This window comes from Anabrus simplex, chromosome 3 (genome assembly GCF_040414725.1).
Source record: "Anabrus simplex isolate iqAnaSimp1 chromosome 3, ASM4041472v1, whole genome shotgun sequence".
Lineage (NCBI taxonomy): Eukaryota > Metazoa > Arthropoda > Insecta > Orthoptera > Tettigoniidae > Anabrus > Anabrus simplex.
Window position 1 is genome coordinate 135244189 of NC_090267.1, and position 144179 is coordinate 135388367.

General features: G+C 40.4%; 1 protein-coding gene across 1 annotated transcript; it reads right to left on the minus strand.

The window, feature by feature from the left end:
• Positions 1–233: 233 nt before the first annotated feature.
• On the minus strand, positions 234–108474 carry LOC136866074 (uncharacterized protein PF3D7_1120600). Its single transcript, XM_068226598.1, has 8 exons — positions 108398–108474; positions 61533–61720; positions 50482–50603; positions 43207–43377; positions 42649–42859; positions 29752–29906; positions 18047–18437; positions 234–5241 (listed from the first exon to the last, which is right to left on the minus strand). Exons 2-8 carry the CDS (start codon positions 61709–61711, stop codon positions 795–797), a joined length of 5676 nt encoding a protein of 1891 aa, XP_068082699.1. The 5' UTR covers positions 61712–61720; positions 108398–108474; the 3' UTR covers positions 234–794.
• Positions 108475–144179: the final 35705 nt, after the last annotated feature.

A 144179-nucleotide genomic window follows, 5' to 3' on the forward strand; every position in this document is an offset into this window, starting at 1 on the left:
CACTGAAAAACCATCTTCAGGGCTGTCAACAGTGGGGTTCGAATCTACTATCTCCCAAATGCAAGCTCACAGCTAACGGCACGGCCAACTTGCTCTGTAATTTGAGAAATAAATGTTTATTTTACGTCTCTTTCTACTAATGCTGCGTGCACAAGTCCTTGGAGTATCTTGTCATAGGGTATCCACAGTAATGCAATACTTTTAAGGAGTTAAAATAAATAAAGTTCTCTATATTATTTTATTAAAAAATATATAATCTTTATTATATCTTTTATAAAATAAGATAACAGTACATAATATGTTTTATTTACTAATAAATTAAATATCATGAGTATATAACAAAATATATATCATCATCAGTCCAGCAGATATCTTCAAGTCCAAGATTTGGGCTGTGGTGCCATGGGTTTGTTTCTTGGTGTAAGAGTATTGTAGTTTTAAATGAGCAAGGTTGTAACCATACATTAATGACTGTACATTCATGTTATTATATCTGCTTAACAGTAGACACAAAAAATACCTATAACAAGTAGAAGGATAATATCTGTCTAATTAATTAATGGAAAATATTGATTTAGTGGAAATAGGAGCCTTTTTCCATGGAAGTGGATTCTAGTTTTACTTACAAAGTCTTTTCTGCATATAAACCATTACTTTTTAAATATTGGAGTGTATTTAACTTAAAGCAGTCAATTGCAGAGTTATGATTTCTACTAGAATGACGATGATGTAATTGTGTGAAATAAAGGGACGGAATTGGTAACTTCATCTTTCTTAGGTAACATTGTGAAATGTTAATTCCCACTGAAAGCAGAAGAGGCAAAAGATCTTATCACCCCTAATACTGACTTCAATTTACCAAGCACTGTTTGAAAAAATCCTCCATTTCCCTCTCTATTACTGTTCTTCTTATTAACAATTTGAATATGATCTGATGCTTTTTCATTTTTGTTTAACGTAATTTCAATTTTGTTTTCTAGATCACTTTTATCATTTAATAGTGTCTGATTATCTGATGTTCCTTTGCTCTCCATAATTCCTTCAGCTCTATCAGTTACAGCCACAGATTCATTACTTTCTATGTTGTGGTCAGATTGCACATAAGTTTCATTTTCTGTTGATTTAATTGTTTTTTGATTTTCAACATTAACAAAACCTTTTTTGTGAGTAATATGTTTTTGTTGCTCTATGCTATGAATTTCTCCATCGTTCTGGATACCTTGCTTTCTGTTGAAGGGAATTACGTTCTTCCTGTTGTAGAATTTGATGAGTCTTTCTTTCTCATGCCCTTCATCTGGTATAACATTTTCGTCTTCTGATATATTCTCATCACTGACTTCATCACTGCTTATTTGAATACTTGAATAATGATCACCTAATAAAATAGCAGACTGTGATAAATTTCCACCCTTTTGAGGCATTTTGACTTGCTTCTTCTTCTCCTGTGAAAGAGGAAAAAATTTATAGGCCAGCTCATTCAAAATATTTTTATCATTAAGCTGCCTGTAGTCAGAGAGGTTGCTTTTTGAATCTGTTTCTTCAGAATTAGCTTCTGTGTTTATTAATTCCACTGACCTCTTGGGTCTAAAACCTGTAGCATCATTTTTATTGTCTTCAATTTTCTCTGTAGTAACTTTTAAGTTATGATGGCTACTATTGGTGGAGGAAACTTGGTTATTATATTTATGTAGTTGGCTTTGTATACTATCATTAGTAATTGTATCTGTTTCCTCCTTAAAACTTGAGAGAGGATGATATTCATCATAGCCTCTATCCTGATATTCATGATTATTGTGATATTTCACAAGTTTTAAAATATTTTCAATTCCTTCTGAATCCTGTAAAGGCTTCTTTGAATTTTGAGGAATTATTTTCCTTAAAACATTATTTGGTACTTTTTTGAAGAGTATATTAATTTGAGCTGTCCTGTACTCATCCATTTCTGGAGCTTTCTCTCTTTCGATGCTTGATGTATCATGCTGAAACATCTGATCATAGACCTTAGAAGAGCTGGGATTTTCAGACCTCTGAAAAAGCTCTTTCAGTAATTTTAATTCACTAACATAGTCAGCCAAATAGGAGATATAGTCATCATCAACATTTCCATCCTCTTCAAGATGCTGTAATTCATGAAAGAGACTTTTAATTTGTGGACTATCATATTTATAAGTAGTAACTCCTAGTACAGAGCTTTCATTTTCACTGGGCTCACTCAGCACCTTGTGGTTATCTCCTTGGTAACCACTTTGCTTTTCCTTATATATAATATTGGGATATATAATATTGCTATCAGGTTCTGCTAACATTTCTCCAAGGTATGTTTTCACTGGAAGTATGTCAGACGAAGGCTCTGTTCTATATTTCAAAGTCAGTACTGAAGGGAGATATTCCTGTTTGGGAACTGATTCAACATGCTGGAAGTTATTTCCATTGCCTTGAGTAGGAAAACGGTCATCATCCACTAAGCGAACTTTCTCTAAGTTACTAGGCCATAGAAGACCTAAATAGTCATAAGCTGGGATATCTCTACCTTTAGTGATGTAATGGTTTCTGTTTCTGTTCAAATCTCTTTTACGTTTCCGTGAACGGAACAAACTTTTCAAACTCTCAAGTCGCTGCTCCCGTTTGCGTTGCAAGGCAAGTCTCCTGGCTGTCTTTTGATCTGGGACACGTGCCTCCTCTACTTCATCTAGGGCACATGTCGTGCTTTCTGGTTCGAGTTGTTCTTGTTTTGTTGAATTTTCTTCCTTGGGATCATCATTATCATCGTCAGCAGGAATATATTTAATGTCTTGCGTTTGATTTCCATTGTCAACAATCTTGAGATCACTTGCTTCACCTTTTTCCTCCATGATCTTGATCTGTTTCTTAATGTTTTGTGGAAGAAGGTCATTTAATGTTACTTTGTCTTTTACCAAGTCTTCCAGTAAATTGCTTGTTACTGTACGGCTCCCTTCCGCCAAGGCAGAAGTATTATCAGGTTCTTTGAGAGATTCTCTCTCCATGGTTGCCCTGGCAGTTCGCTCTGATTCCTGACTTGCACTGTCTGCCTCCATTTTGTGTAACTCTGGCTCCTCATTTCTTAAGCTAAACTGATTGTCAAGCCTAGAACTTTCTTGAAGATCAGTTCTTGTTTCGATTTCTGTTGTATTTAGCTGTGAATTGCTCACTCCCATATCAGACTGATGAGTATCATTATCTGAAGTATATTTTGCAGTCTCAATATCTCTGTTAATTTCTGTGTGATTTTCAGTAGAATTATGTGTATCGTTTAGCTGCTCTGTGAAATCTGTTGGTATTTCTCGGATAACACGTTTTGGACTGTGCAGAGTCAAGTATTCCTCGTTTCTCAAGGCTTCATAATGCTGAGCTGTTGGATTTTCCTGGTTCTTACCTGCCTGAGCATAGGTCAGATGAGTCATACTGTATAATGGAGAGGATTGCATATAAGTATTGTGCCATCTGTGTGGAACATTATTATTGTTATTATTATTATTATGGCTGGGTGGCTTCATTTGGATTCTGTCTTGACCTGGTCTTATTTCAAAACCATTAGCATTACCATGCAGTTGTGCATTATTGTTATTGATATTTCTAAAATACATCATTTTTTCGGAGCTCACATTACTCCTCATATCTTCTCCTTGTTTATATCTAAGCATATTCATACCTCCATTTAAGCGTGACCTACCTGAACCCCTGACCTTACTCTTAATTTCACTCTCACGGCCTCTTGTGTCTGATACAACCTGTTGATGTGTTTTTAATATACCTTGTGATAACATGTTCCTTGAAAGGTCTTCTTCTGATGGGAAAGTATGCATATGTATTGTCTTTCCACCATTTGAATTTCCATCAGAAGTATTAAAAGTTTCTTTTTGCATTTCACTTGGAAAAACATCAACTTCCCATAACTCTTCATCCCCATCAAACTGATTATCAACTACAGGAGGAGTGAAATCCATGTTTTCAAAGAATTCAGCATTAAAGAAGTGGGTGCCTTCAAGGTCAGCAAAATAACCAAATTCATCTTCATCTTCATTTAGATCATCATGGTCCATGAAGTCTTCTTCATCATCATCATCGATATAAACATACTCACTCGGGTGACTGTCTCCCCCACCTATCTCGCTCACATAGACATCTCCTTCGGGAAAGCTATCACTTTCATCTTCCTCACTGGCCTCATGGGATTTGGTTAGGGGTGGCCTACTTTTCTTGTTCCACCGTTGTCTCCATCGTCTCCATCCTGGATCTGCCATCACTGGAGTTTTGTTAGTAGTGAGTCTAAGAACTGACCTCTTACTGCGTTCAAGTGTTCTATCTGAAGGATGTTCAGTTACCTCTTCTGTACTGTTCACCCCATCATCTTCCATCAAGGATATGAACATGGATTGCAGATATTTTTCTGCCTTCTTCATATTTGGGATCAATATTTCATCTTTAACAAGAGGTTTTACTTGAAGTTTTAGGGAACTATTACTATTACTTTCAACATCAGTTAGTTTTCCAGCTTCAGATTTTTCTACACCCATGTCCTGTGGCTCTGAAGTTTCTTTTAAGTTTTGACCATACTCTCTCTTATTATTGTCTCTTGAAAACCATGCCTCACCACTTGAGTCTCTCATTCGATCTTCATAAAACTTGCTCCTGTCTGTCTTCAGGGCTGCTGAATGTTTTTCAACACCTCTTTGTAGAAGTCGAATAGCTTCTGCTATGTTTGCCTCTAAACTATCTTGTGAGTATTTAGCTGTTCTGTTATTTTCTTGATCATAGAATAAATTATCATACGATCCCAACTGTAATTTTAATAAATTTTCATTATTCATGTTCTGATTATTTTTTACCTTAATGTTATTTTCTTTGTTATTACCAAGATCTATCCCTACAAAGTTTTTCCTCTCTCTAATGCTATTCAGTTTTGCAAGTGGGCTTTTTCCTACATATTTTTCAATGCTCTGTGATGCATCTTTATCAAAGAATCCCATCTCATCGCTCTCTTCAGAGCTGTCTTCCTGTAAAGCATTGCTTTTTCTACCCTTTATCCTTAGCAGACTAGCAGACTGAGGCTGTGACTCCTCGCAGGCTCGCACTCGAGCTTCTGGTAGAACCCAGTAGACTATTGACTGAGGAGGCATGGATAAAGTTAGAGATCTTGGAACATGGCGTATTCTTGGAGTAAGCACTGGAAGTTCCTCCTCAGGACTTAATCCAAGCAAAGCTCCATTCAATAAGGTATGCCTGGAACAAAATTAAATACATTGACTATTAAAATATTGATTATAGCTGAATAGATAGCTACATTGTTTTTCTCACTGTGTGTGAATTAAAAGTTCTCATCATTAATTTTGGCTATGCATTGACTTAATCAATTAAAATGGTTATTATGGCTGAATAGATGGCTGTGGTCTCTTTCTACCTTTAGAATAGCTCCTCATGTAAATGAAGTACAATGAAGTACATATGAGGAGCGTCTGTTCAAAAGGTGTTATTTCCACTTCAAAATAAAAATTAGTATTTTGCAGTAGTTGAACTCTATCGAATGCCATGAGCAATCCAGACAAAAAAGAAAAAAAAAAAAAGAAAGGTAATTCCTTAAAATGTGTACCATACCCAATCATGGATACGTTCTATGTGCCTTTTAATATAAGTTTCTTGCATTTTTCTCACAACTTTCTTATGATGGAAATAGTGCCTTTTGAACAGACAGATGCAGTCCTCTGCCTGATTGGAGGAGTGGCAGCACTACTTCTTTAACCACATGGGACTGTGAACTGTCAAAGTTTGCTTTCGTTCTTGCTAACCTCTTTGTGCAGCTGACATAGTTTTAGAAATAGTCTACTATTTACTTTTTCCCAATTTTGTTTAACGTCATACTAATACACTGAAGGTTTTTGGCGACGGAAGGATGGTAATGGGCTAGGATTGGGAAGGTAGTGACCGTAGCCTTAATTAAGGTACAGCCCCAGCATTTGCCTGGTATGAAAATGGGAAACAATCTTCAGGGCTGCGACGGTGGGATTCGAACCCACTGTCTCCCGGCTCATAGCTGCGCGCCTCTAACTGCATGGCCAACTTACTCGGTAGTCTACTATTTAGATAAGAAATATGAGTAACACTATGAAAAGAAATGTTAATAACTTTCTCATTATTTGCTAAAGTTTTTTGGTTAAGTAAACTTTAAGACCTAGATGCAAAAACTTATTGTTTCCAGTTTTTTGGAAAGTGTCATTTTATGTCAACTGGATGGAAAAATAGCTGGCCCCATGGTGTAGGGGTAGTGTGCCTGCCTCTTACCTGGAGGTACCAGCTTCGATTTCCAGCCAGGCCAGGGATTTTTACCTGGATCTGAGGACTGGTTAGAGGTCCACTCAACCTACGAGATTACAATTGAGGAGCTATCTGATAGTGAGATGGTGACCCTGGTCTAGAAAGCTAGAAGCTAAGAATAATGGCCAAGAGGATTTGTTGTGCTGACCACACGATACCTCATAATCTCCAGGCCTTCGGGCTGAGCAGCGGTCACTTGGTATGCCATGGCCCTTTGGGGCTGTTGCACTATGGGGTTTGGTTTTAGTTTGGATAGAAAAATATATGCTGCACACTTGGTGAAAGAATCAGACATGTCCAACTTTAAATAACCTCTGGACCATTGAGAAGGACTTGACTGAATCTTTAAGTTGCATAAAGAAACAGACAAGTCTGGACTCGACTGAATCTCGCTCCAGAAACCTCCCACTAGATGGCGGTGATATAGGACAGTACAAGTACGACTCCTTGTGTGTATAGCACATTATAGGTGTTAGTGTTTGTATTAACGTTTCAACTGAAAATCGTGAGCAGTGAAACTGTTGAGTTATTTTTTGAGACAAGAAGTGAATATCATCCTGGTACATGTTCTGATGAAAGTAGTAAGGGTTCCAACACTGCAAGGGCTGGTGATAAAACAAGCAGAAGTGATTTAACCAACAGTCGGTGGATGCAGAGTTGGTCTCGGCCCACAAGTGGCCATGGCCAGCCAAGCAGAGGAAGGGTGGCCACGACTCTACCATGGCTCTACGCCTCTGCATTCGGGAGGCGGGAAAGGGCTGGACCTCACGGCTGGCCCCAACCTTTGGCTGTCCTGAGAATGGTTTTCCGTGGTTTCCCATTCTCCTGCACTAAGGCAAATGCCAGGACAGTTCCTAGTATAGGCCACGGCCGCCAACCCCTTCACCTTCTCCAAGCATCTCCTTCACCGAAACAAATTTCCCGGCCTGAGAGATGGCGTCACTGTCTAAGAGGCCTTGGGGGAGGAATGAAAACATTTTAGCAGTAGTAGTTAACCAGCAGTATGTCTAAATCTGCAAAGGGCAGAAAGCAACTGAGAAGTTAGAAAATATGAAAAAAGAATGTTCTGAAATCTAAGAGAGTGGAGAAAAGCATGTGAAGTGGGTTGATAAAAATGTTGCAAGGAAAACTGTTGGTCCAGAATGCAAGTGTCAAAGAAAATACTGTACTCTTCAAAAATAACTGATGTACACAAGAACGTCCGACTCGTTGGCTGAATGGTCAGCGTACTAGCCTTCAGTTCAGAGGGTCCCGCGTTCGATTCCCGGCCGGGTCGGGGATTTTAACCTTAATTGGTTAATTCCAATGGCCCGGGGGCTGGGTACTTGTGCTGTCCCCAACATCCCTGCAACTCACACACCACACATAACACTATCCTCCACCACAATAACACGCAGTTACCTACACATGGCAGATGCCGCCCACCCTCATCGGAGGGTCTGCCTTACAAGGGCTGTACTGGGCTAGAAATAGCCACACGAAATTATTATATTATTACACAAGAACAAAATCTTAAAGGAGTTCAGGGAAATTGGTGACAAAAATAAGCCAGATATTTATCTCAGTCGACTTATTAGCACTTCTGGAGCTCAGTGCAAAAAGACCAAGAGGCAGAGGGGGTCATACTAAAAAAAATGCTTTCCATTACAAGGTCAATAAATTATTAAACCTCATCACTTCGCTATTCTTCTCAAATCTTGACTTCCTAGCCAAACTGTATTACATTTACTTACTCTCACCACTCAAATATTCTCTGTAACCAAATACTTTGGCTCACTTCTCCTGAGTTGCAGATTCGTTTGGGAAAAGGTGAAACTATTGTTTGTAAAACAACCTCTTGCTCTTTGCAGCTATAACTAAACATAGTGTTTGAGAACTGGTGACCAACATAACACTTCCACCCAAGAAGCATGGAAAACATGCTAATAGGACAAATAGAATTCCAGAGAATAGTGTTATGCAAGTAGATGTACACATTAGAAGCATTCTGATAAAAAACAGCACATTATAGAAAAATCTTAAGACCTATTACTTGCCTGCATAACTAAATATATCTAAAAAAAGGATGTTCTGTATCTGCAATATCATTAGCCTGACCAATATCTACTGACAGGGGGAGAAAAGCTTTGTTTACCCTACATTCATTCATTTATTTATTTATTTATTTATTTATTTATTTATTTATTTATTGATTGATTGATTGATTTATTTATTTATTTATTGATTGATTGATTGATTGATTGATTGATTGATTGATTGATTGATTGATTGATTGATTTATTTATTGATTGATTGATTGATTGATTGATTGATTTATTTATTTATTTATTTATTTATTTATTTATTTATTTATTTATTTATTTATTTATTTATTTATTTATTTTGTGACCTACGTGCTGCTAGACAACCTATATATGCGGCATCAGCCATTCAGTGTATACTTGATTTACTTCCATGCACTCTTATATACATAGCATCAGATAACGAGCACACATCTTTGTTTACATCAGAACATATTCTAAAAGTGAAAACCGTGTACAGTCAGTCTTTCTCTCCTTCTCTCATTCATGTGTAAAGGAAATAAATGAGGAATGTCAAGAAGGAATGACAGTTCAAGGAAAGGTATTCAAAACCCTGAGATTTGCTGATTATAATGCTATTTTATCTGAATTTGCAGAAGATCTGGAGAAAGTCAAGGTTGTGTTTCACCCAAAGGAAAATATCCTCTCAGTTTTCATCACTGTGTTGATGGAGTCAGAGTACCCCATGGAGATCACTGTAAGTACCTAGGATTTATTTAAGGAAAGCTCTTCATTGGGGTAGTCACATAAATGGAATTGTAATTAAAGGTTACAAATCTCTTCATATGGTTTTGAGGGTATTTAGGGGTAAGACCTCAATTAGAATATGGTTCCAGTGTATGGGACCATCACCAGGATTACTTGACTTGAGGAATGGAAAAAATCCAAAGTAAAGCAGCACAATTTTTTCTGGGTGATTTCCAACAAAAGAGTAGTGTTACAAGAATGTTGTGAACTTTATGCCAGGAAGACTTGGGAGTAAGGAGACAAGCTCCTGGACTAAGCAGTACCATGTTCTGAGCTGTCAGTGGAAAGATGGCATGGAATGACATTAGTAGACTGAATAAGGTTAAGTGGTGTTTATAAAAGTAGGAAAGATCACAATATATATATAAAGTTGGAATTCAAGTGGACAAATATAGTCATTTATATGAAGAGAAGTTAGGGATTGAAATTATTGAGGGAGATATTTGAAAAATTCCCATCTTTGAAATTATGTAAGAAAAGACTAGGTAATCAATCGACAGGGTATCTGCCAGCTGGGCGATTGCCCCAAATGTAGACCCAGTGATGATTGAACAACCGATTGATTGTTTGATTGATTAATTGAATTGCTGAATGGTAATTCTTGGAGAAAAGTACAAGATCAAAGTGAATAAATACAAAACAAAAGTAATGGAATGTAGTAGCATAAAGTTCGGTGATGCAGGAAATGCTTAAAGCACATAAATGGATGTGATAGTTATGTAAGTCTAGCACAAGATAAGGTGGCATGGGGTGCTGCATCAAACCAGTCTATCGACTGATGACTCAAACATTGTTCATATGTGTTTAGGAGTTTCAGAGTTTTCTTGGTACTGATAAGATAGTATGTGTTCTGTATCATTTATTCCTTATTTTGTACATAAGGAGCTGTCTTTAGCTGAGTGGAGCTCATACAGTACCAAAGCCACACAAGTTGCCAGCTCTGTCGATAGAATAATTCACCTCACACTTTTACTGACACTGTTCTAATAAGTAATAGCATGTTCCCAAAACTGTATTTGAACTGTGATTTGCTGAAAAAAGTATGAGTCACAAGAAGAAAATTTTAGGAAAAACAAAAAATTGGTTTTATTCCACAAGTGGTTACTTGCAAATTATATTGTTTCAACATCCACTCATCCATAAAAGAAGTGATCATGAACCAAGACAGGAGGTGATGTTTTCCTGCAAAACTCGGCATGCAGTTACATCTCAAGCAGATAGTCACATGATTTGCATTGCGATGTGATCAGTTGAAAGGTCTTGCCACCAGAGGATGTGAATGTAGCATTATGACGTGATCAGTTGAACAGCCATGTCACCAGTGGGTGTGAATATGTAACCACCTGTGGCATATGTCAAGGCTTGTAGAGACTACTCATGTGTAGTAGAAGGCTGTTTCTTGCTGTGGAAAGCTCATTGACCACTCAAAATGCTTCCATGATGTGATTGAAGAGATTTTGCCCGGTTATCAGAGGCCACGTGCGAGGCAAAGTGGTCGTATCGACAAATCGCCCATCACCGAGGCTGTTCTGGGGTATGTTGGGACCAGTGAATGCATGAGAACAAGCATGTATGGCAACTGGGCTGACCACCAAGAGAGAGGATTGTCTTGTACCCCGACAAGCACAAGCAGATTCAACTGTTATGGTATCCGCTTACCTGGCACATTACAAACCATTCATTACAGGCCACTATGTAGCCCGCCTGGTGGCCATGATCGTTAAGGCGCTGAAGTCTAAAACGGTCTAACACCAAGGTTAGCCGGTTCGAGTCCCGTTGGTCGAAAAAATTTTCACCATCAGAATGTTGGCCGGCAGGGTAGGGGAGGTGGTGGTATACAATTTCTAATCACTAGATTGCGTGCCAAAAGCCTGGATTAAATTCCAAAACCTCTCCGCAGTGCTCATATGGAGTGAGGGCATATGACGCTGTTGATGGTGATTCGTCCGTCGGATGGGGACGTTAAGCCTTGAGCAGACCCCTTGGTGCTATTCGACAGGAGTAGGCTATGTGCCGGCACCGGGTTTCACCCTCTCCCTACTATCATATATCACGTCATTCATTTCATCTCTCATTAACTCCTCTGATGAGGTTGACGTCAGGAAGGGCATCCGGTCATAAAAAACCGCCACGACAAATTCATCTCACCTCATACCCGACCCCGTAGGGAAACGGGACAAGGGTTGGACAAACAACAACAGGCCACTATGTCTGCTTGAACCATTTTCCATTTTGTCTCACGGTGTCCATTATGTGTCTTGCCATTGATACATACCAATATTACCTCTGTTTGCAGTGTTGTTGTTAACAACAAACCTGGACTACTATGGGCTGGAACTGGGTTGTCTTTAGTGATGAATTCAGGTTCTTTTTACACACTGATGATGACTGTGTTCATGTCTGGAGATCTCATGGTGAGCACCTAAATCTTGCCTTTGCTGTGGCACAGTACACTGGCCTCACTGCTTGTGTGCTGGTGAGGAAACCTGTGATGTTCAGAACAATGCTTTAATAAATAAATAATCAAATATGACAGTGAGTCATTCCTACTAGTGATATGGCCAAATATGTTGCCCTTCAGGGCAGGGCTCCCAAGATGCACTTTCCAGCATGATAATGTTCAGTCATACGCTGCAAGGTTATCTTGGGAATGCCTTTGCAGCATTACCATATCTCCACAGTCTGCCCAATTGCCAGATTTATCATCCATGAAACATGTCTGGGATCACCTGGGACACCCACTACAGCCTAGGAGTTTCCACGATTTAGAGGACCAGCTGCAGCAAATACGGACAGATACGTTGCAGTATACCATATGAAATGAGCATGCCTCTATACCTGCTTGTATCACATCTTATATCCAAATTAGAGGCTGACTCACAAGGTACTAGAGTTTCCCTTCAAGTGATTTTTGAATTAAACTAACCTTTTGTTTGATATTGTAATCACTTACTTACATCAACGTTACAGTCACAGAGGTGCCAACTATTATGAATTGTCCGTAATTATTACGGATTTAACTTCACGATTACGGCATTATGGTCAAAGGTGAAATTACTACAGAAAAGTGACATCATAAAAATCTACGCAAAAAAGGAAAGAAGAAAAAAAATGTTCAATCCTTTCGAGTATTACTGCTCAACCCTCCTCATTTCACTGCTTGTGAGTTGGCAATAGTTACTGGATATTAGGCAGTTTTATTACAAGCATCATCATCAGACTTTTGCTAACCGTGAGCATTGTGAAATTCGTTGTTCTTCTCGACTGTAAAACATTACATAATATTTGTATTCCACAGGAAGTGGAAAATATCAGGCAATTCAGGGCTACATTAAGCACAGCTACATAGAAATTGCTTATGGTTCAGAAGACAAAAATGCCATCACAGGGGGGGAAGGATGTTTCAAGAAAACATATGCTGAAAAGTAGCTGATGGATGCAAAACAAGCTAGCCTATAAAGAATGTTTTATCACAGAACTGGTAATGTGCACATTTTATTGTGTAATATGATATACTTTAAATTAGATTAGATTGAGCTAAGGAAGGGCAAAGGAAATGTCACTATCAAGAAGGGAGAAGTATGCTTTGGATTTGACTCAAAAATTTTTGTAGGGGGGAAGGGGGCAAGAGAGAGATTACTGATAACCAACTTCAGAGGTTGGCACCTCTGCAGTCAACCATGGATTGTTTGTATGATTTTTTGATCACTGATCAAGAGAATGGTCTAATTTTTCTCAAAACATGTACGAACAATGTAGAAAAACTTTGTTTTTGGTTATGTAATAAATATTGGACAGGGCAGACTCACTAAGGGCCCACTGTGTTATTTAATGGTCAAAATCAATATGGACCAAATAGGACCAAAAATGGTCAAATTTGTTAATTCACAGTCAACCATATTGTCCCCACTATGGTAAACTAGAGAAAGAGACAAACTGGGAACCTGTAGTTCTTAAGTTTTAATCTAGATTTTATTATTTATATATTGTGTACCCTCTGACAAAGTCTCACATCTGCACCTCGTTCTGTATGGCTTACACATAAAACCAATCATTAAATATAAAAATTGATTTGACATGAGTAATCACTACTTCTTTCAGCTCTCCTAATTTTTTGACAGTTTGCACATTTGTTAGTTTGCCAGAGCAGGGATGATATCAATATTTATATAAATTCTGACAACTCCTCCTTGGTGTGTAATTTCTTTTGACAGTCTTCTTCTTCCTGTTCCTTTTACCAAATAACTTCATTTTATAATGAGTATGTTTATTCTATTGCATTAGTTGGATTGTATGGAAAGATAAAATGCATGATTTAATGCTATAATACCTTTCTAATGTGGTTTTAACACTTTCAACACTATACCCGTACGGGATACCGGTGCACTGCTTTCCTGGTTGTGGACGCATACAGGCGTGAGTTTTGCATGTGTTTAAGGGCAGCTGTACCCCATATGGTTCCCGTTCCTTGCTTGGAGGTAGTAGTTTATCTAGTGTCCACTAGAATGCAGCAGTTATTGGGAAGTTAGTCCGACTCGTTGGCTGAATGGTCAACGTACTGGGTTTCGGTTCAGAGGGTCCCGGGTTCGATTCCCGGCCGGGTCGGGGATTTTAACCTTCATTGGTTAATTTCAATGACTCAGGGGCTGGGTGTTTGTGCTGTCCCCAACATCCCTGCAACTCACACATCACACATAATACTATCCTCTACCACAATAAAACGCAGTTACCTACACATGGCAGATGCCGCCCACCCTCATCGGAGGGTCTGCCTTACAAGGGTTGCACCGGCTAGAAATAGCCACACGAAATTATTATTATTATTGGGAAGTTCAAACTGAAACGATAAAAAGGGTAGTTTCTCCTTGCCGTGACCTCTACCGAAGTACTCAATGTGCCGGGTGCTGAGTGCGACAGCGCTGTCATGTGTGTTGCTGTACAAGCATGTCCTCATGCCGGCTCAATCATAGTGATATCTTGGATATTTTATCGGGAGAAGCAGGTTCAGAAATAGATGACAGTGATGAAGACTCTGCTTACGAACTGGATAACATATCACGTGATAGTTCGGGCAAGACTTTTATTTCTTGCGCCACTTTCGATTGCATGTTTTTAGCTACATTATTTACTACGAATACAAATGATAGAAATACTTTGTAATGATTACTTTTTTAGTAATTTTTACTTTTAATCATTACTTTTCACAAAATATAATTTTTACTTGTAATTTTTTTCTGAAATAAAATTGTTATCTTTACATTTTAGTAATTGTTACATTCCCATAATCAATATACATCACATTGAAATCTTAGCAACTTTGGAGCCCCAGCACTTGCAAGACATCGTACCAGGAGTATAATTCCGGGATACGTCGCGCACTCGTTTATTTACTGACAGTTTGTCATGGTTACTGGTTGAGATTTAGATAATCTTGTACTGTGTGGTGGAGATGGTGGTGATTATTGTTCAAAGAGGACGTACAACTGGGCAAACATCCTCTACTAACACTAATCAGAAGGAAAATGGAGGAGATCCGGCACTTCAAAAAGTGAAAGTATCGACAGAAAAAAGGGAAGGGCCATGAAAGGCATTAAAATGAAAGGCTTCGTAGGCCTCGGAAACCTAATATCGTTGGGGTTGGGAAAAAATGATTGTTGACTGAGGACACCAACACAAGTAAGTGGTAGCAATGCCAGACTTACCTAGCGGAACCATATTCGCCAACCCATGCTCCCAAGTAGAGAGTCCTTGGTCTCCCTTTCAGTTGCCTCTAATGACAGGCAGGGCATACCATAGATGTTATTCTACCACCCCCACCCACAGATGTTACATGGTCGAGAATGGAGCCAGAATAAACATGTGACAGTGAAGGGGTTCGAATAAATATTTTGAATTAGTTATCCTGAAAATAATGCAAACACGAAGGTGAAATGCAAATTTTACTTGTGAGCAATAATTTTGAAAGTCTGAGTAGTCTTGCCTAGTGATGATAGCCACTTAAAGCCTCTATGCTAAATAACACAAAATGGAGTAATGTATTTTTCCTTGCAGACTTTGGTATCATTCCAACCCCATGTCAAAAAATGTCAGTGATTCCCTAAAGACTTGCATTCTGCAAAGTAATTTTAATTGTAATTTTACTGATGAAAAAGTAATTAGTCATTGCAATTGAGTACATTTTTTAAATTTGTACTTTTCCCATCACTGCTTACATTACTGATAACACTTTCTCATCTTCCTTTTTTTCCTGTTTTCTTCAGAATAAGGTTCTTTTTGTTGTGCAGTTCCCTCCACTCTTTGAAATATAAAGTCTCAGACATCTTTACTTTGTTGATCACAAACTTTTCTGGCTTACTTCCTGTGGCTGGGGGCAGTAGAATAAAACCATCAATTGCTTGTTGTAAAGGGTGACTAAAAGGGAAAACCCCAGGGGTTCTCACCATGGTAGTGTGGGTTAGTGATCAAGGGCCTCCTACCTGATTCTGGCATTGTTTCACATACTTGTGACAAGCTCCTCACTTTCAGCTTTTCAGTCTGACCTCCCTTGGTAAACCCTTGTTCTCTTCCAGCCCTGATGGTATTAGGTTTACGAGGCCTTGGATGTCTTTCATTTTGCCACCTTCCCTTTCCTTTCTCCAATACTTTCATTCTTCAAGGGTGTGTAGTTCCTTATTTCACCTCCACCACCTTACTTCCTGGCTTGCTTCTTTTTATAACATGTTCCATGACTTCTTCAATATTGAACAGAATGTCACTGAATGATGCTGTATTAAAACAGGCCCAATGTTCTCTTCCTTGTCACAGTCCTCTGAGTAAAGAAACTGAAGCCTTTTTAACACAAAATGATGGCCCTAATATCACACTTTTCACTCAGTTTTAAAATGAAATTTACATTCTCAATTTTGGTAGTTCTTTCTATTTACATGTTATATTTTACTATTGAAAATGAAAACCTACAACCTGTTTTCCAGTCAATGACTGGGTCAGAGATGGGATGAATGAAGCCCCCAACTTGCACCGAGGATAGGAATTGTGCTGGCTGCTGAGGCTTGTCGCACTCCTCTGGGGCAATGATTAATGACTGATAGATGAAATGAAATGATATTGGAGAGGGTTGCTGGAATAAGAGATGACAGGGAAAACTGGAGTACCCATAGAATAACCTGTCCCACCTCCGCTTTGTCCAGCATAAACCTCACATGGAGTGACCGGGATTTGAACCACGGTATCCGGTGGTGAGAGCCCGGCATGCTGCCACCTGTGACGTGGAGGCTCTTTATATTTTACTATTATATGCTTTATTTATATTTTATTTTAAAGTTACCCTAGAGAGTGTACATTCTTCCTGTTTATCCTGTGAGCTTGGATTTCCACTCATACAAAGTGGATGAACAGGTAAGGCATGATTCCTAACCAGAAAGGCTAAGGTCCAATCACATGCTCCCAAAACTCTCAAGAATGGATCTCCATAACTACCTTTATCTGATGCTCATTCCACCTGAGCTCTGCTAGTCGGTAAACCTAATGTTTATTTTCTTCACCACCACCTCCCATATTTCATTGCTGTCTGCAGAGCAATCAAGCTCAGTTTGGGACTTGAATGGAAGTTTGAGATTGAATGCCCTTCCTGCAGTAATAGTGAAAATCCTGCCTGAATTTGGCAGGATTCTAACTTCAGACATGGTTGAGAGCTTATTAGCTAGATTACTGTACTAGCACACCTCCCAAATATAATGTTTAAAAAATGGTTAACATCTCATTGACAAAATTGGTAAGGAAATATTTGGAATAAAAAATAACTACTGTGTTGATAGCTAACAGTTTACAAGAGTATAATTTAAGTAAATAGTTTGACCTTAAAATAAATATTCAGAGAAAGAATTCATGATGATCAATAAGCAGAAATGGAAACACCGTTACAAGGATGTCACAAATCTAGCACCTAGAATGTGGGTAACATAAGAATGGGATCTGGATGTGGAAATCAAAACCACAATCAGCATTGCAAGAAGTGTGTTTCTGAAATGATAACATCTTATGTGCAACTGTCACCTCTGATTCAAAATTGCTGCTGTACGATTTTGAAGGATGGACACTAAAGGCTTTGTCATGGATGGTTTGCATGCCTTTGGAATGTGGATGTATTGCAGAATGTTGAAGATCCCCTGAGTAGACCGTGTCACCAATGAGGAGGAGGTGCTCTGTTGTGCTGGGAAATTATGAAAAGTCTTAACCTTCATGAAATGCAGGAGAGCTGTCTATTTTGTTTGTATCTTCCAAAATGACAAATTCAGCCTGATACTTCTGATCATACTGTATATCAGTTGACTATATTAAATTTGTAAGTAGTACAGGAGATATTATAAGTAGAATTTTGTAAACAATATAAATTTATTAAGGATGAACTGTGTGTTTAATAGAATAAATTGTTAGCGTAAATTGTATAATATTGTATTACAGGAAAACTTTCTTCTCTTGTTAATTTAATATTTAGTGCTTGACAATAATGTATTTTGGTGTACCATTTGCCACTGAGGTAGACACCTCATTTGCAAATAAAGAGATTTTGATTTGATTTGATCATAGAAGGCAAGACAGAAAAGACATCTATGCAGAGAAGATTGACCAGGGCACAGAACCTCTGGCAGTGGTTCAAAGGAAGACTTATCGGTACTCCATGATGGCGGAGAAGAAGAAGAAGAAGAAGAAGAAGAAGAAGAAGAAGAAGAAGAAGAAATTACACTTTAGAATTATGAAATGTTTGTAAATATTTCCTAAAGTTGTTTCAAAGTACTTCATTCATGTTTCATGTTGAAATGTTGTGAGATAATAGAAAATCCTCTACAGAAGAAAATCACTTTTAAAATGTTATCAAAATAGATACAAACCCTTGATATTCAGTGAGTGTATATTGATCCATAGACATCATGTCACCCAGACCAAGAGTGGAGCCTTTCACAGCTATTCGGACTCTATGATGCAATATATTTGCACCAAATAATGTGATTGAACCTGGCTTGTCACGAGTACAGTGACAGAAGACACTTATATGTGTGCGGTTCCCAGTTACGAGACGGGAGTCGAACACTTCCCGTCCGACTAGTCGCTTGTGAAGCAGAGACACCCAATAATCTGGCGAAGGTTGCATTATTCCACGAACATCTGGCTGGCGAAACAACACCTGAATTCCAAGACGTGCTGCTACTCCCAGCCTTTGAGCCCACTGCAAGGCTCCAGCAAAGGTGTCCTGACCCCGGGCTGACTCGGTGTGAGACTCCGCTATAAAGAACAACATAATTTTAATAAAGGAGAGGAAAGCTTGAATTGGAATAAAATTTAAAAGAACAGATGAAGAGCAGCAATCTAAGTGGTAAAAATATGTGCATGTGTAATTTGTACATACAGGATGAGTCAGCTTAGAGGTTCACTCAAATAACTCATAAACCAAAGGATATTGAAAATATGTTTTAATTTTCAGTAATGTTACTAAGGTGCCCATGATCAAACTTGCAGTACTTTCCCAGAGTATCAATATCCACTGAGATAATGGTACTAACTTTATTTTTTAATGTGACGTGTTGCTCTTCAGCATGTATGGAAAGTTGGCGTTATGAAAATCAGCTTCTCTACGTAACTCAGTGCCTCAGCTAAATGTCACAACAATGAATTTAGTGCGATGATGCAACCTCTCTCTGAAGGGGCCTCGTGTTCTGGATGCTCGATTACTTACATGGTGTATGAAATTTAAAAATTACCAAATGCATTGAAAGATGATTTGTTCACGCTATATAATTAGTCATCCATGTCACTAGGTGACCAGCCAGTTGTTAGTCTGAAGTTTTGGTCACCTTGCTGTTTTCATTGCTATCCTGTGAATTGTCTTGAGTAATATAAAACAAGGATAGCAAGGGGCTAGTACAAGGAAGAAAGTGGCTGTGACCTTAAATAAAGTATAGCCCCAGCATTTGCCTGGTGTGAAAATAGGAAACACTGGAAAATAACATCAATAACATAACAACTGTAAACACAAAAATCAGTTAATCAGATTGTATTTTATTTTCTTTATTTATTGACATGACAGTTGTCCACTATGATGCCATTTGTCTTTCTCTATGGTTGTTATCAGCTAGTTGTAAATAAAATTGTATTGAAATGAGTACATAATATTGTACCCGTTCAAATGGTGCTTTCTTGAATTTTGGAAAATTGGTAAAATTTTGTAATGAAATATTGGTTTACGAGTGAGCATCAGCTGATTACCGTGCCGTTCCACTGCGGGCGAGTGAGAACTGGGTCAGCAGGCCGATGAAGGTCGCCACGTCACGACGTTACGTCACCTAGCGCGCCGATAGCCAACAGGGCAGCGACATTCCAGAGAAATCAACTCACAAGTTTGAAGGACGAATCACGTAGGATTATTGACAGACAATGAAAATCAATGAAGGTGTTGGATGGTCGGAGGATCTTTCTAGAAAGAAGTCGAAGCCGAGTCTCTGGAAGAAAGTCGAACGGTACAGTCCTTAGAAGAAAGTCGAACAGTTTTAGCCTCGAGAGAGAAGATGAAAGTTCGTATAGTTACAGGAAGGACAGCGAACAGTATTCTCCAGAAGAGTTAGCAAATAGTGCTGCACATTTTCCCGGGTGGAACTTTCTAAACCACGGACAGTCAGTGCGCTCATTATGCCAAGTGTTGCGGCAGAAACTTGTAGAATGTTCCAGTAAGAACTACAAGGGAGGATGACCATCTAGAGAGAACATTCGAGAATAAACCTGGCCTATGAACACAGTTTTACCAGTAATATAATGTTCTGTCAGCTCAAAGATGTACTGTAGACTGGTAGATGTGCTCGAAATTCGAAGCTTTTGGTAGAACTGAACCTAAGTGTACATCATTTCGCCAGTTAAGTGCCGTAAGACAATTTAGTGATATACAGTAAATGTGGATCCTATTTTTAATACGCAATTTCAGTTTCAGCTATCTCCGCGAAGACCAGCCATCATCATGGAGCGAACCAGAAGGAAATCCTGGAATTTTCTGAAACATTGCTGGAGTGATGCAACGCTATTGTACTTCGCCAGATCATGATGTGTTAAGCCAACGTGTGCATGCCAGCGTGATGAATTTATTCGTCTATAAGCCACCATAGTGAAGGAGAGGAACCGACATCTATAGCTACTTCCAGACGCCGGAGATTTACATCGGAACAATAAGTACCTTTGTCACATTTCTTCTCTTTCATTAGATGGCTAGTTAGATTGTATTCTTATTTAATGAAATGTAGTTTCTTTAGAAATGTATGTATTTAAGTGGTGTTGATGGTACAGTAGTCATGGATTCATTGATTCATTAGTTTCAATTTTCTCTTCTTTTGCATTCTCTTGGAATATTGATATTTGATTCAGTGATGAATAACCCCAGTTGTCAGCGACTTTCACAAGGTCACGAACAATTAAGGTCTTCAAAAGGAATTATGGGGGAATGAAGCCTAATAATAATCATAGTAATAATAATAAGAATAAAATGTGACTTCATAATAATCATGACGACGAGGATGAAATTAAATATATAAAATTAAAACTATAATTAAATCGAAGTTTTAATGAACGACTGGTTTGTGGAAAAAAAATTGAGCCTAGAAGGGATGGTGATTGCAGTGAACAGTAGGCAGCTCATCGAGAAGACACTTCTAGGAGCCATGATCGGGGAAATAATAATAATTATTATTATAATAATGAAGAGTCGGAAATTTTGAATGGTTGTCGAGGATTAAAAATGAGCGATTATTGTGATGATGGATTTTTATGATGATAATTGACGATATGGGACCACTAGGGTGCATGTCAGTCGCAATGATTATGTGATTTATGGTGATGAAATAGTGTTTAGGGAATAATAATAGTTTGTTTTCTTCGCTCAACAACTGGTATTGTGTAATGTATGACTCGATTATTATTTTCTTTTCCCTGAGGGTTATGAGCTCGTTCTTCGAAGTTCTTTAACCGATGGTGATGATGATTATTTCTTCGAGATTATTCTTTTACTCATCCTATTTTGTCGTTTAACTCTAGTCATGGTGAATTCTTACTATGATCGGTTAATACTGTGAGGGTCTTCAATCAAATTCTAAAGGGAGACATAATAATAATAATTAAACAAATAAGATAATAATAATAAAATATAATATTTTCGACAGTGTGATAAAATCTGCTGATAGTCCGTTGGGGGAGATTATGTTATTGTGTGATAGTTTATCCCTGTATTTCCATTAATGTTTATTCTTTTAGTGATTTTGTGTGATTTATTATCCAATTATGTTATTGTTGATTACGCGTGTGCTACGTGATGCTCTATCTCTCCACAATGTATTAGTCAGTGAGAAATCGTTTCATGTGATGTGTAAAAAGAATACAGTCGAGCAAAATCTGCGAGAGAGAGGAAATATGCCAAAGAATTTCCAAAAATGTGCCAAAATAATTTATAAAAGAATTTCCAAACGTGTTACAGAATTTTGTAATGAATTTTCAAAAGGTGGAAAAAATGAAATTTGTAAAGATAATTTCACAGCGAATTTGTAAGGAAATTTGTCGAAGTATTTTTGACGATAATGTTTTGAGATTTCCAAATGTTTTACAAGTAGATTTTCAGAGTATGGGAAAAATAGTTTTATTATAAAATGGTACGGAGTCTTTTAAAGCATGATAAAGGAAACTTCTAGAAAGAAAATAATAATACTTTCTGACAAAAGACACTATAATTTGGAAAGAATTAATTAATGGGAAGCTACCCAAACTCTTATGATGAGGAATAATAATTTATAAAGATTAATGAAATAAGGGAATACAGTAATTTCATATTTAATGTAGCATTTTGTTTTTGATCATAATGATATTATCACTAAATTTGTGATTGGTCAAATGTTACAGAGTATGACTTCGGGTGGAGTTTCATTGAAGATGTAACTGAATCTAATGGAACCTCTAAGCATGCTGAGGACTTACATTCATTTATGTTAACGAGAAGCAATTGATTTATGTTGAAGAAAATATTATATATATATTTTTTCTGCATTGTCCAGACTGGGTTCTTTTTTTATATATTTTAATAAATAGTGTTGTTATTTTGTTCTGATTTTTATACCATGTTGTGTCGCCTATCCAGTCACTTATGGCCCTGCAAAAATAAATTTTCTGAAGGTTGGTCCCGAAATAGTAAAGTTGGCCCTGCGAACGGTTCACCCTTTTGGGACTCTCGCTCCGCCGACTGAACGACCCCGGAAAAGGGGACAATATGTCCTTCATTTCACCCTAAGTCAGGCTTGTGCCGGGTGAGATTACGAAAACCCAGCAGCACTCTCCCTCCCATCTGTGTTATTCTAATGGAACTATTCTCAGTTTTTCTTAATGATTGAAAGTTTCACCAACTCAGGTTTTTAGTAACAATAGGATAGGAAAGTAGTTGTGACCTTAAATAAGGTGTCTAGTGTGAGAATGGGAAACCATGGAAAACCATCTTCAGGGCTGCCGAGAGTAGGGTTTGAATCCACTATCTCCCAGATGCAAGCTCACAGCTGCGCACCCCTAACCGCATGGTCAACTCATTCGGTACAAAATTTTCTATGTCAACTGTTAGAGATATGGGCATTGCAAAATAGAGATGTGATTAGTTTCAAAATCCAACAAATACTGTACTCAAGAAAATGAAGTGTCTTCAAATCTGCTTTGTTCGGCAGCTGTGGGCTGTTCTAGTGAAATAAATATTGATCCTTAAAAGCCGTCACGTATAGTTACCTATGATGATATTATTAAAGGCTTTATTCCATACAAATCAAGTGAATTGACCGCACGATTATGGTCGCAAAGTTATGAGCTTGCATTTGGGAGGTGGTGGGTTTGAATCCAACTGTTGGCAGTCCTAAAAATTTTCTGTGGTTTCACATTTTCACACCAGGCAAATGCTGAAGCTGTACCTTAATTAAGTCTATGGTTGCTACTTTTCCAATCCTAGCCCTTTCACATCCTTACATTGCCAAATATCATTGAAGTGTTAGTGCAACTTTCAACAACTAGCAAAAATTATTCCATACAATGTTAATATAGTATAATTATGGACATAGTGGAGCAAATATCAAGCTGTCAGAAGAAGGTATAGAAACTCTTACATTGCATGTGTCTTGGTTGGCTGGTTAGTAATTCGTTCAAATAGGTGCTATGACTAATGAACGAACCGCATTTGAAGAAATTCTGTTTTCTTGAGAAGTACTATGCTTAGATTTTGAATATAATCATATTAAATGAACCATTATCTCATCAGATATTGTCACCCTGCTAAATTGCTGGAAGTTCAATAATGACCTCCTCAGTAACCATACTGAAAGTAAAAACAGATTTTTGATATCTTGAACAGTTTACAAGTTATTTGACGTGGACATTTTAGCTGACTCACCTTGTATACAGAATGTAAGGGAAATTTATACAGAAAACGTGAGAGGTGTATAGGAAGTTTATTTACTATACTATGGTATAGCTGTCAATGTCCTGTTATATAATCTAAAAGGACATAAGTAAATGTTTCCCGTTTTGTTTCATGTTGCACGCGTGACGAGTGTTTGTAAACACATTTGCACTCACTACACACAGGTGACTCAGATAAACAACCATAGCACTGGTGTCTGTGTCTATGACACACAGTGAGTGTTTGCACACACATTTGCACTCACTGCACACAGGTGACTCAGATAAACAACCATAGCACTGGTGTCTGTGTCTATGACACACAGTGAGTGTTTGTAAACACATTTGCACTCACTACACACAGGTGGCTCAGATAAACAATCATAGCACTGGTGTCTATGACACACAGTGAGTGTTTGCACACACATTTGCACTCACTGCACACAGGTGGCTCAGATAAACAACCATAGCACTGGTGTCTGTGTCTATGACACACAGTGAGTGTTTGCACACACATTTGCACTCACCGCACACAGGTGACTCAGATAAACAACCATAGCACTGGTGTCTGTGTCTATGACACACAGTGAGTGTTTGCACACACATTTGCACTCACCGCACACAGGTGACTCAGATAAACAACCATAGCACTGGTGTCTATGACACACAGTGAGTGTTTGCACACACATTTGCACTCACTGCACACAGGTGGCTCAGATAAACAACCATAGCACTGGTGTCTGTGTCTATGACACACAGTGAGTGTTTGTAAACACATTTGCACTCACTGCACACAGGTGACTCAGATAAACAACCATAGCACTGGTGTCTGTGTCTATGACACACAGTGAGTGTTTGCACACACATTTGCACTCACCGCACACAGGTGACTCAGATAAACAACCATAGCACTGGTGTCTGTGTCTATGACACACAGTGAGTGTTTGCACACACATTTGCACTCACTGCACACAGGTGGCTCAGATAAACAACCATAGCACTGGTGTCTGTGTCTATGACACACAGTGAGTGTTTGTAAACACATTTGCACTCACCGCACACAGGTGACTCAGATAAACAACCATAGCACTGGTGTCTGTGTCTATGACACACAGTGAGTGTTTGTAAACACATTTGCACTCACTGCACACAGGTGGCTCAGATAAACAACCATAGCACTGGTGTCTGTGTCTATGACACACAGTGAGTGTTTGCACACACATTTGCACTCACCGCACACAGGTGGCTCAGATAAACAACCATAGCACTGGTGTCTGTGTCTATGACACACAGTGAGTGTTTGCACACACATTTGCACTCACCGCACACAGGTGACTCAGATAAACGACCATAGCACTGGTGTCTATGACACACAGTGAGTGTTTGCACACACATTTGCACTCACCGCACACAGGTGGCTCAGATAAACAACCATAGCACTGGTGTCTGTGTCTATGACACACAGTGAGTGTTTGTAAACACATTTGCACTCACTGCACACAGGTGGCTCAGATAAACAACCATAGCACTGGTGTCTGTGTCTATGACACACAGTGAGTGTTTGCACACACATTTGCACTCACCGCACACAGGTGGCTCAGATAAACAACCATAGCACTGGTGTCTGTGTCTATGACACACAGTGAGTGTTTGCACACACATTTGCACTCACCGCACACAGGTGACTCAGATAAACAACCATAGCACTGGTGTCTATGACACACAGTGAGTGCTTGCACACACATTTGCACTCACCGCACACAGGTGGCTCAGATAAACAACCATAGCACTGGTGTCTGTGTCTATGACACACAGTGAGTGTTTGTAAACACATTTGCACTCACTGCACACAGGTGGCTCAGATAAACAACCATAGCACTGGTGTCTGTGTCTATGACACACAGTGAGTGTTTGCACACACATTTGCACTCACCGCACACAGGTGACTCAGATAAACAACCATAGCACTGGTGTCTATGACACACAGTGAGTGTTTGCACACACATTTGCACTCACCGCACACAGGTGGCTCAGATAAACAACCATAGCACTGGTGTCTGTGTCTATGACACACAGTGAGTGTTTGTAAACACATTTGCACTCACTGCACACAGGTGGCTCAGATAAACAACCATAGCACTGGTGTCTGTGTCTATGACACACAGTGAGTGTTTGTAAACACATTTGCACTCACTGCACACAGGTGACTCAGATAAACAACCATAGCACTGGTGTCTGTGTCTATGACACACAGTGAGTGTTTGCACACACATTTGCACTCACCGCACACAGGTGACTCAGATAAACAACCATAGCACTGGTGTCTGTGTCTATGACACACAGTGAGTGTTTGTAAACACATTTGCACTCACTGCACACAGGTGGCTCAGATAAACAACCATAGCACTGGTGTCTGTGTCTATGACACACAGTGAGTGTTTGTAAACACATTTGCACTCACTGCACACAGGTGGCTCAGATAAACAACCATAGCACTGGTGTCTATGATACACAGTGAGTGTTTGTAAACACATCTGCACTCACTGCACACAGGTGACTCAGATAAACAACCATAGCACTGGTGTCTGTGTCTATGACACACAGTGAGTGTTTGCACACACATTTGCACTCACCGCACACAGGTGACTCAGATAAACAACCATAGCACTGGTGTCTGTGTCTATGACACACAGTGAGTGTTTGTAAACACATTTGCACTCACTGCACACAGGTGGCTCAGATAAACAACCATAGCACTGGTGTCTGTGTCTATGACACACAGTGAGTGTTTGTAAACACATTTGCACTCACCGCACACAGGTGGCTCAGATAAACAACCATAGCACTGGTGTCTGTGTCTATGACACACAGTGAGTGTTTGTAAACACATTTGCACTCACTGCACACAGGTGACTCAGATAAACAACCATAGCACTGGTGTCTGTGTCTATGACACACAGTGAGTGTTTGCACACACATTTGCACTCACCGCACACAGGTGGCTCAGATAAACAACCATAGCACTGGTGTCTGTGTCTATGACACACAGTGAGTGTTTGCACACACATTTGCACTCACCACACACAGGTGGCTCAGATAAACAACCATAGCACTGGTGTCTGTGTCTATGACACACAGTGAGTGTTTGCACACACATTTGCACTCACCGCACACAGGTGGCTCAGATAAACAACCATAGCACTGGTGTCTGTGTCTATGACACACAGTGAGTGTTTGCACACACATTTGCACTCACCGCACACAGGTGGCTCAGATAAACAACCATAGCACTGGTGTCTGTGTCTATGACACACAGTGAGTGTTTGTAAACACATTTGCACTCACTGCACACAGGTGGCTCAGATAAACAACCATAGCACTGGTGTCTGTGTCTATGACACACAGTGAGTGTTTGCACACACATTTGCACTCACTGCACACAGGTGGCTCAGATAAACAACCATAGCACTGGTGTCTGTGTCTATGACACACAGTGAGTGTTTGTAAACACATTTGCACTCACTGCACACAGGTGACTCAGATAAACAACCATAGCACTGGTGTCTGTGTCTATGACACACAGTGAGTGTTTGTGAACATCAAGGTACATACCGAGTACCTTAGCCCGCCTGGTGGCCGCGATCATTAAGGCGTCAACTGATACCACGGTTAGCTGGTTCAAGTCCTGTTGGTGGAAAGCATTTTCTCTGGCAGAATGTTGACAGGCAGTGTAGGAGAGGTGGTGGCATACAATTTATAATCACTAGATTACGCACCAAAAGTCGGTGTTTAATTCCAAATCTTTCCGCAGTGTTCATGTGGAGTGAGGTCATGTGATGTTGTTGATAGTGATTTGCCCATCAGATGGAGATGTTAAGCCTTGAACAGGCCCCTTGGTGTTATTCGACAGGAGCAGGCTATATGGCGACACCGGGTTTCTCTCTCTCGCTATCTCATTATCACCACCAGACATGGTATAGATTCTGCTGCAGCAAAAATACGTTGGCGGGGCTCATCTTCTGTGTCGATTTCACTTAGATGCGCCAGCTTCTTGATATATCCACATAGGTAAAAATCCTGGGGATTTAAATCAGGAGGTCAAACTGGCCATCTAATAGGTCCATTGCACCCTGTACAGCAGCATGGACATGTATGGGTGAGGAATTCATGTACAATGCATTCACATTAGGTTGAGCACCATCATGAAGAAAGCACATGTTCACGTGCATTTACAACAGTGCATTCTCAAGATTCACCAGAATGTAAGGTATTTGCACCTGTCAGATGCATGTGTAATACATGAAGCCCAATTAGGGAATCTCAATGATACCAGCCCAAACATTCATTGTAAACTGCTGCTGAAAATGTCCTTGCCAAATTGTATGTGGGTATGGGTGTTATGGAAATTTAACATCCCGTTCCTCATGAAACAGACTTTATCTGTGGCTAGCACTTGGAAGGGGAACAGTGGCTCTTGTGCCATTTCATTTAGAAACCAAGTACAGAATTCCCACTTTCGTGCAAAATCTTCATCTTCCAGGCACTCTACATGTTGCATATGATAACGGTCGCAGGCGCTCTTCACGTAGGATCCATTGCATAGTTCACTGGGATACACTTCGTGTGCAACACCTTGCATGCTTCTCTCTTGGTGCCATTCAATTACATCCAGAATGTGAGCTTCTACTCCAGACACTGTAATTTACCAGTATCACATACTCGCTGGTACATAACAATGGACATTCACTGATTGGGTGTGCGGCAATCAGATTTTGTTTTTTTTGTTAGGGGCTTTACGTTGCACCGACACAGATAGGTCTTATGGCGACAGTGGGATAGGAAAGGCCTAGGAGTTGGAAGGAAGCGGCCGTGGCCTTAACTAAGGTACAGCCCCAGCATTTGCCTGGTGTGAAAATGGGAAACCACGGAAAACCATCTTCAGGGCTGCCGATAGTGGGATTCGAACCTACTATCTCCCGGATGCAAGCTCACAGTCGCGTGCCTTTACGCGCACGGCCAACTCGCCCGGTAATCAGAAAATTGCTCTCTGTACAATTAGATGGCAGCTTCTGAATTATGATGTCCTTCTCAACAAATAAGAAACATATCTATCAACTTGTTTATAATCTCCCCATGGCACAACATCCCCAAAGGACCATGGCTTACCAAGCGACCGCTGTTCAGCCTGAAGGCCTGCAGAATACGAGGTGTCATGTGGTCAGCACGACAGATCCTCTCGGCCATTATTCTCGGCTTTCTTGACCGGGGCCGCCATCTCACTGTCAGATAGCTCCTCAACTGGAATCACGTCGGCTGAACCAGGCCTTAAATGCAGGCAAAAATCCCTGACCTGGCTGGGAATCAAACCCGGGGCCTCTGGGTAAGAGGCAGGCACGCTACCCCTACTCCACGGAGCCAGCATCAACTCATTTATAGAATATTTAATTTTTCCAACTAGAACAGACAGTTGTACTGTGCTTGTTGTCCACAGACAGACCACATCTGTTATCACTCTAGCAACTACCAGCTCATGTGCTTGTTGTGACTCAACTAATCTGACCATCATAGAGGTGTGTTGTGTTTGTCACGACAAGTCACTTTTCCTTGTGACTGGAGTGAGTATGTCACTGTACTGCTCTACTTGTTCTGACTTATTGTATTACCTTACGTGAAAGTACAGTAGAAACCCAATATAATGTAGTTGCTAGGGGCTTATGTCACCTCCGCATTATAGCTTAACTGTGGTTTATCCGGCTAAACCATGCAATGTCTCAGTGGAAGAGTGACAGAAGAGAAGGCTGAGATTGAAGAATCTTTGGCTACAATATAACGAAAAATGGCTGGTAGCTTGTGTAGCCATTGCTCATAGCTGGCAGAGTCACTGTACTACTACTATTATGCGTATTACATAATATCAAGCATAGTACAGGGACTTTAAAACCCAGCTGTACAAGTTTAAGGTTGGCCTCTATATTCTTCTCTGGTTGTTAGGCCAAGAAACTTTACCTAACTTTTCAGGTTTATCTGTGCATATGTTAAAAATATAACTTGATGGACAGTTTTGAGAATACTTTATGTTCTGATAAAACACACAGAGAAAAAGTAAATGTTCACTTCTGAGTGAAGATAATGAGTAACTCACCTATCCAAAGAGGCTTCCGTGGAGTTATGCGAGCCAGCAATCGACCTAGAACTTCATTGTCCAAACTTAGTGTGTCAGGCTGGGCTTCAAGGTCATCAGCCTCTTCTGAGTCTTCACTTGAACTGTCAGTTGAGACAGATGGTTCAGCAAAATTCCTAGTACAATCAAACAAGGCTGAATGATACATAAGTCAGAGATGTATTTCAAGATATTTTTATAAAGGAATATTTTGATACAAGCTTTCATCAGCTAATAGTTTTGCAATCCTAAGCTGAAAATATTAGAAGGGGTTGGTATTGAAACAAAATTGATTTTTAGTTGGATGCTGCAATAACTTTGATAAGTGATGGTTATTGATAATAAGTAATGGAAAGAAACAAACATAAGTCAAATCAAGTCATGTATAGAAAGATTAGCCTCTCTTCCCTTCCCTTCCCCTCCCCTCCCTCCCCCACTTGGCACTGCACAGGAAGTTTTAAATTATGGTGATAGGTTTTATATTTCCTTGTAGATGATATTAGTTGTTTTCTCCTAATGTATGTACTTTAGGGTGGTCCACATGAGGGGGTTACACAAAAATGTTGAGTGATTTCAACATACTGTACACCCCCTATTTTTTTACTTTTGGCATGTTTTGATAATGTGCCAAATTTCATTAAAATTAGTTAGTGTTAAAACGTTGCTGCACTGGACCTAAATATCTAAATGACGTAAGTACTGAAAGAATGTGTGAATTCTTCTATTCTCATAAACAATTGAAACCAATACATATGTTTTTGCAAATATACTTAAATAATGCATTACTATATGATAGAATAATACAAAATGTGTTAAATATATATCAATTTTAGCACAATTTTCTTTTCAATGTGTCTTTTCTACAATCAGAGTGTTGTTGATCTTGCACACATCGTAGAATGAATTTTCCGCAAGAAATAAATTTCATAATTATTCCGTATTGTCAACCTCAACAAGATAGAAGGTCTTAATAATGATTGGGTAACTCCACTTTTACAGTGATGTACAATATTTTGATTTGATCTTTTGATTTGATTTTAAAAAGGGACATGTTTCACCTCTTGCATGTGAGACATCTTCAGCTTAATATAATTATAACAAAAGACACATGATATTCTTGGTTACAATGACTTATCCATAAATTTTTAAGACTTAGTCCATCATATGTGGACAAAGTTAAAAAAACAGTTCATTTGTTAAAATATTTTGTGTCATAGGAACAAATTATTAGATGTTAAAAGTTCCATTGAGTTTTTATTCTTGAAATAAAAAGTCGATGTGAAAATCACAATATTCTAAAAGTAGAAATAATATCTTGATTAAGTTAATGTCGTCTCAATTTTATGGATGTTTGAGTGCATATGTCTCTGGCTCAACAGGGCTTGTTTTTTCTAGATGGAATTTCCCAATTTACTGGTTGTGTAGCCAGACAAATCATGTGGTCCATATATTGAGGGTTTGTAAAATATATTCTTCGCCCTGTTTCTCTCTCTCTCACTCTTGTCTGGCCAGCGCTTGTGTGGTCTTGTGTGGGACTGCCAGTCAGTCAGTTTTCGAACACATTCCGTAATAATAGTTCGTACATGTGATGATGGCAAGAGAATAACAACATATCTCTTCCTGATAACTGTTCCACCAAAGTAACAGCTCCACTGAAACTACCTGTGTTGGATGCAGTGGTGTTGTAACAAAGAATTTGAACTTTCTTGTCCAGTCCCCAAATTTTTATGGCATTTCAAACTGCCCATGGTTGTTCTTTTCCATTAGAATTTGGTAATGCAGGTACACCAATTAATTGTTCCTGATTTTCATAAGTTATGATTGGTAGTCCTTCAGTTTTTGAATCCCTGACATTTAATGCCGGTACCAGCTTACTGTCCCAGTTAACAGTCACAAAAGTTGGATTCATCTCTTTAAACAAATATTTAATATTTTCTGCCTATTTCTTTCTCAATTGTTCTCGATAACTTTGAATTAAACTACCATTAAGTGCTATTCCATCAACATTATGTCCTAAGGCCTCAGTTGTAGATGAACACAGCATCTCTTTGACAATTGAGATCTGTCTAAACAGCTGCTAATTTTGATTTCATAAAACACTTTTGTCTATGTTTCTTTTCCTTCTATGAATCTGCCTTCCTTCCATCTACAATTGCATCACTACCAGAAAGCTGTGTTCGTGGAGGGTTCTGTAAAAATGGGATTACCATCAGAGTCGCTTACTTCAGTTGATTTGTCAGATGAATCATTAGTAATCGCCAGAATCTGTGAACTGTTGTCACCCTTCATCTTCATCGTCATCATCTTTTCCTCCTCTTTCTATTTCCACCATGTTCAAAGCATTAACATGAGCAACATCTAAGAGATTAGTTAGATTTGCAACAAACTTATGCTCTTGTTGTTTAAGAGAATTTGTTCTTCTGTGGACAATTTCTGCAGATTGCACCACTCTGAATGCAGGTCTACAATTATTTTTTGTACAGTGATGTAAAGCTCTTGTGGAAATCCTAGACTTCTCTACACATTCACATGCAACTAAATTACCACTTTCACTGGCAGTCAGTTTCACCTCGCATGTGTTATAAAACAAGACTGACAAAACTTGTCAGTCAGATGGTAATTTATGTCCACTGATTGGTGTTTAACTTCACCAACTAAATAACTGTGTCACTACTTCTTAAACTACTCGCCATCATGTTAATAAACATTCACAGCATTACCGGATGGAAGCTGACACTCAGCTGAACTAGAAGGCAGTCGATCACACGCACATGCAAAAGCTTCCTCAGTAAATGCGCTACACATAAAAAAATGCATTAAAGTCTGTTTGATGGTTCTTGAGATTAGCCCACAAAAACAACAGATGGATGCCTAATCGGGTCTTTGTTATATAATATAAATGGACAAGAACATGAAAAGGAACACATATATTAGAATAAAAATAATGTCAGATCGATTTTTACATAGCATACGTTTTCTAATGCTGGAAGTGTGCGATGATATGTTTCACTCTCCTGGTGCAAGTCTTTCTATTTGACACCCTGTGTGTCTGGATGTGTGATGATGATGATGATGATGATGATGATGATGATGATAAGGTAGGGAGAGGGAGAGTGTGAAACCTGGTGTTAACACATAGCCTACTCCTGTCAAATAACACCATGGGATCTGCTCAAGCCTTAACACTAAACAGCAGAAAAGGTCAAAATGACACTCACCTTCAATTTTTCTTTAATAATGTTCGCACTCTTGTTGAATCATTTCTCTTCAGATACCTAGACTTTTCATTGCTTTTCATCCCATTTACGGTGATGTATCGCACCCAGCAAAATATTTACATTTTCATAGGTATTTTTATATGATACACCCTGGACAGTGGTAGGAGTCCTTTTTATACCTGTACAATTCTTTATTACAATGCAGCAATTTGTTTTTCAGACAACAGTGTGTACCTGGCCTGGATTATTAGTATTGTTGAGCTCTTACTGTCAAATAAATGTTCCATTTAGTGGAATTATTGTATTCATCTCATCATTTAGAAAGTGTTCTCCTTACAGACATGTCACATTACAATTGTCTTTCTATTGAAAATTTATATGTTGAGTCTGAAAGCTATCCAATTCAGATGGTAATTTTTTGCTTGAGACATGTAAAATGAAATGGAATGGCGTATGGCTTTTAGTGCTGGAAGTGTCCGAGGATATGTTCAGCTCGCCAGGTGCAGGTATTTTGATTTAATGTCCGTAGGTGACCTGCACATCATGATGAGGACGAAATTATGATGAAGACAACACATACACCCAGCTCCCGTGCCAGCAAAATTAACCAATGAAGGTTAAAATTCCCGACCCTGCCAGGAATCGAACTCGGGACTCCTGTGACCAAAGGCCAGCTCGCTAACCAGTTAGCCATGGAGCCGGATGCTTGAGACAAGTGAGAATCTAAGATAAAATTCTAAAAGAATTAAATTGTATAAAATCTACCTGTTCAATACATGTTTGCCATTTGATAAATGGCCTGTCTAAAAAGCTACATACGACATAACATAAAGAAGAAAGACATATACAAAAGAACAGTTATACATAAAAAACGAAATAAAATACAATCAACAAATGCAATGGAAATCTATGTTTAAAACGTATATAACTTCAATCTTAAAATATTGTATTGTATTGTATTTTCAATCTAAATCTTAAAAACCCAATTTATGACAAACTAGCCCAACAATTATGGACTCAAATTCTGGATTGCTGCAGATGTGGACTCAAAATACATCTGCAATGGCTTTCCATACCTTGGTAAAGTCAACACTTGTCCAGTTTGCCTCATGGAGCTGTTTCTAAGCCAAGGGAAAAACGTGAAGGGAGACAGCTTCTTCACATCTCTCTAACTTGCTAAAGAAGCTCTAAGAGACAAAGACTTCATTGGTGGGAACAATCAACTCCATTCGTTGGGAAATCCCTACTGAGGTGAAGAAGTCCAAGTCTGAATTATACATTACAACCATCTTGTGACAGCCTGGGAACACATAGTGCACCTTGACATTGTACCAAGGGAAGAAGAACAAGAATGGCCTTCTTCTCAGCACACGGCACGCTCATGTAACAATGAGCACAGAACGAAAGAAGAAGCCAGAGACTGTAACCGTCTACACCGGCACGAAACGCAGGTAGATGCGGTTGACCAAATGTGTCATAAATATACCTCAAAGGCTGCCTGTAGGAGGTGGCCAATGCATGTCTTTTACAATATCCTAGACCTAACAGTTATCAGTGCTATCACAAGCAAGTAACGGATAGGAAGATAAAGCGGAAGAAGTTCATCCTCCATCTGGCAAGTGAACTAACAAGGCGGGGCGAGCAAGGGCAACAATAACAACAATAGGAGTCTGTACACCCATTTAAAAAGCAGAAGAATTGTGAAGTTGGTCTGTGTGAAGGTAACAAGTCTAGCGATGCCTGCAGCAAATGCCTCAGGCAGTGTGCAAAAAATGTGCACAAAAAGGTGGGTTTTTTTTTCAATTTACGTTGCGCCGATACAGATGGGTCTTATGGCAACGGTGGGATAGGAAGGGCCTAGGAGTGGGAAGGAAGCAGTCATGGCCTTAACTAAGGTACAGCCCCAGCATTTTCCTGGTGTGAAAATGGGAAACCACGGAAAACCATCTTCAAGGCTGCTGAGAGTGGGGCTCGAACCCACTATCTCCCAGATACAATCTCACAGCTGTGCGCCCCTAACCGCACAACCAACTCACCCGGTTACAAAAAGTAGAAGTCGTGTGTGCAAAATCTGTTTAGGGTGTTTTTAATTTTCTTAAAGTATTTTTGAAAATGTATGATTGTTGTAATATGGATGACTGACTAAGAAAAGGGATTTAGTTGGTTAATTTTGTGAAAACTCTTTAGAGAAACAGAAATATGGTGCTGTTGTTAGTAATTATTAATTTGTCCATCAATAATATAAAATGTCTATTCCCTATTGTCAGTTCTTTGTGTGTAAAACAAATTTGTGGAAACGCAGTAGAAGAAAATACATCTGTTACTGTGTTCTATTTTGAATGTTTCCAAACATACAGAATGTGATAATTGACAAAATAAACCTCATCACTTGAAACATACCTAACCTCATATAAAGTCAAGCACTTCACTGAGAGTTATATGGTCAAAAGTTAAGTGATACAAGCTTATTTAGCTAACACGAGTTATGAGAATAAAGTACACAAAGGATCTCAATTCTCTATTTTTAGGCATACATTTATGTAACAAAATCAGATGCGGTACAGGATGTATTGGCACAGTGTGACATTTTACATGCAACAGGTCTTATATAGGATGAATTTCTATGTAGAAATATCAGGGTTTCAGGCGGGATGATTTTTGGTTGAAAATAATATGTCCGGCAGAAGAAAGTGTCTCCTCTGTGGACACATTTCAAGTTCATTTAAGGGATTCAAATGATTGCTGGACTAATTGCAAACCAAATCTGTTTTTACCTAGGAGTTGATGTATTTAATGCCTCATTATGACTACAGACACCGTCAACATTTGGTTCACTACTGCCATCTGGCTCCATGGCTAAATGGTTAGCTTGCTGGCATTTGGTCACAAGGGGCCCGGGTTCGATTCCCAGCAGGGTTGGGAATTTTAACCATAATTGGTTAATTCCTCTGCAGTGTTGCCAACTTAAATTTTCAAGATCTGCTAAATACTACCAAAAATCCGCTAAAATTCCGCCAAGAAATCCGATCTCAAATAATGAGCAATAAAATGAGCAATAAAATGAGCAATAATAATAATAATAATAATAATAATAATAATAATAATAATAATAATAATGTCTGCACTCATCTGATCTGTGAGTTTCACTGGGATTAACCCTCTGCCTGCGAACCGGCGAGTTAAAACTTGTTGGCATTTTAGTGCCGGGTGCAAACTAGGGAAATCCCCTATCTCAACCACACACAAAAGAGGCCAATTCATTAAACAGTCTTCCTTAATAGCATAAATATAAAAGTTACTCTCCCCCAGTTTCATTATCTGTTGTCATTCGCCAACTAAGGGATAAGTACCCTTTCCCCACGCATTACAAATTTATGATGCCATGATCTCATAACATCAAATCCAAATAGGGGCCTAACATGTTTTCCTCATGTGACTGCTAGCTCATGATAAGAAATATGGAATATCTCAGAGACAGACTGGAGTAAACATTTTTTTAAAATGTAAAATGGATAAAACACTAAGTTCCGCTATAATAAATCTAGAATTCCGCCAAAAATTCCGCTGTCCACTAAATTATATATTTCTCCGCCAACAGTCTTCTAATTCCACCAAATTTAGCGGAAAATCCGCCAAGTTGGCAACACTGTTCCTCTGGCATGTGGACTGGGTGTATGTATCGTCTTCATCATCATTTCATCCTCGTCACGACCCGCAGATTGCCTACGGGCGTCAAATCAAAAGACCCGCATTCTGGTGAGCCAAACTTGTCCTCGGACACTCCCAGCACTGAAAGCCATATGCCATTTCATTTCACTACTCTCATCCTTAGCGCAATGAACCCTAGGGAGTTATCTAGTCCCTTCCAAATTTGAAGACAATGGACATTCTTCTCCCGCCCTCCTGTAGGTGGGGGGCAGCAGAATGACATCCATGGTATTCCCTGCCTGTCATAAGAGGCAACTTAAAAGCAAACCTTGGGTACTTTGGAGTATGGGTTGGTGGTGACCACAGACCCCCTAGTTGAGCCTGGCATTGCTTCCACTTACTTGTGTCAGGTTATTGACTTTCAAGCTTGCTATCTGATCTTCCTTGGTCAACTCATGTTCTTTTCCAACCTGGATGGTACTAGGATTTCAATGTCTAGGAAGTCTTTCATTATTGTGTCCCACATGGCCCTTCCCTTTCTTTTTCCAATATCTTCATTCTTCAAAGCATCGGACCTCTTCCATTTTGTTTCTAATTAATGTTAACAGAGTATGGTTGCACAGTTGCTCTTCCTCTTAAAACAATAATCAGCACCACTTCTTGATGCGACTTTGTCCGACACTGCTTCAGGACACTCCTAAACTCCTTCTCCTCATGTTAGCATACTTCTTCAGCCTTATCAACAACTTGAAATGTTACTTGTTTTGGAAGGTCCTAGAAGCATAGCGCATGACTTTCATAAGGAAATAGCCTCTCGGACATGGTATCACAAATGAGGCCTGAAGATCATCCTCCTGCTTTCCCCTTATCCAGCTCCTGCTGGGCCAGGCATTTATGACACTTCTCCACCTTCCTCTTCTATCATTTTGTCCCAGTCCAGGTTTATTCTTCTTGCACTCCTCTTTACTGAATTTATCCACCTTGTTCTAGATCTCTCTCTCGCTCTCTTTCCCTTGAACTTCGTCTCCACCATCTGTTTTGGCATTATCCTCCATCCTCTTTACATGTCCAAACCATCTTAGTTACTCCTATCAGTTGTCTCATTTCCAGGCCTGAAGATATAGGCTGAAAACTAACAAAATGTTTTGGGAGGACTCACATATCAAATTGCAGCCAGAATGTCATGTTCCTCAAGCAGTTGAGGATCGCTGCATATATATCAGTGGTGGATTTATAATATAAGCTCATTAGGTGCATGTCTAGGGGTGGTGGCACTGGAGGCGGTAGCAAATATTGGCTAATACTATATTTCTAAGCTGTGAATTATTACAATTAGAAGTTATTGCCTTAACTTTTTGCTACTTATTCTTAGAACAACACAACACCTGTGTGGTATCTTTTTTAAACAGCAAATAATATACTCGACCTCTACCAAAATGACAATTTTATTTGTTTGAATATCACAACTGGATAATGTTATGATAGTGTCCTCTTCCTTGTTAACTATAATCTCTAAAGAAGAGCATTTTGTCTGATGTCTACTAAAAACAAAATTAAAAATGAGAACTATGAAGATTTGATCAAATAATTCACCATTGTCAAAGTAAACACTATGATTAGTAAATTTATTTTCATCCTTAATAGTTATCAGGTTCTGAAGACTCTGATTTTGTATAATTTTAAATATTACTTACATGGTGAGCCATATTCTATAGTTATGCCAAGTACTTAGCGATTGTTCCTTTTTTTTTGGAGGTTGCATGCTATAATTATGTCTAGGAGTGCAGAAATGTTAAATCTGCCACTGGCATTTACAAGTTCCTTTTATATGACAAATGTTGACAGAAATGTAATACATCAACTTTAAACACAGATGTATTTATAACAAAACTGAAAAATAGGACAATTAACTCATTCTACAATCAAAACAGCAGCATAATTCTGATGCTCAGACTAGCTGGAAGTGAACCAAAGCTCATGCGTGCTGTATGAGTTGAATTGGTGCTCAGCTGTGATGGAACATAACTGATAAAACTGAGTTACTCTACAGTTCTACTCGCTTCATCCCCACCACTACAATCTGGTGATTAGAAATTATATGCTACCACCTCTCTTACTGTGTCAGCCACCAATCTGATGGTGAACATATTTTCCACCAGTGGGACTCGAACCGGCTAACCACAGTGTCAGACTACTGTATACAGACTTGACACCGTAACGATCATGGCCACCATGGGGGCTAATGTGAGTAATAAAAGAACAAACAAATGAAAATCAAGTCGTAAATAGAAAATAGCAACATCAAAAGGAACCACATAATAGGATAAACACAGTTGTGGAAAAGTGTATTGAGAGGAATAAATAGAAAGAGAACACAAGGACTGTCTCCACTTCTTTATGTACTGCTGTCTTCAGATACATAGGTTCTTTCCTCATCGCTCCCATTTCTACATACGCTGGCAGAAAATGAAATCCCGACACCAAGAAGGAGTTGTGCTAGATAAGTGAAATTCAGGAGGCGTGTTTGCACATCTGAATATTGACGCCTATTCAAATTTGTGTGCTAGTCGACGAACAGTGGTGGTAATAGCGCCACTATAACCTTGCAAAGCAAGTTTGCTTTAAATAAGTGTTGTACACTTCATAAGCATTAGTCATCAACCAGGTGTTGACGTTGCGAGATAAGTGTGAGTCAAACATGCCTTTAAGGAGATGAAGAAGCCAGTATGAGCAGCTTACTGAGTTTGAACAAGGCCATGTAATAGGGCTACGAGATGGTGGGTGTTCTTTCTGCGATATTGCAGAAAGACTTGATTGGTGTTGGCAACAATAGTCACGTAAAGGTACTGTCTCAAGAAAACTGGGGTATGACCGCACATGAGCCATTACAGAGATGGCCGTATTCATCACATGGCTGTGATGGATTGTACTGCATATGTAGCAGCCATTAAAGCTTTAGTTGGCACCAGAATGACCTGGTGAACTTTAACAAATCGATTACTTGAGGGACAGCTCCGAGCCAGACATCCTGTAGTGTTCATGCCACTAACTCTGAATCACTGCCATCTGCAACTTCAATGGTGTCAAGCTAAAGCAGATTGGAGGTCAGAGTGGAGCTCTGTTGTATTCCCAGATGAGAATTGTTTCTGTCTTGGTGCCAGTGATGGCCATAGGTTGGTAAAAAGAAGGCGAGGTGAGCACCTGGAACCAGGCTGTCTGCAGCATCTGGTGAGTGACTTCCTTTGACAGCAGAAGCACTCTCGTCATTATCCCAAGAACCTTGACAGCAGATTTGTACATCAGAGTGGTGATTGAACCAGTTGTGCTGCCACTCATCCACAGTATCCAAGGGGTCTTTTTCAAACTGGATTAATGCTTGTCCTCCTACCATAACTGTCACCCAATGTGCTCTACAGAATGTCAACCAGTTGCCTTGGCCTGCGAGATCACCAGACCTTTCACCCATTGAGCATGTATGAGACATTATGGGATGACAAATCCAGCATCATCCAATACTAGCATTAACCATTGCCGATTTGACTGACCAAGTGCAAAAGGCTTGGAACTACATCCCAGAAAATTACATACAGCAGCTGTAGGACACAATGCATGCACGTTTGCATGCTTGCATTCAAAATCGTGACGACTATAGAGTTATTAATGTACCACCACGTCACATGTCTTCTCACATACATTTGAACCTATGACCTGGAAACTTTAATCAAATAAATTTGTTATTTAAACAATTGCTTAGTCTAAATTGCATTTTTCTAAACTAATGTTTTGTTGGTGTCAGGTTTTCATTTTCTGCCAGTGTATTTTACCTCCTGTATTTATTTTTATCTTTTTGTCTCTTCCCTTTTCATGTATTTAACTGAATTTCTTCTTATCCTACACCTCCTGCAACAAGATCTGTCAAGATGCTCCTCATTGTATGTTGAAGCCTGCCCTACTGATGAAACTGAGAAGCCAAAATGAGCTCGTCTGGGGCTGAGAAAAAAATAGATGTAGAAGAGCTGGGATTGATGAGGAGAGATCCATCCTATTTGAAGATGGCAGTGTATGAAGTGGAGATTGTTCTTGTCCTTCTATTTCTCCCCTTTCCTACACTGACCTGTTTTTGTGTTTATCCTAATATATGTTCCCTTTGATGTTTCTACTTTTCTACATAACTTGAAAATGATAGGCCAGTGTAGGAAGAGGAAAGAATAAAAAGAGAAGACAAGGGAAAATCTGAAAAAACAAAAGGATAAGCCAAATAAAAATTCTACAAGGGTTGAGGCATGAGTCATATCAACTTCTTTTTTTTTTTTCTGCCTGAATGTGGTATTTACAGGACAAATGGAAATATAGACATGGGAGTACGGAGCATAAGGTGCTGTGTGATGTGTGAATAATGCAGGTTTAGTATATCAAGTGAGGAAACTGTCACCCATGAAATCCTTGTGCTGCATAATGTTTGTTTTGGAGAGTACAGTAATCTTTATAGTAAACCCTCAAAGTAGTCACAGTCACCTACATTGTCCACAACACTTTGTCAGCAATGTGGGATGTGTCAGATACCAGACACCTCACCATGTGCGAATTTTGCAATCTCATCTTTCACAGCATTGGAAATGTCGTCTCGTGTTCCAAACTGTCTCACACACAATGGTTCTTTCACTGCAGGGATGAGGTCAAAATCGCATGGACACATGGCGGGTGTTGCAGTAATTCCCACCCCCAGCTCTGAAGTTACCACCATGCAGCCTCTGCTGGATGCAGTCTGGCATTTTCATGGAGAAGGATGACGTTGTTGAGATGATCTGGCCATTTGTCCCTAATGGCATGTTATAACTGTCTCTGTAGGAAAGTTCTCTAGTAGGTTGCTGTCACCGTTGTGCCATGTGGAATGAAGTGACACGCAGCCGTACCTTGGATGTCACAAGCCACCACGACCATTGGCTTCACAGTGGAAGGGTTATGCCGGAACTTCTGTCTTCATTATGATCCTGCATATCGCCATCTATAGACTGGCGTTTGAACTCTGGTTCGTATTCCCTGGCCTAAAATTCATCCAAGGTCACTAATCTCTCTAGCATTTGCTCTCATTCCTGCCAGTAGCATACTAAGTTGCCCGAGAGTATGGCATACCACTCTTGCATGTCAGTGAGTGCACTTGGCACCCACTGTGATACAGTTTTATGCAGATGAAGATCTTCCTGTAAAATTCTGTGGATGGTTCATTTTTCAATATTTGTTTTGGCTTGTAACTCAAGTAGTGTCCCTCTTCTCTCCATGTCCATGCACTGGGTAATTACTTCATGTGACACATCAGTCCAGATGCTAACAAGTCTTTCGGACTGTTGCACGCCGCTGCTTGTTTTATGTCCATGCTGAAATGCTGCTGCCCACCTTGCAACCGTTCCTCACAGCTTCCACAAGCTCTCTACAAAATTCTTGGGCATTGAAACCCCAATGAGCAGCCATGCTCTTCTTGCCTTTTCACATCCATTCTGTACGGAGCCTAACTCACTACTGCAGTCCCATTGCCCTGTGCTGGTTTGTGTCCAATGTACCGCCATCTTGTGCTGTGTCCATGTACTATGAGTGTCCTGCTTTCCAGGATATATGACCATTGTATGGTAGCATCATGCAAATGTGAGGAGAACAATAGTTGCCATGACTTATTCACCAACCCTCATATTATTTGAATGTGTGAGAGGAATTAATAACCTAACCTTCAACAACTATCACAGAGACCATTGGGGGAAAAAATATTCCGAAGATGAAGTTAAAAAATATTCAGAAATGTGTAGCTTCATCAGTATTATTTTGAATGAAGTATGTTGATGTGAGAGTAGAAGTAAGCTGATAAGGGTTTGTTTGTTTGTTTGTCAGTTTGTTCAAATACAGTATATTCCTTTATCTCTGTAAACAAAAAGAGAACTGAAGGATATGAGCGGGTGAGAACTTACTGCATATACCGTAAATGAAATATTTTACATGCTACTAAATTAATAAAACTACGTACGGATGCCATGTGACAGCAGCTAATGCAGGGCCAGCAATTTCAAAGAAAGTCTTGAGGAACTCAGCATCTTCTTTGGTTCTAAAGTAAGTTATATCCGGAGCCACTACGGCTGAGTGTGCATAGCGTGGAAAGGCATCAAGAATATGTCGTAGCGCAAGAATGTCTCGGCCCCACTGGGCTCCTCCACCTGGGACAGGCACTCGTTGAAGCTCTGAAACAGAAAGATGACACTTGATTAACACCAAATTTATATGGTATGCCTTTAGGAGAACAGCAAATTTTCCCACTCCTCATTCAAGACTACTATGCAGGAAATAGTGTTAGGGCCACAAACCTCCAGCTATATAAAAGTTGTCATTCTAGTTTGACTACTAGACATATAAATTATGCACAGGAGAGTTTTCCACGTATTTCTTGTTTTGATTAATACTACTCCTTTTCTAAATCTTATAATTAATTTTCATAACACCCTGTATAAAGAAACCTTTGTGTATTCAATCTTTATTAGCCCTGAAATACTGGTGCATATGTATTTACAAACAGTTATTTGAAACATACCATATCCAAGCTGCCAATCAAGATCGAAGCCCATCTGATCAGAGAAAGCAATGAGCGTCAGACAGTTGCGTGGATCCCAAACTCCATCCTTCCTCACCATACCATTAAGTGCAGCCACAAGACGCACACCAGTAATTTGACAGAAGTTATTGAGAAGAACCCAGTCACTTTCTGAAATTACAAGAATATTCTCATTAGAAATGGTTTTTAAAATACTACATCCTATTTCCTTTTATTTTCTTCACTTATCCAGCCTCCACAGACTGTGCAATAATATGTTGGGAAATATGAAGACAGTAAAGAAATTTATTTCACCCTTATTAACAGCTGTTTTTGATTATTCTCTATTCTCATGAGTTCTTCTCCCAGGACTTCACTACTCATGAAATATGCATGGAAACTGCAAGGTTTCTTCTGAGTTTGGCATTGTTGCCAAGCTGTACTCTTTCATCTTTCCTATCTCATCTCCTTTTGACAACTATTGTTTGGATAGGCCTGGATTTAAAGATCTTGCACCTCCCCCTCTTACTGTTTTGTAAGTGAAGCCTACAGGTTAGTAATAAAACTCAATATTTAAGGACTAAGGGAACCTAGTTGATTATTGATCTAAAAAAATCATCATTTGTAAAGTTAGATCATATCAAATTATTTGTTATGGTTAGATTTAATGTAACTATCCATAATGTAACAACTTGCTAATAAGATCGTCTTTACAGCAATAATAATGAAATGGCAACTGCCACTCCGTAATAATTAGACTCAAGAAAGAAAGACCCTGTCAGTAGTGTAGTTCATTCCATGCCCTCCAGAGTTAAGGAGAAAGATGTTGAACTTAGCTTCCTAACCAGAACATTTCTGAACAATGGGTATTCAATGAAATAAATGAATAAAGTGCTCTATCCTAAGCTGAAAGACAGATTGTCATATGATTCTCCTCCTGTGAGTTTGGCCTTCTTGCCATACATGTAGTCTGTCTTGGGTAGGATTAGCAGTATTCTCCAAAGGTACAATATCAAGACTAGCCTAATATCATCATGAGCAATTGTTTGCAATCTGATAAAGATCCTATTGGTTTAAACTGTGCTAAAATATACATGATTTCTTGTTCCTGTAGACTGGTTTATTTTGGTCAAACATGTAGGAAGTAACAGCAAGGGTTAAGGAACATTGTAAACACTTAAGTCTTTGCTAGCCAGTGAAGTCTGGTGTGACAGAGCATGTCATCATAAATGACCATGAAATCATTTTTTGATGAAACGTCATTTGTAAAGAGAAACATTGTACACACTAATCAGTTTAACAAAGGGGACAGCTATATACTGAGTAGATTTTGGCTGCCCACCGTAGTTAGGTCTTTAACATCTTTCTCCTTCACTCTGGAAACCGTAAAATGAACTACACTCCTGGTAGGGTCTTTCTGTGTTGAGTCTAGTTGTTATAGAGGAACCACTCCCATTTCATAGTTATTTACAGTGGAGGAAATGCCACTAAAAGACATCATACCACTGCCTTGTGGTTCAGGATTGGCTTCCCAAAGGCTAAGGGAAAGAAACTCTGACAGAAAACTTAAGCACCGTCTGGCCCTGGATGGGCAGCTGTGAATGATGTCTGTACTCCATGTCAGCAGCAGCCGATTTTAGACTGATGTCAGGCTGTGGCGATAGGCTGATCAGTTGTTGTGTGTTCCAACTATGGGTCAAAATGAAACATGTTTCATCAACTAATATGAATAAGGCTTGGGCATTTCCCAGAAGCAACGCTCAATGGTATCGCCTGTCCATCATGCCAAGTCAGCAAGGGCTACTAATTCGTGGGCGGAATCAGCAAAAGAAGCGAGCCCAAACCAAAGAAAGGCCACTTCATGTTGTTACCTTAAATGTAGGAACCCTGACAGGACACACCTGCAAAATTCCTGATATGCTCAAATGTCGACGTGTGAACATCACTTAAGTGCAAGAAATGTGCTGGGAAGGGCAAAAGTTGTGAGATATTGGGAATAGATACAAACTCATCTATCATGGAACAACAAACACCAAAGTGAATCATTGACAGTGATCTTCAGAGGCAGGTTGTTGAAGTCCATCGTCTCTCTGATCGTCTTATGTCCATCGCATTAGATACTACGACACGACATCTGCGTGTCTTCTTAGCCTACTCACCTCAAAGTGGTCGTGAGGAAACAGAAAAGGATCACTTTTGGGCAGAATATTATACATCAGTGAGGACCTTAATGGACATGTTGGGAGCACTAGAGATGGTTTCAACTGTCATGGCAATAATGGCTATGGGGCAAATAATGATGATGAGCAATGAATCCTTGATTTGCTGAAGCTAATAATTTTGTCATCAACAACACCCTTTCAAGAAACACTTCTGACCTTATCGCCTACACCAGTGAGAATCACGGAAGTCAAATAGATTTTTTGCTTGTCAAGCAAAATGCCTTGACGTATAAATGAATATTTGCCCCAGTTTGTCCTCTTGAATTCCAACTTTATCTTCATATTGATATTTCCTACTTTTAAAGACACCATCCAAACTTATTAATCTACTGATGTCCTCCCACGCCATCTCTCCACTGACAGCTCGGAACATACCACTTAGTCGAGCAGCTCGTCTCCTTCTCCCAAGTCTTCCCAGCCCAAACTTTGCAACATTTTTGTAACGCTACTCTTTTGTCGGAAATCGCCCAGAACAAATCGAGCTGCTTTTCTTTGGATTTTTTCCAGTTCCTGAATCAAGTAAACCTGGTAAGGTCCCACACACTGGAACCATACTCTAGTTGGGGTCTCACCAGAGACAAATATGCTCTCTCCTTTACATCGTTACTACAACCCCTAAATACTCTCATAACCATGTGCAGAGATCTGTACCTATTATTTACAATCATATTTATGTGATTGCTCCAATTAATATCTTTCCTTATATTAATACCTAGGTATTTACAATAATCCCCAAAGGGAACTTTCATCCCATCAACGCAGTAATTAAAACTGAGAGGATTTTTCCTATTTGTGAAACAAGTTTTTCAACGCTCCAGAAAGTATAATTGTGTGAACTTTTGACATGCAGTTTGATACTGCAATTTTAGCCAAGGACATTCTAACAATTTGTATGTTTGGACAGACACCTACAATGATATCATCTTTTTATGACTTGTAAGAGCAATCAGGATCCTGATTTTTCACCATACAGGTTTGAGTTTGAGGCTGATGATGCCCTTAATATGGGCGAAACATGTCCCTTAACATTTTGTAATAATATTTAATTTCTAAAAAGATCTCTTTGTATTGAATAGGTGGATATAAAAAATAATAACACTTGTAACATACTTTGTATTTAAGTGGTATGTTCCGAGCTGTCAGTGGAGAGATGGCGTGGAATGACATTAGTAGACGAATAAGTTTGAGTGGCGTTTATAAAAGTAGTAAAGATCACAATATGAAGATAAAGTTGGAATTCAAGAGGACAAACTGGGGCAAATATTCATTTATAGGAAGGGGAGTTAGGGATTGGAATAACTTACCAAGGGAGATGTTCAATAAATTTCCAATTTCTTTAAAATCATTTAGGAAAAGGCTAGGAAAGCAACAGATAGGGAATCTGCCACCTGGGCGACTGCCCTAAATGCAGATCAGTATTGATTGACTGATTGATTGATTGAACCCAATCACTCACTCTTTTTTCTAGTCCAATTGCACTCATTTTTGCCAGTAGTCTCCCATGATCTACCCTATCAAATGCCTTAGATAAGTCAATCACAATACAGTCCAATTGACCTCCAATTGACCTCCTGAATCCAGGATATCTGCTATATCTTGCTGGAATCCTACAAGTTGGGCTTCAGTGGAATAACATTTCCTAAAACCAAACTGCCTTCTATCAAACCAGTTATTAATTTTGCAAACATGTCTAATATAATCAGAAAGAATGCTTTCCCAAAGCTTACATACAATGCATGTCAAACTGACTGGCCTGTAATTTTCAGCTTTATGTTTATCACCCTTTCCTTTATATACAGGGGTTACTATAGCAACTCTCCATTCATTTGGCAAAGTTCCTTCATGCAAACAATAATCAAACAAGTACTTCAGATATGGTACCCAACCCATTGTCTTTAGTATATCCCCCGAAACCTTATCAATTCCAGCTGCTTTTCTAGTTTTCAACTTTTGTATCTTACTGTAAATGTCATTGCTGTCATAGGTAAATTTTAATACTTCTTTAGTATTAGTCACCTCCTCTATCTGGACATTATCCTTGTAACCAACAATCTTTACATACTGCTGACTGAATACTTCTGCCTTTTGAAGATCCTCGCATACACACTCCCCTTGTTCATTAATGATTCCTGGAATGTTCTTCTTGGAACCTGTTTCTGCCTTAAAATACCTATACATACTCTTCCATTTTTCACTAAAATTAGCGTAAAATTGGTGTAACAAAATCTGGTTGTCCTTTTATGGATAAACAGAGTTCTGGACAGATGAGATGCAACAAAATGTTCAGCATAAGAAAGAGGTATACAAAAACTTGCTGGCACAGAAAACTGTAGAGAGTCGAGAGGAGTATTTCAATGTGCAACAAGAAACCAAGAAAACTGTAGCCACAGAAAGAGCTGCTCACTTCCTGGGCTTATACAAGCAGTTAGGATCCAGGGAGGGAGAAAAGATGATTATGTATGTGAGGGACAAGGAAGGAAGGAAGGAAGGAAGGAAAGAAGATGACTATTGGAGAAACATAAGATAATGGAATGGTCGCATGAGCATTTCGATGAGATCTCAAATATTGTATTCATACAGCCACCAATTCCTGAAGGTCACTCAACTGCTGGACCAGTTCCAGCTATCAGTACATAGGAATTTGCAGAAGCAGTTAATAAAATGAAGTTCCTGAAAGCTCCTGGATCTTATGAACTTTCAGCAGATCTTTGGAAGATCGAAGAATTAAATAGTTCAGCAACAGACTGGCTAACAACCTTCTTTAATGACATTGTGGATGGGTGATCACATACCCATAGACTGGACAATAAGTCTCACAATCCTAGTTTTCAAGAATAAGGGTGATCCACCTGTGTGCTCTAATTATCGTGGAATCCATCTCCTGTCCCACACAATGAAAATTTTCGAAAGGATTCTTGATAAACAACTGCATGATATTGTGCATCTCATCCAAAATCAGTGTGGCTTTGTTAAAGGATCTGAAACCACTGATTCAATCTTTGCAGCTTGACTGCTCATTGAGAAGCATTGTGAAAAAGGAAAGCCCATTTGCATTGCATTTTTTAATCTTGAAAAGGCTTTCGACCACATACCACTCCATCTAATTTGATTTTCATTGCGAGATCATGGAGTTTCGGAACAACTCATTAATTGGGTTCAAATGCTCTTTGTTAACACCAGTAGTAGAGTATGATGTGCCGCTGGTATATAAGACAGCTTTCCAATCAAAGTTGGTGTTTACCAATGTTTGGCCTTGTCACCTCTACTCTTTCTTTGTACAGTATAATGGACATGGTCACTCGAGATCTACAGCACCAAGTTCCATGGAACTTACTCTATGCAGATGATGTCATGCTTGCCAGTACCATCAAAAATGATCTACAGCACCAGTTCCAAGCTTGGCTTAATGCCCTCAGCAGATTTGGTCTTCATCTTAACATCAAGAAGACAGAATACCTTACAAACCAGAGTGACGGTGATATTGAAGTCAACGGTGAAAACCTACCAAAGACCAATACTTTCTATTACTTAGTATCTCATTTATGTAGTGTTCGACTCGTTGGCTGAATGGTCAACGTACTGGCCTTTGGTTTGGAGAGCCCTGGGTTTGATTCCTGGCCGGGTCGGGGATTTTAACCTTCATTGGTTAATTCCAGTGGCCCGGGGGCTGGGTGTTTGTGCTGTCCCCAACATCTCTGCAACTCACACACCACACATAACATTACCCTCCACCACAATAACACGCAGTTACCTACACATGGCAGATGCCGCCCGCCCTCATCGTAGGGTCTGCCTTACAAGGGCTGCACCCGGCTAGCAATAGCCACACGAAATTATTATTATTATTTATGTAGTAAAACCAACATTAACATTACAGTACAAGTAAGGGTAAATGCGGGATGGATGTGACGGAGGGAGGTAACGGGAATGCTCTGTGACAAGAGAATGCCGATACACCTGAAGTCAAAAATATACCATACAGTTGTTCATCCAGTTGCTATGTATGGAGGTAAGTGCTAGCTGGTTATAAGATGAGTAGAACACCAAGTTCATGTTATGGAGATGCATATGTTGCCTTGATCAATGGGAATCTCTCGCCTTGACCACATTACAAACGACACTATTTAGAGGAAGATTGGCATCGCCCTAATAAATGAGAAAGTGTGTCAGAGACGGCTCCAATGGTATAGCCACATCATGCATACAGCATCTCACACTATCGCCAATACTGCCTACCACCTTAAAGTCAGCAGAACTCGACCAATTGCAAGGCCAAAACAACTATGGCAGGATTCCATTAACACCGATATAAGAGCATTCCACCTACAGCGTAATGATATTTTCGATCGCGGGAAGTGGTGTTCCTTGATCCATCAAGTGGACCCTACACCAGTAGGATAAACACAAAGAATAAGAAGAAGAGCAATGATAAATTATTATGCTTTGGCGAACTTTATGCCCCCAAAAATTCAGCTCCCTGAACTCAAGCCCAATGGGACCATATAAATCCAGGAATGTTTCCAAGTTTAGGGAGTAATCTGTGAAGATCACAGTGTGTGAGGATGTGGAGTTTGTGTTTTTATGTTGGTTCTTGTCTTTTGTTACTGTGATTAAGCCTCAACAACATCAAGGTTCAGGAATATCCTGACTGGCAGATTTGTTACACTATTCTGGGATAATGATGAATAATGATAGTGTGTTTCTGAAATGAAGTTCAAAGGAATCTGAGATCTCAGAGAAAACCTATCCAATTTTCTCTTCATCCATCACAAATTCTCCTATATTTAAATCTGGTATTATTATTTCAATACTTCAAAAGTATGTCTGGAGGATTGCTCACTGCAAGATACAAGAATCTAACACTGAGTAAGACATAATATTCAAATTGCTTCACATATTTTCCTGTAGTGTATGAGATAATGTGTATTTGATAGTGACAAACACTCCTGCAGCTATTAAATGCAGGTTTACTTCGTAATATACTGTAGTATGTGTTTCTTGATATGACCAAGGGATCAGGATAAACAATATTAATGCAGAAGTTGATCCTTACCTGAAATGCTGTTATTGTCCTGTTTGTTCTGGAACAGAAAATAATTACTGCCTGTTCCTGCCAGTCGGAGGTAGGCAGGAGACAGTGACTTAGCCAGTGTTAGTGTTCGTGCAGAACTCCACCTAGTAAAAAGTAAACAGATTGTCATTTGCTATTTACCTAACTACTTTCATGGCAGTCAGACTATACTATTAAAAGAATGTATCAGACATTTTTCCATTGGTTTGTTCTGTGTAGTGACTGCACAAGTGAAAAGGAACCTTCTATTACACAAAAATCAAGACAAACAAAATATCTTTTCTGCGTTTTTGCCTTTTGCAGACAACTGCAGTAAAAATAGCAATGAAATGACTAGGGCCCAAATTCTTATGTACAAAGGCAGATCAAATATAAACAGGAATTTAAATGTACCACTGCTGTTAGTAATAATTCTGAGGCGGGGCTTCACCAAGTTGTTGGTGGGGGTGTCTGGAGAAGGGGTTTGTGTGAACGAATGACGGTGGAGAGCTGGGCTGATTCAGTATGCCATGAATGAGCAAGAGGTGCACACATCTGTTGCGCAATGTATCATTATCAAATTTCTCGCAAAAGAGGACACCAAACCGTCTGAAATTTTGAGATGGCTCCGTGTACAGTTTGGGGAAGAAACACTTTCACAGACTCGAGTGTATGGAGACCCATATGTTGCCTTGGTCAATGGGAAGCTCTCGTCTTGACCACATTACAAACGACACTATTTAGATGAAGATTGGCATCAATTCTGGGATAATGATGAATAATGGTAGTGTGTTCCTGAAATGAAGTTGAAAGGAATCTGAGATCCCAGAGTAAACCTATCCAGTTTTCTCTTCATCCATCAAAAATTCCCCTATATTTAAATCTGGGATTTGTGTCACGAAGAGAAGCTGTGGGAAATGAACTTCATGAAAGGAGACCATGGACATGCATCACTGCAGACATCACTGTTGCCATTCATGACATTATTGGTGAACATCAGCGAATAAAAACTTTGCAAATTGTTTTAGCCATAGGAATAAGTTACAGAAGTGTTCAAACAATCATCCGAGATGAAATTCATTTCAGGAAATTGTCTGCCAGGTAGGTTCCTTGTCTCTCAACCAAGAACAAAAAACTTTACGTCAGGAAGTTTGTTAGAGATTCCTGCGTCGCTATGAGGACGGAGAGGATTGCATTGTATTGTGACTTGTGATGGAACTTGGGTGCATCATTACACCCCATACTTAAAGCAAACAAGCATGTAGTGGTGGCAAACAGACAAAGTAGGTCCTGTCTTTTTATATCGGTCCCTCAATCCTGAGGATCGTGATCTCTGAAGATGATATTTCTTTGTACCCGTTTCCATCCTCCACGATCTTCTGTTATACAGGAAGATTGTATGAACAATGTCTCTGTTGCATGTTTTATGCCTGTGTCCAGCATATAGGTGCTCACCCATGCTCCCTCTTTCTAGCAGGTCCAGTCAAGGCCAAAACATGTCCATTTGCTGGAAAGGTGCTTGCAACCGTTTCCTGGGTCTCTGCGGTCATTTTGCTGGTGGATTTTCTTCACGAGCAAAGGACAATTAATGCAGCCTATTACTGTTGCCTTTTGGATGAAACAAAGGCTACATATCACAACAAGTGATGCCGGGAACCGATCGAAAACATCATTCTTCTCCATGACAATGCGAGGCCGCATACTGCCGCTTTAATGCAGGGAAAACTGAAGGAAATTCACTGGATACCTCTGGAACACCCTCTGTACAGTCCGGATATATTGCCCTGTGACTACCATTTGTTTGGATCACTCAAACAAGACCTAGGAGGACAGCGGTTCGATGATGATGATGCAAGTGTTGAAGAGGTTGTGCTCAAATGGCTCCGCACACATCCCTCTTCTTTCTATCAGGGTGTCATCAAAAACTTATCAATCCGATGGAGAAAATTTGTGTCAGAGGCAGGACACAATGTAGAAAAGTGATCTCTGTATGTGTATTATTTTGGTAGATGCAATAACTTTTGAAAAATAATTCCTGTTTATATTTGATCCACCCTCATAATTATATATTCCTCTCCTTTACTTGATTCTTAAGTTCAGTGATGTTTCTTTTATGAAACCAACTATTCAATTATTTTCAAAGAACTAGTGAATTATTCTGTATTCTTTTTCAAACATATATTGGTTTTAGAATTAATAAATAAAAATAAAGAAGCTGAAAATGAAAACTGTCAGCGAATTGCAGTTCTGATATGGTTATACTTGGGATCATTTTACATATTATTAGTAATATTTTATATGTAATGTGAAGAATGTAAACATTTTTGAACATATCTAGGTAATTATTCAATTCTTTTTTTAAAGTTTCAGTTCATTTTATTTTTCAGACTCTAGTAAAATAATTGTTGAATTTCCTTTCATATAGAAGATACTTCAATCGCTTCAGTTGGCTTAAGATAATACTGTAGTTTCTTTAAATTTGGGATTTCCAACCCTTTGTCTGTGAAATACAGGAGGTCCGGGTACCTTGACTCTACTACAAGTGTTCTGGCGAATGGTACATAGACCAACACCGTGCTGAACAGAGATGCTGCTTCCACTTCTAAGTCACTGCCAACAAAACGTCTAGCCTTAGAAACAATACATGTTTTCACGATTATATACAGGGTGTTTCAAAAAGAATATACATATTACAAGGTTATTTTGTCCAAACTATCGATCGCTGCGCCTCGGCTCGGCTATTGGAGGAACAAATACATAGTGTAGTTTATATTAATAGCCGCTAGATGTCAGTTGTCTTCTGTTTTGCTTGGTAACCATCATATGTTTAAAATGGCTACTCCGCAGCAGAAATCATTTTGTGTTCTCGAGTTTGCGAAGTGCAATTCCGTGATTACAGTGCAAAGACATTTCAGGTCGAGGTACCAATGGGTGGAACATTCGCAGATGGTATCAACAGTTTGTAGGTACAGGATGTGTATGTAAAGGAAAGAGTCCTGGCCGCCCTCGTGTTCCTGAAGAAAATGTTGCACGAATTGAAACTGCTTTCCAACGTAGTCCTTCAAAATCAACTCGTCGTGCCAGTCGGGAGTTACAACTGCCTACAACAACAATTTGGCGTGTTTTGAGACGTCGGTTGGTTATGAAGCCATACAAGTCACAGCTGTTAGAAGCTCTGCATCCTAATGACAAACGCAAACATGTGGCATTTTCTAACGAGATTCTTGATGATATTGACAATGATAACACTAAATGTAAGGAACTTCATATTTCTTATCTGTATTGAACTGAGATCACAATTGAATTAGAATCTAGCAGTTTCCACCTTTTTAATACAAAATACAATGTTTTCAGATGGTATTTACAACATTATTTTATTACAGAACATGTTTCGGTGTTTCATTTTGACACCATCATCAGCTGTATAGTAAGTGAAAAACTTGGCGATATAAACAATGAACAACAACATATTGCTGAACTTGACTCCTTAAAAACTAACTTATACTAGGTTTGAAAACTCTAATTTACAGCAAGAAAAATCTTGTGATGTCGTAAATATAAAAAAATCTCATCTGGGTGATGAGTTGTCTTCAAATTCCGTAATGGCTATAATTCTGTACACTCGTACTGTCGGATTCAAATAGATCCTAAAATTGAGGAGTTAAAATTGAATACAGTCCTTTAATGTTAATCATTACAGGGATGCATTCCATTCCATTGAACTGAGAGGCTATGCTTGCCTAACAACTTTAGGGCAAACCAAATCACAGTTCCAACCATTATATATACAGCACAAAAACTACGTTTCTACACATTAACAAAGCTAAGAAGACGGCGCAGTTTGACAATTTTATTGTACACAACAAGTTTTTATCTACAAATGGCTAACAATGTATATAGGAAAGGAACATTTTAACATTAAAGGACTGTATTCAACTTTAACTCCTCAATTTTTGGATCTTATTTGAATCCGACAGTACGAGTGTACAGAATTATAGCCATTACAGAATTTGAAGACAACTCATCACCGAGATGAGATTTTTTTATATTTACGATATCACAAGATTTTTCTTGCTGTAAATTAGAGTTTTCAAACCTAGTATAAGTTAGTTTTTAATGGAGTCAAGTTCAGCAATATGTTATTGTTCATTGTTTATATCGCCAAGTTTTTTTCACTTACTATGCAGCTGATGATGATGTCAAAATGAAACACCGAAACATGTTCTGTAATAAAATAATGTTGTAAATACCATCCAACAACATTGTATTTTGTATTAAAAAGGTGGAAACTGCTAGATTCTAATTCAATGATAACACTTTCGCACAACGCATCATGTTCAGTGATGAAGCGACTTTCCATGTTGGTAGTTAGGTGAACAAACACAATGGTCAAATTTGGGGCCTACATAACCCACATGCAGTCATTGAACATGTACGAGATTCACCCAAAATCGATGTGTTTTGTGCGATATCCTGATCATCTGTTTACAGCCCATTCTTCTTTGATGGAAATATGGTTAACAGTCAGCAGTATCTCGCTATAATACCAATATAATGGTCCGTTATTGGACGTTATAAATTTTCCAGCTAACTCATTCTTGGTTGCCTGCGTTTCGCCCTCGTGTGCTAAGTTGGGCTCGTCAGTTGGGACTTAGCACACCTCCCAAGACGCAAGGCTAGTGCATACCGTGGAGGCCACTGCATAGGCTTCGCAGTTTACAGCCCATTCTTCTTTGATGGAAATATGGTTAACAGTCAGCAGTATTTCGCTATAATACCAATGTAATGGTCCGTTATTGGACATTATAAATTTTCCAGCTAACTCATTCTTGGTTGCCTGCGTTTCACCCTCGTGTGCTTCGCAGTGGCCTCCACGGTATGCACTAGCCTTGCGTCTTGGGAGGTGTGCTAAGTCCCAACTGACGAGCCCAACTTAGCACACGAGGGCGAAACGCAGGCAACCAAGAATGAGTTAGCTGGAAAATTTATAATGTCCAATAACGGAACATTATATTGGTATTATAAATTTACTCATTCAGGACAAATAAGTTCCCTATGGGAATCAACATCTGTATCTCGCTATGTTACAAAACTGGTTGTTTCCGAGGCTGCACAAAGACAACTTCATTTTTCAACAAGACCCCCTCACTGGAGTCGCCAATGAAATTCTACCAAACCGTTGGATTGGTCGTCAAGGAGCTGGCGACTTAGCATGTCCCAGCTGGACTCCACGGTTACCGGATTTGACACCCTGTGACTTCTTCCTGTGGGGTTTCATTAAATACAACGTTTATGTATCACCACTCCCACAGAACCTGGAAGAGTTGAAGAACTGGATACATACTGCCATAATATCATTGACAAAGGACATGCTTGCCCGAGTATGGTAGGAATTTGCGTATCGATGTGATATTGATCGTGTCGCTGATGGAGGACATATTGAACATCTGTAATCTGAACTTGAGAGGTTCGTAAATATGTGTGTAAAGTTTCATACTCGTATGTCTTACAGTTTAATAAATGTATGCATTCGAAATACATATATTCTTTTTGAAACACCCTGTATTTTAAAAAAAATGTGAAAAGTACAATGATGATATGAAACTTTTACATAGTTATGGCAGGAAATTTATCCAAATTGTTATTTTTCTCCTAATTTACATTTCAGAATTAAGGATGGAAAAATTACATGGGTAAATAAGATATTCTTTGCTAAGGGTTAGACAAGTATTTAATAATATACCAGTATATTGATATATTGCAATTTTAGAACTTGAGGAGAATGGATATAACAAAGAATAATACTAATGAGATATTAGAGTCTGCATCTCTAAAACAAGTTTAAATACATCAGGCTGAATTTTTCTGAATTTATTAGGTTGGTCTCTACATGCATTCTGTTGAGGTATTTGTCTTTGATGAACACACATCTTGAATATCCTGGCTCATATGAATATATATTGTTGTAAAGGGCACCAGGAACATGATTACCCTCTCAGCAAACTTGGGGAAGTTGGATTGTGTTTTAAATGATCTATTAACACTGCTGGTATAATGTCTTTATCAGCAAATGGATCCCTGATCCAGTTTTGGGAGTCAGTATTTTCAGAAAAGACTTTTTCCTGGTATAAAAATGAGAAATAGTGGAAAACCTTTTTTTAGGGTTGCCAACAATGGGATTTGAACCCACTATCTTCCGAATGCAGGCTCACAGTTACGTGACGTGGACCACATAGCCAACTCACTTGGGTTTCAAAGAATTAAGTAGAGTAGTCTAATCGGGCTGTCATTCCTGTTTTGGTCCATTTATTTTCCTCACCAAACAACAAGCATGAAAAATAGTACAATGAATTGTCCTTTCCATAGCCACAAATATAAATATCTTTGTCATAAACAGATGAATTGAACTGATATGTAAACTGTCTGCTCTTACTTTGTACAGTCTTCTCTATGATGTGAAACGTAATAAATTTTTTATTTTTAGCTTCTCTTCTGCTGAATACAAGCTGTTTGGTTTCTTTTATCTGCAAATTGGACACTAAATTCATTGTGAACATGCACTACTTGAGTCACCATGAATTAAAACAGCCCTGAAGATGGTTTTCTATGGTTTCCCATTTTCACACCAGCCATTTGCTGGGGCTGTAACTTAATTAAGGCCAAAAACGCTTCCTTCCTACTCCTAGCCCTTTCATACCCCATCGTTGCTATAAGACCTATCTGTGTCGGTGCGACGTATAGCAAAAAAAAAAAAAAACACACAGCATTAACACTATGCACATGGGCTGTTACCCACAAGGATTGCAAGTCAAGTGTGAATGTGTGAATCAGTTTCTCTAGACAAAGCTTTATGACACCAACAGTGCAGAAGCTAGCGAGATGCATGCATATGAGAAGTGAGTAGTGAATGCAATCGTCTTTTGGTTGTAAAGCAAATACTCACCATCCACACTTCACTGACTGAACAAAAACCAAAATGTATGGATTTTGATGCAGAGAGCTTTAAACAAACGAATCAGTCCTCAGAAAGAATAACTTGAAATCTCTAATTAATAGAATATAAAAAGTTGTGGTTGTGCAAACTTGCAACCAAGTCAGAAACCGCCAATGATTTACTAGCTGTTGTACCCATTCTTGACAAGTGATAGTCATTGGGCAGCAAGTCGGGACTGTAGGGTGGGTGGGTGATGATGTTCCACTGAAACTGTTGCAGGGGAGCAACGGTTTGCTGGGTGACATGCGGGCGAGCGTTGTCATGGAGAATGTTTATGCCCTTGCTCAACATTCCTCTTCTCTGGTTCTGAATTGCCCGTCTGAGTTTTTTCAGGGTCTCACAGTACCTATCAGCATTAATTGTGGTCCCAACGAGCATAAAGTCAACGAACAATACCCCTTTTCAATCCCAAAGCACAGTTGTCATGACTTTACCGGAAGACTGTGTTTGCTTGAATTTCCGTGGCTTTGGCGAAAAGGGATTCTGCCACTGGCGTGATTGTTGCTTGGTCTCAGGTGTTAAGTGGAACACCCAGGTTTCATCACTCATGACAATTGAGTCCAGAAAGTTGTCCTGTTTGGCTGCAAAGCGTTGAAGAAATGCGCAGGAAGACACAACTCGTTGCCGCATGTGGTCTTCAGTCAGCATGTGTGGCACCCATCTTGCGCATACCTTCCAGTATTTCAACTTTTCCGTCAAAATTCTGTGAGCGGCACTTCGGGAAACCTCAGGAACCAAAGTGCAGAGATCATCCAGGGTGATCCACCAATCTTCACACATAATTTGCTCAACCGTTACGTCTGTCTCGACGGAAATTGACGGTCTCCCGCTCCTTTGTTCGTTGTGAATTTCAGTCCAACCGGCTGCAAACAATTTCCTTGTAAAACAAACCATAAAAATAGATGGATCAAGTTTTATTTTCTAGTCTCCATCTGAAGGCCTCCCTCCCCCATCTCCTGCTGATATTTTTTTCAACATCTCATAGCCAAGTTTTTACTCGCCGTTATCCTAAACTTAAATAAGACCAAGTCCATGAAAATCAATCTGTCCATTTTCCCGTGATGCTGAAACAGACAAGAATCAAACCAAACCTGACGTAGGCCATTATTTGTCCTATCCAGTACAAAACTTATTCAGGTTAATATTCAAAACTAAAGTGAGAATTACAATTTTACATATACAGTAAGAAAAGGCTATTTATACATACATATTTATTGTATCCTAGTCTATGTACATAATTCATTTCTCTTTTGACATAAATATGTCCATGGCTGGGAGTTCACCTGAAATTAGCTATACAAAATGTGTGATGCGATGTTACCTAGCAACCGTGCAGACTGTGATGACTGATGGCCATGACTGAGAGACATATAATCTGCTTTTTATCAAAGACGCCTCACCTCGTCATACTCTAGAGAACTGATTATTTTGTTTGTGGTAGTTTCATAGGCTGTAATCAGTTTCCCCTGTTTCAATGCACTGAATCCTATGCTTGTCGACTCCAAATTCCATATAGATATCTCTTGAAAACAATTTATTAGACGCAAAGAAATTAATCGTTATCGATTTAAGTTTCATTTGCTGAAAGACATATTTATGATCATTTGATGTTCCCGAAGGGACATTTGACACCATTTATTTCATTATACAGCTTATGAACCTGTGTTCTGCTTTAAATAACAATTTTATCGGTTTTAGATTCCTCAAACTTTTTTTTTTTTTTTTTTTGCTATTTGCTTTACGTTGCACCGACACAGATAGGTCTTTGGCGACGATGGGATTGGAAAGGCCTAGGAATGGGAAGGAATCGGCCGTGGCCTTAATTAAGGTACAGCCCCAGCATTTTCCTGGTGTAAAAATGGGAAACCACGGAAAAAAATCTTCAGGGCTGCCGACAGTGGGGTTCGAACCCACTATCTCCTGATTACTGGATACTGGCCGCACTTAAGCGACTGCAGCTATCGAGCTCGGTAATCCCACAAACTACAGCAGTTTTTTTTTTTTTTTTACATTAATTCGTCTCACCAGAGTTTTTGTACATGCCGGTAAATATACTGACTTGAGGCACCTTCTAATACCACCACACTGAGTCAAGATTGAGCTTGCAAACTTGTGTTCAGAAAGTCACTGGATGAACCATTTAGCCAGGCAGTGTTCTGTTTGATAATCTGTATATTATTTTGCCTACCCACTCTGCCAAAACTGAGGGGTTATGTTTAATATCTGGTGAGACCGAGCTCAATATCTGCAGTCGCTTAAGTCCGGCCAGTATTCAGTATTTGGGAGATAGTGGGTTCGAACCCCACTTTGGCAGCCCTGAAGATGGTTTTCTGTGATTTCCCATTTTCACACGAGGCGAATGCTGGAGCTGTACCCTAATTAAGGCCATGGCTGCTTCCTTCCCTCTCCTAGCTCCTTCCTGCCCCATTGTTGCCATAAAATCTATCCGTGTTGGTGCGACGTAAAACAACTTGAAAAAAGAATTTCTACTGAGACTGGTGAAGTTAAAACACCAGTGTCTACCTCAGTGGCATCTAACACCACTTATTTTGATATTTGTTTCTATTAAAACAGTACAAGATCTACTTCAGGCAACAGAAAATGCACTGGATGTCACCAATTTCTGGGCAAAAGTAGTGTAGACTTTTTCTTATAAGTGTGACTTTGTAATTCAGGAAGAGTATATATGTATTTATAGTATTAATGCTTCTGATAAGAATAAATAAAATTAAAACATAAAATATTACCAACCTGTCTATTAGCGTCTGAGTTCAAAGCATGATGTATATCATAGCCCCAATTAGGATATCTATTATTATTATTGATAATTTGGAGGACTGATTGGATAGGAAAAATGATTGAAACTTTGAACCTGTTACCCATTATCACCCACTAAATATCTGTGCAGACAAATAGACACGAATTTCCCTATCTGAGTTCTGTTGCAACGTGAAAACTGTGAGATCCAACTCCACCACCTGTGTTGTAACAGCTAAACATGCTAAAGGAAAGGTTGTTAACCATTGTTTTCATAGAAAAATTCAATATTTCAATATTATGATATTAATATAAGACATAAACAATATACATGCACTGAACCACATAAATTCAGGATCCATAGTATTCTAATACTCATCTTCCAACAGGTGGCAAGGTATGAAAGCTTTATGATGAGAGAGCATTAAAAAGATCCACTCTTTTGAACTTTACTATACTGAGGCTGTGAAAGAACAAGTATTGAACAAGAGAGGTTGTACATGAAGAAGAAGAAGAAAATACAAGAGAATAGAAACAAAAGTCAAACATCATCTAGATTGCACAGTTGTCAATTACATATTTATTATTGTAAAATGTAAAGGTGGTTCCGCTCTTTTAAGGCAACACCCCCCCCCCCCAGAAGGAGGTGAGCTTCATGTAGCTTTTTAAACATATGCCAGCCGTCCTGCCATTCTTAAATTTCTGGCAGTACTGGGAATCGAACCTAGGCCTCTGTGGATGGTATTTAATACCACTAAACATCACACTCTGAAAGTGGACATACTGTATTTATTACTTATGCTCACCTATTTGGGAATTTTGCATGAAATGATTTCTGTTCAGTAAAAAGATATTACAACATATCATGTTAAAGTATTCAAGTTCTTTAGGCCATTTCAAACATGAAATTACCAGTGTTTTGTCCTAGTGTATCGGTGGGCTCATCAGTTGGGTTGCCACTCCTTTCCAAGATGCTGGTGGCTTGTGTGCCACTGAGACACTGCTACAAGCTCCCTTTGTAGGATAATGCAGTGATGGTGCACTAGGAAATATATATACCTCCACTAAGAAGACACAGATATTTCACAGTTAATCACTCTAAGTCAACCAACTGCGTCAGGATTCTATCCTGGGACCTTGAATACAAGAGCCAAATGCATAAATAATTGTGTTACTCAGCCATCCATGGGTTTGGAAATACATTAATAGCAGAATAGTGAATTCAATATAATTCTATGTCACTTTATCATCACTCCATAATGGACTTTATTTCAGGTATATCAATGGTGACTTCATCTCTCACCTGAGATCTCTTCCTTGCAGAAGGGCAGCAGGATCTAGGGACATGCTGAGGAACTTCTCACTCACTTGGTGTTGCCATTTCTTCGTGTTGAGCTGCAGGGCCACTTCTTCAATCCCCAGAGTCAGTCCTAGCACTGCCACCAATATCAGGCCAGTACACCAGCTGCTGTTCCAGCCCATATTTGGCTGCTGTGGAAAAATCACAAATGAATAGCATATCATTACATTTTTCTCTTAACATGGAGCATAAATATCTAAATGTATAACTTGGAATTTTGAAAACACCATATGTCCACTTCCTGGGAGAAATATGTTATGTAACAAGATGTGTAGTTTGAACGACATTCTTTCGTATGTCAAAAAATACTGCATATCCAGGGAGAAAGTACAGTCTGACATGTTGTTTAAGTACTGCAATGCCTGAGAATCCCTTTGGAAACTCCTTATTTCCAGAACATAGGGCGTTTTCAGAATAACTAATCACACTGGTCCAAATGCTGGCTATTCTGTGCAGTCAGCTGTTCTGTTTCTGTTGTCTGGTGACAAAATGGAGTGATGTGAGTGAAGAACTGTGCCTAATTCACAGTTAACTTAACAGTTGAAAGATTTATTGAAAAAGAAATATCACAAAATTAGAAACTTCTGTAACACATCTAGGAGTTTTGCACACAAGGAACATTATTAATGGTGACTAAAAGTTCAACTTCCAGCTGAGTCATTCTTGCAAAGAACATTCTTGTATAGAAGTCGTCAACATAAATGCAAAGAAAATTCAGGATCTCCAGAAAATCATCCGTTATATTCCTGATAGTCATAAAACATTTTGTGAAAGGTGTTTCTGTAGCGTATGGCTTACAAAGACTGTGATGAAGGAGATGCCCTATATATCAAAATATGTTTCAAATAGTTTTATAATATTGATACTGAGCTAGTAATATTGTCAATAATGTTAATGATCATGTGGACATATGTTGTTTTGACCAATTCGATTGATAAGAAGAGAGAGAAAATCCACAAGTGAAAACTGCCCTAGAAAAAGTTACTGGATGGTTTGTTTAAAATAAATACCTATCTATACACTATCTGATCAAAAGTGCCCAGACTTCTGTCTGCCACATAGACATTAATACTGGAGCCAACCTCTACCCTTGCCCTTTATTACAGCTCAAACTATGCAGGGGAGACTGTTTACCAAGTGTGGGAGCATCTCCGAGGGAATAGCTGATCATTCTTTCTGCAACACTGTAGCAAGTGCAGTGGTTCATTGGGGTCTGAAGCATAGGTGTCACGTGAGTTCATCCGAGAGATGTTTGGTATTACTGAAGTCGGGCTCTAGGCTGGCCAGTCTGTTTCCAGAAATTGTCCATGAACAGGCCCCACTTTATAGCAAGGAGTATTACCATTCTGAAACACACAGCGAGCATCTCTGAACTGGTCTTCTAAGGTAGACAGCAGACAGCTGGTCAAAATGTCTTTATATCCTTCAACCTTTAACAAGCTCTGTAGTATTATGAGAGGACCGAATCTCCCTCACCGTCACCCCACCTCCACTAAATTTCACTGTGGACACTCTGCAGGCTGGCGTATCATTCACATGGTATTTGCTACACCCAAACCTTTCCATCTGATTGCCATATAGCATGATTTATCATTCCAAACTGAGCTGCTCCAGATGTCCGCAAAACAGTGTCAGTGCTCTTTACACCTCTGAATGCAGTGCTTAGCATTCACCAGAGAAATGTGTGGTTTATGGGTAGGTGTCTGAGCCTTGAACCCCAGTTCTTACATCTCCCTTGGCACAGTTGTGGTGCTAGTGGCACAATTAGTGACTGGGAAACGCCTTAGTAACCTAGCAGTTTTATGGACAGCCAAGCTGCCATTAAGGCACTAGAGGCAGTCCGGATAATATCCAGAATTGTCTGGTATTGCCACTCACTTCTCCTGAAGCTCTCAAAATAATATGGGTACCAGGGCATGCAGGTATAGAAGGAAATGAAAAGGCAGATAAACTGGCCAGGAAAGGGGCAGAAACACATTTTGTAGGCCCAGAACCTGTATGCGGGATTTCCTATGGACAAGCCAGACACTATATATGAAAATGGGTACAAAAGAAACAAATGGAAAACTGGAAAAATACTCCAGGGTGCAGGCTTGCAAAGGAACTGATCAAAGGACAAAACAAGAAGCATACTAAAGAACTGTTGAAACTCAGCAAAGAAAATATAAGATGGGTAGTAGGACTCTTGACAGGACACTGCCATCTGAAGAAACATCTGCATAGAATTGGAGTAATAAAAGACAATATATGTAGGAAATGCAATGAAGCAGAGGAATCAGCTGAACACATACTTTTCGAATGTGAGGCGCTGAGTAGAATCAGACTCTCCACTCGAGGACTACCAGGTGAAGAGAGAGAAAAAATCCAAGAAGACCCAATAAGAACAACCTGCAGCTTTGTGAAGGGAGCAGGTATATCTAGGTGAAAATGAAGGAAAAACATGGTAGCAAAAGATTTTAGAGGTCGACACTAATTAGGAACTAATATTTAGAGGGCCCACGAAGAAGAAGAAGAAGAAGGAGAAGAAGAATAAGAAGGCAGCACAATTAGGGGACACTGCAGAAATGTATGGGTGATAGTGTCACACGATGTCATGCAATTTTCCTGTACTATTTTCTCCAATGTCTGAGAGTCCCTATCAGTCAAGACGTGTGTATGTTGGGTATTCAGCCCGAAGGCTGGTTTGATCCTCTGCAACTCCGCCAACAGCTGTCATAAATAGCCTAGACGTCACTGAAGAGGCGTACTAGGGAAATGAGGAGTGAAGTAGCTTCCCGTTGCTTTCTTCACTGAGCCAGCCATTGCTATTATATATCAGTCTGCCAAGCCCACTGAAATGCATGCACCAACCGACCCTATGAGCGATATTTGCACACCATTCATAACAGGGACTGGCTGCATAAGGAATGGTATTACTAGCATCACTCATACCTCAGTCACTTTCATATTGTCAAAGCCAAGGATGAGACTGAGACAGGTCAATGAAAGTAACAAATTTGATATAGCCCATACCAGAAGACATAGTGCACTGTAGACACACTACATCTCACCAGCGTGGCCCAATGGCCATCGTTTTATTTTGGATGTGTCTTCTCATTTCCACCTCAGAATCATGTCCCCAATAGTCGACTCGAACTACTTCAGAAGGTTGCAATTGGTTCTGACTGATTGGTACTGATGCGGTAACCATTCTGCGGTTCCCTGCTCCACCTATTCTGCAGGAATTTTGTAGCACTGAACAACATCAAGCCCTCAGCCACCTTTGTAGCAAAAGCAGAGGTCATAATGACATCTAGGCTCTAATTTACACGTACAAAGGTGTGTCCAGACACTTTTGATCACATAGTGTACATATACAGATAGATAGATAGATAGATAGATAGATAGATAGATAGATAGATATACAGTATTTCGTCAATATCTTTTTCAAATATGTAAGTGCTGATTTTTTTATTATTTTTTATTGCTATTTGCTTTACGTCGCACTGACACAGATAGGTCTTATGGCGACGATGGGATAGGAAAGGCCTAGGAGTTGGAAGGAAGCGGCCGTGGCCTTAATTATGGTACAGCCCCGGCATTTGCCTGGTGTGAAAATGGGAAACCACGGAAAACCATATTCAAGGCTGCCGACAGTGGGACTCGAACCCACTATCTCCCGATTACTGGATACTGGCCGCACTTAAGTGACAGTGCTGAATTTAGTTATGGTATCCCCCTGTGGAAGGTGGCAGTGGAATAACACTCATGGTGTACCCTGCCTGTTGTAAGAGGTGACTAAAAGGTGTCCCTGGTACTCTTAACTTGGGAGCGTGGGTTAGCAACCACGCAGCCCTTAGCTGAGTCCTGGCATTGCTTCCACTAACTTGTGCCAGGCTCCTCGCTTTCATCTATCCTATCCGACCTCCCTTGGTCAACTCTTGTTCTTTTCTGACCCCGGTGGTTGGTTTAGGGAGTCTTTCATTTTCATGCCGTTTGTGGCCCTTGCCTTCCTTTGGCCGATACCTTCATTTTTTGAAATATAGGATCCCTTCCTTCCCTCTTCTTCTTCCTGATACGTTTCTGTTTATGCAGGTCGTTCATGTTTTCCCTCTGATTAGTGTAAATAGAGGATGGTTGCCTAGTTGTACTTCCTCTTAAAACAATGATCACCACCACTACCTTAGGTATGGTGGTCTATGTTTATATATTTTTCAGCTATCAGTCCAGTATTCTATTGTGTAGCTATCTCTGATGATGGATATTCTTGTACTTAACAAATTCCATCCAAATGGTGATCTACAATCGATTTCTAAAAACACTTAGAAAGATGCCATTTAAACCCTAAAGAGGAATACCAGAGCCAAGAAAGAAATCAACAAATATATTTGTGACAAATCCCCCCTCCCCGCCATAATCACTGACAGGTATGTGATACTTTTCATCGAAGATGGGAAGCAAGGTTCATAGTTTCTCTTCTTTTTGGAGCCAACTTCCATGCCCTGTGTATTATTTTCCTCAAACCTAAGTGTTGGATTGATAACAAACCCGATGTGCCATTTCCTGTCAGTCACCTCATTGCTGGCATGCTTATGTGATTTGTCAACTGAAACACAATGGACTTCCTCATAAACTTAAAATTTCCCATATTTTTTGATAAGCTTGGCAATACAACTTCTGACTTTGTGGTGCCCGTTAATTAATAATTTTCTTTTGTGGCAGAATTGAAGAACATGGAGGAACGGTTTTAGTCTTTCATTTTTGTTGAACTAATGACAACAAGTTTCTTGATTTCTACTAAAAATACTGCACACTGCTGTCAACTGCAATTCATTTTTAAGGCATTAGACTACTGGAAAGTTGAGTGTCCACTTTTGGTGGAAATCCAGCTGTTTGATTTTGGCCATTCTGAAAAGTGTGTTACTTACAATTTTTGTATTTTGCCAAGCATGGCTAAGACTAGAAAAGACTAAGAATTAATCAAGAATTTTTTTGACCCAGGATGGCATTTCAGTTATGAGGTATCTATATTTTCCTCTTATTAATGTTAATAGAGGATGGTTGTCTAGTTGTACTGCTTCTTAAAACCACCACCGCCACCACCACCACCACCACCACCAGAGTGCTTATAAGCGTTCTTGTATGTGGAAATCTTCACATAATTATGATTTTTTTAACAACAAATCCTTGTTCGCTTCAAGCTTTTTGGCCTTGAAGAGAGTAACTAATTCCTCTAAAGCAGCATTTATTTTTATTTTGTTGTGACAGTCACAACTCATAACCTCCCATAGGCTGTCTATATTTTTCAATCACCTCTGAAAAGAAGGTCGTGCGCTGACATACTTTGAAACATGTAGTGTACCCGAAGCTATCTTCCAATTGACTGAAGATCCCTGGACGACAGTTGCCCACTGACTAGCTGGTTTGCGTGGTAATTTGAAGCTGCTTCATGTATGATTTCTCCATTCATTATGCGATGGTGCAGTGGTGTATTGGAGTGGTCTGCTGGATTTTGAAATGTGACAAATATCTGGCAGACTCATCTTCAGTTCAGAAGGCCCTGGGTTCAATTCCTGGAAGGGAAAGTGATTATAACTCTGTTTAGTTCATTTCTCTAGCTTGGGGTCAGGGTGTTTGTCTTAATGCACATCTCCTACAACACATCACACTACAATCCACCACAGAAACAGGCAATAGTCAATGCATCCCTCCACATATGGTTGATGCGAGGAAAGGCTATAATACTGGGCTTTATCCGCATATAGTGTCGACCTCAGGTAGTTAGGAAAAGTCCAGAAAGCAGAAGAATATATAATTTTGGAAGCAAAAGTAGTGCAAATTATGTTTTCTTATAGTAGACAACACAGAGTATTTCCTTCCTATGGCCATCTCTACGGTCTAGGGGTAGTGAACCTGACTCTTACTGGGAGGCTCTAACCTGAATTTACAACCAGGTCAGAGATTTTTACTTAGATCTGAGGTTTAGTACAGGTCCACTCAGCCTATGTGAGAACAATTGAGGAGCTATCTTCTTGGCTGTAGGTGGACTTCAGTCTAGTAAAAACACTGGCATTCTAAGCTGAGAGCTTTTCTCTAACTTACAAACAAGAAATAAACATGAAAACAAGCTAGGCTAGTGTCGGTGGAAACAGGGCATGAGTTACACTTCACCTTGAATTCAGAATCAACAAACATAACAGAATACTGTACTGAAGATATCATAACAGTGAAGGGAAACTCTCAAACAAGGGAATTACCTCCAACAAAAGGAAAATAATGCATAGAGGTATGAACTGATGACCTCCAAATAAGGAATAAAAAATATCTGCTCTATCTTGCTGGAAACCCACACTGCCTTTTGTCAGACCAATTGGTAATTTTTCAAACATGTGTAATACACTGACTGACAGAGCAAATGCAACACCAAGAAGGAGTGGTCAGAACTTTATGCCAATTGCAGGGTAGACTGATGTCACTGAGGTATGCTCATGATGTGAAATGCGCCGCTGTGCTGGGCACGTAGCGAACGATAAATGGGACACGGCGTTGGCGAATGGCCCACTTTGTACCGTGATTTCTCAGCCGACAGTCATTGTAGAACGTGTTGTCATGTGCCACAGGACACATGTATAGCTAAGAATGCCAGGCCACCATCAACGGAGGCATTTCCAGCAGACAGACGACTTTATGAGGGGTATGGTGATCGGGCTGAGAAGGGCAGGTTGGTCGCTTCGTCAAATCGCAGCCGATACCCATAGGGATGTGTCCACGGTGCAGCGCCTGTGGCGAAGATGGTTGACGCAGGGACATGTGGCATGTGCGAGGGGTCCAGGCGCAGCCCGAGTGACGTCAGCACGCGAGGATCGGCGCATCCGCCGCCAAGCGGTGGCAGCCCCGCACGCCACGTCAACCGCCATTCTTCAGCATGTGCAAGACACCCTGGCTGTTCCAATATCGACCAGAACAATTTCCTGTCGATTGGTTGAAGGAGGCCTGCACTCCCGGCGTCCGCTCAGAAGACTACCATTGACTCCACAGCATAGACGTGCACGCCTGGCATGGTGCCAGGCTAGAGCGACTTGGATGAGGGAATGGCGGAACGTCGTGTTCTCCGATGAGTCACACTTCTGTTCTGTCAGTGATAGTCACCACAGACGAGTGTGGCGTCGGCGTGGAGAAAGGTCAACTCCGGCAGTAACTGTGGAGCGCCCTACCGCTAGACAACGCGGCATCATGGTTTGGGGCGCTATTGCGTATGATTCCACGTCACCTCTAGTGCGTATTCAAAGCACGTTAAATGCCCACCGCTACGTGCAGCATGTGCTGCGGCCGGTGGCACTCCCGTACCTTCAGGGGCTGCCCAATGCTCTGTTTCAGCAGGATAATGCCCGCCCACACACTGCTCGCATCTCCCAACAGGCTCTACGAGGTGTACAGATGCTTCCGTGGCCAGCGTACTCTCCGGATCTCTCACCAATCGAACACTTGTGGGATCTCATTGGACGCCGTTTGCAAACTCTGCCCCAGCCTCGTACGGACGACCAACTGTGGCAAATGGTTGACAGAGAATGGAGAACCATCCCACAGGACACCATCCGCACTCTTATTGACTCTGTACCTCGACGTGTTTCTGCATGCATCGCCGCTCGCGGTGGTCCTACATCCTACTGAGTCGATGCCGTGCGCATTGTGTAACCTGCATATCGGTTTGAAATAAACATCAATTATTCATCCATGCCGTCTCTGTTTTTTCCCCAACTTTCATCCCTTTCGAACCACTCCTCCTTGGTGTTGCATTGTCACTGTCAGTCAGTGTATAATCAGAAAGAATTCTTTCCCCGATATAACAAGCAACATGTCCAGCTGACTGGCTTCTAGTTATTTGCTTTATGTTTATTAACTTTTCCTTTGTTTATTAGGGCTACTATGGGAAGTCTCTATTAATTTGGTATAGCTCCTTTATGGAAATAGTAATCAGATAAGTACTTATGGTATTATATTCCAACCCATTGCCTTCAGTATATACCCAGAAATCCTATCAATGCTAGCTGTTTTATATCTCTTTGTAAAGATCTATATTATCATAGCAAAATTTTCAGTACTTCTCTAATACTAGTCACCTCCTCAACCTGGACATTATCCCTGTGACAACTGTCTTATACTGCTAAGTAAATACTTACACTTTTTGTAAATCCTCACATATACATTTTTGTTTAATGATTCCTGGAACCTGTTCCTGCCCCAAAGTACCAGTACATACCCTTCCATTTTTCACTAAAATTTTTGCTAGTGCTTGCCATCATGTTAACCTCAGCTGACTTTTTTCATAAATCTATTTTCTGCCATTTATGCCTGCCATCATGTTATCCTTAGTTGATTTTTTTTTTAATAAATTCAATTTCTTAGTAAGTTTCTTTAACCTCTCCTTACTTCCACGATCATTCCTAACTCTACTGGGCCTCCTTCTTAAACTCTTTATTTCTCTGTTATAATTTAGTGGGTCATCACCATCCCTTGCTACTTTTAAAGGTGTTTCCACACTCCTCAGTAATTGTTCTAAACCCATCCCATACTGTTTACAATTTGATTTACTGTTTTCCTTTGATCATAGTTACTTTTCAACTCCCTTATGCCTCTCTTATGAACCATATTGTACTGCATAATAGTCCTACTTCTACAAGTTTCCTTTCTATGACATTTATTTTTAACGAAATTTAAAACAGCTTTGAGATCTCTTATACCATCTATCACTTCAGTTTATCTATAGGGCTCATCTGATTTTATCAGCAGCTCATCTAGTTCTTCCCTCTAGTTGGTTCCATTACTATAATCATTCGTTCTATGTGTCAGCCAAAGTGACTGTTTCCGCGTCATTATTATTGTTTCCAATACCAGAAACGTCTGACTCAGGTAAATCACATGGTTCACTATTTTCAATACTTTTCACCATATTATTACACTCTAATGATCTAGACTCGAACTGAAACAAACTGACTGTGTTTCTTTTCCAAATAGCACATCAATTTTTGCATTCTTTCTCTTTCTTTGCATTCTTTCTATTTTTATTGCTTCTGCTTTCTTGAGTTTCTGGCATTGAGAGCTTTTTCCGACTGTCACACATTTTAATAAAAATAAAAATATAAATCACATAGGTACTGAACAACTGCACTCAAAATTAATCTGTACTCCCAGCCAAGCAGTTGGATGCTAAAATGACTGGTGGTAATTTCTTCGGTTTTGAAGTCTGAATGGTTATTGTTGAGTGCTGATGCTGGCTACTGTACTGTTATGACAGTGTTAGCAGTGTCCGCTATCACAAAGCGAGCAACGAGATTTGCCTTCCTAATATATCGTAATATAATACCAGTAAGTTCTTTAAGGGTATCACATGAGAAGGCATGGCATTGAAAAAAGATGCTAATGATTGCATTGCGATGACCATGGGCATAATTTGAGAATTTTAATGGCAGGGTGAGGGGGCAAGGATTGCCGGGGGGGGGGGGGGGGTCCATGGGTCCTCATTTTTGACGGAAATTTGTGACCACAAAATTATTACTAATACTCTACATTAATTATTTTAATTTAATAACCAAACCTCTGGAAAGTAAAGAACATTCACACAGAATTAAAAAGTAAATGTAATTCAAATGTATTTGTTACTTGGCCTTTTTTATCCATAAAAGTTTTCTTTATTGTACATATTGTGAAGGTAAAGTTGAGCAATCATATAAGGTATTTCTATCATTTGGCCTGTTTTTATCCAAAAAAGTAAAAATCAAGCGGACAACATTTTTCTTTATTTTACATAATGTAAGGTAAAGTTGAAAAATAATGGACATTATATAAGTAGCCTATAAAATTTTGCAATGATCACTTTGTTTCACTGAGCTAATTTAAACAGACTAGCGGAAAAAGTACTTCTAAATATGTATTTCTAAGTCTGTATTATTACAAAAATTGTATTTCCTTCAAAATATTGGGGGTGGGGGAAATTGCCACCCCTTGCCACCCTCGAATTATGCCTATGGTGATGATGTGATGTTATTAGACTACTAAAACAAAACCGGTCCCCTTTCCATTGCCAGACAGCTCATTAAATTTGATTGTTGCCGAAGTTATTCATATGCATTTCATTGTGAGTTAAATTGGTGTTATATTTTTCAAGAGTAGTGAATAACATTATTAAAATTGTAAAAAATTAAAAAACAGTAAGCTTAAAAATGAAACCACTTTTCCTTCTGCAAAAATCAAATGCTCATAAATACCACATAGCCTGCGCGGTTGCTAGGTTACACACTTCCGTCACACATTTTGTGACGGTAATTTCGTAACGCAAATTTTCAGGCGACCCCCGTCCATAAGACACATTTATGTCAAAACCGAACCTTAAAATCCGCCACCCTAGGCAGCTGCCTAGTCTGCTGGTATTTGCTGGAACTGTTAATTTTTATCAAGCATTTTTGTTTGGTTGTATTTTACAATCTTCTTTTCCTATCACTTTCTCCCACATCTGTGGGAAAGCGGGTGCGAACTGCGTAGCACATATCGATTTGGCCCTGTTTTACGGTCGGATGCCCTTCCTGACGCCAACCCTATATTGGCCAACACTATTGTGTGTATCTGTGGTAGTTGGTAGTGTGGTATGTTGTCTGAATATGAAGAGAAGAGTGTTGGGACGAACACAAACACCCAGTCCCTGAGCCAGAAGAATTAACCAGAAGCTATTAAAATTCCCGACCCGGCCGGGAATCGAACCCGGGACCCTCTGAACCGAAGGCCAGTACGCTAACCATTTAGCCAACGAGTCGGACTTTGTTGTATTTTAGAATACTGTGGTAAAATTGCAAATGTGACAAGGTCGAAAAAGAAATTAGTTAAGTATTACCTTCATATTAACCCTGTCGGTGTCTAGCCTGTTCTTTCCGTTCCACAAAAATGAACCCACCAGGCGACCCCCGGCCATAAGACACATTTATATCAAAACCGACCCTTAAAATCCGCCACCCTAGGCAGCTGCCTAATCTGCTGGTATTTGCTGGAACTGTTGATTTTTATCAAGTCGAAAAACTGAGGTCGTAGGCCTATTCTAAAAAGGTGAACTGAGTTTATCTTCGACTATCAACTTATCCTAACTCAGCTGAGGAAATTTCGATATGTATACAACTGTTTTGATCAAACCCGGGACTTTCATTTGTCCTGAAGAAAACTTTCGGGACACTGAGACAGATGACTGCAATCCGTTACTGTCCGCGAAAATCCGGGGCGTAGAGCATTCCTGTACTTCCCCTTAGAACAATAATAATTCCCATCAGTTAGTGCCCCTCGCTGTGGGTGTGTGTGTGTGGGGGGGAGGGGGAGGGATAACACATCCACAGTATTCTCTATCCATCTATCGTAAAAGGTACCGAACAGGTCAGCTCAGTGCCTTGCGGCACGACCAGTTGTGGCTGCTAGCTCTATGCTCGGGAGACAGGTGGGTTCGAATCCCCTGTCGGCCACCTTCGAAATGGTTTTCCGTGGTTTCATCTCCTGGCAAATGCCGGGATGGAACCTTTCTCAAGGCCACAGCCGCTTCCTTTCCCATTTCTAGTACGTACAATTACACCTACGCCTACAGACAACACCCTCACACAGTAGTAGGGCCTACATGAAGCTAACCCACATGGCGTGTGCCGGGAAAAACAGCTAAAGAACTGGCAAACCGAACATGTCTTCTGACACTCCCGGCACTAAAAGTTATACGCTAAAAACAAACACAATTTAAAACGTCAAAGGTGAATACAAGGGGTTTGTTGGGGCTCTCATTGGGAGTGTGTGTTGGCGACCACGGGGTCCTAGCTGAATCTGGTATTGCTCCGATTTGATTGTGTCAATCTTCATCTTGCCTCCCCGACTTCCGTTGGTCAACTCTTGTTCTTTACTGACCCTGGCGGTAGGTTTTTCGAGGCCTAGGGAGTCTTTCAGTTTCTCACATTTCGTGTCTCTTTCCTTTGATTTGCCGATACCTTCATTCTTCGAAGGATCGGACCTCTTGCTTTTCCCCTCTGATTAATGTTACGAAGGGATGGTTTTCTAGCTGTATATCCTGTTAAAACAATGATCGCCGGGCTGAGTGGCTCAGACGGTTAAGGCGCTGGCCTTCTAACCCCAACTTGGCAGGTTCGATCCTGGCTTAGTCCGGTGGTATTTGAAGGTGCTCAAATACGACAGCCCCGTGTCGGTAGATTTACTGGCACGTTAAAGAACTCCTGCGGGACTAAATTCCGGCACCTCGGCGTCTCCGAAGACCTTAAAAAGTAGTTAGTGGGACGTGAAACAAATAACATTAAAATTAAAACAATGATCACAATCATTCGGAACTCTTTCTCTTCAATGTGGATTTAATATTACCAAAATCTATAGTTTTTGCCCCAACCACCACCATAAGACCATTCCAGACATGAGTCACCCCCTAAAGAGAATCAACTCGTAGAAACATCCCATTGAAATACATTTATATTTTTTTGACTATTCGTGTATGGTAGGACAAAGTTCTTTAAGGACTTACACGATGTAGGAGTATGCTGATTCATTGCGCAAAGTCATGTTCAAGCAATTTCCATTTAAAGTGTAATTTCACTTCCTTAAGATATGCACACATTTGACAAATACAAAATATGCACTGTCAACCAGCACTGTAACCAGAATTCTCGCTCTCTTCTTGGAGAAGAGACTTAACGTCCTCGGATACGAGATACATATACAGTAGTACTGCGAAATGTATACAAATGCATTATCCCAGGTTTTAAAAACGAAAGGACAAAGTAGAATGAGTTAGCTACACATTACAGGTTGTGTAGCTGTAAGCTTATACTCGTGAATGGTGGGTTCGATCTTCACCGTCGTTAGCTCAGAAGACAGTTTTCCGCGGTTTTCCTCTTTTCGCACAGGTAGATACTGGGACTGTACCTTTATTAAGACCATGGTCGTTAGGGGTTAATGACCTATATGTTTAGCCCCTTAAAGCAACAGTTATCATCAGGCCACGGCCATTACCTTACCACCACAATATCGCTGAAAACCTGTATGTTAGTACGACCTTAACTACATAGGGCGAAGCCGAACTCCACCGACTAACTTTCGGAGGTTGTTCAGGGATACCTTCTGAGTGTATTGGTATCAGGGACCCGTGGTTTCCAGTAGGTCGTTACATAGTAATTTCATTCCGTTTTGTTTGTTGCCCCAGTTAGCTTTGTACCTGTATTGCTCTGAAAAAAATGCTAGTTCTTGACAAATGCCGAGGTGTCGGAGTTTTGTCCCGCAGGAGTTCTTAAGTACCAGAAGGCAACGATGCCGTGATCATGGTGGTCGACATTTTGAACATTACCTGTACGGGAACAGTTCTGCATTTGCTATGTACTGTACACTGACAGAACAGATTGAACACACTGTGTTCAAAGTGTACGTGTTTCGTCTGCATTACTCTGTGTTTTGTGAGGTACACTTACAGACAAGTATGAGAAGCACTGCTGTGCAGTACAGTCGTGTCTGCTATAAGAGGTGCTAAAATCTCCTCACGTCATTATACCATGTAACATCGTTTCTTTTTGCTGCTTGTTTAACGTCGCACTAACACATCGAAGGTGTTTAGCTATGAAATATGAAATGGCGTATGGCTTTTAGTGCCGGGAGTGTTCGAGGACATGTTCGGCTCGCCAAGTGCAGGTCTTTTGATTTGACTTCCGTACGCGACCTGCGCGTCGTGATGAGGATGAAATGATAATGAAGATCACACACACATCCAGCCCCCGTGCCAGCGAAATTAACCAATGCTGGTTAAAATTCCCGACCCTGCCGGGAATCGAAGCCGGCACCCCTGTGACCAAAGGCCAGCACGCAAACCATTTAGCCATGGAGCCGAACTTTTGGCTATGGAAGGACGGGAAAAGGCTAGGATTTGAAAGGTAGCGGCCTTGGCCTTAATTGAGGTACAGCCACAACATGTGCCTGGTGTGAAAATGGGAAACCACGGAAAATCATTATTCAGGGCTGTCGACGGTGGGATTCGAACCCACTATATCACGAATGCAAGCTCACAGCTGCGCGACCCTATCCGTACGACCAGCTCATTCGGTAGGAAAGATGTACAAAGTTAACTAATCGATATCAGTCATTTGCAATAAGTTCAAAAGTTACCAAACTGCAGAAAAAACAAATGTTATTTAGTTTCTAATTGTGATGCATTTTCAAATGTTTGTCGATATAATATTACATTCTATTACCACAACAGTTCGTGTGTATTATTTTATTACCTCGAAATTTCATACGTAGGCCTACATCTGTGCAGATAAAGAAAAACGTGATACATTGCGGGCGGAGCTCGCGGGGAACTGCTGGTAATGTAACTTACATAATACAAGGTACGAAAAATATTAATGCCCATTTTTGGAAGAGTATTTGTCTAGTTTACTGTAAAACGTTTGACGCAGATTGACATACAATATCCCCCTGTGGGGGCAATAGAATAACATCTACGGCATCCCCTGCCCGCCGTAAAAGGTGACTAAAAGGCCCCCCCCCGGGTCTTAACTTGAGAGCGTGCGTTGACGACCACGAGGCTCTTACCTGCGTCCTGGCATTGCTTCCACCTACTTGTGCCAGGCTTATAACTTCCATCTATCCTGTCTGACCTCTCTTGGTCAACTCTTGTTTTCTTCGACCCCGACGGTATTACGGTAGCTGTTGAGGCCTAGGGAGTCTTTCATTTTCACTCCCTTCGTGGCCCTTGTCTTTCTTTAGGCGATACCTTCATTTTTCGACGTGTCGGACCCCTTCAATTTGTTCCCTCTGATAGATGTTATATAGAGGATGGATGGTTGCGCAGTTGTACTTACTCTTAAAACAATAAACATCACCACCAACTGGACGGCACAGTTTATGAGTCATATAAAGAATAATCAAGAATTACAAAATTCAACCTTTAAGAAAATAAAATAAATACAACCAAAGAAAATTATCCTTTTTCCAGCATTTAGGACGACACCTGAAATTTCTTTGATTTCAACTTAGCGATGTCAAGGAAAATCGTTTGAACAGAATGAATACGTAACCCTGCTTCCAACGCAACATCAAACGAACATGACCTAGTTTTAGTATCATTAAGGTCTCTCGACTGGAACCTGTTCAAAATTTACAGAAAAGGGCGTCAACAATGCTTAATTCAGGCGATATGTCTTTGATATTTCTAAACCATTGTTGAATTGTTCAAGGAATTCACAGATACTATCGGGCAAGTCAGTCTCGAGAGGAATTCTTGAAAATCTCTCTCCTGTTATGTATGCAACAGTTCACAGATTGCTCGTAGAAAGAAGCGGACCTGCTACCGAGTTAGTTAACTGGACACATGCCCTTGTAATAAGGAGAGAAGCAGTGAACAATGTCGTTACCTGACGAGAATTCGCTGATGTGTTCAGGTGTCGTTGCACCCTGCTGACCTAGCGAACAGTCTGTAATTTAAACCCGTGTACCTGGATGATCCGTCAGAAGTGGATTTAAAGTGTCACTACACAACAGATGGTGGTGTGAATCAGTAGCGAAAGATAATATTATCCCTTATGGGTGGGGGCGATAGCACACATCTTCGGTATACCCTGCCTGTCGTAAGACGCGACTAAAAGCGGTAATCTTCAGGAGCTTTCAACTTGGGAGCGTGTGTTGGCGAGCAGATGTTACCTAACTGTTTCTAATTGTGCCAGACTCTTCGTTTTCATCTTTACTATCCGACGTCCGGCTGCATGGCTGAATGGTTAGCGTGCTGGCCTTTGGTCACAGGGGTCCCGGGTTCGATTCCCGCCCGGGTCGGGAATTTTAACCAACATTGGTTAATTTCGCTGGCACGGGGGCTGGGTGTATGTGTCGTCTTCATCATCATTTCATCCTCATCATGACGCTCAGGTCGCCTACGGGCGTCAAATCGAAAGACCTGCACCTGGCGAGCCGAACATGTCCTCGGACACTCCCGGCACTAAAAGCCATACGCCATTTCATTACTATCCGACTTCCCATGGTCAATTCTTGTTCTCCTCCGGTACTGACCATATTAATTTGAGGGACCTTTATGGTCTTTTTCTCATGCCTTCATTTTTCGAACGGTCGGAATTTTCTATTTTTCAATCTGATTAGTGTTAACACCCTTTGCTGGCGAGACCTAGTTGACAGTGCACATTGTCTTCTGGGTTTCATTGACCTCTCTCAGTCTTATCCTTCTTGGCTTTGACGATATGAAAGTGACTGAGGTATAAGCGATGCTAGTAATGACATTCCTTATGCAGCCAGTCCATGTTACGAATAGTGTGAAATTGTCACTCACAGGATCGGTTGGTGCGTGCATTTCAGTGGGTTTGGCAGACTGTTATGTCATAGCTAATGCTAGCTCGGTAAGGAAAGCAACGGGAAACTAGCTCACCCCCCTCATTTCCCTAGAATGCTTCTTCAATGACATCTATGACAGCTGATGGCAGAGCTGTAGAGTATCAAACCAGACTTCAGGCTGAATACCCAACACACATACATACATACATACATACATACATACATACATACATACATACATACATACATACATACATACATACATACATACATACATACATAAGATCACCGGACAAACAATTGGTCATGGTGCAGCGAACGAGTCCCGTGCTCAACCGCACGCGCACTGCCTCTACATGAGGGTAAGGATGTGACAGAGTGACAAAAAGGAGCAATCGTGTTTGGCCGTGCCCATGGCCATACGCTGCGTGTTAATGGATTTGTTGGTGTTTCGCAGCGGACTGTTCAACGTGTCTACAAGCATTGGTGTACTACTCGTGGCTACGAAGCAGGACCCCAGAATTATGGTCGTAAAAAGATCCTGACTGAGAGGGACCGGAGACGCGTTTCATGGCTTGTGGATCAAAATCACTTCCAAACTCGACAGGAATTGCTGCAGTCAGTGAATGAAGGTCCATCCCAACCGGTTAGCGAGGGAATATTGCGACGGGAACTGCATGCATTTAACATTTGGAGTCGGTCACCTCGCAAGAGTCCATTGCTCACACAGGCACATAAAGCTGAGCGTCTTCAATGGGCTGGAAATCATCGAACGTGGACAGTAGCTGACTGGCGGAACGTAATGTGGTCTGACGAATCACTTTCCTGCCTGTATTCCAATGACGCACGTCGTCGAGTGCACCGAAGACCAAATGAAGCACTTCATCCTGGACGTGTGCTATGCGAGGTTCGAGCCGGAGGTGTGTCTGTGATGTTTTGGGGGTGTTTTTCGTATTATGGATGATCAGGTGATGCCTTTCAGTCAACACCGCATGATGAGTATGCTATTGATACCCCTACATTTCAAGATGGCAACAGGAAAGTTCATCGGGCTGGACGCATATGTGACTAGTTTTATAAACACTCCCCCACCCTATTACGTACATCTCGATTGGCCTGCAAAATCACCTGACTTGAACCTCATTGAAAATATGTGGGACATGCTGGAACAGCGGGTAAAACGCTAACGTCAGTATCCCCATATTCCGGCGGAATTGCGCGATCAAATCCTCAGCGAGAGGCTTAACCTGGATGCGACGTTCCTACACAGCCTTGTGGAGTCACTTCCTAACCAAATCCAGGAGGTTATCAAGTTCAGAGGCGGAGTCACACGGTATTAAATGATGCTTGTAATGATTTCTCCCTCGGTGACTTTCTTGTCCGGTGAGCTTACACACACACAGAGCGTTAAGAGAGAATGGTTGCTTTGTACTTGCCTTGAAACAGTAACCACCACCACCACTAGAGCAAATGTTCAGGCAGTGCCGGATTAAGGTGTTTGGGGGCCCTGGGGTATTTAAAAATGTGGGGCCCCTTCTTCGTAACATCACGTAAAACTAGCATACTAAAGTCGTTATAGAACTACTTGCACTTAAATTGATGAATAGGGAAGTGTTGAAATAGACTACAATTTTTCACGTTAATATTTCATAATGCGAAAAAAATTTACATTTGTCTCATCATCACTATCAAATCGACATACAAAACAGAATTTACGTTTTTTGGCACCACTAGGATATTTTCTATCCATTTTATAAGAGCATTATAGTTGTAACTTACGAATGGTTCAATAATTAGAGGTGAACTGGAAGTTCTCTTCCTGATACAAAGATACGGTATAGTATAGCATGCGCCTTTCACCGTGCTTACCTTGTACCCTCCCGCTCATTTCCTAGACTTCTCCCCTCTTCCAAGTCCGTACTCGCAAGCTGCCAAATTTAAATTTTCGTCAACAATAAACTTTACAATAATTACAGTGCGTAAGTAGCGAGAATTCGTGTCGCCGGACGATTGATTCTTGCAGTGATGAAATACTAACGCGGGCAGCTGATAAGAAGGAAGGAAGGAAGGAAGGAAGGAAGGAAGGAAGGAAGGAAGGAAGGAAGGAAGGAAGGAAGGAAGAGTGCATGTTCGATATTTTGCGAGTGTAAATATTCATATACATGCACGGAGGTGGAGCAGCAGGCCTTTTTATACAATTTTAGGTTCGGCCAAGGGCCGGGGCCCCTTGGCACGTGGGGCCCGGGGCTGCAGCCCCTTTAGCCCCCCCCTTTAATCCGGCCCTGTGTTCAGGGAATGCGAACGCTTCTTCCTCTTTATAATTCTCTGCCCCAAGGGGCTCTTAACTTGGGAGGGTGGGTTGGCGATCACGGAGTTCTTAGCCGAGTGCTGGCGTTCCTTCCACTTACTTGCGCCAGTCACTTCACTTTCATGGATCCTACCCGATTTTCTTTGGTCAACTCTTGTTGTTTTCTGACCCCGACGTCATTACGATTGCGAGGACTAGCGAGTGCTTAATTTTTACGCCCTTCTTGGCTCTTGTCTTTCTTTCGGCGATAGCTTCAGTTTTCGAATTGTCTGTCACTTTCCATTTTCCGCTCTGATTAGTATTAATACAAAATGGTTGCCTATTTTGACTTCCTCATAAAACAATAACAACCACCACCACATTATAGCTCTATCTGTGGATCAGTGGTAGAGTGTCGGTCGTTCCCTCTGTAGGTGAGGGTGATAGGATAACATCCACGGTATCCCCTGCCTGTCGTAAGAAGCGAATGGAAAGGCCGCGGGGGCTCTTAACTTGGGAGCGAGGGTCGGCGACCACGGGGTCCTTTGCTGAGTCCTGACATTGCTTCCAGTTACTTGTGCCAAGCTTCATCTATCCTATCGGACCACCCTTGTTCAACTATTTTTCATCTCCGACCCGGACGGTATTAGGTTGCGAGGCCTACCATTAACAATTAACATTAATAACTCTGCTGGTCTTGAACCCGCTAACTCGGGATCGGGAGGTCGACACACTATCATTGATCCACAGAGGGAGCTTAGGAGTAGGATTATTATTATTATTATTATTATTATTATTATTATTATTATTATTATTATTATTATTATTATTATTATTATTATTAAATATTTTTTGTATATCAGTAGTTGAGAATCGGGCTCCAAATCCCAAGATCGCAAATGAAGGGCGGAAAAGAAATGTCCATTCGACACTCCCTGGCGTAGGATGTCAGCATGTAATCAAAAAGATCTGCAGGCGCAACATTTGCTGTGCACCCGACAATATGAATTGAAATCTCAGCTGTATATCTCCAGAGTTCCAGTTTCTCTGACAGTAAAATAGGACCTTAAAACTAACCTGCATGCAGCCTAAATCACGTCAAATTAAAATATCTGGAACTCGGTAGCAGGTAAAATGTATTATTAGCTTAGCTTAGCCGCTGCTTTCCCACCTAGAAGACTGAGGTTCAAATCCTGGCAGATCCTTATCTCGAAAATCACGAAGGGCATCCGGCCAAAGCCAAAATCAGCCTGGGTGGCTCCAACAACCTTAGAAATATCTAGAATAAGGTGAAGAAATTGTTATTATTATTATTATTATTATTATTATTATTATTATTATTATTATTATTATTATTATTACTGTATTATTATTATTATTATTATTATTATTATTATTATTATTATTATTATTATTATTATTATTATTATTATTATTATTATTATTATTATTATTATTATTATCGTTTAATAATCGACTACGTAAAAATAAAGATTAACTTTTTTGTAATACTTGCAATACATATATACACGCATGTACATACTTTCGTATCCATAATCATTATGTCCATTTTCAGCATGTTTTGAAAATAATAAGAAACTAGAGGACCCGTACTGCTCGGAGCGTTCGTTATAAATAGGCCAGATAACGTGTCTTGATATGAAATTGTTCCGTGCGTTGCCCAGATACTTTTTTTAATGTTTACTTTTAGGATTTATACAGTGAGTTTCTCTCGTCGGTTGGCCGGAAGGGCCACCCAGCTTATCTGCCTCCCTTTGACTCACCACTGCCCATTACACAATACAGCACGGGAATGCCCACACTTCGCAGTTCATGTCCGTGCTTAGAACGTGTATTAAGTGTTGATCAATTCTCATAATGCTTCCACATGTGTACACGGTAGAGGAAAGGGTATTTGTGTGCGATAATTATGTGGAAACAGAGTCTTGCAAGGAAGTTGTTAGGCGATTTGTAACACAGTTTCCAGGTGTACGCCCTCCAGAGAGACCGTGCGGAAACTCGTAAACAGATTGAGAGGAACTGGTTCTTTACTCGATAAGAAACGAAGTGTATTCCACTGAAGCTCAAATTGTAGGATTCCAGCAAGATATAGCAAGTTTGCCTACAGACGCCCATAATTTTTAATCGTTGAGTTTCGCCGATATGTTTGTGTTCTTAACTGTGTGAATCCCGCTTAGTACAGTAATTTAGTGTTTTAATTCTGGGATTACTCAAAAGTTGACTGAACTTAAAGACCTATCAATGTCTGGTGGTTCACCAGCAGGTAATTCCGGAGAGAGAGAGAGAAAAATAATGAAGCCAATCGGTCCAGTAGATCGGCCGGACGGACTGGACAAAGCCGCTTTTAGTAAACTGATTTAATACATAGATGCGAGATCTACTTGAAATGAGAACCAAAAACTTCGAATGGGGATATGTCGGGGTCATGGCCCCAAGTTTTGACGTAAAACACGTACCGTGTGAAAGATATTGTCGAAATAAAGTATGAAGTATCCAGTCAGTATGAACTTGAGATTTTATTGTTATCATTTTACTTCTTAATTCAAAAGAAATTAACTCATCTTCAAGACGAAGTCGATGTACAGTGAGTGGGCCGGTGATACAAATAGAATAGAATATGTTTATTTATCATCTACAGGTAACCCAATTACAGATGATGCAATAGAAATTAAATAACTAACTGCAATAAGAAAAATATTACACATACAGTACGCACAAATATAAATTTTCTACAGATATGGGACATGAGAAGTAACATACATGATGGAAAGAGATCGACGTGAATAATACGGGCGAACGTTAAATCTATATTTCTACCACACAGAGTCGTTGAAACCAGTTCAGCATGACTAAAGTGATCACTGATCAGGACCCCCTGTGGGTTGGGGCGGAAAGATAACATCCACGGTATCTTCTGCCTCCTGTCGTAAAAGGGGACCAAGGGACCCTCAACTTGGGACGTCACACAGAGGTCGGACTCTTGTTGCTCTCTTTCTTAGATCTGTTACTGTAGGCATGAGAGGTGTTCATGTGATCTTCAAGTAACTCAGCATCTGGCTTATGGAGCATTTCGATATATTGTGACCGAGCTAGCTGTCCGTGCGGTTAGCGGCGCGCAGTTGTGAGCTTACATTCGGGAGATCGTGGGTTCGAACAGCAGCCCTGAAGATGGTTTTCCGTCTTTTCCCTTTTTCACACCAGGCAAATGCTGGGGCTGCACGTTAATTAACACCACGGTCGCTTCATTCCAACTTCTAGCCCAGGGCCTCTCAGGGTGCATGCACTGTGCACGGTGCAAAAGACGACTTCCGATCTTAGCTTGGTTGACCAGAGTGCAGACTCCTCGATTTGGAGCAATAGCGCTGTCTCTCTCTTTCCCCACGCCTGTCTCGCTCGCTCCCCCTGTCTCCCTCTTCCTCACTTGCCCCGTAGCGCTACAAATCCGAGCCGAGCTTAGTCGAGTAGCCCAGAGACGAAGCGTTGGTCCGAGCGGAGCGGGACCGATGCACTGTGCACAGGAACTCTGCGCCGCTGCCTGCACGCGTGAGATTTTGGGCGTTTGAGAGGCCCTGTTCTAACCCTTTCCTAATCCATCGTCGCCGTAAGACATAAAGCAACTTGTAAAAGATACTGTACTGTATATATAAAATGTGGAACTCGCCCTTTTTCATTAGCTCTTCATATTTTCGTTATCACAGTTATGATAAAGAATACTAATCTCGGTATTTACTGCTGTGTGTACGCTGCGCATGACTTCAGCTTGCAGCCCGGAGGTAAATAATAGTGTATATTGGTCTGTCTAACCCAGAGGTGCTCACGCTGGGCGCACAGCGCTGTAAGCGGACGGGTAGGCAAGCCACTGTGACGTCGTTATTTCACAGGCCGCGAAAGTTGGGCGAATTTCTCCCAGTCACTTTCGATCATTGCGATGATACCAGAGTTTGAGATGGAGGCACAAACTAATGACAGAAAGAGGGCATAAATCCACATCATTTTCAATTTACGTTGTAAGAAACAACTTATTTCTGTTCATTGCAGTTTATGTACATTGGCCGGGTACAACACAGAGTTAGGCCTTCAACTCAAATCATTTTGTACACTGACTGAGCAAATGTCATGGGATAGCGGAGCACTGATGCGCAGGTGTGTTGTCTGCTCCACCACACGCCCCCTGTGCCAGCGGCAGTTGTATAGGAGATCTTGTGAGCAGTGGCTGTGCATGTGACAGGTGTAACATGGAACGTCGTCGTGAGCTGAGACCGTTCGAACGGGGTTTGGTGGTCGGTGCCCGACGGATGGGAAGTGCAATTTCGGAAGTGGTGTGGGAATTCGGCTTCACACGATCAACCGTGTCCAGGGTGTATCGTGAATGGTTGAATGCGGGTGTCACCGTCCACAACAGACGAACGACCGGCCGTCCAGCCACCCTCGATGACCGTGACCGGCGACATCTGAGACGGATTGTCAATAGTGACAGACGGGCAACCGTGCAACAAATCACGGTTCAATTCAACACGGGCCGTGCTAGATACGTCTCCCAGTGGACAATCCGTAGGAACATGGGTTCTATGGGGTATGGGAGCCGGCGCCGCACACGGGTGCCACAGTTAACCCAACGTCATCGAGCACAACGACGCACATTTGTCGCCAGTCACCAGGGCTGGACACTGGAACAATGACGTAACGTGATATGGTCGGACGAATCACGATTTCAACTGCACCATGCCGATGGGAGGCACCGTGTATGGCGCAGACCACATGAAGCGATGGATCCCGCCTGCCTCGAAGGTGTGGTCCAGGGCGTTGGTGTCTCTGTAACGGTCTGGAGTGCATTTTCCTGGTATGGAATGGGTCCCCTAGTTGTTCTGGAAGAGACTTTGAATGGCACGCGGTATGTTGAGCTGTTCGGAGACCATCTCCACCTATTTTGGGCCTTTCAGCGCCCAGACGGTTCTGCGGTGTTTCAAGATGATAACGCGTCGCCACATCGCTCCCACGTTGCCCGGGAATGGTTCCAGGAACATGCAGCGGAGGTCCAACGACTGCCATGGCCACCCAGGAGCCCCGATATGAACCCTATCGAGCATATCTGGGATGTCCTGGAACGCAGGCTCCGTGCCATGGATCCTGCACCTACGAACAGACCAGCATTGGCGGCCGCTCTGCAAACTATTTGGTGTCAGCTGCGTCCAGAGGACTACCAGGGACTTGTCGACTCACTTCTACGGCGTCTCACTGCAGTTCGCAGGGCCAGAGGAGGCCCCACACGCTATTAGGTGACTATCCCATGACATTTGCTAAGTCAGTGTACTGAACGTAATGAATTGCAATCTTCACTGTTATATTTTAAGAGGTACTTTACAAACATTTCTAATATAATACGGAGTTAAGGTGGATAAGCTGTTGCTTGTGGTTGCTTGGGTTTAAATTGTCTGTTAAAAACTCACCAACAATCCAATCATGCTTATCGGGAATGACATCAGTTGGGTTATTTTTTCTGAAAACATACTGTATATCTGTGTGGTAAATGAATTTACATTTTTGAACTTTAATCTTGATTAGTAAATACATAGGTCCTCACTTGTGATGTAACTCCCTCGCAATTTAGAGTCTAGTTATTATAATCAGACGTCTGATAAGTTTTAAATATTATTTTCAGAACTTCAGTGAACGAGGAAAGTCATATAACACCAAAACACTGTGCAAAATCAAGCATTTAACTTGCTGAATTATGTAAACATATTACGCGTTGCTGAATGAATAACAGGAATTTTACTTTTATTAATGGTAATACTGTCATTCCCACCCAAAAAAAGTGTAAATCGTAGCTTGTACGCTTAAACCCTGTATGTTCGTAAATTGTAACACAACAATTATAACGTGTCACTTTTCTTTGAACGTATAAATGAAAACCTAGAACCTGTTCTCCAGTCATTGACCGGGTCAGGGATGTAATGAATGAAGCAGATATAGGCTGTTAGTACGATGGGGTCGCCACTCCCAAAGTGATTTATTAATGAATGATAGATGCTATGAAATGAGAATGGAGAGTGTTGCTGGAATGAAAGATGACAGGGAAAACCGGAGTACCCGGATTACCCGGAGTACCCGGAGAAAAACCTGTCCCGCCTCCGCTTTGTCCAGCACAAATCTCACATGGAGTGACCGGGATTTGAACCACGGTATCCAGCGGTGAGAGGCCGACGTGCTGCCGTCTGAGCCACGGAGGCTCTTGAACGTATAAATATAAGAGAATAACATTGACTGTTTACATCAAGCGCAGTAGAAATAAAACCAGAATATCTTGAAAAGGTCGGTTTTCTTGCTATTATAGCGTCTTCTTTTTTAAATACTGCACCCCAATCAACATTTCGCTGAGCAATGGAGGAGAGTTTCGTAGTCACAATTGGATGTCACTGCTCCACTTCCTCGCTTTCCTTCTCTGCAAATTGTGTTCTCTCGCTCCCCTGCGACGTATACTTGCTACGTCAGGCCAGCCTCAACGGGCGTCCAGCTGAGCACCTCTGGTCTAACCAAACTGCTCATAACAGGGTGCTTTTAGTTCTGATTTCATTCTGTACGTGTGCATCTAAGAGACAGATGTAGTGTCTGAAGATGATAAAGAACAGCGATTCAATGAAATAGCCAGCGAAAAATTATTAGTATGATTATTATTTCATGTCAGAAACAGTGAAATTCTTACGAGATAAAACAAAGCCGTCTCGTGTTAGCTATGAAGGTTTTTTGCTGAGTTAAGGTCAAGATATCCACTAATCGTAACCTTAGTTCTAAGTGGGATAGAGTGGTTTCCTCTATGCCTCAAATCCTATTGTAGCCTACAAATTATGTAATCAGTGCATGGGTAGACAATAGAATAGACAATAGAAATATGTTTTGAGAATGATTGTTGTAAATTTATCTTGTTTCATAGATCATTTAAAATTAATTTAGGATGAGTTTTTCTAAAGCTAAAACTAAAATGAAGGCAAGTGGGCAACATACTCTCTGCATCGGTCCCCCTGTCGGTGGGTGTCTGGACCCAAGGACCCAAGGGGATCTCAACTTGGGAGCGTGGCTTGGAAACCATGGGGCCCTTAGTTGAGTCCTGGCGTTGCTCCTCACTTTCATCTATCCTATTGGGTTTCCCTTGGTCAACACTTGTTCTTTTCCAACCCCGAAGGTATTAGAGCATTCGAGGCCTAGGGAGTCTTTCATTTCCACGCCCTTCGTGGCCCTTGTCTTTCCTTGGCCGATACCTTCATTTTTCAAAGCGTCGGATCCCTTCAGTTTTTTCCTCTTATTGGTGTTAATAGAGGATGGTTGCCCAGTTGTACTTCCTCTTAAAACAATAATCACCACCACTATCTATCTTCATCGGGTTTGACCCATTTTGGTACTCTCCCAGCAACTTATTATAAATACCACCAAATTTAGACCAGGTACTACAAATCATATACTGTTGAGACAAATACGGCACAGCGCAAAGAAAAGAGTATATTGGAAGTTGGGAAGGGTGTGCAAGTAAAGATACGAATTCAATTTAGAACAACCCAGGTCAAACAAGTTAACAAAAGGTAGCAACAGAAGTAGTGAAGACATAGGAAGAAAAATACCATTAATTTAAAACACGTAATTCTTAACAAAGATTTCGATATTGAAAAGATAATTTTCTAAATCAAAACCTATATTTGGAGCAGTGGCGTATACTCAGGGCTACCAAGGCTATCAGTAAAGCCCAAACCTCAAATGCGAGCGATGGAAATCTAAAGCACATTATATTGTAAGCATCTGGAACATTGTTCCATTTGCAAACTTTGAAAGCAATGAGAAAACACGTCGCACGTATTTCTGAGAACAAGGCTTCGGAGACTGATATTGCAGCCCAGACTCTCGTCCCTTTCCATCGACTCGCCTCACGCGGCTTGCTGCTGTCTGCCTACAGGCGCGGGGACCGGCGAAGGATAGCTGTGCTAGGCTTCGGTTCGTCAGATCGCCACTGCTATCACCATGCGTTACTCATCGTATATACTTCCTCACCTCATCCTTCTGTCTTAAATATATAGATAAAAATATATAGATAACGGAGTGCTGGCATTTCACTCCCGTTTACTTCTACATCCTTGTAGGAAGACACTGCAGGGCTGCTGTTATAGGAGTAATATAGTTTTCTTTTTATTGGTAGATCTGCTAAAACGAAACGCATTCTTTCAGGTTTAGTGTTCTCTTTTGTTGGTTGGAATCGAACCCGTGATCATGGGTCGGACACCACCACTGATCTTCCGAGGGAGATAATTAACCATTGAACGATGGGTACGCCGCTGTAAAATTCAACATTGTTATTTAACGATTATGATGATGATGTTAATAATAATAATAATAATAATAATAATAATAATAATAATAATAATAATAATAATAATAATAATAATAATAATAATGGTGCATGGCATCTACATAGGCTTGGTGGTGACCTAATAATGATAAAATGAATGGCGAAGACGTCATAAACACCCAGTTCCCAAGCCAGGGTAATTAACAGTATGAGGGGGTTGATTCTGAACATTGAACCGGGGCCGTCGGACCAAAGGCAAGCATTCTATCCATTTAGCCTCAAAGCTGGACTTCAATTTGCTAAACCTTAGGCTACCAACTCGATTGATCAGGTGTTGAGTATTGGCTGTGGGAGAGGCCAGGGCAGTAGCTTGTGAAGCAGCCTTGACAACACAGCGGGCAGCTCCGTTGGCTGTTGGATGCAGCTCAAAATGCTTAAGGCTTGATGTTCCCTAAACCAACTATCGAAAAGGGGTAGCTTACAGTGGCGTATATTGAGGGCTAGCAAGGCTATCAGTGAAGCCCAAACCTCAATTGAGAATGATGGAAGTCTAAAGCACATTATCATGTAAGCATCTGACACATTGTTCCATTTACAAAACTTGAAAGCAGTGAGAAAAAACGTCGCACCTATTTTTGAGAACAAGGTATTGGAGACTGATATCGCAGCCCAGACTCTCGCCTCTCTCGCCTCGACTCGCCCCGCGCGGCTTGCTGCTGTATATCGGCCGGGAGCGGGCACCAGGGCGGATAGATGTGCTAGGCTTCGGTCCGTCAGATCGCCACTGCTAACTATCAACCATGCGTTGTTCATGGTATATACTTCCTCACCTCATACTTCTGGCTTAATTATATAGATAACAGAGTGCTGGTATTTCACTTCCGTTTACTTCTACATCCTTTTAGGAAGACACTGCAGGGCTGCTGTTATAGGAGTAATATAGTTTTCTGTTTATTCGTAGATCTGCTAAAATGAAATGCAATCTTTCAGGTTTAGTGTTCTCTTTCGTTGGTTGGAATCGAACCCGTGATCATGGATCGGACAACACCACTGAACTCCCGATGAAGCTAATTAACCAGTGAACGATGGGCTCGACCGCTGTAAAATTCAACATTTTTATTTAATAATAATAATAATAATAATAATAATAATAATAATAATAATAATAATAATAATAATAATAATAATAATAATGAGAATGGATGAGAAGAGACTAACGAAAAGGATTTTCACAATACTAGACACAGACCTAAAGTGTCGGACAAATGGTTCAGGGAGGTGAGAAAGGATCTCAGACAGGTGGGACTAAATTCAGAAGACATCTCAACAAAGTTTAGGTCAGTGATCGACAGATTTCAGGGATTCCATGACGAACCAAAACTTAACCGTGGGTGGACGGAAGAAAGAAGACAGGCTGCCAGAGAGAGGATGCTGAAGTTCTGGGCTGTGAGGAAGGCTTCCAGAAACATGTAATTGTTATCTCTTTTTTTTTTTTTTTTGCTAGGGGCTTTACGTCGCACCGACACAGATAGGTCTTATGGCGACGATAATTGTTATCTAACGTGGTCTCTAATGGCCGTAAACGAATATATAATAATAATAATAATAATAATAATAATAATAATAATAATAATAATAATAATAATAATAATAATAATAATAATAATAATAATAATAATAATAATAATAATAATCATGGTGATGGCATCTGTATAGGCTTGGTGGTGACCTAATGAGGATAAAATGAATGGCGAATACGTCATAAATACCCAGTCCCCAAGCCAGGGGAATTAACATTATGGAGGGGGGGGGGTGATCCTGAAAATTGAACCGGGGCCATCGGACCAAAGGCAAGCATTCTACTCATTTAGCCACAAAGCCGGACTTGAAATTGCTAAACCTTAGGCTACGATCTCCACTGATCAGGGGTTGAGCATTGTCAGTAGCAGAGGCCTGGGCAGTAGCTTGTGAAGCAGCCTTGACAACACAGCAGGCAACTTGCGGTGGTTACTGGCTGCAACTCAAAACGCTGAAGACTTGACTTTCACTAAACCAACCATCGAAAATGGGGTAACCTAAGTCTAGTGGTAGCCCACGTCTTGATACCAGGATACGCCACTGATTTGGAGTGTCCTGCTGTCTGGATGTAAAAATTATCAATCTTGAAGAATGACCCATGGGAAAAGGAACGTTTAGAATCATTCGACATGTAGATATGGAAGGAAATAATACGAAGTGCTGTTTGTACGGACAGACGAAAGGAAGTCGAAAACATAGTGCTGAGAAAGGTGGGGGGGGGGGGAAAGACAAATTAAGAAAATGTGATAATGTTATTATTACTCATTTTCAGAGAATATTCGCGTAATTTATATGGTATATTTAGGGTTTACTGATGTAATGTACAGGAGGAATTAATGTATTTTTAGTTATTTTGAGAGAATATATCTAGAATACGAAGTATAAGCGATTTTCCACGATGTTGCAATGTTCTGGATTGGGTCGTGAGTGATTTAGAGTTATGAGCAGGCTTGTTTCCAGCAATTTGTCACAATTCAGTGGATATAGGGGTCATTATTTTGAATTTTCGTTTACAGATTGCTTTAATGCTTTGCGGATATGAAACAATTTTCAAGGAATACTCGTGTGATTTTTAAAGGTAGACCTATATTTTGTTACTTAAAGATAATTCTTATTCTTTCCCGACCTTTCTTCCAATTACCTGGGGTCGTCACTGATGTATATTAAGCCCAGTTTTGCATCCGATTGCCCTTCCCGACGCCAGCTCTATGCGGAGGGATGTATTCACTATTGCGTGTTGCTGTTGTGGTTTGTGGTGTGATATCTTTATGTAAATGAAGATGTGTGTTCAGACGATCACAAATACCCAGTCCACAAGAAAGAGGAATTAACTACGGGTGACTAAAATTACGTACGGACGATATTCGAGCCTGTAGCCCTCTGAACCTAAGACCACAACGCTTTCCATTCAACCAAGGGGTTACTTTAAGAAATTGTAAAGTAATATTTAATTATTTTGTGGGAATTTCGTTTATTTTTAAGGTTACGTAGGATATTTTAAGGAATTTTTAATGTGATAATTACTCATTTGCAGAGAATATTCGTGTAATTTAGATGGTACATTTAGACAATAATAATAATAATAATAATAATAATAATAATAATAATCGAACATCAGGCTCTCTCCAAGGCTTACAACCTTGGAAGTAACTTGGTCGATGTAAAACTACACCGACCCCAAACTACAAGTTTTCAACTGCAAAGCATGGAGGAAAATTCAACAGGAAATTGTACCCCAGGTGGTAACCAATCCACCGTCGCCTTGAGGGACGCAAGCAGGCCTTCGGATTCTGGGGAGCCTGCACCTACATGCAAGGAGGTATCGGAGACTCCTAGGAACAAAATCAGCCACAAACAACGAAATTTTTTTGCTACCTTCAATGCCAACTCCCTCTTGAAAGTTGGTAAACTCAAACATCTTACGGATGTCCTCTCCCATCATGAAATCCTAATTACAGCAATTCAAGAGTCAAGGTTTACTGATGAACATGCGTTTGAATCACAAGGTTATAGAATCTTCAAAGGGAAAACTGGCAAACGTGTGATGAAAACTGTTCCACACCTCGGCACAGGATTTATTGTCAGCAGGAAAATTATTGATTCAGTCACCGATTTCAGCTCTCCTAACAGCAGGGTCTCGATGCTTAGCTTTCGGAGTATGAACAACGTACACACGCTTGTGAACGTACATGCACCAATTAACCAGGCAAACAAGAAAGACCCAGAAGGAACAGACAAATTCTGGGAGGACCTGGAAGATGTTATATCAAAAATTCCTGACAAACACACAATCATTTTGCTTGGAGACTTCAATGCCCAGATTGGCAAAGAACGGAAATTCCAAAATATCGTTGGAAACTATCCAGCCCACAGAAGAACCAACCGAAATGGGGAAAGGCTTATAGAGCTTTGTAAGGCATTCAATCTTGTTCTTAAGTCAACAGCCTTCAAACATCTACCAAGAAAACAAAAGACATGGATATCACCAAATCCTCACTTGGGAGAATTTCAAATAGATCATGTTGCCATTGCACGAAAAGCAACACAAGAGATCCAAAATGTTAAAGTCCTGAGAAGTGCTAACCTTGACTCAGACCACTATCTATCCAAGATCAAAATTAAGCTTCATCCAAGAAACACCAAAACCGGGCGAGTTGGCCGTGCGCGTAGAGGCGCGCGGCTGTGAGCTTGCATCCGGGAGATAGTAGGTTCGAATCCCACTATCGGCAGCCCTGAAGATGGTTTTCCGTGGTTTCCCATTTTCACACCAGGCAAATGCTGGGGCTGTACCTTAATTAAGGCCACGGCCGCTTCCTTCCAACTCCTAGGCCTTTCCTATCCCATCGTCGCCATAAGACCTATCTGTGTCGGTGCGACGTAAAGCCCCTAGCAAAAAAAAAGAAACACCAAAAGAGTTAAGATAAAGAAAACTAGCAAATTTGATACAGAAAAGCTGAAAACCAGCGAAAAATTCACTCAGAAACTTCAGTCTTTGGACACAGAAAATTGGGAACAACTCAAAAATGCCATTTTTGAAACGGCTGAGGAGACAGTATTGCTAAAGAAACCAAAGAAGCATCCGTGGTGGACTCAAGAATGTGATGAAGCCATAACACAAAGACAAATCGCTTGGCAAAGATGGAATTCCCTGAAGAATCCAGAAAGATATGAAGACTTTCTGGAGGCTAGAAAATATGCAGCGAAAGTGATCCGCCAAGTAAAGCGCACATTTGACAAAAACCAACTGACACAGATCGAGCAGGACTTCAATAAGAATAATACTAGGGATTTCTATAGAACCTTCAAACACAACCTCACCAAGTACACCCCACCAAGTCTACACTTCCGAGATCAAAATGGAGAAGTTGCCTACAACGACAAGGATAACTGCCAAATCTTGGCTAAATATTTTGAATCTCTTCTTAACTGCGAAGAACCAGAATCAGAATTCACCTTTGAAGAATCCAGACATCCCAACCCAGACTCTTCTCCCCCCACAAAAGAGGAAATCAAACAGATAATTACATCATTAAAGAACAACAAAGCACCTGGAGAAGATGCGATAATTGCTGAACTCTGGAAGGCTGCAGGTGAAAAGGCGATCGATAAACTAACTGAGATCATTCGCGAGATCTGGGAAACAGAGAAGATCCCAAATGATTGGACAGCAGCCCTGATTCATCCCCTACATAAGAAAGGTGACAAAACAGATGTAAACAACTATCGCGGCATCTCCCTTTTCGCAGTAACATACAAAATTCTCTCCAAAGCCCTTCAAACTCGGGCAGAAGAGCAACTTGATTCACAGTTGGGTGAATACCAAGGAGGCTTTAGAAAAGGACGATCTTGTGCAGAGCAGATCATGAACCTTAAGTCTGTCCTGTCGTACCTAAAATCCAGGAATAAGAATTTTGTAGTTACTTTTGTTGACTTCCAAAAAGCCTACGACTCCACAGACCGACACACACTCCTCCGCATTCTGAAGGAAATGGGCTTAGACAACAAAACAAGAGCTATTATTCAACAGACCTTAACCAGCACTACGTCCAGGGTGAAATTCAGGGGAGAAATTTCGAACGTCTTTGAAATCAAGACTGGTGTTAGGCAAGGGGATGGACTATCACCGCTTCTCTTCAACTGCGCTCTGGAGAAAATCATTCGGGAATGGCGCAAGGAGATGTGCAAGGAAGAGGTTGAGAATGGCCTTAGAATAGGATATAAGAAAGATGATCTTATCATAGACTGCCTAGCTTTTGCAGATGACCTAGCGATCTTTTCTGATTCCCTAGATACTGCTGAAAAGCAAATTAACCAACTGAGAATCCAAGCAGCAAAAGCTGGCCTCCAAATCTCTTTCCAAAAAACAGAGTTTATAACCAACATCAAGCCAGCCCCCAGAGAGCTCATTGTGGAACAGGGAAAAATCAAGCAGGTGGAAAAGTTTAAGTACTTAGGCGAGTGGATAGTACCTAACAACTCTGAGAAAGAAGCAATCATGTGCAGAATCAACAAGATGGAGGTGGCATATCAGCTGTCTAGGAATGTCTACAACAAAAGATCAGTGTCCATCAACGCCAAGCTTAGGCATTATTGTTCGGTTGTACGCCCGGAAGCACTGTACGCAGCAGAATGCCTTGCAATGAACAGAAAAGGTCTGATGGAGAAGCTAGAAGCTAAAGAAAGAAAAATCCTGAGAAAGATTCTTGGACCAATCAAAGAAAATGGTGAGTACAGGAGACGACACAACAGCGATCTGTACCAACATATGGAGAGGATAACGGACACGATTCGGAAAAGGAGGATTAATTTTTATGGCCATATAGCACGCATGAGCACACAGAGACAAACCAATAGGATCTTTTCCTACTTTCTTAACAAGAAAACCAAGGGACCCTGGTTTATCGAAGTTGAAAAAGACCTTCAAGAAATAGGAATCACACTCGAAGACATCCAGAAACGTGGTCCTCTCCAGAAAAAGCTCCAGGGATACAAGAGGTTCCAAGAAAGGCCAAAGTTGAAAACAGGCAAGAAGTGGACTGATGAAAGGAAGGAGGCTCACAGAACGAGAATGCGTGAGTACTGGGGAAGAATTAAAGCTCAAGGATGCAAACGGTTGAAATAACGTGGTCCACAGCAGGCCGAAACGAAGAAAGAAGAAAGAATAATAATAATAATAATAATAATAATAATAATAATAATAATAATAATTTCGTATGGGTATGTCTAGTCTGTGCAGCGGCAAATAAGGAAAATGAGTGTTGTTGTTGTTGTTGTTGTTGTTGTGGAGGATAGTGTTGTATGTAGTGTGTGAGATGCAGGGATGTTGGGGACAGTACAAATACCCAGTCCCCGAGCCAAGGAAATTTACCATTTAAGGTTAACATCTCTGACCCGGATAGAATCGAACCCCCAGCCCTCTGGACCGAAGGCCACTAAACTGTCCATTCGGCCAAGGAGTTGCTTAAAGAAATTGTAAAATAATATTTAATCATGTTGTGGGAATAGTTTATTTTCAAGGTTGTATAGATGTATTTTAAGACAATATTATTTTAATTTTTAATGTGATGAATACTTATTTGCAGAGAATATTCACGTAATTTAGGTGATTTAAAATAGATACAATGCGTGTATTTTTCAGGAATATTTTGATGAATATGGTGGAGAAATTCTCATCACCAGTGTCTGCCACCTGGGCACCTGCCCTAAATGCAGATCATTGATGACTGATTGAACTAGTACTGTGATTCACGTCAACATTTCTATTTTTGGAAACGCTTGTACTTTTAGTTACATGAGGAATCTTCGTGCGGAATTTCCACGACGTTGCAGTATCCTGAATTGGATCGTGAGCGATTTAGAATTATTATCAGGCTTGTTTCTAGCAAGTGTCACGGTTCTGTGGGCCTAGGGATCATCTTCTATTGAGGAAATCGACGTGGTCAGCTTTTACTCCCTCGAACAAAGAAGTGGCCTCAACTTACAACCAAACACACGTGACTTTAGTCCTGGTACTGGTAGCACAAAGTACGATCACGCAGCTTGATGAGGAAAATTACATAAAGTAGATTGGTTTCTAATCATTGTTTATCAAGACTGTGAAGCAGACTTCGTTTAGCATTGTCGGCGCTGATGAAATGTAGAAGAACAAATGTGAAATGTCAGTAAGGAATACTTCTTGTAACGAAATTAGATCAAAATGTAGTGTTTGTTTGAAAGTGCTCAAGGATGATAGTCATACTTCATTTGTCATAAACTTGACCATTTTCAGCATTAGCAGGCCCACTATTTATAGAAACACTGCATAATAGTTCTCGACCGGTGTGCGCAGCGCGTAGTTGGTTAGGCATTCGGTTAAGATCACTGAACTCCCCTTACACTGCAAACATCTTACTAATCATGCGAGTAAATAATCCATTTATTTGTTTTATTTGTGAATTGATCAGATATGGTAAATTACAATTGTTGTCTCTATTTCTATATTAAGTCTTGATCTATAGGCTAAGTTGTCCGGCCCGCAGTGTAAGGCGCAACGCGTCCGCCTGTCAACCGGCGGCCCCGGGTTCGATTCCCGACCGGGACAGGGGGTTTTTAATTGTAATGATTAATATCCCTGGCCTGGGGACTGGGTGTTTGTGTCGTTCCTTTCCTCACATTCAACACTTACAAAATACACGCAGGTTCCTCACATATGGTGCAAGTAGGGGCAAAAATACCTTTCTAGGTCGACGCCCCGAACAAATAGTAAAAAAATAAAATTAGGTTACGCTGCATCCCAATTTCAAAGACTGAGCGTGTAATGTTCCTTAAATAGGTTTGAACTGCCAACTGGAGACAACCAAACCACCTGGTTTCTTTACACTAACATCTGTGTGATTGAAATAAAACTGAGTCATCATTTCGGAGGCTGTATAGTCCGATCCACTGGCCGCGACATGTGCTACAGTTAATCAAGTCCATAGCTGACAAAAGGAACCGAGACAACTTAGTATGGGTGGTAAGTAACGTTTGGGTGAAATACGAACATAAATCGCAATAGACCCCGCAGACACATGACAATATTCATTCGTTTCACTGAGTAGTATTCACACATGTCGGCATGCGATGTAATGCAGTTGAGCCGTTCAAAGTGAATATTTAAGACTTTGGGGAAAAAATGAAATGGCGTATGGCTTTTAGTGCCGGGAGTGTCCGAGGACATGTTCGGCTCGCCAGGTGCAGGTCTTTTGATTTGACTCCCGTAGGCGACCTGCGCATCGTGATGAGGATGAAATGATGATGAAGACGACACATACACCCAGCCCCCGTGCCAGAGAAATTAACCAATGATGGTTACAATTACCGCCCCTGCCGGGAATCGAACCGGGGACCCCTGTGACCGAAGACCAGCACGCTAATCACTTAGCCATGGAGCCGGACGACTTTAGGGAGAGACGAGCAAACAGGGGGAGTAATTGATTAAAGCCCACTGTCCTGATTCTGAAAAAAAATAAACCTTTCACTTTTTGAAGGTCCACCACTGCTATCCGCACTGTTCCGCACAAAATCTTCCAGCTTTGCTTTGTCTTTTTAAAAATCGTGAAAGCTTGTACTTCTATTCGATAATCTGCCGCAAGCTTAGTAGTCGAATTTTTAAGGTTATAAATTTTGTTTTATTGTTAAACTGCAATGACAAGGCCACACAGCAGGAACTCTCAAACGCCCAAAATCTCACGCGTGCAAACCGAAGCGCAGAGTTCAGTTCACCGTGGATCGGTCCGACTCGGCTCGGTTCGGACCAGCGTTTTGTCTCGGGGCGATTCGACTAAGCTAGGATGAAGGGGCGCTGCAGAGCAAGGAAAGAAGGGGGAGACAGGCGGAGCGAGCGAGATAGGCGTAGGAAAAGAGAGAGACAGCTCTATTGATCAATATCGGGGAGTGGTCAACCTAGCGAAGTCGTCTTTTGCACCTTGTGCCGCGCAATGCACAGGTGCCTGCATCCTGAGAGGCTCTGCCATACAGATTCATTAACAACAGAAAAACTGAGATTGAATTAAGTTTTTACCGGGACGCAAGGCTTATGACTGATTACAGTGCATCCCGTACTACTGCACTGTGTTGTGTGTTTTCCATTTCTGTCATAAAAGCGAAATTTCTTTAATAATAATAATAATAATAATAATAATAATAATAATAATAATAATAATAATAATAATAATAATAATAATAATTTCGTGTGGCTATTTCTAGCCGAGTACAGCCCTTGTAAGGCAGACCCTCCGATGAGGGTGGGTGGCATCTGCCATGTGTAGGTAACTGCGTGTTATTGTGGTGGAGGATAGTGTTGTGTGTGGTGTGTGAGTTGCAGGGATGTTGGGGACAGCACAAACACCCAGCCCCCGGGCCATTGGAATTAACCAATTAAGGTTAAAATCCCCGACCCGGCCGGGAATCGAACCCGGGACCCTCTGAACCGAAGGCCAGTACGCTGACCATTCAGCCAACGAGTCGGACATAATAATAATAATATTAATAATAATAATAATAATAATAATAATAATAATAATAATAATAATAATAATAATAATAATAGTAATCCCTTTCAAGAAATTATTCTCTAAATACTTAAATAATTAATCTTAAATAATTAATTTGTTTTTGGATCATACTTATATTATAAACTGGGACAGCTCAAATTGTCTCAAAATCCTTTTTAAAGTTTCAAAAATTTAGTAATTTTTTAACATTGGCCAGTGGAGAGTAGCCCAGCTCTTGCCCGGCAGATAACTCCAAAGCCAGTCTACATATTTTTTAATTACAAGGTAGCTTCAGAAAATAAGGCAGTAAGCGCTCGCATGGAAAAACGTTATTTTACAGGCAGATATGGGGATGCAGAGTAATAGGGCACTGAACACATTACTATTAAACATAATCACTAAGAACTTGTTCCAAGGATATGTGAAGGCATCGATGCCGGCAAGGAAGAAAGCTGCGTCCAGCCCCTGAAACTACGTTGTGACGGCATGCTGGACGGCTATATCTTTGTTAAATCGAAATCGCTTACCACCCAGGTGTTTCTTTCTACAACGGTCTGAACAGATAGAAATCTCTGCGCGCCTCAGGTCGGGGCTGTAGGAAGGATGGTATTCGAACACGAGATGGAATATGCCACCCTCGAGAGCTCTTGTTACCTTATTTTTGAAGCGCCCTTGGATAATAATAATAATAATAATAATAATAATAATAATAATAATAACACCGAGCTCGATAGCTGCAGTCGCTTAAGTGCGGCCATTATCCAGTATTCGGAAGATAGTGGGTTCGAACCCCACTGTCGGCAGCCCTGAAGATGGTTTTCCGTGGTTTCCCATTTTCACACCAGGCAAATGCTGGGGCCGTACCTTAATTAAGACCACGGTCACTTCCTTCCCACTCCTAGCCCCTTCCTTTCCCATCGTCGCCATAAGACCTATCTGAGCCGGTGCGACGTAAAGCAACTTGTAATAATAATAATAATAATAATAATAATAATAATAATAATAATAATAATAATAATAATAATAATAGCAAAAGCAAAGTCACCTCCGTACAGGCCATGAAGGCCCTTGGAGGAGTGGAATGTAAAGGCTTCCACCATTGTTAACCTCGGTACGTGTTGGGGGTAGAGTGGTTAGCTCTACGTACGGCCGTCTTTGCCCCCAGGAATTAACCTGGTACTCATTTTTGGTGTAGGCTGAGTGAACCTCAGGGTTATATGCACCTTCGGAAGTGGAAATCTCGTTTCTTAAATTTTACGACTTCCTGACGGGGATTCGAACCCACATCCTTCCGGGCGAACCGAGCACGCCTTTACCGCCTCGGCCACGCAACCCCTAATAATAATAATAATAATAATAATAATAATAATAATAATAATAATAATAATAATAATAATAATAATAATAATAATAATAATAATAATAATAATAATAATAACGGGTTCGTACAGGGAGATTGTGTACATAATTTTGAGGCGGGCCTTTTACAGATATCACTCAGTCAATCCAGAGATACTTTTTTATTTGCTAGGGGCTTTACGTCGCACCGACACAGATAGGTCTTATGGCGACGATGGGATAGGAAAGGCCTAGGAGTTGGAAGGAAGCGGCCGTGGCCTTAATTAAGGTACAGCCCCAGCATTTGCCTGGCGTGAAAATTGGGAAACCACGGAAAACCATCTTCAGGGCTGCCGATAGTGGGATTCGAACCTACTATCTCCCGGATGCAAGCTCACAGCCTCTACACGCACGGCCAACTCGCCCGGTAATCCAGAGATACTAATCACAAGATGATGCTTAAATGAGTTGTTGATTTAGGGCGGGGTAAGTATCCCTAGTCGCCTCTGTGGTGTAGTGGTTAGCGTGATTAGCTGCCACCCCCGGAGGTCCGGGTTCGATTCCCGGCTCTGCCACGAAATTTGAAAAGTGGTACGAGGGCTGGAACGGGGTCTACTCAGCCTCGGGAGGTCAACTGAGTAGAGGTGGGTTCGATTCCCACCTCAGCCATCCTGGAAGTGGTTTTCCGTGGTTTCCCACTTCTCTTCCAGGCAAATGCCGGGATGGTACCTCACTTAAGGCCACGGCCGCTTCCTTCCCTCTTCCTTGCCTGTCCCATCCAATCTCCCCATCCCTCTACAAGGCCCCTGTTCAGCATAGCAGGTGAGGCCGCCTGGGCGAGGTACTGGTCATACTCCCCAGTTGTATCCCCCGACCCAAAGTCTGAAGCTCCAGGACACTGCCCTTGAGGCGGTAGAGGTGGGATCCCTCGCTGAGTCCGAGGGAAAAGCCAACCCTGGAGGGTAAATAGATTAAGATAAGAAGAAGTATCCCTACTGAAAGTAACATACTCTAAACATTCATAATAGACTAACCATTTCCAGAAAGTTGAGGCACTTAATTTACCGGGCGAGTTGGCCAAGCTGTGAGCTTGCATCCGGGAGATAGTGGTTTCGAACCCCACTGTCGGCAGCCCTGAAGATGGTTTTCCGTGGTTTCTTATTTTCACACCAGGAAAATGCTGGGGCCACGGGCCGCTTCCTTCCCACTCCTATCCATTCCTATCCCATCGTCTCCATAAGACCTATCTGTGTCGGTGCGTCGTAAAGCCAATTGCAAATTGCACTTAATTTAGTTGATATGGTACTGTTGAAGAATAGAAAGATATGTTACTTAATGAACTTGGCTGATAAATGGTGGTGGTGATTATTGTTTTAAGAGGAAGTACAACTGGTACAACACTAATCAAACGGAAAATGGGAGGGGTCCGAAACTTCGAAAAATGAAGCTATCGGCCGGAGATAGACAAGGGCCACGAAGGGCGTGAAAATGAAAGACTCCCTAGGCCTCGGAAACGTAATGCCGTCGGGGTCAGAAAATAACAAGAGTTGATCAAGGGAGGTCGGATATAATAGATGAAAATGAAAAGCCAGGCATAAGTGGAAGCAATGCAACGACTCACCTAAAGGCCCCGTGCTCATCAACCCACGCGCCATGGGGCGCAGAATAAACTGATTTAAGAGGAAAAACATATTGTTAACAAAGCCACACTAGAGGAGGAGATATTGAACAGAATTTCACTATCTTATATCGTAATTGGATAAGGAAGGGGAGATATTTTTAAATATTTACAAACATTCTAGAAATGTGCATAAATTAACAGTTCTCTTACCAGCTATATATCATCACAATCTAACTTTCTTACAAATTTTTCTTAAACTTTAGTTTAAATATTACCAAAGTTAGTGTAGATTTTATACCAGGTTGCTCAAGAACGTCGTACTTTCTACTTACAAATGTCCCGCATGCACAGATGATGAACGGGGAGATAGTGGTTTCGAATCCTACTGTCGGCAGGCCTAAAGATGGTTTTCCGTGGTTTCCCATTTTCACACCAAGCAAGTGCTTGGGCTGTACCTTAATTAAGGCGTGAATTGTTACGGTGCTTCCGGTGGGAGGTTCTGGACCATCCTTCCTACAGCCCCGACCTGAGGCACGCAGAGATTTCTATCTGTTCAGACCGTTGTAGAAAGAAACACCTGGGTGGTAAGCGATTTCGATTTAACAAAGATATAGCCGTCCAGCATGCCGTCACAACGTAGTTTCAGGGGCTGGACGCAGCTTTCTTCCTTGCCGGCATCGATGCCTTCACATATCCTTGGAACAAGTTCTTAGTGATTATGTTTAATAGTAATGTGTTCAGTGCCCTATTACTCTGCATCCCCATATCTGCCTGTAAAATAACGTTTTTCCATGCGAGCGCTTACTGCCTTATTTTCTGAAGCTACCTTGTAATTAAAAAATATGTAGACTGGCTTTGGAGTTATCTGCCGGGCAAGAGCTGGGCTACTCTCCACTGGCCAATGTTAAAAAATTACTAAATTTTTGAAACTTTAAAAAGGATTTTGAGACAATTTGAGCTGTCCCAGGTTATAATATAACTATGATCCAAAAACAAATTAATTATTTAAGATTAATTATTTAAGGATTTAGAGAATAATTTCTTGAAACGGATTACTATTATTATTATTATTATTATTATTATTATTATTATTATTATGTCCGACTCGTTGGCTGAATGGTCAGCGTACTTGCCTTCGGTTCAGAGGGTCCCGGGTTCGATTCCCGGCCGGGTCGGGGATTTTAACCTTCATTGGTTAATTCCAATGGCCCGGGGGCTGGGTGTTTGTGCTGTCCCCAACATCCTTGCAACTCACACACCACACATAACACTATCCTCCACCACAATAACACGCAGTTACCTACACATGGCAGATGCCACCCACCCTCATCGGAGGGTCTGCCTTACAAGGGCTGCACCCGGCTAGAAATAGCCACACGAAATTATTATTATTATTATTATTATTATTATTATTATTATTATTATTATTATTATTATTATCATTATTATTATTATTATTATTATTATTATTATTATTATTATTATTATTATTAAATGCGTAGTGTTGGAAATTGTTTTGCAGATTTATGTTTACATTTATAGTACAATAATAGCTACCCGCCCCGACTTCGCACGGGACCAGTTATGAATTTAAGGCGGTAAGTTATTTTTAACCGACGACTTATTAAGATTTCCTTGTATAAAACATTAGACGTTTTTCCTCCAGTAATTATATATATATATATTTGTAACACGCGAAAGGCACGGTAATATAAAGCTGGATGTGAGAAAAACATTCTCCATTGAGATCAACTCCAGCCACGGTGAAGGCCTTACACAGTACTTTGTTTATTGTCGTGCCAAAGCAGGCTCTTGCTGGGAACTGAACTCGTTTGAAATTAAAATGCAAATCTGAAGGAATCATAGGGATTGTTGATATTAAGACCGCTTCTCCTCTGTCACAGCGAGTTAAATTAGTAGCTTCAATCACACAGTACTTCAAAATGTTCACTACCAATCGCGTTCCATTGCATCATTTTGGCGGCTGTAGATTACGTAACAATATAATAGGCACCTCCACTTTCAAAACCAGCTTGTGTACTGACAAGCCGGAAGGATGAAAAGAATTTATACATTCTGTATGATAATGAACAGCTTCTTCACTATCGACTGTTGTGTATACGTACTTGAAATGGGAAGCGAATATGGAGAAAGATGTCTCGCTTTGTCTTTGTGAAATCATTCTTTCTCTGTTCTATGACATTCGAGAATCCCTGTGTTGTCAGTTTGATTGTTACGTGATAAACGTACTTTTTCGAATGCAATGTACTACGACCGATATTTGCTTTCCTTCTCGGCAGGATGGATTGTCATAGATTTTATATAGATAACGAAAAATCACTGGAAAACTGATAATTATTGTATCGTAACATGTTCAACGGATTGCTGGCCAAAGTCCTTGATAGCTCGCGCGCTGGTTCGCCGTCTACTCGGTCGCTGATTCCATTCTCATATAACATATTTCAGAATAGAGATTGCGCAAAGATACATCTGTTTGGGGGTATAAAGTTAAAGAGAATATCTATTTGGGGATACGCCCGGTCCAAACGAATTTCATACACAGGGCACTTACGATACTGGTGACAGCATCCGGTTTTTCAAGGTTTCGTGTGTCTTAAGCACTCGAAGTTATATATAATCCATTATAACATACTGAAGACTCCATCCAGTGATATCCATGACGGAAGTTAATATTATTTCAGTTCAGTCTATCCTACTATAATGATAATAATTTCGTGTGGCTATTTTTAGCCGACCGAGCTCGATAGCTGCAGTCGCTTAAGTGCGGCCAGTATCCAGTATTCGGGAGATAGTAGGTTCGAACCCCACTGTCGGCAGCCCTGAAAATGGTTTTCCGTGGTTTTCCATTTTCACACCAGGCAAATGCTGGGGCTGTACCTTAATTAAGGCCACGGCCGCTTCCTTCCCACTCCTAGCCCTTTCCTGTCCCATCGTCGCCGTAAGACCTATGTGTGTCGGTGCGACGTAAAGCAACTAGCAAAAAAAAAAAAATGTTTAGCCGAGTGCAGGCCTTGTAAGGCAGACCCTCCGACAAGGGTGGGCGGCATCTGCCATGTATAGGTAACTGCGTGTTATTGGTTGTTGTGGTGGAGGATAGTGTTATGTGTTGTGTGTGAGTTGCAGGGATGTTGGGGACAGCACAAACACCCAGTCCCCGGGCCATTGGAATCAGCCAATGAAGGTTAAATTCCCCGACCAGGCAGGGAATCGAACCCGGGACGCTCTGAACCAAAGGCCAGTGCGATGACCATTCAGCCAACGAGTCGGACAGTCTGTCCTACTGTATCGCATGTTATAAACTGTTATACGGCATTAGGTTCAAAACTTCACATTACTTTTGAATTCACACTTAATTTATTGCCAAGAGGTCTTTTGGCGTGACAACGCCTCACTCCACAGGTCTGCAAGATACAAAATTTGAAAACTAGAAAAGTAGCTGGAACTGATAAGATTTCTGGGGCTATACTAAAGGCACTGGTTTGGGACATATTACCACCATATCTGAAGTACTTATTTGATTACTGTTTGCATGAATGAGCTATACCAAATGAATGGAGAGCTGTTATAGAAATTCCTGTTTATAAAGGAAAGGGTGATAAACACAAAGCCGACAATTACAGGCCAGTCAGCTTGACATGTTTTGAATGCATGTAAGCTCTGGGAAGCCTACCAAGCGACCACTGCTCAGCCCGAAAGCCTGCAGATTATGAAGTGACACATGATTAGTGCGAAGGATCTTCTCGGTTTTGTAGACCGGGGCCGCCATCTCAGCTCCTGAACTGTAATCGCGTAGGTCCGAACAAGTGCCTGTGCGGTTTGGGTCACGTAGTTACCAGTTTGTATTCTGGAGTAGTGGGTTTGAACCCACTGTCGGCAGTCCTGAAGATGGTTTTCACCCCAGGCAAATGCTGGGACTGTACCTTTCTTAGGGCCGCAGCCGCTTCCTTCCAACTCCTAGCCCTTTCCTATCCCATCGTCGCCGTAAGACCTATCTTTGTCGGTGCGACGAAAAGCAAGTTGTTAAAATAAATCACGTACGCTGAGTGGACCTCGAACCAACCCTCAGGTCTGGATTAAAAATCCCTCTCTTGGTCGGAAATCGAACCCGGAGACTTCGGGTGAGAGGCAGACATGCAACCTCTAGACCTGGAGGTCGGCGCAACAAAATATATAAGGATCAAAAATTAAATACATTTAAAATGTTTACTATTACTTATTCTATAACCAAGCGGAGTGGCTGCACGTGGTTATGGAACCAAGCTCTGCATTCGAGAGGCGAGTGGGTTCGAGCCCCATCGTCGGCTGTCCTGAGAATGGTTTTCTGTTGTTTTCCATTTTCACTTCCCGGCAAATGCCAGGATAGTTCCTATTCATAAGCCACCGTCGATTCCTTCCACACCGAGTGAGTTGGCTGTGCGGTGAGCTTGCATCCGGGAGATAGCGGGTTCGAGCCACACTGTCACCAGCCCTGAAGAAGGTTTTCCGTGGTTTCCCATTTTCACACCAGACAAATGCTCGGGCTATACCTTCATTAAGGCCACGGCCACTTCCTTCCAACTCCTAGCCCTTTCCCATCCTCTTGTCACCATAATACCTATTTGTGTCAGTGTGACGTAAAGCCAATTGTAAAAGAAAAAACATTCACCATCATTCATTTCATCTTCATTAGCTCCTTAACTGAGGTTGACGTCAAGAAGAGCATCCGGCCGTAAAATACATATATCTCACCTCATCCCGACCCCGTGTCAAGAAACAGGACTATGGGGTGGATATACATACAATTACTAACTTTGTTATCCGGCGTCTTGGCTCAATGGTCAGCGTAGTAGTCTTCGATTGAGAGAGGCCCGGGCCGGAGAAATTAAGTACGTCCTGGTTCGTTTCTTTAGTTCGGGAGCTGGGTGTTTGTATTCTTAATACATATATTCATCTACACATCACTACAGAAACACACAATAGTGAATACAGGAAAGCACACAGTAGGAATACGCGAGGATTGTCGTCATCCATAGGGTTGGTGTCATGAAAGGCATCCGGCGGTAAAACTGGGATAAATTAATTCAAAGTGTCGACCCGAGTGAATGAGGGAAGGCTAAGAAGAAGACTACTTTTATTAAATGGGCAGACTATTTCGATTACATCTTGCGAAATGACAAATGCAGCCTAGTGCATAGACGTAAGATAGAAGATAAATGTGGATGTAGAAAGTTATTTTGGGAACAGAATCTCGGACACTAGTTCGATATCCACTATACGGCAACCCTGACAGGGGAAGCACACTATAGGAATAATTACTCTATGATTGCCGTCAACCATCTTTGAGGAGAAAACAGGAAAAGAAGACTGTTAAGGGGACAGTCTGGAAATAAACAGATACTTTTACCTAATGTATGGATTTTCATGGAACTTTGTATGAATGTCACCTACATAAAAGTAGGGATATCACGAAAATTTACTTCATGTACAATTAACAGTTTTACCAAAAATTATTGTTGAAATTTTTAGGCCTAATTCTATTTTTGTCATGAAATTTAATTCAGATGTTAATAAAAATTTGGAATTAGGTAGATAATATTTCTTTTAAAAAGAACTGCGTATTGATTTTTCTGTGCTTAATTTATTTAAAGGACATATATTTTATTAAGGTTTGTGTAATTTTTATGCTCTAAAATTTTGGATTTAACCCTCTACTGCATGAATTATTTTTCGTTTGGTGAAGAAAATTTCAAGCTTTAATGTTCAACATACGCTCAGTGGTTTATATATACCAGCAATTCTTAACTGGGCCTAATAGCTTAACACTCGTATGTGATGTGGATTGCTATATTGGAATATATATACGATTTTCCACGATTTTACGCTAAGCTTTTAACATTCAAAGACCGAACATTACTGCCTACTGGCCATGGGTACGTACTGCAAGGCGCAAGTACAACTTGCAGAACCGTAGGTCGGTAATGTCTTTGAGGTTGAGCCTGAAGCCTGTGGTAATATGATGGGGAGGGCCCACGTAAAATAAACGGTGGTTGGTTCGCGTGAATGTTGACGGATGCTGTTTTGTCTTATGTTATGCAAAAAAAAAAAAAAAAGCATCACTGGGATATGTGTTTAATTGACTGTACAGTTGAAGGTGTGCCGTAAAACTACCTCTGTCTATAATATTTATCCATTTACAAAGGTGAAAAGTTATTTGTTGCCTAATGGCAACAGTTTGCAGTAGAGGGTTAAAGATCCCTACTACATGAAAAAATTCTGCATTCAAAAATTCCATACACGAGTTTCTTAATATAGCTGTGATACGTATACCATACAAATTTTGTTATATTTGGCAGAATATTATGGGGAAAATGGGAATAATATGTAAAATCATAATTAGCGGGGAAATGCAGTTCTGCAGACGCCACGCCCGTTTCTGCTATGTGCAGACTGGCAAACAACGCATTATTAAAGTGATAAATGGCTTGAATTCGACGGAATAATTTCGTGACAAGAAACTCAACCCTTTAATTTTCAGTCATAACAATTTTTCTTGCCAAAATTATCAAAATATCGATTTTTATCACCAGAGTGTCCCCTTAAAGTTGACGTATTTAATAGCGCAATAGGCTAAAAGTTCTTTAAAATGTCACTAGATTATCTTCTCGACAGCATTTTCGCGTATTGGTAATTGATGGGACAATGAACACACAGCATTATTGCAATTTATTTTAACAACTAGTCACGTAGTTCTATTACGATACAAGGGGCTTGCACACACGTGCCACTTACCGCTCGGTGGTGGTCGCTGGTCCGTTCACGGTCTTGTCCGGCCGTGTAATACACCGAACTGAGTCTAGCACGCGCCTTCCCGCTGACTCGTACGTTTCGAAATGAGGCCAGTACTACTGCTGACTCGACTGCTGTGTCGCTAAATACCATCTAAATTGTAGCAATAATAATAATAACCATATTCTCTCACTGTCCCGACGAACGATCAACCTCTCTCTCTCTGTCTTTTACTGCCGCAGTCTTTCTTTTCTTTGTTACCTTAGAAAAGACGTCCTAAGTCTTCGGTGTTACTGACCGTGAAATATGAGAGCTTTTAATTTTTTTAAAATAGTTTGGCCTATGTCTTAAAGGCAAACGATGCTGAAATAATGCAGTCTTATATATTGGAGGCTGAAAAGAGGTAGACCTACAGCGAGTGTGACTCGAAAGTTACCGTTTCTAACATTAAAGTTGTGACAGTTAGTAAGAAACCAAAGATGATTCAATGTCAGGAAGGGAATACAAGACTGGAATGGAAAGATCATTTCAAATACTTAGGATGTGAATTATCCAAGGATGCAGTGAGCTCGCAGTTGCGATCAACGGTCTTCTGCAAGAAAAGAAGTAGTTCTCGGACAAAACTATCTTTACACTGGCCTGTTTTCAGATCTAATCTTCTGTATAGGAGTGACAGCTCGGTGAACTGGGGATATCATGCACGTAAGTCAGAATTAACAGACGTGAAAGTAGAGAGAATCAGGAGTGGTTACTGATTCTCTCTTTCACGCGGCGATAAGGACCCCGCAGACCCCGTGGGGTTGGGAGGGGAGGCATGGCTTGTGAGGGGCCCAGGATTGTTTCTTAATTCAGTAGCTGAAGAGTGATTTTACATATTGATAAAGCTACAGCACACAACACAGTATTATTTGTATTACAGAGAGTTAATCCAAACTTCTGCCTGCTGTCATTTCTTGATGGATACAGTACTTTTGCATCGTCCTCTTGGCACAGGCCGGAGTAAAGTGTAGCTTCCACCGAAGTCCCAGTCAACATCCATGGCTGTGACAATATGGAAGTTGCTGGGGTATGGGTAGTGCTGAGTAATGACATTCAGAGCATGACTAGTGCATCTGAGTGTTATGAAAGGTGCTGCTCATAGGGTCAGTCGTGCTGCAATAGTACTTTCTGACCCAGTGAGGAAATCAATGGCAAACTACCTCACTCCTCGTCTTGCCTAGTACGCCTCATTTTGGTGCTGCCATTGGTTTTTGGGGTTTCCTTATAACCGCATAACCTTTGGTGGTGCTATTTGAGGATCCAACCAGCCTCTGGGCTGATGACCTAACAGACAATCCAAACTTAGGCCGTCGTAGTTCAGAGCTTCTTTCATCAACAAGAGTACGGTAGTTATTTCTGAATGAAGTGGGTTTCCCAACCTGTTCCAATAATAACTATCCTTTGCTGCCACTCACAACAATAAACAAGGCTTTTGAAGTAATTAAGCCAGTTTTGAGAACCCGGCAGTCAGCGAAGATGAGATAACAAAGCCATCCTCCTGATCTAAACTATAAATACTGAAGTTTCGAGCCTTTTTTGTAGCTCTAGGCAGTCAGTGTAGCTAAGCAGGCCTACGATGGACGGTTGAGTTGTAAATTATTTGGTCCTAGGAATGAGATTATTTCTTATTATTGTCAGCATGTTTTGGTTGCTATAATTGGAATATGTATGTCTTGTATGTGTGTGTGTGTGTATATGTGTGTGTGTGTGTGTGCTCGTACCATATAAGCGTGTTAGTTTAATTCCTTCGGATTTGAAAACTAAATTATGTAATTATTATTATTATCATCATCGTTGCGTTGTTGTTGTTCATATTCATAATACACAACCTTGTACTACGGAATGAACTCGTAACTTTCCTTATCAGGAAACAAGGGGCCCATTTTCAATTATTGCGGTGGGGGGCGAGCTTCTTAGCGCCGCTACTGGTGAGAATTATTGCTTGTACAAACAGGTGGGAAGAATGGTACCCGGAATGAGGAGATATGAATTAAGAATAAACTCGGATGAAGCGGCTTCGGCAATGGGGTCATGTGAGGCGAATTGAGGCGTACAGATTACCTAAGAAAATGTTGGTCTCGGACATGGAAGGCAAAATAAGCAGAGGGATACCAAGGTGACAGTGGCTAAACTTAGGTTTTAACAATCTTAAGGAAAGCGGTACTAAACGACGTCACAGAACCTAGTTGTATCAAGAGAATAGTGGAGGACGGTTAGTTAATTCACAGAGATTTGCATACTAAACACTGAAAAGCGTAATCATCTCTATAATGATGATGTACTTAAGGAGTGACTTATCAAACATCCTGTATATAACATCCATATATTTACCTGGCCAATTATTTATATAGCGTTAGCTTCTTAAATGGAAACAGCAGTACTGACAGAAATTTAACTGAAACCACAAAGTGAATGATCGCGTCAACTCACCCAGCTTTCCAAGTGAGTATGAAAGAGAACTACATTTCCCTCCATTTTCCAGATATATCAGGCGGCTCGTGAACGCCGTACTTTCTACTTATAAATGTCCCGCATGCACACATGATGAATGGGATATCTACTAACTGATTTTCAAAGGAGCACTACTGCCAGCAGGCAGGTTACGTCAGAATATGAAGAGATAACAACCGGACGGTCGCTCGCAGCATGTTATTCAGCGGTGCCCGTCTAATGCAACCCCTTGCATTAGTAAACCTCGTTTTCGACCGCATTGTACTAAGCTGGTGAATGGTACAGCAGCACGATATTTGCTGTCTGCATTTCAGCAATGGCTAGTGTGTTCAGCAACAACGAATGCACATACATCTTTTTAATATGGAGAACCTGGTCGGAATGCAGCCGAAGCTCCAAACAGACGTCTGCCTTCTACACACGTATTTCGCCGAACAGTATTAGTTTTTGTTTCTTGCAAACAACTCTTTTATAGAGTGGAATGTCTATACGTGTATAAATAAGTTATTAAATGTTCTTTTCTGCATCTTTGGCGTATTTACAAATGCACCCTGTTATGGAATGTGTGCAGTAAAATGACTGCTGTTTGTTTCACAACATCCAAAATAGAGCACGTTGTAGCGCTTCTTCGAAAACAAGTGATTAGGCATCCCATGCATCACTAGTGCATGCGGGACAATGGTAAGTAGAAAGTACGGCGCTCGCGGGCCGCTTGGTATGCCGTATGCCTGTTACTTTGTCCCGACGGATGCAACATTCTTGTATCTATCTCTTGATGCAGGTCAGAGCTTCAATAAAGTCACTGCCTCATTTATGGCTGCGGCAGTATGGGTGGTGCTAATTAATGACATTTCGATCACGACGAGTGGGTCCGGAAACTGTGAAAAGTGCTCCTTACTGCGCCTGTCGTGCTGCAATAGCACTTTCTGGCTCAGTGAGGGAAGCAGTAGCAATCTACCTCACTCCTCATTTCGCTTAGTACGTCTCATTATAGCCTTGCCATCGGTGTATGCTCTTTTCCTATAACTTAGAGGATGTAACCACCTGCCAGACTGATTACTTAACAGAGTAGCGAAGTTTCTTACCTGCTGAATTTCCAACCAAGTGGTTTGAATCCCAGTGGACTCCGGGTTGATATTTTCACGTAATAAAATTCGTGACGATCTTACACTTACGACCAACATTTATAATGAGGGGCTCAGTGGGTTTGCCATTGGTTTCTCACAAAGATTCGAACCTGGACCAATGAAAGTTGTATTTTTGAAACGAATATTTTCGTCCCTGTGGTTCAGAATTCAAGTAAAATTGTAGGTCCCATGGCTATAACCACGTTATTAAACGTCACATAAAACCGAAAGCTTGCGTTTCTTGTCGTTTTCATTCAAGGAGTTACTCACTCACTACTGATAAATTTTGTAAAAGTACTTTATTTCAAGTCCTCGTGCAGTATGGGTGCAAATAACGGAGTTATCCGAACTACAGTACTTCAGGCTTCAACCAAATTTATAAAGATAGTTGTTGAATATCGTACGCAAGTATACTGAACCAATGACCATGGACGTAAAATGTATTCAGGACTGGTGACCCAAGATGTCTGAATGCTTCCATACGAATACAAAGGCAACAGTAACAAAAGCAGTAACTTTTAATAATGCGCTCTGAATATTAATACAGTATGCGATATATTCTCCAACGCCTGGCAGGTAGGCAGATTCGGGAAACATAACTCGAGGCAGCAAACGCTGCGGGATGAAACGGAGCTTAACAGAATTTTGTTTAGATTCTTCTTCTTCTTCTTCTTCTTCTTATTATTATTATTATTATTATTATTCCACTTTTCCCACATAATAGTGGAATCGCGGGTGCGGGTTGTGTTGCACATGAGAATATGACCCAGTTTTATAATCGGATGCCTTTCCTGACGCCAACCCTATCTGGAGGGATATACTGTAGCGCCAGGGATGGCGAACCTATGCCACGCGTGTCAGTAGGTGACACGAGAACACGATTTCGGTGGCACACCGCATGCACATATTACCGTAATGTTTTTCTGTACGTCTTGTGCTATAGACTATACATATCTCATGCATCGTAACGTCACAGTGTTTCAGGTTTAAGCAATAAATACTGAAAACCTAAATTCTTCTTCCATTCGGACGTCTATTATGGCAACAGTGCAACACTGATAGGTCCAGAAGTCAAGTGAAATAAACGTCAGACGCGGCGGACGAGCCATTCGCTGTTCTACATCGGTCGATTTGTGAAGTTTGGTATGTGTGTGGTAATTATTCTTCGTGAGTAACTATTTATTGTTTTCAACTTTGTAAGACTAATACTCGTAGTTGCCAAGAGAATATCCCAATTTCAAGGTTTGGAGAAACTATCGCACTTTATTTCAAAACCTCATATTACACAGATGAGTGATATTAGGCCTATCAATTTTTCGAGTGGTTAGATATTGACAATTTAGAAATGGAGTTGACTGAAGTTAAAGAAAGCATTGCATGGGTAAACAAATTCGTACACTTTGGTGAAGCAGTGGTGAAAATTGAGTGTGCTGTTGATGGTGAATATTCCCTCAGAAACTGGAGAACATAATACTTGAACAGTGGAACAGCCTGCCACAAATGTTTTCGGCCATGAAGAAATTTGCTAGTTACCTTGTTTGGGTCAGCATACGCCTGCGAGCAGCGTTTTCTACAATGAACGTTGTGAAGTCAACAGTTAGAAATCGTTCTGCTTCAGATCTAAGTGCTTCTCGTATGTTATTGAAGACAAGAAGAGAACCTAACGTGAATGACATGGCTACTAAGTATTTTTGCAGTACTGGCAAAATACGACCACGAAACATGCAATAATATATATTGTTTTACAATGTATATATGTATAAGTAATAAAATATTATGAAACACAATTTTGATTATGATGATGATGATGATGATTATGATGCTTGTTGTTTTAAGGGGCCTAACATCGAGGGTCATCGGCCCCTAATGGGAAACACAATTTTGAATTAGGGATTGAAGTCGGTGGTGATGGTGGTGGTGGTTGGGGGAAGGTGGCAATTACAAACGAAAATAACAATTGGCACAGTAGACAGTTAAGAATAATAAACCAGACTTCAAATGGCACACTAGTTGGAAAAGGTTCGCTATCCCTGCGTGTAGCCTATTCAATATTTCATGCTTCTGTGGTGGTTGGTAGTGTGATGTGTTGTGTGTGACAGAGAGGCGTGTATTAAGACAAACATAAACACTCTGTCCCCGAGTCAGAGGAATGAACTAGACGCGGCTAAAAACCCTCCACTCGGCTTGGAATCGAACCCAGAACCCTCTGAACTGAAGGCCACTACACTGATCAAGGATCTGGGAAATCATTTTCTAGATTTACTTTTTAATGTTTTTTAAGACTAGATTAAAATTATTTCTTTTCTTTAATAGGACTAATTTATATGGAGTGCGAGTTATTAGTTCACAATTCCCGAATTTCTTGGCAGGGCTGCCATCATCTGGTACAAACAAGTGGATAGAATTGCAGGATTATGCTCGAAATGAGGAGATAAGGGCTAAGTTAGGACAAAACACGATGGATGAAGCTGCATGTATCAACCGGCTTCGGCGAGAGGGGTATTGTGTGTGCAGAATGGAGGAGGATAGGGTACTTGGTGGGAGAATAATGGACTGAGCCTTGGAGGGTGAGAGAAGTAGAGGGGGACAAGGTGACGTTGTTTTACAAACTATCCACTTCATTGCCGTATCGATAATGTAATCTAATCAATATAAGAAAATATTTCCACCTAATCGACACCTTTCTTTTATATTGCCTGTAAAAACTAAACCCCATGGCACTATAGCCCTTGAAGGGCCTTGGCCTACCAAGCGACCGCTGCTCAGCCCGAAGGCCTGCAGATTACGAGGTGTCGTGTGGTCAGCACGAAGAATCCTCTCGGCCGTTATTCTTGGCTTTCTAGACCGGGGCCGCCATCTCACCGTCAGATAGCTCCTCAATTTTAATCACGTAGGCTGAGTGGACCTCGAACCAGCCCTCCGGTCCAGGTAAAAATCTCTGACCTGGCCGGGAATCGAACCCGGAGCCTCCGGGTAAGAGGCAGGTACGCTACCCCTACACCACGGTATATTGCCTTTGGCAATTTATAAAATCATTAAGAATAACAGGACATGTCTCGATCGCTCATAGACAGTATTTTAATTCATTTTTAAGTTTAACGTCCTTGTAACAAAGGTCCCCCACCACCGTCGCACACTACCTCCCCCCCCCCCCCCCTTCCACCTATATGTCCTTTACTAACATTAGTTTTTAAAGTCAACAAAGATTTAACTATGTGATTGCTTTATGCTGTTTTGTCTAAGCTTTTGTGTATGCAGCAGATGATGATCGCAAAGCGATCGAAACATGTCCTGTTATTCAATGATTTTATAAATTGCCAAAGGCAAAATAAAATAAAGGTATCGATTAGGTGGATATATTTTCTTATATTGATTAAGGTGACGATGGTTACTTAATTGTTAATGGTTTAGTCATAGGTGGTGTGAAACTAAATGACGAGTACATTCTGCTATGTCTAGTTTCAGGTTATTGACCTGAAAACACTTGCAAACATATTTTTAAATCTCGTATTAGTTCAAACTGAGATGGTTTCTCTTCATATATCGCTCAATCATGCCTAAATTACTGGACCAATTGAGATGAAATTTGGTATGCATATACCTTAGACGCTCAGATCAAACACAAGTCTATTTTCATTTATCAATAATAAACCTTTTCTTGCATCCGTGAGATAGTGGGTTCGAATCCCACTGTCGGCAGCCCTGAAGATGTTTTTCCGTGGTTTCCCATTTTCACACCAGGCAAATGCTGGGGCTGTACCTCTATTAAGGCCACGGCCACTTCCTTCCAACTTCTACGCCTTTCCTACCCCATCGTCGCCATAAGACCTATCTGTCTCAGTGCGACGTAAAACCGCTAGCAAAAAAAAAAAAAAATACCTTTCCTAAACGACTGCTATTAATATGTAGGCATTTACTGAACTTGTGCGTGTTTTATGCGCCGGACACCAACATTATCCGAAAATTGTTAATCTTATCACAAAAAAGCTCGGCGTATATAATTCAAATTCAATTTTTAAATAAGAAAGGCTATATCTGTTTTCTAACTATAATGGTTCCCCAGGAAATTCGGTTTCTGTGTATCCAAGCATGCTTTCCAGAGCACTGTTCGGCAGTGCATTTGGCCGGTTATTGGTAGGACCTGCTAATTCAGACTAGGCACCAGAGTGTACGAAGGTTGCTGAAAACAAACAGAATCTAGTGATATCACAAACTATCCGTCCGTAACGATGGGTACGTTCTACTAGTTTATACATAAAATCCATCATGTTTTCTGTCCTGCTGTGGGTCTCTCCGAAGACTTTTAATTGACTTCCTGACTGTCTAGGAAGTGCAAACTTTGCATAATTATCCACTTTACGCTGTACTTTAGGGCAATAATCTTAAAACTTCTGGAAATTTGAAGGGATGTCTTTAAATAATCAGAAAAGGTTCCTAATATATCGCTGTTACTCATTTCATATCTCTATCTCGCTTGCACGCAATCGGATTATCCGGCATCTTACTCTTCTTTGATTCTACGGCTAATGAGTGCTCTTCCATATCAAGGTGTGATTGGCAAGAAGCCATTAGAGCTTGCGTTCAGCCCCAGCAGACGCTTCTTGCGAATCACATCTTTAAGCGGCAGAAGCGATTAGCTTTGGTCCTTGCAGTGTTCCTTGCCTTATTGATGTTGATTATGCTCGTGGTTGTAATTATTATTAAAGCTATTGTTTTTTACGTCACACTAACTACTTTTTATGGTTTTAGGAGTGCCGGAATTTAGTCTTGCAGGTGTTCTTTTACATACCAGTAAATCTGCCCACACGAGGCTGACGTATTTGAGTACCTTCAAATACCACCGGACTAAGCCAGGATCGAACCTGCCAAGTTGGGGTCAGAAGGCCAGTGCCTCAACCGTCTGAGCCACTCATCCCGGCATAATTATTATTCTTTGTAGCTCTGATTGCATACCTAATACGTATAGAATTGAAGGTTAGCGCATTATGATATCTACTCTCGAAGTTATATTCCTGAAGAGGATTTTGACACCTACATTGAGTAATTAGCTCCACTTATTCTTTTATAGTTCTGATTGTAATTATTTTGTTACCCATTTATGCTGCTGTCTTGAAATCAAAGGAATGAGCTTTCTAAACATCAGAGTTCACTACTATTTTGTTCACTTCCCATTTGCGTGTTTAAATTGCTTGACAAACTGATGAAATTGTACTGTTTATGCAACGATCACATTAATATATTTAATGAAATATTACCCATGAATACAAACTTCTGGCCGCAAAGTATGTATTTCATCAATGATTCAGATTTGTAACACTTTTTTAATGGACCTCACATTCAAATTCTTAGGGATAAACCAACTAAAGTAGGTGCCATGCACTGTATAAATAGCCTGCATACTTTGATGGTCAAATCATTCATGTTTATAACAGTTTAAATCTGAGAAGGATTTCACTAGATCGGTGCTTATATCTGTCAGCTTTATGCTCAGCTTCGCTTCCTATTCGATTGATGAAGAGGCCTATCAAAAGCTTAATATAATCGACTGCAGAATTTTACCAATTGCTTCTGCGACATTAGAAGCACACACTAGAAATCCGAATTTTGGAAATTATAGCTCTTCTGAAAACAACACGGTAGACTGCTGGAAGTGCTAAGGAAGATCGGTTTCGACAGCACTCCCCAGCATAATGGGAAATATGTACTGGAAACAGAGAGGGACCGCCCGCCTAGAAGACAGCCTGTCTGAAGAAATCGAAATCCAGTGAGGAGTCCGTTCAGGTTGTGTATTGTCTCCCCCAGTAGCGGTGATTAGGGGTGGAGGGGGTATTTGCCCCCCACTTCCTGAGAAAACACTACATTCGTATTCCATTTTAGCCGGTTGAAACTGGGAATTAAAGGAATTATTAAAAAAAAGCAATTTGTACAAGCCCTGTTGTCTTATAAGCTAATTCTTTCCTTAATTTTCTTCAATTGTCAACAAAATTATTAGCGAAAATACCTACACAAAAAATATCATTCGTCCCGGCTAACGCATATGTATAGCGCCACGGTAAGTAGTGCAGACTTTGGATGTACTGTGAGGAAGGGTAGCAGGGGTATATTTTATTGCCATAGTATGATTCACCCGCTTGCCGTGCGCATTCGTCAGTCTGGCAGTCTCTTTAGTGTCTGTTAGTTTTGTAGTGTTTAGTCGATTGCTAAATGGTTTTAATTTTATAAACACGCCATACTTCTTTTTAACTGCAATAAATGTGTAATATTGTTCCTTTGAAGAAAGTTGTATTATATAGTATTGAATAACAATCTCAAAAGAACTATTATTACCGCACTTAAGTTGGTAATCTATCAGTCTTTGCCTCTCAGTCGAAATTCGCTCGGGGAGCATCAAAAACTTACTATTTTGTAGCTAGTATTTTTAAATGTACAGTATATAACCACCCATCCCCCCCGTCCGCTATGTCCCACAAACCCGATACTGTTTGTTGTCTTTTTTTTTTTCCCGCGCTTTTAATTCCCAAAGGCATCTGCATCAACCGAGATCGCATCAACAACATTCGCTATGCGGATGGCACCACGCTGCTTTCAGATAGCCCGAAAAATCTTGAAGCTTTGCTGGAGAGACTCAACTCTGCTTGCAACAGCTGAGGACTCAAGATGAACGTGAAAAAAGACCTTGGCTCACGATTGTAAGAAAGTGGAGTGGACTCGTGCTTCTCACTAAGGAGATCGAGCCTGTTCGACACTCGTACCTTGGAATCGGAGCTCAACCAAGAGATCAAGGCAAGAATAGAAAATGCGCGAAACACCTTCGTTAAAATGAAGAAGCTCCTCAGCAATCACAGTCCCAATCTACTTCTGGGCTGCACGTGGTCAGGGGCTTCTCACGCTATTGTATGCAAGGATGCAGTGGTGCCGGAACGCATCGGAACAGAGTCTGAAACCTATTCCCTTTAAAATGATCGATGTTTCTTTTTTTTTTTTGCAAGTTGCTTTACGTCGCACCGACACAGACAGGTCTTATGGCGACGATGGGGCAGGAAAGGGCTAGGAGTGGGAAGGATGCGGCCGTGGCCTTAATTAAAGTACAGTCCCAGCATTTTCCTGGTGTGAAAATGGGAAACCATGGAAAACCATCTTCAGAGCTGCCGACAGTGGGGTTCGAACGCACTGTCTCCCGAATACTGGACACTGGCCGCACTTAAGCGACTGCAGCTATCGAGCTCGGTTTTCTTTGTTTTATAACATGTTTGAAATCTCCCACAGTATTTCAAAGGCCAATAGTGAAGAACGTCCGCATCAAATCACTACTGCCAACTGTATTTCTACTTACACTGCTTCATCATTCTCTGGAATGCGTGATATTGAATATCAAATTTCTAAACATGGCAGAAATTTTAATTTTTAAATTAACAGAAAAGATAACCACTCGTTTTCAGTAGTGTCATATCTTTCTTTCTTTTTGTTTGAATCCTTAAGCCCGCTTTGGTCAGTTTTTGCTGCTTGATGATGCTTGTTGTTTTAAGGGGCCTAACATCGAAGGTCATCGGCCCCTGGTCGGTTTTTGCTTTGAAGTCTTGAGTTTTGATCAAGTTTATAAAGTATACAAAAAGTTAACATTAATACACAGCGAATGTCTATTTTACGAAGATGAAGAAGATCTTATTCAGTTATTTTGACAAACGGACGGACTGTAAGGAATCTGGAGAATCTACTCACAAAAAATAAGTTAGAGATGACGGCCACGTGGTTATTGTAAGTGATTTAAGTTCAGATGCCAGTAGTAGTTCTACCTGTGTAGCATCTGTAAGAGAACGTTTGCCTTCATATCCAAAATACTGAATTGCTCAACAAACTTCTTGGCTAGTTATTGAATATCAGAAAATTTGTTTTCTGGTTGTTCAAAGGGACTGGAAATCGGAGTTATATATTTCAAGAGAATGAGAAAACACAGAGGTTACGTATTATGGAAGCAAGAAAGGGGAAGAAAATATTTTAATAATAAAAAACCAAAGCAAACAGAATAATCTTGGATATAGCTAACCTTACGGAGTCGCAGGAATTACAACATCTTATTGATCACCAACTCAGTAAACAGCATGCCGATATCAATAAGGTTTTTCGTACAGCATACATTGTAGAAAAATATTGCATTTCATATAACAAATACCCTCATTTACTAGATCTGCGGGTGAACTGGATAAGAGTATAAATAGGCCTCCAGAGTCGTACATCAGCCTAATGTTATGTGAGGGAATAGTTGCAGCTTATTCTAAATTGTTGGTTATTGTAGATGAATCGACAGCAATAGCATCAAAATACTTTTAATAGTCTATATCCGTGCATATTTCACTGGTGACGAAACAATATATATTTTTTATTTAAATTACTATACGGCAATTGGAGTCTGCTTCTTTTAGAGTATAGTGAATACCTATTCTAGTGCCCGATCATGAATTTTTAGCAAAAAATGATTGGTGTATGTAAAGATGGTGTGAGTTCTATGACAGGTAAAAATCTGGTGCGCTAAGATGACTGTGTGAAGTATCCTACTATTACCAAGTGGTATAGTCTGTGACATAGAATAGAACTGAGTGGGGGGGGGGGGGAGGGGCCGTAAACTCCGAGTCTGGAGTAATGCATTTTAGATTTTCATGGATGAAATCTATTCATTGTACCATATATACAAAAAAATCAGTATCAACTGCAGGCAAGCGATCTAGGACTGCAAATAGCAAAAGTAGGGAAAATTCTGTTTGTGCGCTGGGCAGCTTTATCTCATAGAGCTACTGAGGCAACCGTAAAGATTTACAAAGCTCTGTATGAACATCTCCTTATGGCATCAGATGATCAGAATCACAGTTCTAAAGAGCGTTCAATGTAGGTCTGTCTGTGCCATTTTATTTGTTCACGGCGAGTTTGTTTTTAATTCAGCACTACTGTAATTCCCAAAGTGACGCTGTCAATACATCAGAGTTCAAAGACTGATTGAACAGATAAAGTAATGTAACCTTCTACATAGCCAGTAGATGTAGATATTCCATGGCTTGAAGGAGAGAACAAATTTTCACACCTATTCGATGTGGTTCGTGAAGACTTCAGAGATTTCATAAACAGTAATAATAAATGTGTGAAATACAATTTGAATGAAGTGAGACTGGCTATATCAACATTGCCAATAGCTTGGGCTGACTGTGAAAGGAGATTTAGCACTTTGAATGTCATCATGACACGATCCAACAACGGTCTTGTAATTGAAAATATGCCTAGTTTGATGTTCATCAACTTATTCGAGCCACGAGTTCTATGGGATCCAAAACATTATGTACAAGAATAAAACATAGGACGACTGATGACACAAAAATGAGACAGCGTCAGCTTCAAGGATATGAAAGATGCAAGACTCTCTGTAAGCTCTTGAGTGTATTTGCATTGTATTGCCGTTTGTAAGTAATTTTTCATACAAAGTATTATCATAACAAATACTGTGCAGCTTTTATGCTATTCTATGTTATTTTATGTTATGCAGAACTATATTATAGGTCAGTAGTTGGTATTGAACTTTCATGTACATTTGAAAAATACCTTAATTAATATTTTGCTATTATTGTTATGGTTATTATTATTATTATTAATTACCAGATTATCTCGAAAATTAGTAAGATGTATAATAACTAATTGACAGTGCTAGAGGCAAATATGTCTTAACTAGCAAATGTACCCGTGCTTCGCTACGGTATTCTACATTGTATACAGATTTCTACGTAAATTCATGAACACGCAGAGAGTACGATTTTATTAAATTGTATATCTCTTAGCGTTATCCGAGAAACCACGGGTAGTGTTGAGTTGTAACGTGCAAATGATAACTATGTCTTTCCTACAACACTTTATTACTACAACATAAAAAACAAAAGGGGAATCTACAAGCGTAAAACTCCACTTAGTTACTAGTCTGTCCGGTATGTGTCATTTGCTTGTACATTCAAACCTCAACAGGTAGGTCTCCATACCTTCTTTCCGATGTAGGGTGCGCGTTGGTGAGTTTTGATGATCAGACTCCTTATTTAGTGGTTTACATGCTTGGTTCTATGCTATTTTCTCATATTTCCTCTATTTATACGTTTGATTGAGTTAGAAACTATGAATAGGGTGACATTTGGGTACACTTGTCACGCATTGCTTTGTTTTTCGCGTACTCATGTGGCAGCTAGAATCATAAACTTTGGCTCGCATATGGCCACTGTTTGTGTCAATGGGCTACACTCTGCGGTAGTGTTGAAATATTGACAGCCACCCTTAGTGTTATTCGTAGACGATTGTGACCTCCAACGGTATTCCGCAAATGGCTGCAGAATGGCAGCCTGACGTCTCTCACCTTCTACCCAACGAACAACCACGAGTTTACAGGAATGATGACAGAAAGGGTATTAGGTTACTTCGCTGCTGGAAAGCAGCCAGAGACATTGCCATGGTAACCGATAGGTTCGTTGTCAGTCTGCAACAGAGCACGAAACCCGCAGAAAATAGTAATTTTCTCCGTCATTTGAAGAGTAACCGAAATTATGGAGATAATAAAAGAAATTTGAAATTAAAGGACGTTTCACATGTAGTCTACAGATTGTACAGAAAATCAATAGTGTGTGAGAAAATATCAAATAACTCTTTGATCTCCCTATAAATCCCCAGTCTGTTCCATGATCATTAAATCATATGCATATGAAAACCAGCTCCTGAATGAGTATACTCCAAATATGAAGTTTGGTCGAGATCTATCCAGCCGTTTTGCCGTGATGGTGGAACAGACAAACAAACAGACAGACAGTTAAAACCCACTGCTACGGTCTTCAGTTGACCTAAAACGGATACATATCTGAAAAATAGGCAAAATAAACTAATTTACAGACATTGGACCACCTAGAAATTAATTTATATAGATAAATGATATTTTTTAATCGAAAGGGTTTGAGACAAGGGTTTACGCAAGTCATGAGAATCACGATATTACAAGTCTCATTTTTGCGGATGACATCCTGCTCACATCGACTCCCGCTAGCATGCAGGGAAGTATAAACGAAGTGACAAATTACTGTTAAGAGTGGAATTAAAAATTAATGTACAGAAAACCAAAAAGGGATATACAGTAAATTGTCAAAGAATGAAAAATGGTGGATGGGCGAGACAAGATTAGAAGTTGTCAAGAAAGTAGAGTATTTGGGTATGATATTAAGTGGAAATGGAAAATGGTCAGAACAAATAAAAAGAGCTGAACAAAAGGATATGAGTTCACTGACAGCTATTAACATTTTGGGTAAAAATGCCCAACACTGATTAGAGAGTGTATAAAAATGTTTTTAATGCATGAGTTAAATCTAGGGTGCTGTACGGAGCAGAGATATGGTGAGCTGAAGGGAAGTTTATACACTTGATGCAATTATGAGTAGATTTGCTAAAATAATTATGGAACTATCCCGTTGGACAGCTAACTGTGGAGTGAGTATGATGTACAATGATGTAAGTCTGCAGGCATATATTGTTAAAATATAATTGCCTGAGACTGAAGTTGGGATCAGTTGGCGAAGTGTTACAGATAGCCTACCAACACCAAATGAAATATCAAAACAAAGGATTTCTGGGTGGATGGGGTAGGGGATATTTTGGATACGATAGGAATGGGATACTACTGGGAAAGGAATTGCATAGAGCGGGTAAGAATGTGTAAAAAGAAAAATAGTTATAAGAGTTCATGATATTGAAAAGCAACAAATTGCTTCACAGTGTAAAAATAGGAAGCCACTAGAGGAATTTTGTGATGTAATTTGGAGAATGAGGATAAATATAGATAATATAACGAATAAGGAAATGAGTGGCATAATATGGTGGTTAATGATGGTACACAAAAATAAAGCATGAAGACAAAATAGAGATGAAAATAAATGTTTACTATGTTCGGAAGAAATGGGATGGGCACGCCTTATAAAATATTGTTTAGATACAAGGGAAATAAGAGAGAAATTTATAGATGAGGAGGATATGAGAAAAACTGGCAACGAAAATGGACTGTATACGATTGTAAAATTATTGAACAGAGAGTGAATGCACCCGGGAAGAATTGCAAAATTAGCTATCATTATTAGGAAAATGTGGAGTAGTAAATTGGTGGAAGTAAAATAAGTGATACATGTCAGTTAGTAACAGAATTGTGCCTAAGGCAACATTAAAGTATAACTGTTAAAGTCTAGAGCAGTTAGATACGTATATAGTTATAGCATACTAGCAGTTTCCCGCTATCTCCGCCCGCAATGTACAATGTATGGTGTTGTTCGTTACTATCCTTACGGATGTATTTGCAAAGTTCCGACTTAATGAAATAAAGCACATGATCTTCTGCGGTAATAGAATGTAATATTGTGTCAAGAAAACACTTGAAAACACATTACACAAAGAAATTGAATTAAACGTTCCGTGGAACAACACTTCGCGCCGAACTATTAAAAATTCCTTCAAAGATCTTCGTCATGGAGACAAATGTACTCATAACTATTCTCATAATCTACCAATGTAAGTAGTTATTACGTCAAACGAAAGCGCTTGATCCACTGAGCGTTTTTAGACAAAAAGGAACTGCGTACCTCAATTAGAACGAAAGATATGACTAGTTCAATGAGAAATTTTTTTGAAGAAATGAGACGTCAAATTTAATGTGCACTCATAACTTTGCTCAGAATGAATTAATTTGAATAGTTAAGAGCTGAAATGAAAGAACCTGATCCACTGAGTGTTCTTAGGCCAAAACGAACTCCATAGCTCAATTAGAACCAAAGATATGATTGCTTCAAAGATACAAAAAATTGAAAAATGACATAATTTGAAGAAGGCGGAAGTTAAGTGATTTATAGTACCTGATGACAAATTTGTGCATGAATACCTTTAAGTTAAAACAAAAATGGCCGGACTGACTGACTTTAATTTTCATAATTTTTTAATGTATAGCTAATTAATTTATCGTCGTATTTCAATTAATCTGCATGTCATATGTTTTCCTTCCGATAGTAAAAATTAATATTCATTTCAGAAGTCGGGCATGATATGGAGGGACTGGGGATGACTACTGTGGGGGTCATGTTTCCGGGGTATCTGATGAACCTCGATAACATGTCCGAGAAATTTCGTTTCTTACAATAATGTTTGTAGCACACTTTTCATGCCTTTCGTTCTCTGTTCAATTTCTAAATCACTTACAAATGTTAAATTTTGATGCATAATATTTTTCGGACACCTTATTCTTTATTTGTGTTTTTACTGCATGTTTTTCAGTGATGCTAAATTGAGTTTTGTAAACTGCATGCATCGAAAGTTATTAAAATAATAAATGTCCTCTCCCGGATCTATGGTTTCTGAGATTGTGGGAGATGAGTATTATCTTAAATCTCCTGCCAACCCTATGGTTGCGAGTTTAACCCATCAGCTACGGGTAGTACAGATAGTGTAAATATATTTAGCCTTCTATATTTGATTTATTTTTTATTAATTAGTTCTGACAACAATACATGTTTGCCAAAGGACACAGAAAAGCTCACAAGTTCTTTGAAAAAATAATAGAATTGTTGGTTTCGTAAAAGAAATATCAATGCACTCAAACAAGAACATGAACTTATTTTTTTTACGCTGCCGGAAGGATACAAATGGTTCCGCATTATTACCACTGCGAATTTCATAATCGCAATAACAATTTTGTCTTGAATATTTCTGTCCAGTCTGTACAATTGCCGCCATTCGACAAAATTTCTGTGGATGGTCCTTCTAGCACCCAGAAGCAGTCATCTTACTAGTATGTTCCTGACGCTTTAGGCTCTCTGGAATTAGGGTATTGTTGGTGCAGTATATGCTGTTATTCTGTATCTTCGTCTGCAGTTAAGACCAGTGATGTTGAATTTTATTTAGCGAATATCACAGGGATAGGCAAAAATACCCATTCATAGATTTTATGACCATCCATTGATACCAAAATTTACAATTGAAGCTCTTCACAGCAACCGAACATGCGTCATTTTGTCGATTCATTGCATGTTTCTTCTCTCTTGTCAGATAATGGGTAGAACTCCTACGTCCATCTGTCGTATCTGTAGTATGTGATAAATCCACGAAGAGCAGCAGCAGCGACAACTAGAGCAGAGAAAAGCATTGAAGAAACATTTTACACAACACCTTTCAGTAGACCTACCTGGAAGCTATCAAAGAAATATATCCTACTCTGATATCTGTCTTCATTGTGAAGATGTTCCATGCCCTTACCCGTGGAGATGATCTAGAGATTCAGAGCTGCTTTTCTTTTCAGAATGTTTTCCAAAGCCAGTTTGGAAGTAGGAAGAAGCTGGAAGACACCGGCGGTCTCGCAGCCAATGGAAGTAGGTTATGAGGACATAACCAATCAACCAAGGGAGAATTTGTTCAGTCTTGACCTAACTGACTAATGCAGCAAGTTGCAATGGTGGCTACCATTCAGAGAGTAGGGGTGGGGGTGCACTTTGTCTTCTTTCGAACGCGCACTTATTTGCTGATACCTCCGAGGCTTCAGTCGTCCCCGCGACTCGGTCGCAGAATGTCCGGCTCCATGGCTAAATGGTTAGCGTGTTGGTCTTTGGTTCAAGGGTCCCGTGTTCGATTCCCGACCGGGCCGGGGATTCTAACCTTAATTAGTTATTTCCACTGGCTCGGGGACTGGGTGTGTGTGTGTGTCCTACTTAAATAGACATTAAAAGGAAAAAATAAGTAAATAATGAGAAAAATAAGTAAACATTAGAAAAAGATGAAATTTTTTTTTTTTAAGCAGACTGATCCTCAAAACAGATCAACTGTTTTTGACCTCATCTGGAATTCGGCTGTGACCCCAAGGAACACCACCAAATACGACGAGGGTGTCTTGCTTCCTTGACCTAACGCAGGAAGCTTTCGTAGAGGTGATGGCCCCTCCCCGCCATCACCCGTGGCGACCATCCAGTAAGTCGATGCGCTTTGTCGCCCCCGGAATCCTTTCGGACGCGCACCTCATCCCGCGTATTCGCTAATATCCTCGAAGTTTCAGTCGTTCCCGACAATCGGGACTGAAATCCCCAAACAGAGAAAACCTCTGTTCTGAGGAGCAGTGACCTCATGTCGAGTTCGGCTGTAACCCCGACGATATTAACAAGTACAGTGGGGTAGTACCATCTGCGATCGCAGCAGGCTTCCCCGTAGTGATGGCCCCTCCCCGCCATCACCCGTGGCAACCATCCAGAGAGTCAGCACGCTTGATCGCCCCCGGAATCCTTACGGACGCGTGCTGGGCGAACGGGGAATAAGGAAAACCTTCTTTACCCTTCTTATATTAACTGAATGCGGACTGCACAGTAAGCAACCTTTTCAACAATGGTATGTTTCTGTCGTGTCTTGGTGTTGACTGTGCGCCGAATGTATTGTGACTATAGAGCAGAATGAAGGCTTCTCCCAATCCCATTATTTCCTACCAGATCTTAAAATTATGTTACACTAATGAATAAGGTCGTAAGAAAAAAGAACCGAGTTTCTCTCGTATATTATATTGTTTCCTACTGGAGGAGTATTGAATTGAGCTGTGAAACTCCTGATCTCGCATTCTATTCTGGACATATAGCCTATTCCTTTAAGGATATCAGATACTATAGTATTGTTACTACCTCAGTCCTGTAGATGGTACATCACGCTCAATGAACAGTGATTTCTATATATCGCGTGTATTACAAGCTGCCATTTTCTCATACATTAGCCTAATACGTTTCTTTGGCAACAATAAGTTTGTACGTTTCCTTAGAAACAAGTCCGACATATCAAGCTTCCAGAAACTGAACCGTAATATTATTTCCAGTTATTCAGAGCACTTGCTTCGTGATATACAGGCCGAATCGAGGCTTTCATCGACCCGAGAATCCACATGCATGTCCCATAAAATCTAAATACTTCCTTAAATAGCTACAGAAATGGTCCCCTCTCACCTTATATCAGAAAAGGTATGGTAAGGGTGTATTCTGCCCGAAGGCAGGTCCGAACCTCCTTGGAGGTGTGCCTGAGCCGGAGTTTACGTACTGTAGCGTGGCCAGTTCTTTTCCGATCCTCCATTCCCTTACCCCCTACCAACAGTGCGTGGCAGCCCATCCAAATCTTGACCACGACCAATGTTGCTTAACGTCGGAGATCTCACGGAATCCGGTGTTTTAACACGGCTACGGCCGTTGGCCTTTATATCAGACGCAATCATAACATATATGTTCAATTTAACCTAATTTTAACAGCATATATAGAGGCTTGAATTCTCGCTTATGTTTAATTTCAATAACCATTCAGTATCCATTTACTGAACCCGTGAACTTACCATTCCATCGTTGGTCGGCCACAGCTGCTACAGTAGAGCAATATAGAACTCTTAAATCATGGGTCGTTGCGGGAAGAAATTCGGTCACGATCTTAACCAAACGATGGGGTTCAGAAGAGAGCCTAACTACTTGAAATGAGGAGCAAATATGTGCTTACTAACTTTTATTAAATTCGAAATGGCACGACAACATTGTTATTTTAATATAAATCCTTGAAATAAAAAAAATTATAAATAATGTATTATTGAATGTTTCAAACGCAGTCACATTGCATAGCGTTGATTTATTTCTCACAATATCGAATAGTTGCTTCGGGAAAAGTAATAAATTAGTGGACAGCGAAACTGAAAAACTGAAAAAGGAAAGACCTGAAAACCGGGCACCTGTTACTCCAAACGGGAACTGAGAATTAATCCACACGATCCGTGGAAAATCTGACTTTCAACAAGTAGAACGCCTGATTTCCTCTCAATTAAGGTTATCCACCAGTCGAATACCCTTGCGGATACGGAACACCCGCCGAATGGACCCTTAATCGAACCAAATTGACTATCAGTTGCTTTGGATAGGTTGCAAAATATTATGGGAAAGCATGGTGTTCACTACGAGTTAACAGCATCATTCACAATTGAAATAAAATTCCACCATGTGTTTGTCATTCATGACACCCTTAAGTGATAAGATAATCCCGATGCTAAATGTGCATCAACCAAACAACTGTTCGGAAGGAACCAACAACAACATGATCCGCGAGGATCTTACGTTACGTCGTTCTGAAGGAACAAAACTGCGAAATACAGGAAACACTTATTCATCACGCATTTAGAAGAAATGCTAAACACTGAAGTTAATTAAAAAGTGGTAAATCACTTGAAAAGTATTATTATCAAACCGATTTTCAGGTTAGAAATGGTTATGTTACGCTTAATAAAATTACCAGTCCACATTGAAAAATACAACAAACTTAAGGAATTCTTTCCTTTTAAAACAATGACTACCATTACAGATCCATCTACTTATTGTTTGTCCCAACACACTACCTATAAAGTTATCACTTAATCGAATTCAACTACATATTATAAATGAAAGAACGACAAAGATTGGAAATAAAAATAATATTACCGGCTGACGAATCGAAACCACATTCGCAACTCAAGTCTCACACTAATACATTGAGTGTCAATATGCACACTATCAAAACGAAACGGACGTCAGAACGACAAAACAATTAAGTCCGTAAAATAAAATAAAATATCGAAGTAATTTAAACTCAACACGCATGGAGAATTACAGTAAAATATACCATCATCATTCAAAAGAAATCCAATGTTGGGCAACCTTCATTCGCCGATAACGGTCCCATATCTCAGGGAGCACCTTCCAGCTGTTGGAGCTGCGCACAAGTTGGCCTCATTATTACCTATCTAACCCTCTTCATATTTCGTATTTTACTGTAGATGCTACCTTCGCCCAAGTCACTTCGCAAAAACAAAAAAACATCTAATCTGAGACTTGAGTATGTAAGCTGACATCCCAGACCTATCGTCGGGCTCACTAAAAATCTGTACATCCTAACACTAATCTCTATGTACACAATACCTTCTTAATTCTGTCGTCGAGCGTGAACTAGGACGTCTCATCATCAGTATACTCCAGGGATAACATGTGACGTCCTAAATCTATTGTCGGGCGGAAAACTGGGTCGTATTATGCATCCCCTAGCATATCAGGCGAACTAGCAATTTCAAACAAACTCTGACATTTCAGTAATAACCTGGTCAGACTAATAACACACAACGGAACAACGTCTCTTACTATTAAACGAATGCAAATCGGAAAATGCAGTAAGTCTCTATCTCGTTACGAAACATGAGCTCGAAAATAAATATACGTGACGAACAATCCCCCACCTCAAACACGATCTCAGCATGCGCAATGAAGTTTTAGGGAAGAAATATAATAATTCCCAACACACGTCTACCATTTAGTGGATGTATTCAAAAATAATAATCATCACTACCGCATTGGAAACCCTCAAATCGCCTACCGTCAATTTCAAGTATTTATATCTATGACTATCCACTGAAACGAAATTCAATACAACACCAACCGTATATTCTAAATGCTCTTTTATCCTTGAGGTCACATTATCTTAATATTCATACTGACTTTACGTAACTAGTCACTTGACTTTTACTACCAAGACCTTTTAATCTTTACTAGAATCGTTTTCACTTGGGATCTTACTAGAAATCTACGGTGACTCACACAGTAGTCGTCTCATTTTTCGGTTTGTTAGCGGAAAACACTACAGCCTGCCACAATACAGCCTGTCACACAAATCCTTCCTCGGCAAACGTAGCTGTCTCAAAACTCATTCTCCTCGCCTTATCCCAGCGGTATTACTTAAAATCCAGGCTCCCTTTCGCCTTCAGTATTCCTATCACTCTCATCCCCACATATATAAATTCTTCGCTCCCAATCCATCTTTCTTATATTTCCAAGACCCTTTTCATATTTCAATCCTCTTGTGAAAACAATAACCATTATAAAATACACCACTTTATTTTACTGTTACTACAACTTTCGTACCTCGAGAATACAAGAACACACCGCGGTTTTCCGTATCATCGACATACACGATGTCACAAAAATTTTACTTCCCATGAATAAAACTCGAATTTCACTGGAATTATCTAAATGCCTGCGATCCTTGTAAAACATACTGGTTAAATGCACTTTTAACATAGGAAATTTTTTTATCCCGCGGTAGACATTATTATTATTATTATTATTATTATTATTATTATTATTATTATTATTATTATTATTATTATTATTATTATTATCGACAAACATTTCTGAATTCAAATGATATTTGAAATTAAGACATTCGCCGCGAATACTTTACCATTATCGCTTTCCTAATTTTTCTCACTTTGGACAATATCTCATAGAACATTAACACCAGATTTAAACGTCGCATTTTACAGTTTCTTGACATGAAATTTTACAAAACTGAAATTTTCCCACGCTGACCAAATTATAACACTTCTCGCCTGATAACTACAAATATCACCCCGACGCACGTCTTGAAAAAAATTGGTTGGGGCAAACAAAAAAAATCTAACTACAACATCATACACAATATAGACAGACCTGCAATTGATGTCATCTCCAGTATTCTGGCTACATTTGCCAGCTGACCTCGTGCTTAGCCGCACATTGGTACAGGGAACATCATCTTCTCAAACATATCTATCTTACAAATACTGCCTTTTCACACGTTATTAAATGACAACACAAATCACGCACTTCCTTCGTTATAATTTGTACACCAAACCTCCTTCGTTCTGCAGTCAACTGCTACTGTCTCCCTTCTCCCCAGAGTCGGGTTTCTGCCACCCTAATACAACAGGTGTTCAACAGATAACGAAATCAGAACTACTCTGACTAGCTTCCCCAACTCCCTTAACACTTTTCAACACACACGAGGTGATACAATAAAAATCTGCTATGTACTTTAACAGACGCCTATGCTTTCACAGTTTGTCGGCAAAAGTTCAGAAAATTTTCTATCACCTTCCCTTTCTAACAGAAGATATGGACCTCAGCTACGAACATGTACTAAGTTATTTGTAGATTAATCTTATACAATTTTCTGCTGGCGACGGGCGTAAGCTTCCGCGACTTCAGAACCCAGATCGACACTGAGAAATATGCAGAGAGGGGTTTCTTTTATATTCTTAGGAGTGACGCTACTCACACCACTAAGCTTGATTACGTAATCTGCTAATTTCGCGTCCAACAGACCGATTTTCATGAAACTCATTCCAGAATTCCGGACAGACTTGTGATTTATTTAGATGTTAATCTCATAATTTTACCACACTCGCAACAGGTGAAATAAATTATTTCTGCCCGGGCGTTTCGCGGGTTTCCTTCATCCATTGACCTTGGCACGGGGAGCTAGTCCTCGGATCTGACGCTGATTTGCACTTAGGCTTAACTGCATTTATATTTTACCCTGGGGGCTCTGTCTTCACGTAGGGTTTAAGAATAATTTAGATTATTTATTTCTGTATTTACTGTGTTGCCGAAATCTCTCGTTACGCAGAATTCCGTGAATTTGAAGAATTGTTGTGTACTCGAAGTCCGCCGAGATGTCACGGTATTTCACGAGCTTGCCGTGGGTGAGATCGTTCCCACGCGACAGCGAGGCTCTGGAAGCGCAACATGGCTGCTCTCAAAAATAAAAGTAGCTTGTTATTTGAAATAAATATTGAGAAAAATTTAAAAAAAATTTTCTCATCGTAGAATTATGGGTTCAATATGAATCCATTTCTTTCGGTAAGATCCTGTGAATCTTACTGTTGTACGAGAATATGAAAGCCGCAGGAGCTCTTGGGAACGTGGTTTGGCAACCACGGGGCTCTTTTGTATGCTGGCATTGTTTCCACTTACTTGTGCCAGGCTCCTCACTTTCATCTATTCTATCCGATCTCCATTGGTCAATTCTTGGTTATTTCCGACCCCCACGGTATTGGGTTCCCAAGGTCTATAGAATCTTTCATTTTTACACCCTTCGTGGCCCTTGTCTTTCTTTGTCCGATACCTTCATTTTTAGACGTGTCGGATCCCTTCCAATTTTTCTCTCTGATTAGCGTTATTTAGAGGATGGTTGCCTAGTTAGTACTTCCTCTTAAAACAATAGTCATCACCACAAGAACATGCCCCCCTGTAGGTGGGGGTGGTAGAATAACACCCATGGTATCCTCTGCCTGTTGTAGGAGGAGACTAAAAGGGGCTCCAAGGGCTCTTAACTTTGGAGCGTGGGTTGGCGACCACGGTTCGTTACCTGAGTCCTGGCATAGGTTCCACTTATTTGTGCCAGGCTCCTCACTTTCATCTGGCCTATCCGACCTTTCTTGGGCAACTTTTGTTCTTTTCCGACGCCGACGTTATTAGGTTTCCGAGGGCTAGGGAGTCTTTCGTTTTCACACCCTTCGTGGCCGTTGTCGTTTTTTATCTGATACTCTGTGGCCGGCCTCTCACCGCTGGATATCGTGGTTCAAATCCCGGTCACTCCGTGTGAGATTTGTGCTGGACAAAGCGGAGGCAGGACAGGCTTTTCTCCGGGTACTCCGGTTTTCCCTGTCATATTTCATTCCAGCAACACTCTCCATTCTCATTTCATTTCATTTGTCAGTCATTTATCATTGCCCTAGAGGAGTGTGTCGAGCTTCGGCAGCTGGCACATTTCCTATCCTCGCCGCTGGTTGGGGGCTTCATTCATTCCATTCCTGAACCGGTCATATGACTGGAAACAGGCTGTGGATTTTCATTTTCACCTTCATTTTTCGAAGTGTTGGATCCGTTCCATTTTTCTCTCTGATTAGTGTTATATAGAGGATGGTTGCCTAGTTGTACTTCCTCTTAAAACTGTACAACAACACCACCACCACCACCACCACAAGAACATGAAAGTAATTAACATCGTCACTTTTTGTCCCATTCTTTTGCTGGTAGACCTACAACTATTCAAGATCTCCAGGAAATATTATTTGTAGGGTTGGTAATATTTTTGCGTTTTGAAGTCTTAAATTTAGCATTTTTTTAGTGTTTATAAATTTTTGAATGAGTTTTTGTAGTGTTCTGAATAAAGACAGAAAATATGAGTTCATTCATCAAAATGTATAATATTAACGTCAAACTAAAAATCACATTTGCATGAGAATGAATGAAGTGTAGTAGAATTGTACATTCATTTTAAATCGGTATAGCTATAGACTAAAGCATAACACAGAAAAAATCAAATTTACAACTGACTGGCAAATGTACCTGTGCTTCGCTACAGTATTCTATATTGTATACGGATTTCTACGTAAATTATTGCACACGCAGTGAGAAAGATTATATTAAATTGCTTGTCTCTTAGCGTTATCCGAGATAAACCACGGGAACGACCGCATACGTTGCTTCCAATAGACGATGCGCGCGTTGGAAAGTTTTGATGATAATGACAGGCCACGTTTCCTACTACTATTCACAATCGAGTTCAGGAATTTCTACTATAACTGCAAACTCGCCTGCTAATGCCATTCACAATGGAGTTAGGGAGTTTTCATTATAATGAGAGAAATACACCGCAGAATGGCAGTTTGGCATCTCTCTTGCCTTATACCCAACGAACAACCACGAGTTTACACGAATGACGACGAAAACGGCATTACATTACTTCCCTGCTGGCAAGCAGCCGGAGCCGTTGCCATAGTAACCGGTAGGTTTGTTGTTGGTCACTCAATGCAGAGCATGAAACCCGAAAAAAATAGTTTCTCCGTCATTTGAAGAGTAAGCAAAATTATGAACATAACAAAAGTTGTTTAAAATGATGGTACGTTTCACATATAGCCAACGAATTTTACAAAAAGAAAAAATTGAAAATACCTGTCCTGGTCTTTCTATAAACCTCAGTTTATTCTATGATTTTTAAATTATATGCATATCTGTATCTGCTCCCGGGTGAGTATACTCTAAATATGAAGTTTGGTCGAGATCTATCCAGCTGTTTCGCCGTGATGGTGTAACAGACGGACAGACAGACACGAAAGCTAAAAACCACTGATACATTCTTCAGTTGACCTAAAACGGATACATATCTGAAAAATTGGCAAAATAAACGAAATTACAGACAGCGGATCCCCTACATCTTTATTTATATAGATATAGAAACCAATTGCAACTGACAAAACGTTTTTAAATTACTATCAACCCTTGAGTTACGGTGACACAACAAAATAATTCGAATATTTTGTTATAGCTGAGGTGTGCAGCTTTCTTCTCCTTCTAATTTTGCATTTTCTTAATATATACAGTGGTACATCGAGATATTTAAATACGTGTAATTAATTTAATGCAATTATTTTCCTGTTTTAATTGGTGAGATGCCCTTCTAAGTAAGCCGTACATCTTTAATTTGTCATTTCACGAGTGGGTCTGAAACCTATTTCTGTTACCACTGCAACCCTGATTGTATGGAATGGTGGACTCTAACCCTAAAGAATCTGGAAGCCTTCGAAATGTGGATCTAACGGCGGATGTTACTCACCTCAAGTAACAAGACTGAAGTAATGGAGTAGTGGACTCTAACCCAAAAGAATCTGGAAGCCTTCGAAATGTGGATCTTACGGCGAATGTTACTCATCCCGAGTAACTGAACTGAAGTAATGGAGTAGTGGACTCTAACCCAAAAATATCTGAAGGCCTTCGAAATGTGGATCTAACGGCGGATGTTACTTACCTCAAGTAAGACTGAATTAATGGAGTGGCGGACTGTAACCCAAAAGAATCTGGAGGCCTTCGAAATGTGTATCTAACGGCGGATGTTACTTACCTCAAGTAAGACTGAAGTAATGGAGTGGCGGACTGTAACCCAAAAGAATCTGGAAGCCTTCGAAATGTGGATCTAACGGCGGATGTTACTTACCTCAAATAACAAGACTGAAGTAATGGAGTGGCGGACTCTAAGCCAAAAGAATCTGGAAGCCTTCGAAATGTGGATCTAATGGCGAATGTTACTTACCTCAAGTAACAAGACTGAAGTAATGGAGTGGTGGACTCTAAGCCAAAAGAATCTGGAAGCCTTCGAAATGTGGATCTAACGGCGGATATTACTTACCTCAAGTAACAAGACTGAAGTAATGGAGTGGCGGACTCTAAGCCAAAATAATCTGGAAGCCTTCGAAATGTGGATCTAACGGCGAATGTTACTTACAGACTGAAGTACTCCTTTCCATCGAGAAGAGGAAACTAAATACTTCGGACACATGGTGCGGAATGAAAAGTACTGGAACGTCTCGGAACAACGGAGAGCTGGCCGAAGAAGAATATCCTGGGAGAAGAACCTGAGGGACTGGTTCGGGATGAGCAGGATGTCGCTTTTACACGTGGCAGACTTAAAGATGATAATAGCATCGACGATCGCCAACCTTTGATAGAAGACGGTATGGCAAGAAGAAGGAGAAGACGATAGTAAATCATCTACGAAATATGCTTTTGACATATACACTGTAATACGAATACGAATATCTACAAGCAGTGAACCAGGAGTCTCCGGGAAAGAGACAGGCACGGTACTCTTACACCACGGGGTTGGGATATCTCAAACCCCAACATTCTCAAAGAACAGATTGGTTGGCTCAGACGGTAGAGCATGGGTCCTCCAAGGCCAAGGTGTCAGAATCGATCCCGGCTCAGTCCAATGGTATTTGAAGCTTGCTCAGACTCGCCAGCCTCGTGTCGATAGATTTACTGGCACGTAAAATATCTTCTGCGTGTTAAAATACCGGTTTTTAACATCTCCAAAAATCGCATTAGTTAGTGGAGCATAAAAGCATTATTATTAGCTGCAAGCCTGTCTACGAAAGGGAAGAAGTGCTTGCTGTGTAAGTGGCTCCATACGCGTATTCAAATAAGGGTTACAATTTGCTTTACGTCGCACCGACACAGACAGGTCTTACGGTGGCGATGGGAGAGGAAAGGCCTAAGACTGGGAAGGAAGCGGCCATAGCTTTAATTAAGACACAGCTCCAGCATTTGCCTGGTGTTAAAATGGGAAACCAAGGTAAACCATCTTCAGAGCTCCCGACAGTGGGGTTAGAACCCACTATCTCCCGGATACAAGCTCGTAGCTGCGCGCTCGTAACCGCACGACAGCTCACTCGGTACATAAGGGTTACGGGTCAATATAGCATGGATAGGAACCGTATTAACACCTTAGTACCCATAGAATTAGTTTGCAGTTCGAGCGACGTAGCTGTGAGCTTGCATTCAGGAGATGGTGGCTTCGAACCCCACTGTCGGTAGTCTTGAAGATGGTCTTCGGTCGTTTCCCATTTTAACACCAGGCAAATGCTGAGGCTTTACTTTGATGAAGATCACGGTCGCTCCTTCTCAATCCCAGCCTTGTCCTATCCCATCGTCGCCATAAGAAATGTCTGAGTTAGTATGAAATAAAACCGATAGGCCTAGCAAGAAAACATCTTAGTGAATTAGTGAGTAGAATACGGTACTTTGAAGTCAGCTTTAGAACTTAAGTTGTGAAAGCAGCTTGAAGCATATCCTAACCGTGTTGGATCAATATCTTCTTGTATCACTTTCTTGTATACTGTATTTACGGTGAATATATTTCGACTTCTACTGAACAAACCATCTTAATAATGATCCGTTAAAGATTTGAACTTCGGCGTCACCTTGTCTGCGAGCTCTACATAATGTGTGTTTCATATCGTTCACTAGTCGAACAAATCTCTTTCTTTTGTAGATTCCAATGCAACCTTATTTCCCGATTTCTGGCCTGGTCTTCAGTTGAACAGATATCTTTCTCTGCGGTAATAACTTGGTCAATACTGATCTGCATTTAGGGTAGTCGCCCAGATGGCAGATTCCCTATCTGTTGTTTTCCAAGCCTTTTATTAAATGATTTCAAAGAAAATGGAAATTTATTTAACATCTCCCTTGGTAAGTTATTCCAATCCCTAACTCCCCTTCCTATAAATGAGTATTTGCCCCAATTTGTCCTCTTGAATTCCAACTTTATCTTCTCCTAAATTCAATATACGATCTCTTCCTCCAAATTTCATAGCTTTGGCATACCCCCTTTTTTGTTTGTTTATTATTTCGTAACGGTTTCCTTCACTAATTGTAGATATACTTATCAGAAGAAACGGTTGCATTGTATACGTCAAAAACATATTTCGTAGATTAATTCCTTTTTTTAGAAGAGTTATAATTTTCAAAATTCGGATTTCTATTGTGTGATCCTGATGTCACAAAAGCAATTGAAAAATCTCTGCAAACAATTAAATTAAGCTGTGTTACTCCTCTTCATAAACAATAGGAAATGGAGCTGAGTACACATCTGACAGACTTAAACACTGGTCCTTCTCAGATTTAAACTGTTATTAATATGAGTGACATGACCATCAAAGTATGTTGGCTACTTATCCAGTGGGTGATACCTACTTGAGTTGGATTGTCCCTAAGAATTTGAATGTGAGTTCTATTAACGGGTGTAACGAATTCCGAAGCTTTAATGAAAAGTACACTTTGCAGCCTTTAGTCTGTTCACATAGCTAATATTTCATTAATGTTAGTGTAATCTGTGCATAAATAATCCAATCTGATTCATTCATGAAGCAATACATCACCCATTTCGACAAACAAATAGTTAGTGGAAAACATACTGAGATCTGAAATATCGGAAGTTTATTCTTTTGACTTCAAAACTGCAGTATTAATCGATAACGAAGTAATTACAATCAGAAATGTAAGCGAAGTATTGCAGCTAAGAACTGAATTTAGGTGGCCTATCCTGCTATGCTGAACAAGGGCCTTGTGGGGTGGTGGGAGGATTGGAAGGGATAGACAAGGAAGAGGGAAGGAAGTGGCCGTGACATTAAGTTGGGCACCATCCCGGCATTTGCTTGGAGGAGAAGTGGGAAACCACGGAAAACCAGTTCGAGGATGGCTGAGGTGGGAATTGACCCCCCTTCTGCTTATTTGACCTCCCGAGGCTTAGTGAACCCTGTTCCAGCCCTCGTACCACGTTTCACATTTTTCGTGGCAGTTATTTATTTATTTATTTATTTATTTATTTATTTATTTATTTATTTATTTATTTATTTGACAATTCCCACAACGATGCCTTCGTCTCTTATTGTAGTTATTGTCGGCTACTAGTAAATAAATTTGTGTCGAACTGTCTAACATGTCTTGAATTTCACCTACCGGGCGAGTTGGCCGTGCGGTTAGGGTCACGTAGCTCTGAGCTTGCATTCGGGAGATAGTGGGTTCGAACCCCACTATCGCCAGCCCTGTTTTCCGCGGTTTCCCATTTTACGCCAGGCAAATGCTGGGGCTATACGTTAATTAAGGCCACGGCCGCTTCCTTCCCACTGCTAGGCCTCTCCTATCCCATCGTCGCCATAAGACATAACTGTGTCGGTGCGACGTAAAGCAAATTATAAAAAAAATTGGAAAAAGAATTTCACCCCTGGGCGACGTTGTCACGAATACTAGCGGGACTGTTGCACACCTGTACCCATCCGTATTTTTTAGAGGATGACTTTTTTTTTTTTGCTAGTTGCTTTACGTCGCACCGACACAGTTATGTCTTATGGCGACGAGGGGACAGGGAAGGGCTAGGAGTGGGAAGGAAGCGGCCGTGGCCTTAATTAAGGTACAGCGCCAGCATTTGCCTGGTGTGAAAATGGGAAACCACAGAAAACCATTTTCAGGGCTGTCGACAGTGGGGTTCGAACCTACTATCTCCCGAATACTGGATACTGGCCGCACTTAAGCGACTGCAGCTATCGAGCTCGGTTAGGGGATGACGTTGCTTTGATGATGAAAGATGGCGTTCTCAGTAGTTATTCCATCAACTGTCCGGCTCCTTGGCTAAATGGTTAGCCTGTTGGCCTTTGGCCACAGGGGGCCCGGGTTCGATTCCCGGCAGGGTCGGGAATTTTAACCATCATTGCTCATTGGTTAATTTCGCTGGCACGGGGGCTGGGTGTCGTCTTCATCGTCATTTCATCCTTATCACGACACGCAGGTCACCTACGGACGTCAAATCAAAAGACCTGCACCTGGCGAGCCGAACTTGTCCTCGGACACTCCCGGCACTAAAAGCCATACGTCATTTCATTTCATTTCATTTCATTTCATCAACTTTCAAGAACTACCAATGATTTATACAATAGTGTAACATGCACACTGTACGCACAGTCGTATATTGCATAGTTAGCATCGAAGTCATTGCTTCGAACTGAAGATTGTCGACGCTCGAATTTTCAGAGTTGAAGTGCCACCAACACTGCCTAGTGATCGTCAGCAGTCTTACTGTCTAAGTAATTATGCACATCTGACATTCTGCTACCAAATGGATGTTGATTGACAACACTCTTCTTAAGCAGAAATATATTTGTATAAATAAGATGGAGAATTAATGCTGAGTGTATGATGATCAGCGCTGTAATGCAGTGGACATATTGCTTGGAATAAATCGGACATTGATCCTGTTTAGAGGTACGCCTCCGTTCAGCGATTGCTGCTGTAGGGATCACGTTTGTATTTCTCCACCTTGGCCAAGACTGAAGCCTGGTAGATGGAGTGATTCGATGTTACCCAGGGTTATGAGAACATTTGAGCACCTGTTTGACACGAGAAAGCCTGCCCAAATGCCCTCAAAGACGGCCGATTAGTCTCTTAGTCACGTCCTGAGTAATTTTTGTTGCTCAAAAAGGCGGTCGAATCCTAACATATACTTGTGTAAACCACTAGTATAACTAAAGTCTTAGGAGGGCCAGCCAAAGCCAATGTGAGCCATACGTGCTTATACTTACCATGCAAAATTGAAAAAAAGAAATGAGGAATATTTAGTCTATGAGAAAACTAGTACCGTATTTACTAGCTTCTATCATTCACCCTAGCTTCTATCAGGCACCCTAATTTTTGATGCGTATTGAAGAAAAAGGTCATCCTCGCTTATATTCGCATCGAGTTTTTTTTTTTTCATGTTTTCATGTGTCAGTACAAGGTACACCCTGTGGCATGCATGTCTGCTCTCAGCCAAAGGTCGAATTGTCTCCCATAATACTCCCTTTAGCTTAGTCGCAGTGGAAGGCGCGTAGGTAGCTCCGGGTCCAAGGGTATCCACTGACCTAGTGCGCTCGAGGAATGGAACACTGTTGAACTGGCTGCAATTTCAGTATATGGAAGTGCGAGATGTAAGGGATAAGATCGAGTCCAGTCTATTATAATAACGTAATTTGCTTTCCATCATGACCATTTCATCGTCAGGTTTAACCTCACGTTAAACTGTAGTCCTGAGCGTTTGATTTTCGGGTTTAAACTCATGCTAAACGGTAAGTTCTGTATTTGATATTATGAGCTTTATATGAACGTTTAACAATAAATCAGACGTTCAACAATGGGCCCTCCGTTTTGAAGTTATAAGATTTAAACAGACGCTAAACGATGGGTTTTGTGTTCTGAGGTTATAACATCGAAATAGACGCTGAACGGTTGGTCTTGTGTTTTGAGGTGATATAGTTTAAATAGACTCTAAACGATTGGTCTTGTGTTTTGAGGTAATACAGTTTAAATAGACGCTAAACGTTTGGTCTTGTGTTTTGAGGTAATACAGTTTAAATAGACTCTAAACGATTAGTCTTGTGTTTTGAGGTAATGCAGTTTAAATAGACTCTAAACGATTGGTCTTGTGTTTTGAGGTAATACGTTTAAATAGACGCTAAACGATTAGTCTTGTGTTTTGAGGTAATACAGTTTAAATAGACTCTAAACGATTAGTCTTGTGTTTTGAGGTAATACAGTTTAAATAGACACTAAAGGATTGGTCTTGTGTTTTGAGGTAATACAGTTTAAATAGACTCTAAACGATTAGTCTTGTGTTTTGAGGTAATACAGTTTAAATAGACTCTAAACGATTAGTCTTGTGTTTTGAGGTAATACAGTTTAAATAGACTCTAAAGGATTGGTCTTGTGTTTTGAGGTAATACAGTTTAAACAGACGCTAAACGATTAGTCTTGTGTTTTGGTCTTGTGTTTTGAGGTAATACAGTTTAAACAGACGCTAAACGATTAGTCTTGTGTTTTGGTCTTGTGTTTTGAGGTGATATAGTTTAAATAGGCGCTAAACGATGGGCAGTGTGTTGTGAGGTTAAGTAACGATTGTCTCGTTACATTTCCCCTTAAAGCAGTACAGTACCATAATCATTATCACGATCAGACTCACATTAAACTATAAATCGTATGAAAATCATCATCGCCATCACACTCACATTAAACTGTAAGTCCAGTGCATTATGGTCATAACTGTTGGTTTCTTTCTTTAGAATCATACTACTTTCAGCTGTTGGCCTCGTATCCTTGATCCATATCCTTTTAAATCATGTCAAGATTCTGAATTCAAGTTTAACTGAAACTTTGTATCCCATACCTGAAATTTCCAGAGCAACGAGTTAATGACTTTTGAAAATAATATTTATTTTTGCTCGTGGTTTAACGTCACACTAACACATTGAGAGTTTTCGGCGACGCGAGGATGGGAAAAGGCTAGGATTGGGAAGGAAGCGGTCAACGCCTTAAATTAAAGTGCATCTCCAGCAATTGCGTTTGGCTCCATGGCTAAATGGTTAGTGTGCTGGCCTTTGGTCACAGGGATCCCGGGTTCGAGGGAATTTTAACCATCATTGGTTAATTTCGCTGGTACGGGGACTGGGTGTGTGTGGCGTCCTCATCATCATTTCATCCACATCATGACGCGCAGGTCGCCTACGGGAGTCAAATCAAAAGACCTGCATCTGGCGAGCCGAACTTGTCCTCGGACACTCCCGGCACTAAAAGCCATACGCCATTTCATTTTTTCCCAGCATTTGCATGGTGTTAAAATGATGTTTATTGTTCTACTGAGGAATGTGTAATATGTTGGCTATATGGTTTACGAAACGTGTGACTTATATGGTAGAGCTGGGAGGATCTTCATAAATTAAGTTCCCTGTTGCCTCTGCTATGAAGTAACAGCTGCATTCCTTGTGCTATAACATGCATGGGGTCGATAGCCGCTCTGTAACACCTTGGGAAATACTTATTAGATGTTGACAAAATTAACACTTCATTACGACATGTGAACTGTAGTAGAAATTATGTCAAAATACCTCATTAAGATGGCACTGCCTCAAGTTTTAGTGACAATTTGCACAATTCACTGCATGCCACGGATTCACACTAAAGTTGATTTCAAGTTTTATAACATAATTTTTCAGGAAAACCATTAGTTATGCCAAAATTTTGGTTAACATTTTGCAGACATCCTTCAATGGGTATTTCCCACTTCTAAAAATTTGATAATGAGAAGGTAGGTACATTATCTGCAGTAATCAATCCTGGGTTGGAATTTTCAACTGATAGATCGCGTGGCGTCAGAAACGACATCTGGCCTTAAACCACCGTCAAACCCAAAAGGAGTCAGGATGGTTCCAAAGACATTAGACGTGCCTAGGATAAGCTGAAGGTAGTTTTATCTGTAACTAGTACAATTTACGAATTTCGTACCGGTATTTAAAATTATATTTAATTTTTTAACATTGAAGACAACAAAAGCTTGTGCAATAAGTGAGTCATTTTGTGTAAATAATGTTTTTATATTATATCTTTTGCCTTTCTCAAAAATGTCCCTAAAAGACATTGGTTCTTGCATTTTTTCAATTTCTGATTTTTGGGTTTTGTATTCTAGCACGTGATTTTATGGGTGATGAAGTCTCAAATAGAGACGCAACATGCCCCTGTTTATATTTAATATGTTGTTTAATTAAATAGTTCACATGTAAAGTGATGTGTATTGATTGGGTGGACCAAACCTAACATTGTTTCTTAGTTTTATCTGTAACTATTTAACGAGAGGTCCAGAATGTATCTATTGAGAATCTGGAGCTCAAGTTGTATTTATTTTGACTATTTGGTGAATAACTACGAAATTAGGTAATGATAATAAAAGTGCGTAAGTATAAAACAAATTAAATACGAAGGTATTTATAACCTGTACAGAGAACAAAACGTTTCAACACGGAAGCATGCTGTCTTATTTTTCATTTAAACTCTTTGGGCTCCAGTCTCCTAAAATGTCAGCTGCCGGCTTCATCAGAATAAAAGTTACGCCCTGTTGATTGTGCGGTCTGTGGCTATTCTGATGAATTTATA

What these genes read in the sequence shown, in the direction of transcription:
- LOC136866074 (XM_068226598.1), bottom strand. Translation starts at nt 61,711, where the DNA reads ATGGGCTGGAACAGCAGCTGGTGTACTGGCCTGATATTGGTGGCAGTG. An exon ending in GCTGCTGTCACATGGCATCC is followed by an intron (nt 29,907 to 42,648) that starts GTACGTAGTTTT and finishes TGATTGTACTAG; the next exon opens with GAATTTTGCTGAACCATCTG. An exon ending in ACACTCACTGAATATCAAGG is followed by an intron (nt 5,242 to 18,046) that starts GTTTGTATCTAT and finishes ATTTTGTTCCAG; the next exon opens with GCATACCTTATTGAATGGAG.